Raw genomic sequence first — 144,179 nt, forward strand, 5'->3', positions numbered from 1 at the left:
TTTGTCTGTCTTTATTTGGGCTGCTGCTGGTAATGTGGCATGCACAGAGCAGACATGGGGATTTACCATTTGGCCCAAGGGTATGGGGATGTGTCCCTTACATGCTCTTCTGTTGCAAGTCCAGCAGCAATCTCCCACACAACTGCATGTCTTAACATGATTAAGAGATAGCTGAATGTTCAGCAAGACAGCAAAAGAGCAGCAGACAATTGAATATTTCCTCAAATCAAGAATGAAATTGGCTTGAAATTGATTTCCTCTGTCTACAATCAGCAAGCTAGCTGCATACCAGTTCTAAATGACCAGCTCTCTAACAGTCATGGTATGTGTGTGGGTGACAGTCTTTTCAAATGCAAGTTGGCCTTCGCTCATGATATTGCTATCTCTGATCTAAAGGTTTTCACATATCAGCACTAACAACTAAATACCTCATTAAATTCTGAAAGATTCCCACAGTACACAACATAGTATAGCTGCCATTGTTGCAAAACGTCTCGCCTCAACTCTGTCATGCTCATAAACATAAAGACCCATCACCTAAAGAAACAAAGATAACCTTCGACCCCAAGTTCCTATTGTTCCTATTGTTCAGCACCGTATTGTTCATGAGAAAACTGCCTCTTGTATTCAGCCCCCCTTTCCTGCAAATAAAATAAAATACGTTTTCACCTCAAAATGGATTATCGTTTCATCATTCACAAGGGCTCAGAACCCCCCTTTTATCAAATTTTTGGTGTCCTTTGGTGTCACAGGCAGAGCCCTGCAGTTTGAGACAGTCTCCCTAGATACCTTTTTTTTTTTTTAATAGTTCATGCCTTTAAACCCACAACCTGCCCATCCCGTCTTCTTCCTGCCAAAGTTATTAAGGAACTCCTTCCAATATTGGGACCCCCTTTGCTCAGTGTGATTAATATCTGCCTCTTCCCTGGCATTGTGCCTTCTACCTTTAAAGCAGCAGTGATTAAACCTGTGCCCACTAAACCTAACCTTGATCCTAATGTCCTTAATAATTAAAGACCAATTTTAAATCTTTCCCTCTAAAGTCCTGGAGAGAATAGTGGGTACCCAATTAACTGTCTATCCTGCAGTAGTCTTTTTAAACTGTCTTAATCTGGCTCCATGCAGCACTGAGACGGCACTCACAATGGCGGTAAATAACCTGCTGTTCTTTTAGATTCTCACTCTTCGTCAGTTTTAATCCTACTCAGTTTTAGGGTGACATTCAATAAAGTCAGTCCCAATATACCTGCACTTTCGTGGTTTAAAGCATAAAACAAAAATATCCAGCGAACATTTCTTTGTTTTATGTTCATTGTTTCTTTCTTTTGAGGATGTCTAATTTGCAGACTTCACTCTTTGTTAGGCTTTTTGAAAAATAAACTATTCACGCACGTAAAAAAAAAAAAAAAAATCTATTTTATAAATGAAAGATTTATAAAATTCTCAGAGCTTAACAAGTTATATTTTTCTGAGTTATGCGATCCAATATTTTCAAGGCTTGTTTGTGTAACGGCATTGCAGGTCTCATTGTCGACAGGGTTCAAATCGTTGTGTACCCCCTTCTCCTGTGACTCACTGTGATTGTTTGGCCATCATTCGTGAGGGGTTAGTCATTGGTCACTGATAAAAAAAAATAAAGCACAGAAAAACAGGTAAACAGGAGATATTTTCTTGCAGTGGAATGATTTGTCCTCTGTCCACATCATCAGTCACTTCCCACATTTACTCCCCTACAGCAGATTTGCATTTGCATGTACTGATTAAGTGGCTGATTGTGTGTAAGTGTACAGTTGTCCCTCGCTATAACGCGGTTCACCTTTCGCGGCCTCGCAGTTTCGCTTTTTTTTTTTTTACTGGACTTATTTTTCTATAAAGGTTTGAACTTTGAGAGTGTTTAAACAAGAGAGGAAAGGTAGAAAATATTAATGCCTGTCTGAGAAAAGTGTATAAAGTGTGTAGTGAGGGGTTTTACAGCCTTAAAACATCTACAATAACTGTAAAAAATAAAGCTGACTACTTCGCGGATTTCGCCTATTGCGGGTTATTTTTAGAACCTAGCTCCCGCAATTAACGAGGGACCACTGTACAACTACATCATCCGCCACCTTGGGGGAGAGGCTGCTGTGCTGGGAGGCTTCAATGGCTGCCAAGGCCCTTCTACCAGCTGCAGCTGCTGCGACCTCCACTTCAGTTCCCCTTCCCTGCTTTCAGGCCACAGATAAGTAGCCACAAATACGTGACACCAGAACAATAGAAGCAATTTTCATCCATGTGTCGGCGGTGTCAATGCATTCCACTGCTTTTCAGACTCGGTTGCTTTCACCGCTTGAGAGCAAAACGAAGATGGCGTACACCCCTTTCTCATTTTGTGAATGGAGATCCAATTTTTCAGGGCTGCTGGGACGAGCTCTTGAGACACAGAAGCAGAAGAACACAGGAGAAGTTTTACATGTCTACCCTCCTCCAAAAAAAAAAAAAAAAAAAAAAAAAAATTCTAGGTTGAAAATAACCCAGCTTAATGTTGCTTGAAGTCGTACTGATTTAATGGAATGAATAGTGTTTCACAAACATAGTCATCTCCAAACACTCCCACGCTTTTAACCTCAAGGTTAAAAGCTGTAATCCATTGCTATTCTGTATTTATTTTCTCATACAATTCTTCTATGCACACTTATATTTTATCTACATTTGATAATTCTAAAGTCATACTGTACCATTTTCTGTGCTACCAAAATACAGTAAATTAAAATTCTTCAACCTGGACAAAATGCTGCTGTCAGACATTTTCCCAGAACTACATGATCATATCATGTAGGCCACATTCTGACCTCCCTTTATTGGCTCCCAATCAAGGTAATCTGATTTTAGGGTTGATCTGCTAATCTATAAATCCCAACATGGTCTGGCACCATTATATTTATCCAACTTCATCATCCTTTATCTATGGCCCCTTGCACTCACCAGTCACCAGACACTGGTTACCGCACTGTCCCTGTTGGAGCTTGAAAAAAAAAAAAAGGGAAAAAAATCAGCAGACAGCAGAGCATTTTCCTTCCAAGCTCCTTATCTCAGGAACCAACTCCATTTTTGATTAAGGAAGCCAGTTCTGTAGAAAGCTTCAAATCCAAACTCAAAATATACTTATTCTCACTTGTATAGGACCAGCCCTGTTTGTCTGTTTGTTTGGTTGTTGGTTGGTTTTTCCAGTTTAAGCTTAAATTGTGTTTAGATGGGACTGCCTTCTAGTTGCTGCATGTCTAAGGCTTGGTGATATTTTGATAATTTGAACAGAATCATGCCATGATGATATGGTGGTTTTGGAAAATCTTGACGCACACTTCAGAAAAATTCACCATAATGACAAATCTACTGAAAAAAAAAACTGTTATTTATTTATTGATTTAACCAAAAATTCAGCATGGAAACTTCTATGGAAGTTTTGTTTGACATCACACCTCATATTACCATGCAGCACAATGGGAAGACCATTAATTTGAGTATTTAACATGTGATTTTGCATACATGAGTTATATCCTACATATTTTATTACACTTACAATGTATGCAAAGTTTTTTTTTTCTTATATTCTTTGTATTCAACTATTTTATTTTATTTTGTTACTTGTTGTGTTTATATTTCAAAAAGATATTCAAAACATATATATTTCTGTCTTCTAGTGTTTATAGGTATATTTACTGTATTACTGTCCCTGTGCACTGTCTGGATAACCTGCTTTATCTGTCTATCTATCCATCTATGTACTGATATCACAAAAAGCTCTTATGAATATCGTGAAATTGATTTCAACTATTGCCCAGCTTTAGTCTACCCTCATTTTCTGTCTGTATTCAGTATCAGTGTGTATGTGGCTGAATATGTCTGCCTGAGTGGGTGAGCCAGACTTAGCACAGCTGTAAGTGTCTGTGTGTGTGTGTGTGTGTGTGTGTGTGTGTGTGTGGCTGTGGCTGTCTTTCTTCTTCCTTTGTGTTGCATCTGGCAGTTGGATGTGCATGCTGACCTTGCTTCTGTGAACACTGACATCAGCCCTCTGACAGTGTGTTTCTCGCATGCAGGAGACACGGCCACTGCTCTTGTTTCTGTTGACATTTGTGCCAGCTGTGGCCTTGGTGCGCCACTGCATCATGTTTTTTCTTGCCTTAACTGGTTCCTATGTCATCGTCATCGTCCATCTCACCGTTGGTCTTGTCTCCTGTCGCATGTTCAGCCATCTATGAGGGCGATTGCTGTTTTTCTTGGTCTCCCCACGGTGTCTTCCATTCTATTTTCCTAATGACATTTTCTTTGTTCCTGCATCAACTACACTTTACGGGCGAGCAGGCAAGGCTACAAACAGCAGGACAAGACCATTGCTGTGTTTCCAATGGCATTTTTTGCTACACCCAGTTGAACCATGCCATGCTGATTTGCATTTCCAGAACCCTTTTAAGAGTGCAGAGTTGTGCTGAGCCGCACCCGAGATGGACTATCTCCAGAGTTGGAGATCATCAAGCAAGCTGCGGCAACATCAGAGGGCTTCATCATCATTCACTGGCCTGAGAGAAGCTGAACAGCCCTTAAATAGAGCTGTCTGCAACCACTAAGTCACTGTAGCAACCTTTTTTTTTTTTTCAGTGAATCTCTATGTTTCACTAATATTGTGTATGTGAAGTAGCCATTTCAAGATGGTCTTGTAGATTTTTCAAATATGAAACACCCGTGTGTGGCGCTGATAGAGAGAGGAGGAAAAAGTATTCATCATGCCTACAAGTGACCGGTGGGTCTGGTAAAAATACACCTCCAAGCAGGTAGCCCCGTTGCAATGGAAATGTAGATCCCAGCTGCCTCCCAACTCACATCTCGAGTCAAACCGGCTAACTTTTGGTCAATATGCAACATGTGGAAATACCAAACTGGCATATCTTGACATTTCCACTGTATGCCAAAACTGCTGAGTGCTTTTTAGTTCCCTGCACTGATAACAGGAGAGAGCAGGCCAGTGATGTTTCACGAAATATTTGAATCTTGATACATTAGGCAGAGGAATTCTGTGAAGCCACTTTTTTTTTTTTTTTTTTTTTTTTTTTTTTTTTACTTGAACCATGCTACCGCCTCACTTCTGAAATGATGAAACAATGGCTCTGCACATGTAGTGTGGTCTTGATATGTTATTCCATAACAACTATTAAAACAACTATTAAAACGCCAATACTGCAAGGTAATACTGATAATGATACAGAGCCTCTACTTACTGGCATTTAACTAAGAAATTAAAAATTAGTAATCACTCATTATTTCCAGAAATCACCAGTTACATTCTGTTATATATTTCTATAGTTATATTATCATAATATAAAATGCCTCTGCAAATTTTATGTAAAGCTTGTACTTATAATGGAGATTTTTATATCCATTGCAGTAGTGGTACTTTTACTTAAACAAAGGATTTGAGAACTTTTTCAAATGAATCCGCTACGCCTGGACAATGACATAATTTCTTCTTGGGGGAAACTGGTTGAACTCCTCTATCCATTATGAAACTGTCAATGCACCAATGCACACACTGCAGAGCTTCCTTGATTGGCCACGATTAATGCCGGCCCCTAACATACATTTTGATAAAAAAGTTTTAGAGCTGCAGTGAAGTGCGTCACCACTGCGCCGGCACCTGTGGTCACACAATTACCACCGAGTCACACTGAAATCAGCCAGCGCTTTGAACTCGCAGCATCACCACAGTGCTGCTGTGTAAAGGTTTCTGCTCTGATTGACAGAAGGCACTAAGTTCACGCTATTTGGATGTACAGCATGGTGTTGTGAATTTTTGCTGCACCTTCTGAAAGACTTTCATGTAATGCCACATTTCTGCTCACATAAATGAGCAGTTATATGTACATTTGTATTCCATATAGGTTTACTCACATGTTATACTGCAAATTGTCTAAATACTGATTCATGAGAGGCTTAGGCATATGTCCACCTATTTTTTTTATACACAGCACAAACCTATAGAAACACTGCATTATTAGTTGGAGAAAAATAAGGGCTAACCAATCACATGTTTATTTGCAGACTCGCTCAGGCACATCAGTTCATGATAATAGCTCGTTAGGATTCCGGAGAGTAAATACAGCAGTAACTTGTACTGCACTCAGTGGATCTGCTGTTTGTGGATATTTTGCAGTGTTATTTTTTAATGCGCTGAAAACACAGAGCCCATGATGGTTTAGGTGATGAGATGAGGCCCGAGTCAATCTTAGAGTGCACATTCCACACTATTGACCCCAAAAATCAGTTCAGTGTTTATTTATTGACCCACAGACTCAGTGGAAAGACAGCTGCTGTTTCATCATATTTTCCTTGGGTGAGTGTGTGTGTGTGTGTGTGTGTGTGTGTGTGGACAATGTTGACATGCACAGTGGGGGCTGGTGGAAATAGTATGCGTGTAAACATAAAAGTCTTTTTTGTATCAATTACCCTGTATACAATTATATGTGTGTGTGTGTTCGTGCATGTGAGTGTGTGTGTGGGTGTGTCCTGTGACAGTCTTGTCACTCTCCAAGGTCAGGACTGTCATGGAGCATTTCTCCACAGGAGGCAAGGAGAATTCAAATGTAGACTGCATTAACAAAAGGACTGAGGCTCTTCCAGGAGACATGAAATGTTTGGATTATTAAAATATGTATGAAAAACACATGGAAGCTTTGACAAAACCACCACACATTATTTATACTGAATCCTGAATAGATGAATGCAAAAACATAGCCCTGGTGGCTAAAACAAAAGGCTAATAAGTCTGCATGAAGTCAAATCAGGTCTATCAAATTTATTTATAAAGCACCTTTTAGAAGAAAGAAAAAAAAGATGACTTCCATGCTGCACAGCTATTAAAATGCAATAGAAACAATACAACTGATAGCCCAGATAGCAATGCATAGAATCCCAACATACATACACATCGTGCACACACATGCATACATCCGGAGGCATGTTATATAGCCTCAAAGGCTAAAAAGTAAAGCTGGGTTTGGAGATACTTTCCAAAAATATCAATAGAGGAGGCAGATCTGATGCAATGTGGGAGGTTGTTCCACAGTCGAGGAGCTTCAGCATCAAACCTCCAGCTCCCTTCAGCTTCAGCCTAGACCATGGACAGCTAAGAAGTCTATAAGACAACCTGAGGAGCCTAACCAGCAGGGGTGTTGGTGGTCAGGCATGTAAATAGGAGGCAGACCATGCAAAGCCTTGAAAACGAACAAGAGAATAGATTCTGTAGCAAACTGGGAACCAGTGAACAAAGGCAAACACAGGGATAATGTGCTGTTTGTGCCAGCTTTGAAGAGAGTTACAATAATCCAGGCAGAAAGAGATGATGGTATAGAGGGCTTAATGGAGTTAATACTGCAGGTTCTACATGCATTGGCCAAAACGTGTTTGCAAAACTTCAGTGTATACAGAATGCCGCCACCAGATTTTTAATCAAATCACTAAAGCATGATCGCATCTCTCCCATTTCACCGTCTCTCCGCTGGCTGCCTGTCTGTGTTAGAATCGATCTTAAAATTTTAGTTTTGACTTGTAAGGCCCCGCATGGATTGGCTCCAAGCCACATGGTGCAGCTTCTAAATTATTATTTGCTTGTACGTTGAGATCCTCAGATAGGGCTGGTCAATGCTGAAGACCAAGAGTGACAGGGCTTCACTGTCAGGGCTCCAAGCTTTTGATGTAGCTCATCTGAGGAACTTAGATTAGAAAATGCTCTGCCTTCTTTTTAAGTCGTCTCTTAAAATCTTTTGACTATGATTATGTATTTAATTGCTTCCACTTGCTTATATTCTGTCCCTTGTTTGTGACGCACTTAACTTTTGAAAGATGCTGTCTAAATAAAGTTAGGAAGTTTGAACGACTTGTAGATCTTGGACACAAAGAAAGGTTTAAAAGGCTATTGTCTGCATATCAATGATAAGATAAGACCACATTCAAATGTATGGATTACATGTCCTAAAGGAAGCTTATTCAAGGAGAATAAAACTTGTCCCAGGATTAAACCCTGTGGATAGTGTACTGCAGTGTAGGGATGTTCCTGAATCCAAAACACATTTTCAGCAAAGGATGGATAACAGACTTTAAACAAATACTTTAAGTTAGTTTTTTCCAGTGTTATTCAGATGTTTAAATAATATATCTATTGTCATGGAGAAAACATGCTGAACTCATGTTCAACATGTTGACTGGCTTCTCGCTGAACTCAGAGGGTTTGCCTCTGTTTCTTTGCATTTGGAAATAACAGCAACACCAACAAAGAGTCCAAAATACAGAGAGAGAGGGGCAAAGATAAAGAGCACTGCTTGTATATGCACTTTATGGGCTCTAGTTTCCCGGCGCAGCGCGGGGTGGCGCAGTGAGGCGAACCCCGCGCAGAGCTAGTTTCGACCGGCGAAGCGGGAGAGGCGGACAGTGTCCAAGTTTCGCAGGCGGAGGTTCGCCGAGATGGGAGTGGTGGCGCAGCGGGGGGAGGTGCCGACAGATTCGGCTTGGCGCAGTGACAGTTTCATGCCAAAAGGCTTCGCCGAGGTGCGCCAAAAGCTCGCCATCTGAAACCACGTCTACTTTCAGCGCAAGGCGGAGCGGAGCTGGCGCAGTGGAAGTTTGGCTGGCTGGCGCACATCACCAAAACCTCACAATCAGCACAAACGGTGCCAATCTCCTTTGATCTGACATCAGCTGTGACGGGACAGTTGATATGGAGATATATGTATGTGCTGATTGTGATCGTAGCATTGAATAGTGTTTTTTTCGGTATTTATTGCATCGTTCATGTGCCTGACATTCCGGGAGCCTGCCTGTGAGGTTTTGGTGACGTGTCCGCACTGCTCGCCGGTCTCCGCTCCGCGCCTGTCTCCTGAGCTCCGCTCCGCCCGCGGCAATAGACCTCCATGTCAGCTGTGTAAACTTTCATTACGCCTTCACGCAGCGCATTTTAAAGGCAAGGACAGGGGCTCATTTGATTGGTTACATATGAATCGGCTGTGTCAAACCCACTCCATGCCTTCTCTCCTCCCCTCCGCCGGTAGGAGGGACGGCGGAGTACTTGCGCCACCGAGAACGACGTGCCAAACTTGGAAAATCCGCCTGGCCACACCCAGTTGGCAAAGCGCATCTGCGCTACGCCCCCGCCTCGCCTGGTCTGCGAAACTAGAGCCCTATGTCTGCTACAAGAATAGCAAAATTATTATTTTACTCATTTAGCATTAATGAGCCATTTTTTCCTCCTTTTCTTCCCTCTGTGGGTGCACTCCCCTACTTCACTGCGAGTGAGAGTTGATTTTTTATGTCTTTTCTGTGTCTCTGTGACATTGTGTCTCTCTGTTACTCCACTCATAAAAGAGAAACTTTTGTATTTCTTCCTGTAAAATGTTTTAGTGCAATATGAAGATTAGACAAAAAGAGAGATAGAGCCAAAAGGGAGGGAGATGTTGGTCGTAAATAAATTATCATCTTTCATTTGCCTTTTTCATCTCTAAGATTTTCTTTTTTCAGCCCATCAGAGTTCAGTGTGCCCCAGTGTGGGATGCGGTGGCCAGGAAGGTCATGACATTGACTATATTTTGATCCATAAAGACATTTTTCAGTTTCAGTTTAACTGTTGTGTTTCCACAATTCATATTGTATTAGTATACTGAGATTCTGGAGGAGATTATTTATTTTTTTAAACTATTTATAATTGTCCTTGGCTCCAGTTGGCATCCAGGTTGTTGCTTGTTACATAGCTTAAAAAAAACAACTCAAGTTTTCAGATTGGAGTGTTATTTTAAGGCATTTTAAAATCATAATGAGAGAACTGCCATCTGTTCAATACCTGATTAGCAACAGTTATGAATGATATTTGACAGCTCATGCAGCAACCTATAGGAGGATGAAATGTAAACCTTTAACCTTTAAAAATGGATTTTTATTTATTTATTTATTTATTTATTTTTTAACATGAACTCAATAGCAGTGCAACGTGCTGTTGGCATGGAATCAGCAGCAAGTCATCTCAAAGCCTGAAGGTGAGTTTATTTGTTTTGGTCAAGATGGGAGAGATAAAGTTCAACTAAAATATTGGGAATTTTATGGCTCAGGTAAAACATCTGTGCTATTTTTTGTGCTGATAATTTTGCAGGACCCTGGTCTGTTTGTCATTTCCCTGGTGGTCTTTGCTCCTATTAACATTATAAAATGACAGCATGGATAAATTTACCTCCTGAAAAGCTCCATCTTGTGACCTGCCCTTATAATTTTGTGTCTCTGGCTCTGTTTCATTACTGATTCCAACATCCCCTTGTCAACTTAACCTTGGCACTTCCCCTCAGGGGAGTCCCCGCTGTCATCTTAAGTGCTGTTCCATTACGGTGATAACTCAGGTGAAGTTTCTGAGATCGACAATTTGCGGGCTGAGGGAGCAAGTCAACAACTGTGCAGACTACAGGACAGCATGTCACTAAGAATGTACTGGGATCATATTGTCTGTGCATGGCTCATCATGGAAGAACAAGCAATATTTATAGGTCGACAAACAATATTAAGAAAATCTAGACTTACTTATGAGATCAACTCATCTGCAAAACTTTTTATCTGTGTAATTGTTATTATTATTGTTCAACAAGGTCCACTTAAGTGCAAGTGCATTCCATTTCAAATACTCTGCCCACACTTAAACCCTGGATTTGCAACCTCTAAATATAGATATGAACATTTATTCAACTAGAGGGCACACTTACAATGGCAGGTAGGTCAACAATTGTGTACTGCATGCTGTAGTTACATGCAATACAAAAGGCCACAGATCATGAGTGTGTATTTGAGTGAAATATTGTCCGCCTGTTCCCTATTTGTTGGGGGATGCTATGTTTTATCATCTTTTGTCATCTTTTGTAATTCACAGGTTGCAGCTGACAGATCAGCGTATGTGTGACAGTCCGAATGACTAGACCAGAACCTTCTGTCCTTATTCTGGACCAGTGTGGTCTGCAGCCTGTTGGCCTGCTGGACTCCCCTAGTGATCATTTACACAGACAAGAAGCTGATCGCATATTTTCCCACTGGGTTAAGACGACTGAAAGGTTTAAAACCTAATATCAAAACATTAGAAGAAAAAAGTGGATGGTTATGCCACTGACATTTTCAGTGGCATAACCATCTGTTTATAGATAAATACAGTTTAGATTGGCAGAATAACAGCCTAATAATTTTGTTTTCTTTAACTTGTATCATCTGCGTCCCACCAGTGTTTTCAGTTGATTGGATAGTCTGGCTGCTGTCAGTGAAAATTCAATAATGAAACAATTGTTTTGTGATGAGTTTATGAGTTTTGAGATGTTTTGGTTGTAAGGCCTTGACGTGGTTGTTAAAAAAAAATGTTAAGAGCCTGCAAGTTGTGATTTATCATTGTACTCCATTATAAATGACAAAATGACTTTCAGCATCTCATATGATGTGTTAGTTAAAATAGACAGCAAGTATACAATGTGCCAGCACTACAGTAACATGAAAAACTGAGAAAAGTTCTTATTGTATCCAACAACAGAAATTAAAAGACGTGTTCAGAGAAATTAAACTAAAAAGGTGGTGGATTTATTCCAAAAACTGAAATGCAATCCCTCAAAGTAAACAAACTGCACAAATGGCAACAATAAAAAGATAACAAGCTGAACTGAGCTACCAAAAAATAATTTTTCATGATGATAATTTTCACTCCTGCCTTGTTTAGTGCGCCTGAATTGAATCGAGTTCATTTGTAACTCTGGGGCAGGTTGTTTCTGGGTTGGAATGGTGTGCTGTGTATTTGGATGATTTACTGGTGTATAGTGATACTTGGCCAGAGCTTCTGAAGTGCATCCAAGCTTTGTTTGCTCCTCTGGCCTGCACAAACCTTACCGTGAACCAGACAGAATGTGAGTTTGCTAAGGCCACTGTGACGTACTTGGGCAAGATGGTTGGGCAGGGTCAGGTGCATCTTGTAACGGCCAAATCGGAGGCTCCTGATGAGTTTCCTCCTCCCACCACAAAGAAACAGCTTGTCCAATTTCTTGGACTGGCAGGGTATTACCATTGGTTTTGTGAATTTTTTTCTAGTTGCTTTGACTGCCCTGGTGAGCCCAAAGTTGAAGCACGAGCGGTCAGGGTGTTGTCAAAAGCGTTTGATGATGCTCCGTCTCTTCTTTCTTCTGCCCCGGGGCTTGCAGGTCCTCGCCTTGGGGAACCATTCTAGATGAAAGAAGATGCTGGCAAAATGGGCACCATGGCTGAACTGTTATAACAGGATGCTGCTGGGATTGGACGGCCATGGAGTTACTTTTCTTACAAGTTTAATTCTTAGTAGTTTAACTACTCCATTATGGAGAAAAAAAGCACTTAAGTTGATTGGGCACTGCAGAATTTTGTGGTGTACATAGGTAGTGGTAGTAGTCCTTTGGTGGTTTATACCGACTACAGTCCGGTGCTTGTTCTTACAGCCTTAACATCTACATCTCCAGCACCTAAAAGGTTCTCTAAAATTTATCGCTGACGCACTCTCTAGAGCTTAACCTTAATGTGTGAATTAGCTCTCTTTCTAATCCATTTCTAGTGCTTTCTTCTCCAAGCTCTTCAAATTGCTTCTTAGGTACAGAGCTGCAGAGAGGGAGCTGGTGAGCAGTGAAATGGCTGCAGTTGTAGATGAGGTAACTGTAATACATGGATAAGCCAGTTCATTTTGTCAACCTGATTTTGAGGATAAACTGTGACGGTGACGGTTGGCGGCACTTTGCCATCTGCTGGTCAGCACCTTGATTGTGGAGGGGAGTAGGCTGGGGAAGGTGACAACCCTGAGGCTGCTCTCCCCTGTATGCATTTTATTTCTCTTTTTGTGTCAGCCTAATGTGCTGCAAGTGATGGGAGGAGATCGGCTCCCTGCAAGGATGGGATCTGCTATATAAGCCAGCAGAGAACAGCTCTGTCTCCCTCCATGCCACACCCTGGGGACACTTCAGATCTGCCTTTCTCCTTTGCATTTGGTTAATCTTCTTTTCTACACAAACAACATGCACTTACCCAACACTCCTTGCACTACTGATCTGTTTGATTGTCATGTTGGGTTGACTTTTGTTTGAATAGTATTATTGGCAGAATAAAAACCTTTTAAGTTAAAGTTTGTGTGGCCTCCCTCTCCTTTCTCCAGGCCTGACGCCTTCCATATCAGCATTGATCAATCACAAAAAAACTGAAGGAGATAGTAATACTAGGCCTGCCACTGACCTGTCACCACATAGGCTGCAGAACAGAGGGACAAAACCATTCTGTAACCTCTGCGGTAGAATTTGTTCCAATACTAGGCCATAGTTCATTATGTTCACTCAAATGTTCATGAACACCATAATCCACAGTTGATCACACAGTTGAAGTATTTGTCTTTCAATGAAAGAACATCGCCATCAGTAGCATTATTTCTGTGCTATCAAGGCTGAGTTTGTCAGTGTCTTCCACACACACACGATGAAAACTGTTGAAAAGTCTGTGCAATCCCCCGTAGTTTGCACAAATGCACATCGGAATGCTGCAAAATGTGTGTGTGTGTGTGTGTGTGTTCATTATTTTAATGCAGTCTTGTGCTTTCTGTTTCAGCAGCATGCCAACTAACTTTACCTTGGGCACAAATGTCAGTTCAATGTTAATTGGCGCTGCAAAACATTAACATCTGGTGTTTACAAATTTGATCATTTTCAGTAGATATATTGTATGTTTCAAATGTCAGATTATTGCCTCAGTGACCCAGCTGCAGGACATCTGTAAGCATTGATGTTTCTGTAGGCCTTAACACTTTCAACACTTTACAAAGAAGAATGATGCGTTTGCAGATGCAACGTTAAATGTCATGGGACAAGCAGGCAAGGTGTCCAGAGGGATAAGTGGCTTGAGAAGGTCTTGAGAGATGTAAGGATCACTCCAAAGACAGACTTTTTCTCTGTGAATCTTCTCAGTTCTGCACCTTGCATCACTATGCTGCCAGCTGAGAACGCACACTGGTTCCCAAAATGCTCCCTCTGACTCACTCTCCATGCTAAAACAGTCTTTTTAATTTTCTTAAAGATTATTTTTTGTCATTTCTGCCTTTATTCAGTGATAGTAGAGGGAGACAGGAAGGGAAGGGGAGAGAGAGGGGATGACATGCAACAAATGGCTTGGCTTGGACTTGAACCGTGGACGCTGTTGCATACCTCTGTGCATACCTCTTATCAAGACACGGCCTTGATAAGAGGTATGCACTCTACCATGTGAGCCACTCCCACACTAAAGATTTGTAATGAATAATACTAATAATAATAATGATAATGAATCATACACAGTGTGATGGTGTGTTTGGTGGATAATTATACTTGACGTACAATAGCAAACATACTTTTTTAATTGAATAAGTTCACGGTTTTAGTTTTGTATGTTTTTGACTCTGGGAAATAGTTGTTCCTGTTCACAAATATTGACTGCAGTGTCCTTGGAATAGTACGGCTTTTTAAATTTGCAGTGGTATTCTACTTTCAGGCAAATTGTTTGCCTGAAAAAGTATTTTATGTTTATTTGATTGGGCTTGTTTGTTGTATCAAGATACTGAGGCTAGAGTAATTTCTTCCCCCGACCTGACACACAGTTAACTTTTTAGAAGTTTATGGTTTGCATGTGCAATAAAAAAAAAAAAAAAAAGCACTTTACAGACATTTACAGTTTGCAATTAATTCATTTTTATCTGCCCAAGAAAATATGTGTTCCCATTTGTTTGTTTGTTTGTTTGTTTTAAACAGCATGGGGTCAATCCATGCACTATCCTTGAAAGGATCACCAGCATTACACCAATCAATGTGAAACGCTCGATCAAATAATACAGCCACACCTATACATAACATAATATAATGTGCTGTACCAAATTAGCACCAGAGGTAGGGTACTTACATTTTTCCCTAATGATTTCTCATCCTATCAATGAGTTTTGCATTTTCAACCATCCTGGTGGTGGATCCCAATTGGATTTATCTCAAGGTTTCCCCCTTTAATTCCAAATATGGTCTTCTTGGGGTTGTTTCCTTTCATGCAATGATCGTCAAAGGCTGGTGGTGCCAGATAGTCTCGGCTCTGTTGCGTAGGTAAGACTGTTGTGCCTTTCCGACACGTTGTTTTGTGTCTTGTGCTTTGTTTTGCTGCTTTATATTTTACATTGTCCCATTGTTTTGCACTGTGATTGACTGCTTAGTTCGGTCCAGGCAGGCTCATTCTTTGTAAAGTCTCTTGAGACATGCTTGCGATGAAGCACTGTTTTGTCTAATTGTTCAGTGCAACACAGATATCTTTGTAGTGTAGCAACAGCCAAGACTGGACATGCCCTCACACTGTGCTGTGCATTTATGAGGCTATTGTTTATAATTATGTAGTTCTCCTCAGTCATTGTAGTGACCGAGGTGTGACTCACTGTACTGACTGAAGCATCAATTTAGCCAATGAGTAAGCGGGAGTCCTGGCCATGGAACAAGGCGGAGGCGGGTCTTCAGTTTGGTGAAAATGCCACTCGCACACAGGTGCTCGCATTAGACATTATCTGGAAGTGGTTTATTTAGCCATTTTTAGAACATTATTCATTTTCAGTACATCGCTGTGGGATGTACTGAACATATAAATGGAGAGTCAAGACTTGAATGACTTTGCACATGCTTATTTCATGCAAATAAACTTGTTATTCAATGGACATTCAAGACAAGTCAGGGGAGACAAATGATACAAAATGCATGTTTCTGGTGCAAGTATTTTTGTCTCCTATTTTATAACAAGGACTTATTAAATTTGTTTTAAAAAATGTGCTATACAAATAAAAAAATTATTAAAGCAAAACAGCATGTTTTCTCTATTATGTGATGTCTTGTATTGCAAGTCTTCATTCATGTGTATAAGGTATTGTGAATGAATCAGTTATGAATGGTTGAATGGTTATTCAAAGAGATTGTTACGTTTTCCTTGAATTTCTCGATGAAAGATCAGGGATGTTTGCAAGGAGTTCCTATTACCCCACCCACCTCCCCCAAACACACACACACAGACACACACACACACACACACACACACACACACACACACACACACACTCCTCCTGTTAGCCCCTTATGAACCATTTGGTCTGTCATTGTGTATGCCGATTTTGAGCCTGAGAAAGCTGAACCATGTGTGAGGACAGGGTTTATGACATCTCGGGTATTATTATTCACCCACACAATAGCACGCTACACTTACAAATGTACATTGGGAAAAAAAAATAACTCAAACAAACACGCAAATTCCCATCTCCTTGCAATAATGATCCATCCTACATAGAAACTAAGAAGCGGATTATATTAAACAACCACAAAACGGCAGCTGACAAGGTAAGCACCCATTCCCCCAGACAGTACAGTACATTACCACATGCATGCCTTAAGCTGGCGGTGACATACACTGTAGGAAGGAACCTCTGAGCAGCACAGTAGAATCCCTGAAATAGCTCACCCATCTGCTTTGCTCTGCCTCTCAATGGGGTCAGGTGAAAAAAAAAAAAAAAAAAAAACACTGTGCATTTTGTATGTAACATGAAGTGCTTTGAGAAATAAAGCCCCACAAAAGAACCCCCGCTCTTGTGACTGACAACCACAATGAACAAATTAGAGACCAAACGATGCCAAAAACTGACGTTTATGAAGAGATGTTGGGCTGCTGGCCCCGATTCAATCTGGACTAGCTTAAATGAAACCAGGGAGAACATGCAGTTGATCCAGTGCAACCTAGTGATAACAAAGACAAATAACAAGCCATGGCACCAGTGGAGTCAGAGTGCTGTCCAGCGACCGGTGGGTGTGTGAGATACTCTCCAGGAGAGAAATGGCGACTGACAAAAAGCCTTTCGATCAACTGTGCAATCAAGTGATAGCGATTAAATCACTTTCTCTGGGACGTTATCATTGTATGACTGGTTCATCCATCTTACACCCATTCGAACGTCTGTGGGTGTTTTTGTGTGTGTATAAATGTGCATGTATGTATGTGTGTGTGTGTTTGCGTGCACAAACACATGCGTGGGTGGATGAATATGTGTGTTTGTGAGCCTGGCATTTCCTGGGCTCTGCTCCAAGCTTCTCGAGCAGGTTTTGCTGCTCTTTGGGAAACAATACAAGACATGCAGTATGAAACCACAATTTTCACACTGCACACTGCTGTAAACATGACATGGTCTCTATGAAGCCCTTAATGTACAAACAAAACTTGAAGCCGTTTATTTATTGATATATTTTTATTTTTAGGGTTGCTGCTACACTGTATGTGCTGCTTATTATATAAGCATCACCCTCTGGTATAGTCATCATTTTCTTCTGTGTTTTTCCCCCTCATATAATTTGAAATGGGCACATGATAAAATAAAGGAAAAATCCAAATAACATCTGCACAAATGGGAGCCTGGAAGCCTGTCCATTCAATCAGGAATGCTATTTTATCCCCTTGTCCCCTTGTCTCTCCCTTCAGGAGGCTTTATTTATCTAATGGAATGAAGCTCAGCTTGATTTACATCTCTGTCCATTTAATATCATTACTATAATTTGCAAACAAGATTGGGGAAAGGCTTCAGAAGGGTTGTAAGAGAATAGAAGAATTTTTTGCTTCCATATGTTGTAAAAAAGGCTTTTGGAATGATTACAATTTTATTTCGTATTAATAAATCAGAAGATTAAGCACCATTCTAGAAGAATTTTGTTCGATGACTTCAATCTCTAACTGTATTTCATTTTATAATGCAGCTATACCCCTACACAATAATGGTGCAATTAGAAAAGACACCATGTGTCAGTAAACATGCTTTGCCTTAACTCACTGTTAAAGCAAAGCACTTTATATTAAATCTCCACTTTCTAAATCAATACACAGCAATTATAATATAAGATACCATGAAGTAATGTCATAATTCTAAGTAATATTACATTCTAATGTAATAGGATGTACTATAAAGTAATTCAATCTATTTAAGTGTATCTTTATAACTATTTTGGATAAAATGTACAGTATGTGTCTGGAGCCAAAAAAAATCAATCAGTGGACAGAGACAACTTTCACAGGAACGCTGTAAAACCTGCAGTTGTTCTGTGTAAATCAAGGCCACTGGTTTTAAAGGGTAAAAGGTAATTGTAATGTACAGTGTACACTTGTACACTATGTGTTTCTGTTACAACAGAAAAGCACTTAATTTGGTTGTTGCCAACACATGTCCGAAGCATGATTTGACCCTATACAATGCATTTTGATGCCGAGCCAGCAGGAAAGCAGCACTCACTGTAAGTGTTGCTATAACCGCGGCTCTGCAGAGGCAGGAGCGTTGGGATGATGACGTGGTTCGCTCGACTGGGGTGTTGGCAGCCTGACTGTGCCGTAGTGCTTCCTGCTCCTCCAGAGTCAGGGTCAGGGGACACAGTTCAGCCAGGACCTCCAGAGCTGCTCGCTGACCGGCCTGCACCGCGCCGCTCATGTAGCCGCACCACTGAGTGGCTGTCTCAGTGCCGGCCCAGTGGATCCTGCAGACAACCAAAATCAATGAGTCACAAAAATACTAAACGTTAGACGAGGAAAGTGAGGAAACCAATCACTACACTTTATGATTGCTGACTTTTATGCCCCTGTTATGAAAGACATTTATTGCTTATTTCTTTTCTGAAGAATTACATCTCTGCACCATTATTTACTGCCTTGAAACAAGATATGAATACTTTCCTGAATTACAAATTAACTTGAGTGAAAAAATAGGATGCAGTTGGCTGATAAGATCTCCCTGACAAACTGTTCTCACTGAAATGAAATACACATATACACTATACACATATACTATGCATACTAATAAAATACATGCATCTCATCTTGTCACACAAAGCATCAATTCCACGCCTATAAATACTATTCCTTACGAGAAATATTATGGTTTCTTTTAGAGTATGTCTGTAACAGTTTTTATATGCCATCTTGAATGACTTAGTGATTTTTCTTTGCAGGCCAAAAGTGAAGGACTGCACAAACAAAAAACAGAAGACAGCTTTTCCATATCTTGTTTCTGTTTTGGATTTTTTTTTTTTTTTTTTTTTTTAACACGGCAGATCCTCTTGGTGCACATTGTTTATGCTATATGCAATATGAATCTGTTAACTTAGTAATGCATGAATCCCCTGGAGTGAATTAATGCTTAGTTCTTGGCACCTCTTCTTTGCTCTTCCTCTTTCTCTTCATGTCTCTTCTCTCTTTCTTTCTCTGCACACCATGGCAGTCCCTAGAGTGAGTGGGATGGGGCCCTTTACAAATTCTCAAAAATTATGACCACTTACAGTGAGCATCCACCAGGGATAATTACTTTGATCAAGGCGTAAAAACGCCATCACCATGAATATTCAGACATATACTATCAAGAAGAAAAAACATAATTTGCTAGTCATTTTCTAGGGGTAGGAAATCCAGGGGTGTCAAAACATTTGAAACAGCTCTCATTCAGTGTTTTCTCTAAATAAAAAGTAAACCTTTCCCAGTCCGCCTCTGCCTACCACACACAGACAGAGAGAGAGAGGGAGAGAGAGAGAGAGACCAAACCACTGGCCCTCCTCTCACTAGCAGTCATGCCAAAAACATACTTCTTTTCCAAAAAAAAAAAAATGACCCATTCGACCAAAAGCCCATTAGGGTCATTCCATATAAAATCAACCAATTCAGGAAAAAAACACCACCTGACACCCTAAGAATCAGCTGATTTTTTTCTGCAGTATCTTTTGCATGTTCAGTGAAGCCATGCACAATTCTACATTCATACTATGAATATTTTCTGAGTTATCCTTACTTATGGGTAATTTTGTGTTTTTATTATTCACATTGTCTTTTCTAGTATTTTTGAGCCCTCACAACTTCATTCCTAATGGAGATAGCCACATGAAATTGGCTGAAAACACACACTTGAGCTCTGTTAAAAACTGCAACAGAGAGTTCCATCCATCCAAGGTGTCACAATCCCAAGCCCGATCCAAAAAATCTGTTTTTTCTTCAACATGATTTTTTCTGTAACCAACTTTGAGCATCAATATCTTGAGAAAAACAGCAAAACTGTATCAGTTTAATGTCTATGATACAGTGTAATATCCTGGATGTGTCATATGTTTTCTGATGATTCATCAGAGAAAATTTGAAAAAGTGCATTTTGGGATAACTTTCAAGGGTCATATCACCATGTGGGATGGGTGGTTGGTTAAAAGAAGTTATGGCAGATGAGAGATCTAATTTTAAGCTACATTTGGAGACCAAGCTCATTTTCTAGCCATTTTTCCTTTCGTGTCAAAATTATTTTCTTAAGTAAGGAATATTTTGTTTCTCACAAAATGTAAAATTGGAGATTCTACTCACTCATGAAAAGAATTACAACCATGATAATGCTCAGTGAGTGAACACTACATACATTGCACCTGGAATGTTAAGTGTTGACTCTTGAAAATATGAAAACCCATTCTCAGACTGACTTGATGGCACTCAGCTACATGTCAGCTTCACACACTCATTATGAGCAGCTGGGAGTTGGGAGGTAAAACTACACAGGTACATGTTATATGCATGTACGATGTATTAATCACTAATTAATTATTACTCTTGTCTAATGAATTATTATGTTATATGTATTGTATAAAAACGTTTTATCACTGACATGGCAGAGCCTCCGCAAGCAGTTTTGGTAGAAAAAGAAAACATCACAAGCGTCATGTGGAGGTTTGTTTGCAAATTAGGCACAGAATGGCAAGGATGCCAATAGAGCAACGAGGGGAGCCAGCACCTAAAGGACCGTCACCCCAATCTACATAAGAGTTTGGAGAAAATGGTGAAAGCTCCTGTTTCAGCATCACTGAGGCATTAAACCATTAAGATGTGTATTGCTGTGTAACCTTACCCATCACATTAGGTCTTTTTTGTTGAGCTTACCTACCTACAACTATCAGTCTGCCTACGTAACAGCTGTGTTGGGTCTCTATTGGAAAAAAAACATGTTCACTTCTAAATAGAGTGAGATGCTCTTTGTTTGGGCAATGCACAACCCCTCTATATTAAATGAAAACACAAAAACAAATAGTTACTAGATAATACTTTATCTTTTATTGAAAATATTTTCCCCTTGTGATATTTTCCTGGGTATTGTATCAAAGTTAGAAATTGTAGTACCTTGACCACGCTCAAATCATTGAGTCATTGTGCTCGCACACTGGTTTTAATGCACCGCTTGCGTCTTTGTCAGCCGAGCCTGTGTGGGCAGTCTTCATAAGACGTGCTGTATTTGTGTCAAGGTCATAGCGTCTCCTTGAGGATCCATTTCCTATATGGGGTATGGGGGATAAGGTCTGCTGCTCCATGCTCCATGCTCCGGTTCTAGTCACGTTATGTAATGAGCTCCCCCTGCTCCCTATGGAGATAATGTCATTATGGAAATGCATTACCTGAACTCCCCTTCCTCAGCTCTCCCTCTCTCTCCCTTTCTCTCTCTCTCTCTCTTTCGTTCAGCTTTGTGCATCTCCTAACAGGCCATTAGAAATGGATTATAGGACGTTTTCCCATGAGAACACCATTCCTGTTGACCCCTTGCCCATTTCTTTAGAACTGGACTAATGTATGTCAGTGGAGGCATAATCGCTCACAGTGCTCTTCATTCTGCTCAGGTCAATGATCTGTAGGTTCTGCGGGCTTGTGGGCTATACCAAGGTTGGTTGGTGGCAGGGTGTAGAGTAGAGATCGTTCCAGAGGTATGACCAGAACATACTGTACATCTATTTTTTTTTTTTTTCATCCTTGAATAGATCAAAATGGTACTATTTACTCTAACATGCCCCGTAAATGTATGCATTACAGGCTTATATCAAAGATGGTTAAATTCTCTTGCTGGTTTACACAGCTCTACATCTCTCTGAGAAGGGTGCTTTGAGAGCAGAGAGATCCTCGACAGTACTGTTTTACATATGCAATGGAAGTAAGAACACAGGAAAGGTGAACCGCTGAGCACAGGGAAAACAGAGGTGTGATGCTCCAATGTATTCATCATCAGTGCTTTGATTACCTCCCACAGGGTTTCCTCAGGCTGGGGTGGTAATATGTTAGAAGACCTGGTGCCATGACATTAACAGGGCACCCCCCGCTGTAGTCCTCCTTCGCCCAGTCCTGTAATACAAAAAAGGAGTGACAGTAAGAATAGAGCATTTCACAGCATGCAACAGCATGGCTTTGTCTCAGCAAATTGTGTTTTGATTGGTCTTCTCCAGTCTTATCTAATTTCATTTTATAGCAGAGCGCACACAAATATTTGCTTTACAATGCTTAAAAAACAACAACAACATGGAATAAAGCACATTATGATGACAGATCTATTTTTTTTTCTCAATGAGTAAGTTTTCAAAGATCTTTTTTTTATTATTATTTAAAGATGAGACAGCATCATCAGCAAAATTGATTGTCTCAGGCAGGACATTCCAGCGATTTGGTGCTCCAACCTATTAACTTTAAGGAATAATTATGAGGACCTTCGCCTAAGGATGTCAGGCTCCATAGAGGAACATATGGACACAGATGATCAATGAAATATTGAGTTGATTGTCCTTGTAGAGCTCTAAATGTAATTAATAAAATCTTAAAACCAACCCTTAAGGCAACGGGTAACCAGTGAAGAGAAGCTAATAGAAGAGAACCTGGAGGTAATATGGTCACGTCTCTTGGAGTTAATCAGAAACGTGGCCACAGCATTTCGTATGAGCTGCAGGTGGGAATTTAAACAGGTATGTTAATCAAGACGAGATGATTTTATGATGAAAATATGGACCATTTTCTCCACATTGGCTATCGAAAGGGGGAAAAAAATCTAAGTTGGATGTTTCTTAGTTGCTGAAAGCCAGACTGAACAAGCTTCTTGACTGGTTCATTAAATTAAGGGATTGGAAAAAGAGCAACAATACTTTTGGCAAGAAGCAGTTCTCAACAAAACTCTTTTCCCCCAAGAGCTATTGATTATGCCAGGTATCCATGTCATTGCCTTTGGAAAAAAAAAAAAAAAAAAAAAAAAAAACCTTGAGGTTTTCAGGTGTAAATTTTTAATGGTTTGAGCTCCACTAAACAACATCCATCCAGCCTTATACTGCTGAGGTGACATGCTACACCTTGCCAAATCACACACAAAGACAAATTGGATGGATAGATTTCACAGAGGCAAGTGGGAAAATATCTTGATTTTGTATTTTGGGTGAACTGAAGCAGACAAGTGGAATCTGGACGGTCAAAAAGAACAACTTTTGTTTTGTCTGCATTTAACTGTAGAAAATGGTACATTTGACATTTGATGTATGGCAGAAAGTGGAGGTTTGAGGGGGAAGACAGAAATTTCAGTGTAGTGTAGTGAAGACCACCCTCCATACTATGGGTGGCTCACAACTATGGGTGGATTTCATGCTGACATGAAATCTCCAAAAATAATAATGTTATCAGCTATGACGATGACTCTCCAATACATTTGAGATGACAATAATCAGATGTGCACCAGAGATTATTTCCATTTTTTAATGAGAAATCAAGAGGTATCAAGATGTAAAAATGTTACACTTTTTGTTAGAAAAAAAAAAGTATTTGAACCAGCTGTCATCAGTGTGAAACACACTATTGGCTGCATCATCTGGACGTCCAGCTATCTAGAGTCTTTTACTTCAAATTCTCAGTAACAGAAAGTTAAAGATTTTATGTAACCATCTAGTTTATGTTGTTTTAACACCAAATAATTAATAATTGATAGCTTTTTTCCAAAGGAATATGTGTTAAAAATCATGCAAATTTTAAGAATGCAGTTGTCTATGTTGCTTTTAATATATTAACCTGTCATCTTCAACCACCCAGAAACAGTACTGTCGAATAAAATCCTTCCGCTTATCTAGTGCAGGGCAGCAAAACAGGGCTACAAAATAACCAGAAAATATAATCTGACTGCAACCTGTGAGTGGGCACATCAGCATATTTTCTATGTAAATGAATAATTCCAAATATGAAATTCAGATGTGTGCTCGCAATGTAAGAAAGGCTATTTTTACTCTCATTATTGATTTCTACGGGATTTCATATAAAGCCACTTCTTCCATGCAAATTCATGCCAGCGCTCAATGCTGCTCATACCCATTAGGCTTTAAAAAATCAGGTCAAATTGTTTCTTAGCCCTGTGCCATTTATCCATCAGCTATCCGTTCCTTGTTCTTCTCTAAGCTCTGACTTGTTGATACCCATTTCTATGATATTAGGTTTCCCTTGAATATCGCAGTCAGTCAAAGAAGGAAAATTATGCTCTCTCCCTTGACATCTCTGCCCCAAGTCTCCTCCAGACAGTTGTTCCTTGCTATACTACACTTTAGAGCAGGAAAAGCTTTTTTTTTGCCCAGGACAAAAAAAAAAAAAAAAAAAAAAAAAAAAGATAAAATGATAAAATGCATACACCTGTTAGACCAATGTGCCCTTTGTCAGTCTATACTTCACGTAATGCATCAGGTAATGGAGCCAGTGTGTGTAGGTGTGTGTAAGTATATGTGAATGTATGCATCTTACTCTTTCCTTGGGGAGCTGATTTGTTTCGCCGAGGATTTTGACCAAGCCAAATCATGCAAAATATAGCACTTGAGTTATTTTCTTTCACAAGACAAATCCAGAGATGAGCACATGTGGTTCTGCCAGCTGTGCTCATAATAAAACCAGTTGATGATGATGATAGGAGAGGAAATAAGATTTGGTCTATTGATGGCACAATTACCCCTATTCTCTATGGTTTAGTTTTTCAAGTTACCTACAAGATCCTGAGGAACCCCACTTCAGATTTACAAAATGATGCCTCAAACTAAAACATTATTTTTCATAGAGACATTACATGGTAGCCAGTGAAACACTTACTTTCTCTTCATAGTGGATGAATGATGCAGCCTCAGGACCTAGGTATTTTATCAAACTGGCAACCACAGCTTTTCTCCTCTCTCCAATCTGCAAAAAGGAGGAAATAACTGTCTCAAGTAGGTATTCATATTGCATACATTTGCTCATAATTCTCAGAAATAAAGGAGCAGGGTGCTTAAAGATGAACGCATATTCCAGAAACGGATCCAAGCTGGATGCAGGCAGTTTCAGTCGGTGTGAATAACTCAAGGCTGGGCAGCATGTCACTGATTGTAGGACCACACGTAGTGAGCTATATGCAGAGCAACAGGGGCGTCAGGACCTTTAAGACCTGCTCACCATAAGGCTTGATGATAGATATTACCAAATTGTCTAAAATCCCTCATCTGCATCTCGCCTGCACCTTTGCTCTCAGCACACTCTCTCATGTGATAATTTGTGGTTGGAGCTCACTTTATTATACTCTTTACATGCGAACAGGGACAAAGTGGAAGCATGGTGCCAGATTGCTTTAAACAAGGAGATCATTTTCACTTTACGAAGACCAACCAAAAACTGAACTGAAAATTGAACCCATTGCCACAATATGTGCGAGTCAGCAATCTTGCCATTTTTGCATAAAATTATAAAACCACAGAGTGCCTGCAATTTTGACCACTAATTACAGTTCTGTTGTAATACATGTAACAATGTAATGCACTCAACCCTTATTTAAATTAACTGTCAGCAGTTTGCAAGCAACATAAAACAGTACAACTCTGGCAATTTTGATGGCCAACTTACTCTCTCTTAGACCAAAACATTTTTCTTACAGATGTAGGGGTTAATTGTTTAGCACCCTGTGCAGCATGGCAAGAGAACAAAGCTACTTTATAATCGTGTAGCATGCCAGGAGAAATGACTGATCTGCCAAAACAACACCAGAGACTGGTGTATTGATGTCAGTGGCAACTATATTAACACAATATGATGGCTGGATTTATTTTTTCTAGTCAAGAAAAAGAGTTGTGACTAAATGAAAATGTCCAACAGAGTAAGAGAAGGAGAGAAAGTAGAAAGAGCATGGGAAGAGGGGAGGTTGACAGGATGGTAGGGCAGCGTGTGGCTCTCTGTGTGAGGTACTGGAAGAAGATGAATTTTCTATAACAATTTCCAGTTACTGACAGGGTATGTGAAATACATTCCCATCATTTTACAAGAGAGGCCCAATTTATTTCATTCATGTTTCATGTCCTTTTGAGATCATTTGAGTCAGATATATGTCTTTTTTTGTCTGTGCTTTCATTGCGTGTGTATATGAGGATGTGTGTATGTATATATTCATAGGTCCGTGCACATCTGTGTATGGGTGTATACATACAGTATATGTTTTTTTTTTTTTTTTTTTTAATCTACTGTTTAAGTTTAGAGAACTACTGGACGCTATATCATAGGAGAGATCCTCCAGCCCTTTGGATATTCTATCCACAAAATTCCTATTCGAAGTTTTAGAAATAGCAGGACCCAGCTTGCTCTCTATTATCAACAGCTCCCAGTCCTCAGTTTGTGTGCCTAAATATTTTAAGACTGCCTGAGTTCAGCCTTTGTTGGAAAAAAAAAAAGAAAAAAAAAAAAAAGAAAGAAAGAAAAGGTGAGTTTTGATCCTTCTGCTCTCACAAAACTACAGACTTCCAAATTACTTTGAATTCCTAAAATGCTGGAGATGGTTATCTCAGGGCAGCTCCAGAGATATATTATTATTATTATTATTATTATTATTATTATTATTATTATTCCTATCTACTTTTGTCAATTTTTTAAATGACATCTTGTGATACTGCTGATCACAATATGCTTATTGATAGGTGGTTGGACTGAAAAGACATTCCCACCCTTCTCCATCACACGTGGTTTGCCTCTAGACTCAATACATGGACCAGCTCTTTTTCCCTATATGCTTCCTCCGGATAACATGGGAGAATGATTCACAGTTGCACATCTCAGTCAAACCGGGTGAAATAAATAAGTTTACCTCTCTACACAGCTGTTAAAAACTGGATTTCCAGGCACCCCGGTGGCTTGCTTGGTAGAGCGCATATCGTATATTGTTATTACAGTGGCCTGGGTTCGATTCTGGCTCAGACTCATTGCTGCATGTCATCCCCTTTTCTCTATCCCCTGTTATTCCTGTCTATCTCTACTGTCACGGTCCAATAAAGCGGAAATGCCAAAAAAAAATAACCTCAAAAAAAGACAACTGTCTGATGTTTTCTGTTTGGATGATTAAATTCAAACAAAACTTATACACTTGTTATTGGTCCTGAGTGTGTGTCCAGACAAAGTTTACCTGCCCATGGTCGTTTAATTTTTTCTATTTAAGCAACATTCCAGATTCCATTAGGTATTTCATAATTTTAATGAATTTGAAAGGATTCTACACACTTTTTTTCAACTGGTTTCAACTGGTTTTGAGATATCATAGCCCCAGAATGCTGCAGCAAGGCATGTAACTAAGACTCAAAAAAAGAGAAATAGAAAGGATTGAAGACTTGCATGTGGTGACTGTATCTGTATTAAGTTGAGTATTTTGAAACTTACTTAAATCACTTATGATGATGTTTTTCCTTAATGTATTCATAATGTATTTATTAATCTGCTCATACTGTTCAAAACATTTTTTTCTGTGCTCGTTGACCAGTTCATGCTCTCTCTCTCTCTCTCTCCGCCCTTGTCCCCCTGCCCTTTACTGATTACTTGTAGGCCTGGCCCTAAGTTTATCTTTCTGAACTTATAACCCCGCATGAGCCTCTGCGCAGCCTGAAATCTGAAGGCAGGAACCTCCTGACTGCTCTTGTGTCTAAGTTAGAGACAAAAGGAGGCAGGTTTTTGCTGCCGGGACTCCACGGCTTTGGAACAACCTGCCTGGGAAACTCAGAAAAGAAGAATCTGTATCATCTTTTAAATCTCCTCTTAAAACTTACTTTCACATCAAAGCCTTTTACAAGTGACGTATATTTATTCTAAAGAGGCTGTCACATCTATTATTTATTTATTTCTTCGTTGGTCATTGGTCTTTTTTCCCCCTCTTATCCTGTTCTTTTTGATTCTGCTGCACTTTGTTTTCAAAAATGCTACATAAATAAAGGTTATTGTGAAATGGAGATTAGGTCTGAATGAAACAAATGCCAAAGTCTTTGCAACAAGAGCTGACATGTGGCCGTGATAATACAAACATGTTGGCATTTCAAAGATAGCTTCATTAGTTTGTATAACAGCCTCAGGTATGTTTTTCAAGCCATGGCTTATGGGATAACTTGTTTACCATTATGAATTATTAAAGATAAAGTGCCCTCTTACATTTTAATGAAACACTTGTGTGTCTGTTGCACCTTCCACCATGTGTCATTAGAAAGCTTACCACCTAAAGCTAAAAGTTGATGTTGATGCCTATGTTTTCAGGGTAAATGTATCTGCTTACACCACAGACAGACAAAAGTGTGTGTGATTGCAATTTACATATACCATGCAAAAAAAAAAAAAAAAAAAAAAAAAATTGTTAAAATAAATTAAAGCACCAGCTGTTACCACGTAGACTTCGACTATTCGATGTTCATGCTGTCATTTGCTGGCATGCCTTTGCTTGAGAGTGTGTTCATTAAATCCTGACCTTCTTTGTCTTTCCTGTTCATATTGCTGCAACGAGGAGTTTAATTGCTGCTAAAAGCAAGGACCGTACATCTCAGGTCAGCTTGTAAGTTTTTTCTAAGATTTTGCTGATGGCATTTAGACTGAAATCTTTGAGCAGATTTCTTCTGTCCCCCCAAAGACTAAAGCTTATCAGGCTCTTGCCAGCAGGACCCTTTAACAGTTGACCCATCAAAGCAATAATGACTTTTAGCTAAACATTTGCCTTTATATGTTTTGGAGCTCAAAATAACTCTATCTCCTGCCACTCAGGTTCACCGGGGGCTCCACTGTAGGATGTAAATCTTCAGTTTTTCATCTCCCCATTCATGTGTACTCCATCCACAAAATGACTCTCAACAACACGCAGCACTTATGACTAAAATGCGAACTCAAAGACTCTGAAGTAAGGAAGTTCCCCTCTAATTTCTTTTAATGCTGATTGCTTAATTTTATATAACCAGGAACTTTCCATCTGGAGACTATCCTCTGGCAAAAAAAGACCCCATCTGGTGCTTGTGCAGGTGCATTATGACCTATAGTTACATTTTAAAGTTAAGTGACCTCTCGTGGTCCTGTAGATAATGACATGGTGGTGTAATATCAAGGGAGCAACAAAGTCTGCATAAGACCAGTGGGGTTGGCCAGCATACCTTTCACTAAGCCAAGCAGAGATCAAAAAGCGAGAGTTGTGTTTGTTTTTAGGTCAGTCTTGCATTAGCAAATGTTAACTTTTCTTTATATTTCTTAACTTAACCGTGACCTTTTCCTAACATTAACCACCACAACAAATATTTACCGAACCTTAACAATTACCTTTTCCTCATGACAATAACCTTTTTCTTAACCAAGTATTTTGATAGGCTAGCTTGCTCAGGAAACAGTGCAGGTCATATATGAGGGTTGGAACAAACAACCTGAGTGGTCGTATGCGTTGCACGACTTGTTGACCACAAGACATCAGGTAGACTGTGTCCATAAAGAGATGCACCTGGACAGCAGGAATGTTTTGGTAGGTGGTAGCACTCAAATGATGTTCTACCAGTAGTTAGGAGAATAAATTTGTGCCAAGAATACATTCCTTAATGGAATAACACTATTATACACACATCTGATGCACTCGCTGTTAATTAGTATGCATATTTCTTGCTTACAACACGATGGGAGTGGTTGCCATGCTGTCGAGTTCCAGGTGTGTAAGCACAGACTTAATGCTCAATGAAACTGCGAACCAAAATATGAACATGGATATGCCTTCATTTAATATTCAGGATCTTAAGAGTGGATCTGGAAGGCCACATAATCCTAGCTTATGAGGCCTAGTTCATGCTTTCATTGCAGCTTGACACACAAGCTCCATATGAATGCAGATGAGCCATCTGCATACCCCGGCTTTCATGCTTCTCACTCTCTCATGACAATCGTGATGCCTGAAAACTCTAGTACTTTGAAAAGTATATGAATGCTCAAGGTGATGTGAGGAGGAGGATGTAACACTGCATCTGTGCAACATTGCAAAAGTGCCACTGTATATTACAGTTTGCCTGGCCTCCTTCTTGACATCATTTTCACAGTAAGATTGTTTTTCACATGTATACCTTTATATCTCAATTAAATGCATGGATATATCAGAAAACTTCCATCTAATGAGACTTTACAATCACCAAGGTTAATTTAGTGAGAAGAATGACCTTTCACAGGGTTACTTGCAGCTCAGTAACACCAACCGATAATGACATTATTCATGCCTGTTAAAATTTATGGAGCAATTTCTTTGAGGGAACAGTCATCAAAAGCAGTCATCTTTGCTTAGATTATAGACAAGACAGAATAAACAGAGGACAATTAACTCAGCTGCTTGTTGATAACAAGGCTATTTCTGTCAAAGCGTGCAAGTTGCTAAAAAGTACACAGAAAGAGGATCTTTGAGCCTTTACTGCTGGTCTTACTTTGCATTGACTATCAGTTTACACATAACACACCGTGCCCTATGATGAACAAACAGTTCTCATCAACCGCTATGCCTTCTCTGCCATTTACATTAAATGTATATCATGAGGAAAAGCCAAGTGTTTTAATATATTTTTCTCAACACAACTAAGAGGATGATCATCATTATTAATCCCATCCATCTTCTAAAATATATGCCTAAAGCCCCTCTTTAGCTTGAACAAATTTCAGGGTTAAAAAAAAGAGCTGAAAGCTTGAGGTATGTGCAAATGCCAGGCTAAGCCCAAATAAACCCTGGGGTTATGCATGGGCAAAGAGTAAGCACTGACTGGCTTTATTATGCATGCCTGCATTGAGCACAAGCATGGATAGCAGTTGGGTTGCAAACAGAATACATTAGTACAGATCATATACATAAAAGTTCAGGATATATACAGTACTGATCATTGCTGCTGTTTCCATGCATCCATCAACAGTCTGTCACAGTACCTCTCTGGAGCTCCACTGAGAGGCTTGCTGGGCAGCGATGAAGCCTACCAGTGCAGCATTACCGCTGGGGCTTGTCGCATCAAAGGTAACGCAGAATGGGCATTCACTGGAGGGTCGTGCCACAATCTCCCCAGAGAAGCCCCTCTCCCGCCAGAAAGCCTACAAAAAAACGGGCAATTTTCCAGTGTTATGACATGTAAGTAATAATTTAATAGCCACATCTTAACCAAAAATGCAACCATTAAGTACTTGAGGTTTTTAGTAAATGGTGGTATCTGTGAATTACTGAGTGTGAAGTGTTCCCATCTCTTTTGACCTGGGCTCACTGCTGAACAGAACAACCTGGACTGCACTTTTAAAAATCAAATTCCTCTATAACTGCACTTGCCACTGCACTTGTCTTGTACAAGTACACCCTTGTGCCCCTTGTATAACTACCACCATTGTACTCTAGACATTTTAAAAGTCCCGAATGATTTCTACATTAAATCCTAGATGTTATTTGAGGTATAAGGCATGAATACTAGGTGTTTTCTTTACATGTAAGTGCATGGTTAAACTCCACCTCAGATTGAGTTGACAGCTGCTTCTCTAACCCTCTCCCCCCGTGCTCCACTGCAGCTCTGGTCACCATTACATTGCAGTTTTCAAACTAGCGGGATGGGTGGAGCGGAACTGCAACTGGGACAATCATCACAGTGACTGTCCTTCAACCAGATGACCTGGATTTATGCCACATAACGACAAACAACCTCCCCTCCAAAGTGTTGTGGAGCAAGCCACTACATTCCTACCAGCTCTGGGGGGACTGCTCTATACATTTCTCTTAGAGGATGATTAAGGTATCACTCATATTTGCTTGTGATAAAATTTTGTCGTAAGTAACTGTAGTTATGAAAGAAAAAGTTGGATGCACTCCTGGATTACTGAGGTGCAGGCAAGTTAAAAAAGTATTACAAAGGTGCCATGCCTTCCCTTGCTGCTGAAATGCTGGTTGTTGTTGTTGTTGTTGTTGTTGTTGTTGTTGTTGTTGTTTTTAAATAACATTTTATGCGAGAAGTTGGAGTGTGCAGCAGACCATTTTCATCCTTGCCAAGTAAGTAAGTTACAAAATGAAGCACAAACGCCCAGACTGATAAAGAATGTGATGCATGGATAAGTTACCTATTAATTTGTAATGTATAAGCAGCATGTTGGCATATTATTAAATAAAAAGTAATGTCTGTCAACTTTAAAACTAAGTTGTTGCAGTGCTGTAAAACCTATAAGTCAAGTCAGTATGTCTGAATGAAATTAGCATGCAGTATTACTCCACCACAGGAACTGAATGCGGACTGCACAATGCATGCACTTAATATGTCTGTGTTAGCAATGAACGTGTAATGTCATGCAAACTAAATGTTGTGCAATTGATTTGCACCCATTTCGCTCTGCGGTGCATCCAAAAGCATTACAAGCCTTACTGAATTTTGGAATCGGTTTCCTAGTTTCAACACCTTCTGTCATTACTGATTTATGGTACTTCCCTAGATAGCATGACATCCACAAATGTATTACGAATGTCTCATAAAATAGTAATCATTTGGCTCCCATGCAAATGTTGTGTAGTCTGTTGGCTGCATTGCTGCCACAAGTAATAAGAAGTGACTCTAATGTACTTGAAGCTGAGACAAGGATTCAGCAGAACACTGTGATCTGAACCACAACTGACACAAGTATATTATCATCTTATAAGTAATCTTGAAGTTTGAAATTTAAAAGTTACACAGATGGGGAAATGTTGTCAACATATACCCATGTGGGGAACTTCTGAGCCCTCCAGTAGTCTCGTACTGTTTGGCCTAGCTATCAAAAGCACCGTTGGAAGACTTTTTGTCGAAACTGCCAAAGAATAACAACTCCTATTAACCAACTGAACTTAAACAATAGATAACTGTGATTAATAGAGCACTCAGAGTTTATCTAAACCACTCTTTGATGAATAAAAGAGTTGCATCAGGACACTCAGCAGTATGGTGCTGGGAAACAAGAAGCGATTATTTATCACATCACCCAACTGATTGCTTTGAAGTGACAAAATTAACAGTATTAATGAAGTATCTGAGATTTAGGGTTCTTACCAGAATCCTACAGTGACACTGTCCCATTGCAAGTGTTATACCTCTGTTAGTCCAAAGGATTTTTATTTCCAAAGTTAAGCAGTGTTAGTTTCATCACCATCACAATATAATATGTTTATAAACAAATAAAAATGTAATAATACCAGATGAGTTTGGAGGCGCCCCAGTTGTTCACCTGGTAGAATGTGTACCACGCATCAGGGCTGAGTCCTGACAGGAGTGACCCAATTATGATTTCAGCCCCGAGCCCTTTGCCACATGTCATCCCATCTCTCTCCCCTAACTCCTGTTTCTCTCTACTGCTGCTATTGAATAAAGCAAAAACGCCTGAAGATATCATAAATAAATGAATGAAATAACAGATAAGCATACAATTCACTAAAGTTGGGTAAAAAAAAAGGGGGGGGGGGGGGGGGGGGGGGGGGGGGATGTGCCATGCAACCACATTTATCCATTCTAATTCCTCTGACCCTGTAAGGACTCCCCGTAATAGATACAAACACCACACTTTGGAACCGAAAAAGTTAAGAGGCTAGGGGCAAGTCCCTTGGCCATCGAGACTTTAACGGTTGGAGGAGAGTGCCATAGAACCAGTGATCCCTTCCTTGTCGAATGCCTCAGTGAGCAGCATGACAATACAGGTCTCCCTTAGGAATTGATACTCCTTGGCTTGAAGCATTTTATTCCTTGTTTGGTATACAGCTCACAGAGAGAGGTCTTTGTCTTGATGATACGGGACACAGCATCATAGAGAGACTCCTTCCTTGTGGATGTCAGTACCACTAACTTTCTATGACTCACATCCTCTAGGAACTCTGATGCCACTGTGAAATGGCTTGCCTTGGTCCAGAGCACTGTGCACTTGGCAGAACGATTTTCGGAGACCACTGTTGTCTTGGCAGGGGCCGTTTGGGTCATCACTAGTAGATATTAGATGATGGCATGAGACTCTGTTTGCAGCAAGAGAGAGGACTGATCGTTGTGTTCAGTGGAGAGGGCTTCTGTTAAATCAGTAAACATGACCTTGTCTTTCTTGCTTATGCCTCCCTCCTTTTCAAAATCAGAGTCAACTGACTGGTAGACCTTATTTGTGGAGACGGGCAATATTCAGTCACAAGTAAACATCACCTTGTCTTTCTTACTGAGGCCTTCCTTCTTTTCAAAATCAGAATCAAGGATGAGCTAATTAAAAAATGCAATCATGGACAGCAAAGATGACTCATGGCAAACATTACGAATTATAGACATGACTGATATACCCGATAATATATAACCACCTCTTAATGCCAGTGTTAATGTTGTTTTTTATGTTTGCCACATTACCATACTTTGGTATTGCTTCAACTAATGATTAATACATTACAATTGTGGCTACTTATAAAGGCCTACATTTAAAACAAAGATTGAGACCAGTATTGTATTGACCTTTGAAATTCTCTTGACATGTCTTTTGATATTCAGATTTCATTAAAAAGGCAACAGATGTATTGTTATTTATTGGGATTATTAGATTATTATTAATTACAGTTCATCAATAGGCCTATTAAAAGGTCCTAACTAATCAAAAATCTTATTGACTTGCCCATGGCAAACATGGCAATTGCAGCTTTCACAGTCCACAAGGAAGACTGTGATTTGTTGAAAGAGGGGAAACTCTAGATTAGTTTGGGTTATTATCTCTTGGAGCAAAATGTCCCCCAAGATAATAACTTTGGTGTTACCAGTGAAGACACAAGAGGGAAATTTAGGTTAAATCCAAATAATCTTTCAGGCCTGCCAGGAACTTGAATAGCAGCTTCGATCACCAACCTGTCGCAGCCGCGCAGTGCTAGTATTAGTTAAAGTGATAAGTGTGCTCCGTTTTCATACATCTGGCTCATTTCAGCAGACCATTGATTTGAGCTCTGGGGTGAGTCGGTGTTCAGATACGTATCAGCATTTAGAGCAGCAATGTTAAGACCTGCCAGTCAATGTATCTTGTCCCTGAGAACCCCACCTGTGAGACCATAAGGGCTTTCTGCAGTGTGGCAGGGTTCACCAAAATACTAAAAGATACTGACTGCAGCCGTATTACTATTATTCCACCAAAGGGAAATTAAACAGCCTTCCAAAATCACAAATTATTTCATTCCAAAAATATACAATGTACAAAGGCACCATCATTAATGAAGACACCTGTGACTTCATCACTGATGTGTGATGTGTGCACAAATTATGCCGATCATTCCCACAGTTCACTCATCCTGTAGCAGCCTGATCTTCACCATCTGTCTGACAGCCAAAAATTTCCTAGGGAATTGGTTTTGGGTTAAAAAAAAAAAAAAAAAATGCCCACCTTTTTTTCTTTGCACATCACTATTAATGTATGGGTGTATATAAACCAAAGATCACAACACCCAAGAAATGCTTAACTATCATTTCAGCAGGTTATTCTGGATATGGGTTTAAACCCCCAACAAAACCTCTGAGGCAGACAGATCATAAGGTGCTCAATCCTCAATGTGCAGTGCCATAAAAAAAGGTGTTTGGCTTTCCGAAAAGCCGTTTTAGATACCAGGACCACAATACTCACTCAAAAAAGCCTGCAATGTTGTGGCTGTGAGCTGCATCCTCCACAATTTGGCAATGTGAGAACGCCATCCAGCTTTCTGAGATGGAAAGAGTGAGGGCCAGAAGGGTACTGAGGAAAGGGGAGCTACATCTGGACACCCGACATGGATGCCAAATCCACCAAAGACTTTCCAAGATGTATTTGCACAATAATTTGTCAACAGACTATAATATACAACAACTCTTACTGTAACAAAATACTGCCAACAGTTTTTTTTTTTTTTTTTTTTAAATTCCTTATAAACATGCTTGGTAGTTCATTTGTTAATGAATATAAATGCAAATGCAATGATGGTATATAAATTTGAAAAAATAAATAAATAAATAAGCCTAAGCATATGCTGTTTAAACTGTTCATATTTCTATTTTTTATATATTCCTTGTTTATAGTGTATATATTGCTTGCTGCTATTTATCATCTGTTTATACTGTAAATTTGCACATTGCCCACATCTATGCACACTGTTTTTTTGTTTTTTTTGCACATTGTTTTTTGCACATTGGGTATTTAGATCTTTAGATCTCTAGTGTCATCTTTTATTCTTTATGTTTTATTTATTTAATCTTGTACTCTGTGGATACTGCTGAAAACTGTGAATTTCCTTCGGGATGAATAAAATATCTGTCTATCTATCTATCTATCTATCTATCTATCTATCTATCTATCTATCTATCTATCTAAAATAAGGCTTAAACCTCTTTTGTACCTAAGTGATTTATTCTGCAGTTTTTCCTCTTGTAAGCTGAACTTGCCATTGAGCTTGACACATTTGGTGAAGCTGTTGAGCTGCTCTGGAATACGTCTCGCGAAGATGACAGCCTATTTAAAGCTTCTGCAACTGCAATATCTCCTCGTGTAATTGCACTTACATTATTGGCTTGTCCTGTTTCTATTATGCCGCATAATCATTCAAGTTCACTGATGAGTTCTTTTTGGTTCTGATTTGATTTGTTGCGTAAATTAATCACTTGTTGGGCGGACCACTTCGCGGGTACGCTCACATGAACATTTTCAGTGTGTGTCATGCACAAACAAAGACACGCTGGGTGAATGGCTGACAGAAAGGAGGAAGACAGGGGTTCCTCATTCAGCCTCCATTTCTCTTGTGCCTGAATCCAGGAAAGCAGATGCACTGGGTGGTCACTGACAGAAAGTGCTTGATGGAGCACCTGAGGTGGTTTCAAAACATGGTTTAATTTACCTATCTTCCTCTTCAGACCAGGTAGACTGGAATATGAAGTGTATTTTACCTCAAGGTGCAGACTGACATGTCAGCACCACCTAATCCTTTCACGCTCTCCACTGGTATTGTACTCAAAATAACCCCTTCCTCCTGTATTTGTTGCAACATCTAATTTCTACCACCACTGCTGTGCTGTGACTCCCAGTGGTAGGCAGATGCTTTCCTCTTCCTTTTTTTCTTTCTTTTTTTTTTCCAGGAGGTGTTCTTTTCACAGAAAATAGAGAGCTGACATGGGCTGTAATGGAATCCCATAACCCTTTATGCCACCACAGTGCTTCCCATTTCTTTTCAAAACTATTTTGAAGTGTGTGACAAAACCTGTTAATACATAAATCTCTGCCGATCACGGTGGGTGCTAAATATGTATCAGCTCATACACAAGTTGATGCAAAATGCCATCCATAACCCTCAATGGAAATGTAATTGTTAGCCATAAGCAGTGGCCAACAGAGGTTGCCGCCCTCCTTGGAGAGAAGAAAATATATATTATTATTTTGATATTATAGTTTATTGGTTTGTATGGTTATTGTGTTTATATATATATATATATATATATATATATATATATAAACACACACACACACACACATATATATATATATATATATATATATATACATATATTTTATTAATATATATTAATAGTGTGTGTAAAATATATAAGGAAATCATAATCTTTGTCAATATTTACATAATTTCCTGCATGTCTCTGCCTGTCTGCATGTTTCAGCTGTCTCAGGGTTGGGGGGTGTTTGTGCAGTAGTTCAGCCAATTGCTGACATAGCCACATAGCAACATAAATTTAGCCAATCAGCATCCTCCAATCCGATACAGAAAAGTCGGAAATTGGCGTGCTCTTTGACTGCAGGTCCACAGGTAGTATTTTTAATGACAATGGAGAGTGTGATAATTACTACTCCTCCAAGTCCTAACTTAAAATGTCTCCGTCAAGATCCGTTTGAGAGGAGAACTTTGGTGCAGAAAGTGAAAGTGAAAGTGAAACAGTGGGGCCCAGATCAAGCTGACATCTTAATCAGACACACAAACACAATTTACCATAAACAATGTCTAAAACCAAGCTTACAGATAGATAACATGACAAATCACATTTTTCATTCAGTGTTCAACATTAAAATCCACCAATTTTCCCTTTTTACAATTAGCATATCATTAGTCCTTGCTTCCACTAGGTGGAGTCTTATACTCCTGAACCCATAAAACTCAAATAACTTCCAAACCAACTAACTAACTGCATGCTGATGTCTTGAAATGTCTATGGCTCTGCTATAAAGATTCAGACCATCAGTCCAAATTGCACTTGCACAATGGATATGTTGATCTGTAAGTACTTCTTTTCTCCGCTTCTCAAGAGGTAGAATATGAAATTCACAATCATTTAGCAGGTGTCACCATAGAAACAGGAAGCACTGTCAAGCGTAAGTCTATAAAAGAATGAAGTTTGAGGTTATTTGGCAGGCCAAAATGGATTCAGGTGTCTAAAAATGTTTTGTCAGCAATGAATCATCATAGAAGTCAGCAGTATCCTCATTGGTTGATAACCTCCACTGACTGGATAGCAACATGCAAATCCGTAGCAAAAGTAAAGTCCATTTCTACTCTGGTGAAGTGCGCCACTGGTGAGCATGCACCCACACAAAGATTTCATGTGGTAAAGCTTCACCTATTACTGTGCAACCACACCACTGGCGAAATGGCACTCGCCGCCCCTCTCCAATTCATATTTGCAATGCTGCATATTGTCTGTTTAGGCTTTTTGGGGACATTCACATTGCAGAGCATTTTTTGCAAGAAAAAAAACAAAAAACAAACATAATTTCCCATGGAGAGATGCAGATTCCACCTGTAATACTGTCTGCGAGGAAGATCGCCTCATTCCCCAAATGGAGTGCGCCAAAAGACGTTTATCTTGAGTAGACCCACTCCACACTTCAATCCCTAGCTGCAGACTACATCTCCACTCTGCTCCTGGCCTGAGTTTGTTGCAAAAGCAGAACTCTTACCTGGCAGATAGCAGATTTCAGGTGGAAAACACACTGCAGCCTATTCCAGTGGGCTGGGGGGTAGGGACGCATGCTGTGGTTGCCCAGTCAGTTTTACATTTTGTGGATACTGGACTTCAATGTAAAAACACATTATTCCCTAAAGATTAATTAAAATTGACCCAGCAGTTTCTGAGACATTTAGTGTGAAGCTTTAGACCCTGTTGGTCTGGTGAGCCAATCAGGTTTATGTGAAAAATACTGGACCCTTCAGTGGCAAAATGCATTATTGCACTGAAAGTTGTGCCAGTGTCTCAGATGGTTTTCAAGGGAGGGTCACAAGCTGAATGAATAAATGGAATTCTGTGTACGTGAGATATCATAACTTTACAGGAGAGTACGTCACTGATCACTGATTCAGGCGGTTAGCTGTGTCCTAAATTCACCCCAGCTAAGTACATTAGTAACAATACAACAAACTTCAAGATTTTGAAATGATTTCTGGGATTTAGCATCAGTTGCAAAATTAATTTGAAAATGATTCTAAGCCGAGATAAACACGCGCAAGTCTGTCTTGCATAAAGTTTGTGGAAACTCAGGCTTAAATGCAGTTGGAAAGTTCGAGAACTTAAGTCTGAGATGTCAAGTTAAGGAGTTTATGGCTGTCCCTCCAGGCCAAGGGCACACAGTACAATGGCAATGTTTCATTAAAAAAACATTTTGAAAATTGTCCACAAACTTGGTAGGAAAGAAACCTTCAGGATGGCCCTCTTCTAAATAACTAGAAAAAGTTTTGAGCTGTATCTCAAAATTTACAAATGTTTGCATGATTTCTTATGAGCTTATGTTCATGAAAATGTCAAACTGTGTTTTAGGATAAGCATACAAGCATTTTTTTTAATGTAAAATATGGACAGCATCATGGTGCTGTGGCTTTGCATTTGTCATCTAATTACACATATTTTGAGTTGCAGTTCTAAAGCGCTAAAGGAGAAATGAAATCAAATGTCTTATTTTCAATGCTAGAGAGCTACTTTTTCTCAGTTTATAATGACTTAAGAATGCATGTCTTAATTTCTCAGCCTATGCCATCAGCCTGTTTTGAAATGATAGAGACTCTATATTTTATGTTGTGCATCTGTGTGAAAACAGTTTCTGTGAAATAAGAAATAAATCTCTCAAATCTTTTATTTTACCTGAATAGACAACATATTTTACACAGAAATCATTGGCACTAAACTAAACTATAACAATATTCTAACTAAAATAAAATTGATTGCCTCTGTGTTTTGATATGGTCTTTGTGGTTCCTTTAAAAAAAAAAATTTTTTTTGAGGGATTATCCAAACTGTCAATGTGATATGGGCACCTCACCCAGGATAGGGAGCCCAGGGCCACCTCTTGGAGCAAAGCCTGGGGAGGGAGCCCGCAGGCAAGCGCCTGGTGGCTGGACCTGCCACAGGATCCGGCCAGGCTCAGCCCCAACGAGCCACATGGGGCGGTCCTCCTGGGAGCCAAACCGCATGCAAAAGGAGAAGTAGGGGTAGGATGCAATGCCACACAAGTGGCAGGTTGGAGTTGAGGCCCTGGTGGATTAGAGCTACAGTGCAGATGCTGACTTTTATTATGATGCTGAGCAATGCTGACCAGATATAGGCGGGCTCAAGAGTTTGATTCCAGTATTGCCTCTGGAATCAACCTCTTAGATGCAACTTTGGGTGGCACGGGGAAAATCTCTGACAGCACACATGCGAAATAGCTCGGAATACCCAGCCTTCCTAGAGGCACTGGCAAGTGTCCTAGTGAAGGCACCATCTGGGGACTCAAACACACAGATACAAATGGCAGAAACGAGTTTCCTCGGCAGGGTGCCTGGGTTCACCCTCAGGGATAGGATCAGGAGCTCAGACATCGGCAAAGACCTCAAAGTAGAGTTGCTGCAGTGCCAGCTGAGGTGGTTCGGGCATCTAGTTAGGATGCCTCCTGGGTGAATCCCTGTGGAGATGATCGAGCACAACCAAGTAGGAGGACACTGGGAGGGCAGACCCAGGAAATGTTGGGGGAATTATGTATCCCATTTGCCTGGGTACACCTTGGGATCCCCAGGAAGAGCTGGAGCACGTGGCCAGGAAAAGGACTGTCCGAGATGACCTCCTCAATCTGCTACCACTGTGACCCAGTCCCAGATAAGCAGCAGAAAATGGACAGATGGATGGATATTGAAATCTCCCTGCAAATGTTAGTTTTACTGTGTATCCAATTTTTGCAATACTTTCCAATAAAATCCTTGCAGCTTTGAACAACTGTGTTTAATTTGATAATCTACAGTAGCCAATAGCTCGGCATAGTCTCTATTTCAGAGACTAAATCAGTCTTGTCTATATAGCTTTGACATTGACAGGATTATCCAGATACAATATTCACTGAAAGCAAACTTTTGGAGAGGAAAAAACATTCTTGCTTAAAGAATGATTGTTTAAAGTATTTGTTTCTATATTTGTATCTCATTTTTATTTTCTTATTTGTAGCCTTCTTTTTCTGTACTCACTGTTTTGTAGGTGATAATGAACTTTATCATGTGTCCTACAGGCATGTTCTGGGTGAGGTACTCTCTTTGGATGGGCAGGGCTGGCTGATAGTGGATCTTGGCTGGTGACAAAACAAAACAAAGACACAAATAATCAAACGCAATTCTCAGAAATGATGTATTGCTTTAAACTGTAAGGATAAGTTATTATTGATCTTTCCTGTCATAGTTTCATAAAGACAACACAGAGAGCAGACGGAAAGAACTGCAATCGACCATGAGGACAGGAGCAAGTGAGATAATCAGTCGTTTTGAATAATTTCCCAACTGATCAGAACAGCTTCATTTTTGAATCATTGACTAGCATTCATATAAATTGGATTTAGTGCTCTAGGTACCACTGAGTATTACTGTTAAAATAATAATACTGAGAAACCCCTCTGACCTAACATTACTGTGGCTGTTTGTGTTCTTTGGAGTACGAATTGCAGTATTTACTCTTTCAAAGGCCCTGCAAATCACCTCATCAATACTGTCAGAGGTCGTGCTTTTGAGTGTATGTCACATTCAAAGACAAGACAGACAGTGTCGGTGCTTGCTCCGGCAAGTGAAGCGACATCTGGCCAAAAGCCAGGCTTTTAACGAATGAACCAGTGATACATCTGAACCATCATTTGGAAACTGTCAAGGGGATGTCAGCCATTCCAAAATAACGCGTTTATGTAAAATAAAACTGATGAGCCCAATGCATCTAAAGCGAGAAACAGTGACATGATAAGACATAAGACATGACATAAGACCTGTCAGGAGGTGTCATATCCATAATGCTGCTTGTTTTGACACTAAAGCCAGCTAAGTAAATAGCAGGAAATACTTTCTACCTCATTATTGTCAAGCTGGTCTAATGTTAAATTGACAACAGCTCAATGAAATGTTTTTGCATCAACTTATTTCTGACACAAGTAGTCTACAGAGACAATACTAATATCCAGTATTCCACACACAGATCCTATGTGACAATTCTGTAGACTGACATTAACTTAGGGCCCTATCTTACACCCAGTACAAAAGCAGCACCAAGCGCCACACAAGTGTCTTTGCTAGTTTCCAATCAGTGCAGTTGTCATTTTCCCGTCCCGTGCCCATGTTGTGCAAATAGCAAATGCACTTGTCTGTGCGCCCATGGGTGTGTTGGTCTTAAAATGAGGTGTGGTCAGGCGCATTGCCATTTTGAGGCAGGTGAAAGCGATTACATGACGGACAAAAAAACAGGTCTGAAGTCAGTGGCGCAGTTTGTACTATTATTTCAAGGACACATTATCAAGTCTACATAGCCAGGTGTACAATGCGCATACACTCTGCTTGTTATCTACAGTGATGCCTTGTTACACACACACAGATTCCTACTTCGTCTCAGGGAGCTTTGGTGGAATCCTGCTGGTGCCAAAGATGTTCTGCTCAGGTGCTTTCACTTTGTGCATGAGCAGATCCTTTTCCTCTACAAAGAAACATTCCTTCTTGGCAAATGTGCCATTATAATAGCAATCCGCCAAGGTGCAAATGTGAATGGGAGATGACGATCCAATTGGCTTACTGCTGTTATGCCAAAGACACACCCATGATTGATTTAGAGACTTTGTACAGCCCTTTTGAACCATGCACCTTGTGCATCGACCAGTTTTTGACGATTAAAATAGCAAAAGTGGACTTGGACAGACTTTAAATGAACTTGTGTCATGCTCTTCAGGCTATGCACTTAGATCGTTAAAATAGAGGCCTTAGAAACACAGCTCATCCATCATGACATGGAATGAACAGTTTCAGTGGGCATTTTTAGTTTAATTGCTAGCCATTCACATTCTTTTTCAATGTGCTAAAATAGTAGTGTCAGCTGTCAGGTTCCAGTGTCAAGAAGCATGCAGGGGAAAATCCAGCATAGAAGAGAGAGAGCACACTTCTTACATTAAGTATCCTTGCTGCAGCTGGTCTCAACATGCATTTTACCATTTTATCAACAATTACACCCTGAAACAGCAAAACACAATCTCATTGTATGTTTCCAATCCATGTTTTTGCCTTCCACCCAATGAGCACTGGGATAGGCTCCAGCAACCCCCTGCGACCCTTGGATGTTGAATGAATGAATGAATGAATGAATGAATGAATGAATGAATGTTTTTGAACAGTCTTTTTGGCTGGATTTTTTCTTTTTTTTCTTTAAAGGACCACCCCAGTGATTGTGAATAGACAGCTAAGCTAAGCTAAGTCATCTTAACAAAGTGTTTATTTTTCTGTTAATTAAACATTAAAGTATAATTTCCAGCCACTTAAATTTAAGTTGGGTATAATAAAATACATGTTCTCAAGGCAGACTTAATGAACTGAAAAACTGAAGACTGGGCGGCGTGGGCAATAACACCAAAACTTGACTGGAATTTTGGCAACTTTTCAGAGGATACTGGGAGACACCATGTTTCTGTCTGATTAGTTGCAATCCGCTTGGTTGGATTTCGAGCAGTTGACCCCATTGAAACATTACAAAATACAATTTGTGCACTATAGAAATGAAGATTTTTTTGGGGCGGGGCTTGGACAGAAGTGTTGGACATTGGTCAGCGGTTCAACATCAGCACCGAGAGGGTTTCCAATAGGCAGCCAAAGACCTGATCTGCTCTTCATGGATCTGTTGTTTCATCCACAGTTGGTCAGTGAAGCGATTACCAAGATTATTTTTGTAAGTCAGTTTTCTAGACACTGTGAATGCTGAGCTGGAGAGGTAATGATTTTCCTTTTGGAGCAGACTCCTCACATTTTGTTGGGAGCTATTTACAACACAAACCTGGATGATCTCAAGCATGAGCTACATCAAGCCAAGCAGATTTTGGAGAGGAAGTCGGCAGCAGCAACGAAGAATCTAACTGCTTTGCTTGAGTTCACGGTGTTGCTGGAGCCATTAAGTGAGGTTTCTAGGAACTATTCAGACTGCAAAATTGCTGTGGCCCTACCTGTAAGCACAGCTGCTTGTGGACACAGCTTTTCTGCTTTGAAACTGTTTTTTAAAAGAAAAGAAAAAAAAAAAAAAAACACTTGTACACCACCATGAACAGTGAGAGATGAATGTGAAAGAATCATGGTCTTGGATATGGATAAGTTCATTATGTTGTTTAGTAGTTAATTAAGATGGAAATCACAATGTACAGATGTCTGGAGGTGTCTGTATTCAGTGAGAAAGAGAAGCAAATCTAGGAGAAAAAGAAACATGCCAAAGATGTGTTAACGATGATTTTGTGTTGGTTCAAAATAATTTTCATCCAGATAAACTGCTGTGTTTTTGTTTACAAGGAAATGCTTTGTTATGCCTAATGTTACCAAAGTCTGGCAACAAGCTCTTTGTTGCTGGTAGATTACTGTATTTTTGTTATGCCTAATGATTTGCAACAGGCACTTTGTTATTGGTAGATTATTGGTAAATGCTCAGGATAAAGACTTAGGGCTCTAGTTTCCCGGCGCAGCGCGGGGTGGCGCAGTGAGGCGAACCCCGCGCAGAGCTAGTTTCGACCGGCGAAACGGGAGAGGCGGACAGTGTCCAAGTTTCGCAGACGGACTTGCGCGGAGATGGGAGTGGTGGCGCAGCGGGGGGAGGTGCCGAAAGATTCAACTTTGCGCAGTGACAGTTTCGTGCCAAAACGCTTCGCCGAGGTGCGCCAAAAGCTCGCCTCCTGAAACCACGTCTACTTTCCGCGCAAGGCGGAGCGGAGCCGGCGCAGTGGAAGTTTGGCTGACTGGCGCACATCAACACAACCTCACAATCAGCACAAACGGTGCCAATCTCCTTTGATCTGACATCAGCTGTGACGGGACAGTTGATATGGAGATATATGTATGTGCTGATTGTGATCGTAGCATTGAATAGTGTTTTTTTCGGTATTTATTGCATCGTTCATGTGCCTGACATCCCGGAAGCCTGCCTGTGAGGTTTTGGTGACGTGTGCGCACTGCTCGCCGGTCTCCGCTCCGCGCCTGTCTCCTGAGCTCCGCTCCGCCTGCGGCAATAGACCTCCATATCAGCTGTGTAAACTTTCATTACGCCTTCACGCAGCGCATTTTAAAGGCAAGGACAGGGGCTCATTTGATTGGTTAAATGTGAATCGGCTGTGTCAAACCCACTCCACGCCTTCTCTCCTCCCTTGCGCCGGTAGGAGGGACGGCGGAGTACTTGCGCCACCGAGCACGGCGTGCCAAACTTGGAAAATCCGCCTGGCCACACCCAGTTGGCGAAGCGCATCTGCGCTACGCCCCCGCCTCGCCAGGTCTGCGAAACTAGAGCCCTTAGACTTGTTAAGTTGAGGATTTAAGTGCAAACTAATATATAATATATAATTATTATTTACGAATAGGCCTGCTTATTCATTTTTTTATGCTTTTACAATATGTCTAATGCGAGAATGTCTGAGAAAAGTATTTATTATTGAACTGAAACTGTACTTGAGCAAGACATTGCATGGCAGCATCTGCCATCAGTGTGTGAGTGTGTGTGTGATTGAGTGAATATAAGGCAAACGTTGTCAAGTGCTTTGAGAGGTCGGTAGACTAGAAAAGCGCTGCAGAGATGTAGCCCATTTATCGTTTTATATACAGAGACCTTTACACATATAGACCATCAGCACTACATCCATATGGGACTGAAAGTTAGATGTGATAGCTTGGACCTTTGCTGGCTATGAATTTACTATACCTCCTTCAGTTTTGATTGAATACCCCTGCTCTAAATGACAAAAACTTTTAAGTTCCAATGTGAGAATTTATCACTGCCGCTTACTCTGCTCAAGAGCACTAAGATGTTTACAAAGCTGAATGTCATCGAATATTGTTACTGTTCTCAATTTCACTGTGAGAATCCATCGAGTCCTGCTTATTGTGTGAGAATTACTGTTTACTGCACAGTTGACAGTATTGATTGTCATTGTTATCACTAAATAATAATAATACATAATAAATAATGCAACTTTTGAATACTGACAGTGCTGTAAATGGTGTTATTCTTACACAATACACCCGCCTTAGGCTACCGCTGGTAAGTCTAAATGTTGGAAAGGTCAGTGGTTTTCTTTTGTTGTTGTTGTTTTTGGGTCCCCCCACAATAACGCAGTTTTTTTTTTTTTTTTTTTTTTTTTTTTAACCTCAGCACCCCTACAACAACCTGGATCATCAGAGGGCTTCATCATCATTAATCGGTCAGAGAGAAATTGAACAGCTTTGCAACAGAGCTGCTTACAACCAGGAAATGCTTATAGCGACAAATGTCAAAGTTGTAACCTAACCAAAAAGCAAAACTGAATGTCCGACCTGTACCCTTTGTTTTTGTGTAACCCCCAGGGATTTCTCATTTGGACTCAATGGACCTATGTACATTTTTTTTTTGTGAGAAACACTGAAGGCATTACAGTCATAAGACTCTAAATTGTCCTCTGCTGCAAGACTGCTGACTCACTGCCAGGGGGTAATTGCATGCATTGCATTCGGTTGTTAAAAAAAAAAAAAAAAAGTCATTGTGCCAGCAGGGCAATCAGCTTACACCTTACCTTATGTAGGTTTTATTGTAGGTTACAGCAGTCTAAGCCTTGCTCACTCAGGCAAATGGAAACTTTATTAATTTTAATAAAAAAAACTTTTTTTTTTTTTTTATCACTAGTTTGATGCATTTTCAAATGTGTGTGATAAAATCCATTTCTTCTTTTTGAGGTTTCACTCATTCATTTTTTTATTTATTTCTATTCAGCCCAGTCGCCAGGAAAAAAAAAAAATAACGAAAAAATGTTTGCATTTTATGTTTCTGAAAACAGGATACATTGGAGTGTCACATTTTGAAGCTCTATCATGTGGTATAAAATGAGCAAAAAACACCATGTGGCAGAGGGTGCAATCTACAGGACTTTGCTTGTGCAAACTAAGATTTAAGTCTTGTAGGTTTTTAAATGATAACCATGATGATGAGCCTCTTCCTAACCTTAACCAAGTACTTTTGGCAAATGTAGCAAACAGAGGTGGCTAAAGCAGGTAATGGGTTTTACGTTAGCTAGCGTTCACATATTTGCAAACAGTAACAGTAACGTGACGTTGATGCGGTCTCCACCACATTGGCTGTAAGTTTAAATGTTGATACGTAATGTGTTTTTGGTTCTGAAAAGTTGGGTTGCTCTATTATTTGCAAGATAATACTATGGAAGTTTGATTACAGTGAATGGGCTAGTGAAAGGTCATTCACCTGTGAACAGTGATGAACAGGTGGGGCGCTGCACATTCACAACTTGATACTAGCAGCACTGCTTTCTATTGTCTATATAAAGTATATAGAGGGACTACACAGAGGAATTAATTTAGTTCAGATGGCTGCAGGGGTAAGGGGCTCATATAAGTCACAAGCGTAAAGTGAAACTTGTTTACCTTCTTGTGAAACCACCAGACTGACATTTTTCTCATTTCACATTTTACAACAACGGACAAGCGAGACAGAATGTAAGCTGCATATTAAGCCTTTATTTTCAAAGAGAAAAGGGAAAAAAAACATTAAAAAAAATCAAAACAGCTGGCTTCATGTATGTATTGTGCAAACTGTCATCAACCCCTGCAGCCGCGCGTTCCCCAAAGTTAATTGGACTGCTAGATGTCTGGGTTGACTTTCAGGCAATGCTTTATCTCTTTTGTTGACATTTCAGATTGATGTGGACTGTAATTCCACTTGATTACCTGGCTATTCTGGTTGCTATTGTGAAGTGCAATTTTGTGTGCCGTGCAGGCTGTAGGGGGAAGGCTGTTTCTGTAGCCGACAGAGATGGAAGGGAAGAGAAGAGAGGCTGGAGCGGCACCGGTGTTGAGACTTGTGGCATGAGGAGATTCGGTTGCATGATGTTGCTGTAATTCAACTGGTTGTTACTGAACAGTCCATATTACTGGTTCCTTTAATAATACATGTTATTATCCCAGTAACAAACTGGTAATTTTCATGTGGTACTTATTGTTTAGCAAGTTACTGCACAGTGAAGAGAGACAGAAAGGCATATTTTAGTACTTTTCTTGGTGCACCAAAGAATTACTGCATTGACCTTACAGATTTTACCCTCAAACTCCCAAGACCCCCTCATGTTCACATAAAATTGGTTACTGACTAAGATTTCTAGGAACAATTTTCACAATTAACATGAATATGAGTATTTTGATCCCCACCATGTGCATGAGCGAGTCCCTGCTTTATGACAAGAGCATATCAGAGGACAGTTTTTAGACAAAAACAGACGTTGCTGTTTATCCCTGAGCCAGGGGAGGAGGAACAAATCAAGTTCCCTCTAAAAGAAGCTGACAACATCCTCATTTGGGTAGCTTTCTCAAAGGGATTCTCATTTCACAGCTCATCAGACTCCTTTTTTTTTTTTTCCTTTTGCTATCTTTGGAAATAACTACAGAACTCCATCAACAAAGTTTTCTGATAAGTGGCTCCTGAGCCCTAACTCGGGCCTTTATTTCTCCCATGTGGTTCCCTTTCAGTCTGTTCACTCTCTTTCTGTCCATCCTAATCTCCCTCTCCTTTTTAAAACACCATGGCATTTGATCCTCACTCTCTCTCTTCACATTTGTGAGTCTGCCTCCCATCGCTGCGTAACTTTCACCTTCCTTTCTCAGGTTGCACTGGTATTGACCTATGAGGCAAACACATTTTCTGTAGCCTCCAGCAAGGGTACAAATTTTTCCATTACTGTCTCACTCTGAACTTATAACACAGCACATAGGCACTGTCAGTGTCTTTCGCTGTCAAATGGATGAGGAAAGTGAAACATGAAAAGCCACTTAACTCAAGACATAACATCAAAGGGATGATCATTCTTGAATGCAGTTTTAGACTGAAAAAAGACAAAATTTTGACTATTTTATTCTATTTTATTTTTATTTATTTATTTATTTATTTTTCAAAGTTTAGCTCATGACTAGGAATACAAGATAAACGTTCACATTGTTTTTTTTTTTCCCCATCTCTGCCATTCAGATATTTATCGATACACAGAATGTGATTAAACCTTTTTGCCATAATTCAAGTTAAGGATCCATATAGAAGGTCAGGCAAAAAAATAAAGGATTATCCTGTTAACTAACCAAAAGTTTTTAGGTCTTCCTTAACTATAATATACAATGGGGGTTTAATCGTATTTGCTCCCAACCCAAGTGGCCCCAGCAAACTTAGAATTCAAAATGTTTAAACACTTAATTCATTTAATTTTGATTCCTAATCACTACAGATACATCATCAGCATTTGCCAGTGCTTTGCCTCTGAACCAGAATTTGTTATGAACCCATTTATGTTAGAATGAATTTTTTTTAATTTTTTTTTTTTATCCTTTTTAACAGTGGATTAATAGCGACGATGCTAAAAGCCCCACTTACTGGATGTGTAAAACCCTGCTGTGTTCATTTATTGCTTTGAGGTGCTTGGATTTTCTGGCGCTACAAAATAAATTACTTGTTTGTGCATTAGAAGGCTTCCCACCTTTTCAGTTTCATAGACTCTTTCATTTAGAATTTTTTCAAAGGCTTTTTACTCTAGATTAAGACCAGACGTAGATGCGACATGATAATGAAACCCGGCAATCTGGGACAATGAATAATGAGTAGTAGTCAAAAAAACAAACTCCCTGGGACAGCTCCCGCAATTATGGCGGTCGCAGGATTGGCACCTTGACAGCAGTTGTGACACTTCAATGTTAAAAAGCTCCAACACTTTCAAATATAAGCTGCTCAATACCGTTCACTCCAAAATCTGCTGTGTTCCAAAATGCTCTCTTAAACTCCATTTTGCATTTAAAATGAGATGTTTCTACACTATGTGAGATAAAATTGTTGCTATTATTAAATAATAGCAGTATGTGTTTGCATTATGGTGCCATGTGGAAACACCATCAAGTATAAATGTACACGTGAGCAGGAGCTTGTTCATGGCTGAAGAATATTTCTCTGTTGCCGTTCACAAGTAAATCCTCTCTCCCTCTCTTTCTCTCTCTCTCTCACTCTGTCTCTTTCTCCATTTAGACTCAACTGACAAATGTGTAGCATAAACACATAATTTAATGGCTGAGTCTACGTTGAGGCTACTGCTGGATCTTAAAATAAATGCTTATTACACAGTTTTTGTCAGTTGAGACTAGACAGTCCATGTTTTCACGATGTCAATTATTGTAGCTCTAAACATGATCCTGTTTTGCTTCTGACAGACAAAAAAATATATATTTTCAGTGGAGATGTAGTATTAGAGCAGAGATGAAGTAATTTATGCCAATACAGTAACCATGCAGACTGTATTTTCTAGTGTAGCCTATTCTGTTGATCACTCAAACAGCAGTGACAGGAAAATCAGGAGGTTTGGCAAGCACGGGGTGCATATTTGACCATCTGCAATGTATTTTCAGGGTGTTTTCTTGTGAAATTTTCTGGCGGCATGTGGAGAAAATAGACCCGATGCCGAAACTATCGCTGCACATAGCGGCCGGTCTGAGCGGATCAATTCATCAGCATGGGTGCTGAGAGGAAGCAGGCAGCATTTTGCAGTGCATCAGCATCTGGCATTATGTAGATTCCTGCATACAGTGAGAAAAATGTAAAATTACTCTGGCCTCATTCTTTTAATTGAACACTGCAATTGTTTTTAATGTCTTTACTTGAGATATATGTGAGTTGGAAAGATTCCTTCTATGAGTTCACTAAATTAAATTGGAAAGAATAGTCTTTATTTTAATGTGGGAGTTATGCAGACAGAATAAAAAATTTCTTCTGAGCTTTCCATTGGATGCCGGTTAGGAATTAAAGTATCACATTCATATCTCCATCATAAAATATTAGCTTTTTCCTTTGACTCTGCTGTCCTAATTGACTGAACGGACCTCTTGCTATGGCATGTGGCCTTGGTGCCCTTGAAACCTTGATGATAGTCAAGGCCATATGGCCGTGCCCTTGCCTTGCAAGCCGGCCAAATCTCACAGGTTTTCACATTGTGAGATGCGTCTGGCTACCCACCACGTTGGATTTAGAAGAGGCAAGCTTGTCCAAGATTTAGACAGACCAATCAGTTTCACCCCTGAACTTGTTCGGGTCAGCATGAGTGACTTAATTAAGCCACAAGTCAGTGAGCAAGGGGATTGTAAGCAGTGTGGTGTGGATGTTACAGGCATGGTTTTTGTTTTTTGGTGGCATAGAAAAAGTATTGGGGAAACCGCACACTTCTGGCTTAGACTGTTTATTCAGTAATAGACGATTTATTGGGATTTTTCACCACCAGCATGTTTTCGACTGGGTGGTTTTGTTCTGTTTTTTTTTTTTTTTTTTTTTTTTTTTTTGGCCAATTTTGAATAGAAAGGATGAGTGTTAAAGGCGCAATTTCACACACACACACACACACACACACACACACACAGACACATAGTTTGTTTGTTATCACAGAATTAATGAAAGCAATTTTGGATGTAATATTTGCAAAACAAGAATTTACCATCTGAGTTCTTAAACAATAATTCCAGTGAGGTTCTGTCAGTAGACAGATGATGCCAGCATGTTGGGCTATTTGACATTTAACAAATGACTGCAGACTACCAAAAACATTTGCAAAATGTCAGTTTATAGTTTGGTTTTGTCACTTCCAACCAGCCCCATCATCAGGGGGGGTCAAAGAGTATAGATTAACTGTGGGTATATCTGACTTATGTCAATGACAATACAACTGATGTGTATTTACATGATAAATAAATTAAAACACATTTCAACTTGTCATCCCCTAAGTCAAAATGCTTTACCAAAAATCGGTCAAGCGGCCAAGCCAGTTACAGCATCAGAATGTTACCTTTAAGTTACGTTAGCATGTAATTAAATTTAAAAAAGAAAAAAATAACATGCACTGCCATTATAAGCCCAATCTGCTGGCATTACTACTGCTTGCAATTATCAAAACGAAACTTCTGAAAAAAATGATATGTGCTCCACACTAAGCCATGAAAAGCTCAATGGACCCATGCTCTCTGCTTTATCAGAGACTTTGCTGCAAGAAAAGTCAGCCAACTTTCATCTAGACCTACAGTAAATACTACCCAGTGGCACATTACAAGTCATAGGATACAGCTGCAAAAATGATTACAATACAATAAGCTGTACATGAGGGTTAGCCTTTGTTTAATTATTCTTATCATCATTTCAGTTGAGAGCCATATTCCATACACAGTATTTCAGTTCTGCACACAGTTTGATCAATACTTTGATTAATGTAACCCTCAAGATTGAATTTGATAGATGAAGAGTAAATATATCTGTTCACTCAGGATTTTTGATATATTCATGATCTTATGGTTTAATGCCTTACAGTAATTTCTTCAATCAATATTTGATTTTGCTTTTCTCTACTCACTCATTCATTGGAGGGCATTTTTTTTCTCCTTGGTAAAATGAGGAATATAACTGCCACTGTCTAATTTGAAATAATGCTGCTCTCTGTGTTTTGAATTAACGGACTTGACCGTTTGTGCTTTATAGCCATATTGAGCATATGCATGCAAAACAGAGCACGACCTGCATGGGTCTAATACTTGATTTGGAAACGGTTGTTAGAGACTCCATCTGTGTCACTACAAGGCTAATGGCCAAGAGCTTATTTGAAATTACCCGTGTTAGTATTAGAGCTAAGGGCGGGTGGGTGGAGGTGGTGCTGGAGTGGGTATGGATGAGGGGCCCAATTTTGGAAAGCTTTGTCCCCCCTGTGCATATTTCCTAATAGCTGGCCAGGTCCCACCTTGTATATGGACAGCAGGTATCCCCAGCGTCAGTCTTATGCAGATTTTGTCCTCCATTAATACCACCAAAGGAAACACAACAGTGAATGTTAAATGCTACTTTCTTCACCACTACAGGAGCTTATTAGTAGATAAGACTGCTTGCTTGGCCTCGTTCCTAGCAATGTATTATTATAGCTACCTGAGCAAGCTGCAAGAATCCTAAGTTGACAAGCTAACCTTACCACTTGTATAATTAAAAGAAAGCTAAAAGATATTTCAAGTTTGCAACAGAGTTTGCCAACAGAGCAGACAGGAAGATGTTAGCTTGCTCATCAATGTCATGACACAGGGTGGCTACATTTTTTGTCTAGGGATGGCAAAGTTATAACCCACATTATTCTGCCTCTGATTGGCTAGTACTCATTTCCTTCATTGGCTGGATTCGTTAGGTTTAAGCATGAGGAGTGAGCAGGGCAGTTGCTAGGAATTCTGGGCCCCCTGAAAGAAAATCGGTGTGGGCCCCTCTACCCCATTCATTGCCACTTTTTTAACTGTGTGTGGGCCCTTAGAATTGTCATCACCTTTCCCCCCTATACGACGGCACTGGGAGTGAGATGGGTTAGGGTTAGGGTTAGCGTAGGAATATCACAGTAAGCAAATCAGAGGCAGAATAGGGTGGGTCATGCTTTCGCCATCATAGGAAAACATAAATATCACCACAGGGTGAAGTGGATTCATGAGACGGTTGAATACCTATTCACCACCCAACCCCGTAAAATATCATTATTTCATTATCATTTTATTTATTCATTTATACATTTTTGCAGATCTACACAATTCACATGGATGACCCATTCTGAGGTGAAAACAAGCGCTGAAAGGTGACAGGTTTGCAACCATGTGCCTAGATCCTTCCCTGTGACGAACACCCTGTCAGCAAATGTCAGTCTGCCTCAGTGTCATGCTGCAGTTTAATCTTATCAGTCAATGATAGCCACACTCTTGACCTAAAATGTTACAGCTCAGTCAACTGTTGGTCTTTGCACGAGTATCACAGAGTCAGAGATGTACTTCCATCCATTACGACTACATCAGGGGAATAACTGTTGCCAGCACCAGTCTCTCGGGTTCTGTTTCATGATAGATCATCTCTCTCAAACTCTACGGATGCCGTGGCAGCACTTGCAACAACTACACAGCCACGGCGTTGACAGCATCGGGCTGTTGTTCCTCTCAGGCGTCCTCTTCATCAGATACTGTCTTCTCTTAACCACATGCTACCAGCATATCAGCCCTGAATAATGGCTGCACTGCTCAACATGCACCAGACACTGGCATCATTCCCCCTTCACAGTGCATCTATCTTACTAGAGCTCCTCAGCAGCTCTATTATGAGTGATTGCTATCACCTCCTCCAGATATGGCTGTTGGGTTGCCATAACATCCTGCGTCCTACCAGCAGCCTCCTCCTCAGATTCCTATTCAGCCTGTCCCAGTGCCCAAACTGCCAAAGTTGGTGAATGACAGCAAGCAAGAGTTCACAGACTTCATGATGGCCCTTTTGAATCCTCTTACTGCACTCTCAAAGCAGATGAAGTATTCAGTCTGTAAGTATAGTCCTAATGGAGGTAATGGAGTACCTCCTCTTGTTGGAAGCCCATCTTATAGGTAAAGCATTCAGGCACTACCCCGACCTTACACTGCTTCTATGCAGACTTTTAAACACAGTATGGCCAATCTCATCAGCTTGCTCTGAGTGAGACAGCCAGAGCATAAGGAATACACCATATTTCAAAGGTAGAAGTTCAAAGTCATTTCAGCTGTTGGGCCTCAGAGTAGATCTTGTTGAAATTGTAGCATCTTTGGAAGATTATGGATGGACAGCTATTACATACAGGTCACGTTGACTAATTATTATTCAAGCTTACGACTATTTACAGGAATAGCTTTACTGAGCACTTATAGGTTGACGGCAGGCTGCACAACTATCTGAATCCTTATGTGGCTCATTCTATAGTTAGGGGTACATGTCACTGTACTGTACTGTATTTATCAATTTTTCTAAATATTCATTTCAAGAAGTGATCAGTTTTATATCGGGGTACATTTCTCTTTCATCTAATACAAAAAAATTAACAGGTCCTATTATTTATTTTGCAGAAAATGCATATTCTCTACTGGAATTTGGGGGTTTTTTTGCTGTCCGATTTTCTAAATGTTAGGTTTTGCTGTTCAGATCAACACTAAAATACATGTTCTTGCATATAATTTAATAATTATTTGTTTAGAAATAATCATTAAAATATGAGAAAGGTAAAACTATTTGGCTCATTCATGTACATTAAATCGTCCACTTTGTTTGTGTCCGAGGAATCTGTCAGCTGTATTACCCATTGAAAAAAACCCTATAAATCAGCAATGGTTTTCCCCAAAGTCACATGTCCAACATCACATGATGTCACTTCCATCAGGGAAGGAGATTTGAAGACAGTGTGGTAAGTTTCTACTCCTCCTCTTCAATATTTCATCAATATTACTGTGTGCACACAGAGTGGATTAATTTATTGTCAACTGTGTTATCAACATGTTCTTGTGAACTTGCTTTGGATGTTATATTTATAAATATGCAGAGAAAGTGTATAGAAACATGAGTTGATTGAGGTCATGTTGTGACAGGTCCAAAGTCTGCAGTTAGCACAAGGCCCTAAAATGGCTGAAATGTCAACTGTGTTACCTGTCAACTGTGTTACCCACCAAATGTAATACAGTTGACAGGGATTAACATGGTTGACAGTGTAGGCAGTTTACTGACATAGTTTATGTTTATACTGAATGCTGGTGATTAAAAAAAAACTATTTTTATTACACATAAATTACATAGTAATTACATAAGAATTGACTATTTACATAGGAATTGCTTAAAGATATGATTTGCATTAGAGGGGCTTAACTGATCTAAACACTGTGTATCGCAATGATTTCATGGAGTATGGATGATTTTGATATTCAGTGGTTTGAAATGATCCTTACATAATATCAGACAGAGTAAATTGTGTTTTAGAGAGATTGGTTTATATGCTGCTGAGAAGCAGTGCCAGTACAGGGCTCGGTGTAATGTTGATCCTGAGAGAAGGGCTGCATATTTACAGAAACACTGCGGAATAATGTCTTATGGTATTTGCATGAAGATATCATCAGAATGATTCCTTCTACAGCTTCTGTTACCTCATGTCATATGGACATCAACAGGGACATGAGGTCCAAGATGTCAGACTTGGTAACTGACTGAAATCGAGAGGAACACGAAAGAACAAGAAACACAAAGATGAAATCGAGAATACTTAAAAGAAACACACAAGAAACAAAGAGGAAATACATTATGATTAGGGAGTATGTGGCGAGGTATGTGCGATGTATGATTCATTGTTTGTGTTAAACTTCTGTTTACTTGTTTCTACATTATCATTTCTGTCTCATTACCCACACTTTTTTTGTCATTAATTGTTTGCACAAAATAAAGGTATGTTCCTTAATGTTTTAATGCTGTCTCTGCCTCTATTCTTTCTTTATTTATTTATTTTTAGCATTTTATGTCCTGGCTGTACTGTTGGTGGCACTGGCTGTGAACCTGCATGTAGAGGCTTTGGGGTATTTGGCCACTGTAACTGTGTGTGTGTGTGTGTGTGTGTATGTGTGTGTGTGTGTGTGTGTGTGTGTGTGTTGTGTGTGTGTTGAACAGTTTTGGAGAGGCTCACCCTTCAGTAGTCAGCCTATTTTATTAATTGCATTTATTTTTATTTTCTTTAGGGATAATGATTTTTTTATGTAAACCCAGAACCAGCATAGAATTTATGCATTTGTATTTAATATCTGGATATTTGCTTTTATGTTATGATTTCATAGCAAACCTAACCAGTTTTATTGTAATTCTTATCATTTTTGTAATAAAATGTCCATCTGCACTTGAAGCCTCTGATTACATTACTTTACACTGATCTGTGTTGACTTGTGTATATACAAGTCTTAGGTAGACCCAGGTTAAGGCGTGGAGCTTATCTCCACCTCACAGCCAAAGCTGATGCTTTGGCTGTCAATGAAGCAGCTATGACAGCAGGGGTTCTGCGTAAAATAGGAGTGCAAATTTACTCCTGAAACACCTAAGAATGACCCACTTTCATAACACTGCCTGCCTGGACAGACGTCTTGAGGCCTATGGTGGTGGAAAGTAACCAGCCTTGAGTTCAGCAGAGAAAATGCAGCTGGATAATCAGTCCTAGGCAAAGGGATGGACAGTTGAAGACGTCTCAGAATCCCAATGTGGTTCTGGACCACAACACTGATAAAAGGATTTGTGGCCTATCTTACCATGCAACATCAGCGACTGTTCCATAGCTATGCCGATGACATGCAGGTGTATGTTGCTGTGACCCCTGACAAGGCCAGTTTATGCTCTGCTTAAAGGCTACTTTAAGGTATTTCTGCTTTATTAGATAGGCACAGTGGAGAGAGAGAAGAAAGACAAGGTAGATTAGGGTTAGGGGTTAGAGAAAGGAATTGACTTGTAGATAGTAAAGGTGATATTGTATATTTATATATATATTTATATATTCAGATAGATATTGTCTATATGCCTATATTGTGGGGCCAGTGGAGTACCTCAGTTTGGCTCAAATGTCTCAGTCCACCAATGGCTGCAATTAAAACACTAACATGGAATCCTAACACTCCCCATTTTGTTAACCCAAGAAATTCTTCAGACACTGCTTTGAAACAGTAGTGGAAGCAACAGGGGGAACTTGAACCAGGTGCAGATTTTGGCCACAAACACTGAAGAGGAGGAGAAAAAGATTCTGATTTCTTCTTTATTGTCCTCTTTAGACAAAATCACAGCCTGTACACACACACAACATTCAAAAGAAGGTATAAACAACAAGAACATTACAACACAGGTCTATTACAGAGTATCCAGGCTGTTTAAAGCAGTAATAGCAGAGGGCAAATCTGTAACCAGAGGGGAGGAGGGTGAAGCATGGATAGAGGGGGAAGCTGATATTTGTTTATATCATTACATGTCAGAAAGTCTCCACAAAGCACACATTCAATTCAGAATTCAGAATACGTTCTGAAATTGCAGGTTGTAGGTTGTAATTTTGCATATTGTCTCCTGAAAATATGTTGTAAGAGGGCTTAATTAATTGCTGCAGATGTAATGTTACTGTAGTAGGCCCTGTTATGTGTATGCTGGAAGTAATATTAGTTAAGCTGAAATGAGCAATTATTAGTGATTGGATTGGAATGTAATTATTATTTGTAGTAATGCTCAGAGCTGGCATGCATGTAACAAACACTAAGCTTTTTTTTTTTTTTTTGGCAGCTCTCCTATTTGTGTGTGCATGAATGTGCAGGGGTGGATAGAGTACAGAATAATTCTACTTGAGGAGTTAGTCATCCAAAAATCTCCTTGAGAATGAATAAGTTACCCTAAACTACTCAATTAAGAGTACTGAGTGGAGGGAAAAAAACTTATTTTGAGTAGTGAGTACTAGTTACATTTTTAGTTTGGTCTATTTTCACACTATGTTATAAAATAACTGTGATTTAAATAGAAGCAATTTTCTTTGGTTTATGGACTATTCATCGACTGTCAAATGTCAGATCTTTAAGTGCAGCCAAGGCTTGCTCTCTGCAGCATCTGGTTCTGTCATTTGACCCTCCATTGCTGCTAGTCTGCTGGTGTATTCCATACACCAGCAAGACTGTGAAAAGACTCTGAATAGATTCAAGTCTGACACCCAATCACATCTAAAGACAATGTGTCATAAGTCACTCAGTTTTTAGTCACAGTCTAAAAGATTTTGCAAAGACTGGGGATGTTGCAGGGGTAACGTTTAGAGACTACAACTAGATTCCTGACAAATATTATAACAATATATGGAAGTGCTTCTAAAAGTAATCCACAAGGGGTGAATTATGTATATACTGGTATGTGTGTGTTTTTTTTAATGTGTATGTGCATGTCTGGGTTATCTTTACTATCCATCTTGGTTGTTAATGGTGTAGTTGCATGACATCGCAGCCAGAGCATGGCCCGAGCCTTGAGCAACATTTACACACACACTTGAACACACACACAAGACTTGTTCACGGAGACTTGTTCAGACTTGTTGCACCTCCCCGGAGTCCCCGCCACGTTTAGCTTACTATCTGCCCAGTTTGCTGCTTCCTGTTTGTTGATGGAGAGAGCGCACCTATTGGCTGCCGACAATGTTCACATCATTGAACTTAACTATATGCATCAGCCAAGACTAAAGACTACAATGTTGGACAAATTCAGTTATATATCATAGAAATGTAAAGGCAAAAACATAAAAAATTGTAGCCACAAATTCACACTACAACCATCACTATTATCACATGGTGTAAAAATAGACCAAACCAAAAATGTAACTAGTACTCACCACTCGGGGCAGTTTTTTTTCTTTCTTTTTTACTCTTTTACTGGAGCAGTTGTCTCACAGGGCAACACATATGTAACATCATAAGTGAATAACTGTACTCATACTCAGACATCATTACTGTCATCATCAGACTATCATGTATACAATTTCACCAACATGGCATTTATTGTGGAAGCCAAATGCTTGGTCTTCCTCGGTATTCATTTTGGAACAAACAGGAGTTTCTTCCGCTTGAAAGCATTCACTTTTTCAAGGTTAAACTGTGAATGCTGTGTTACTGCCGAGCTTACAAATTCACAAGAGGGATATTCAGCTGTTGGGCTTCCCATGAAAGCAACTCACCCTCTAGCATCCAGACACACTATAACACTACTTTAAACACCTGCCACCTGACAAACTGAGTCACAGTAACACCATCAGCTGGCCTGATTCCAGCTGAGACAAGAGAGATCACATCGCTGCAACTTTTCTCTGCAGTGAACTATGATGTTTCATCTTGTTGTGAATCTTGTTGTGAATCCTTGATTTAACTTTTGATTTAAAATGGACATCATCAAGGGAGGAACAACTGTAACACAACCTATTTGGTCAAGTGTAACGAGGAAAAGAGTAGATTGCCAGAAGAAAAAAAAAAATACTTAAGTAAGAGTAATAAATACAGCCCACAGAAAATAACGTGAAGAGTACTTGCTCGTCAAAAACTGTACTCATTTACTCATTTGCATTACTTTTAATGTGTTACTACCCACTCCTGTGTTTGTGTGGGTATTCTTGGTCAGGTGCAACCATTCTGTGGCAACATGAGGGGCAATGGTTAAGATTAACTGAATATTTAAACAAAAATTTCTGCTTTATTTGACAGTGTCAGTACAGAGAGAGACAGTAGAGGCAGGGGAGAGAGCAGGGGTGACATGGGTCCAAGCACAAATTAAGCCCAGGCCTCTGCGGTAATGACTCTGCTTTGATACGTGGTATGCTGTCTACCAGATGAGCTACCAGGGTGCCCCACCTCTCCTTTGTTGCCTTATTCCTCCAATCTAGATTCATGTACAGCTTATTGAGCATAGCGTTAGTTGAGGCAGGCCACAAAGTCAAACCCAGGCGACCGTGCAAACCTATCTGCTCTCTTCTCCTCACTATATGCAATCTGGCTTTGCTAAGTCCATGTTAAAAATGCATGATTTGGCATGGTCCTGTTGTGCCACCTTCTCTGTAGCTATTTTGCCTGTTATTATCTCCATCATATGTGCCTTTATAGTTTGTTGTTTTCAATGACATAAAAAATGCAGCCTTCTTCCACAATGGGGCTTGTTCCTTTGTATCGTCTGGCGGGGTTTCTCAGCCAATGATGGGCCGCAGAATGAAATTGGGTGACAGCCAGAATCCTGCACGGGTCCAGTTTTACAAATCTGACCCGAACCTGCAGAGCTCAAAACCACACCCGATCCGTTTAGCTGCAAATTTTATCTAAATCAGTTCTGGATCTGATGCAACACGACCTGTTAATACAAGACCCACAACCTGTATCTGCTATCAAATGCATTGCTGCCCATTCTGCTTAAAAAGGTTATTTTTAACTTCAGTTTGGCTACATAGCGAAGCCGTCGACAGTCATTCTCACCCTCTGTAATTACCATGAATTTCTTCTGTATGTTTCTCCCACACATCTGACTTGGCTTTTGAAGGTGTATTTTCACCAAGATGAGAATATTCATGTCTTCATCCATGCCAATGATGATTGATGTGCTGCTTTCCTTATTTGTTATTTATTATTATTATTATTATTATTATTATTATTATTATTATTATTATTATTTTAACCTGGATGGATGATACATGGAGACATGGTACTGTAATTTTTAAAATCATAGGTAATTACTTGGAGTGTTGTTGGCTTGACCTGTTTATGGATCTGGGCCTGTTTTTCTGGTGATATTGACCTTTTTGTTATTATTTTTTATTACAAGGCCTTTTATTGTTGCACAGTTACAAAAATGATTTTATAGTGATAGTGATTATTCTGCTGTAAATTTTTATGGATTTTATATGTGTTTTTGAAGCTTTTATGGATAATTCTGATTTTATGACTACCTAGCACTTCAGTTCATAAGAAAAACTGGTAATAGTGCCAAAGAATAGATTCGCCAAGAGAGTTTCTGAGAATATTTTTTTTTTTCTTATGGGTCTTGACACATTATTATGATGAATAGGTGAGAGACCCTGCTGCACAGGGGTCTTTGCTGCTTTGCTCTTCCTGCCTATGACTTTCCATGTATGTTTAAATAAAGGCAGGGGAGTAGTCCCAGGACAGAGCCATACCACCAAATACAATAAAATGTAGAATGGAATAGCTTTATTGTCATTGTACATGTACAATGAAATGGAATGCAACTTTGTCAGTGCAAAACTCATATGAAAATCAGTAAAAAGCCATAAAAAAAAAAAAATAGTGGAAAAACAGACAGAACAAACACTGGGAAAACACACACACACACACACACACGCACGCACAGGACATTCGGCTTATTTCACAGATTCTTATATTGAACTTCTAATATGTTGCCGAAGTCAAACCATAGTGCCTGTTTTACTGTTAAGTGTAGTTATTGCTTTTGGATAAATGCTGTTTTTCAAACTATTTATCCCTGTTTTTATTGTTCTGCATCAGTTCAAACAGTGTCCAGGGTGGGATGGGTCCCTGAGAAAGTTGTGGGCTTTTTTGGGGAAGCGGGAACTGTGTAGTTTTTCCAAGGAGGGAACAGGGCAGCTGATAATTTTCTGGGCGGTGTTGACGAGGTGTTCTGTCTGCTACCGTGCAGCTGGCATGCCACACACATATACCGCACATCAGCACACTCCCTATGGAGCAGTGGTAGAAGGACACAAGCAGTTTCTAGGTGAGCTGGTTCTTCTTGAGCAGTCTCAAGAAGTAATTAACACTTAATTAACACTGTGGTGTTGGCGCCCCAGGTCACGTCCTGCTCAGTATGGACGCCCAGAACCAGGAAAGAAGACACCCTCTCCACATAGTCCCTGCTGATGATTAGTGGCTGAATGTCTGTTTTAATTCCTCCTGTAGTCGACAATCAGCTCCTTGGTTTTGTGGTGTTAAGGACCTGGTTAGTGTTCCTGCACCACCCAGTCAGATGCTCTACCTCCTCCCTGTATGCCGGCTCATGCCCCTCAGAGATTAGCCCCACCACTGCTGTGTCGTCAGGGAAACTCTATGATGGTGTTTCTGGAGTGGGCATGGGTGCAGAGGGTGGAGAGCAGGGGGCTTGGCACACAGCCCTGTGGGGAGCCAGTGCTGAGGCTGAGAGCTGTGGAGGTGTGGAGGCCTACTCTATCCCTCCGGGAGCGATCTGACAGGAATTCCTGCAGATGCAACACAGTTTTCTTTGAATAAAGTGGTCCCGACTGAACTGAGGTTTTTGAGGGCAAGCCTCCCACACAAGTCAGACTAATTTCACACAGCTGTCCATTGCCTTATTCCTTGCATATCTGCCTAACACCGATACCTTCCTTGGAGTGATGGGAGAGTGATGTGTGTCAGCGTTTCCAAGTTGTATTCTGTAAACACAGGAAAGTGGTATTTCCTGCAGCAATTTTTGTCCTTGTATAATGAGTCTGGCTTCTTGTCTCTGTGACAGTATTATGTGAGAGTGTACTGGATTGCACATTGCCTAGTTGTTCAATCCACACAGTGTGTTCCATGCCATTTCCCTTCTCACCCCACTTCCCCCTCATTAAGTGTTCTCATCACAGTATTGTTCTGAGGGCATGTGAGTAATCATATCTGTGAAATTAGTTTTGATACACTTTTGATGTTGCTCACTGTCTCTCTTGGATAAATTCAGAACCCATAAAATTGTTGAATAGCATGCTGGAGGAGGAGAGGGAGAAACATTTACACTTGCGTATCAACGTGTAGCCCATTGTTCTGCTGGCACTTGGGGGGCTGTTATTTTGTGTGGAGAAAATAGTCAGAAATGTCTGCATTTATTGTCTAAGTCATGTTTTTAGAATTCTAATGAATGAAAACTAGCCAAGTGCTTAGGGTTTCAAGCTCGCTACCTGTGTTGCCTCTGAAGTGAGTAGTAGGGCAGCTATAAAGTGAGCCTGAGTGTATCAACTGCACATTCAAGATCTCTAGTAATTGCCATCATCTAGGCTACGCTGATGCAACATTGCACGAGCACCAAAAATCAAGATGACCCGAGGCAATCTGCTTAGGCCTATAAATGATTTTAGCCTCAGAGGGGTGAGCCTTGAAGTGCGTGACATGTACACGCCCTCGAGGCACTGAAGAACTCGTGTACCTACAGTTAAGTGGTGCAATGTGAAAATAAATCTGAATGGAAAAAAGATGATCCCTGACATCACTCTCTTTTTTCTCTGTCTTTTACACAGAAAAAAAACTAAGGGTGATATCACAGAGGTCATATACAATCATCAACCTATCATTCAACTTCTATCATTCAGATTTACTTTCTTTATTTCTCTATCTCTACTTCGTATTGAACTCACACTGCTTAGCTATACGTGCATGGACTAAAATTAAGTAGCTCAGACAACAAGGCTGATGTGGTATGATTTATAGTAGTTAAATAGAAAAAATCATCCTCATTTGCCGTCTGTTTTTGGTAATGAAAGGTTGCAGATAGAAATAGAAAACCAAAATATTGTTCCAGGACAGATTAATCAACAACTTGCCTGGAACAGAAGCAACAGACCTGCCTACACTAAAAGATAAATGAATCGGTCATAAATATATATATATATATATATATATTCATATTCGGCACTCAGTGGTTGTTGAAGTAAATTAGTATATTTTAAAGGTAACTGACAATCCTACCTGAGCAAAACTACTTGCTGCAAGGGTATGACGTTTCACTGGGTAGCCACTGATCTCTCCAACTATACATTTACATTTTCCCCCATCTATTATTATACTAATTAGATAATTTGTGTAAGTCAGACTAGTACTTATTTTTCCAGAAATGTGTGTTTCAGTGATGTGAGTTCATTACAATGTAGCCATATCAATAGACACGTGCAGCACAATAGCCACCGGATAAAAATGGCACAACACGGCATGGAGAAACAAATTGTGGTCAGAGACTAATTGCTTGAGTCAGAGCCTCTCTGTGGCACTGCCAGCTCATTCTCAATGATTTATGACACGACTTCTTCTCTTTAGAGTTCTGACAGGTTTGCCATGCTGTCTTTGTTTACTGCACTCGCCTCCCGCTCCAACAGATTTCCCGCTATTTCAAAGGCACAAGCTTCCCACGCTGCTTGTCAGAGACTCTCGCTGAATTATGCAGTCTGAAAACGGAGCGGACACTGGTGCATTATAGTCGCTTGAGAGGATGTTGATTATCACCACTGGACTAGCCAAATAAAGTGTGACCTCAGTCAAGATAAGCAGGTTTAGAAGTTTTCTTCACAAATTATAATAGATAAATTATAATAGGTGCGTGGCACTTTGAGAGTTTAGTAAACAGACGCCACTGGATCTCAGCCCATAATTTCACAGTCTTATGAATACAAGATTTAAAAATAATAATAATAATAGCAATAAAAAAAAACTCTCATGCCATGTCATTTCTAAATAATACTACACTGAAGCACTACTTCTTTTGCTTAAGCACACAGTTTTTCTGGGGAGATTTTTGGCTGTCTTAACTGCTCTGACAAGCACTGGTGTCAAAAAGTAGAACTTCACTTAATAATAAACTTTATGATAGCCATTTCACATTTTGGAGGAACAGAAACTGAAAATAAATGATGCATTTTGAGGAATCTGTTGTAAATGAAGCTACTTTGTTTTGTTTTTGAAGAATTCAGTCATTTTCACAGCATATATTAATAGCCAAACTGGGTAAGGTGCCATAGCCCCAAAATTATGCAAAGATGTTCTCAAATACCAAAAATACAGCAGACAACTTGGAAAGGTGTCTGGCAAATAATAAATGTGGCAATGTGGCTTCATCGTGGTAATCAAAGCCCAGAAATATTTACGAGTGAGTGGAAATTACAAAGCAGCAGTCATAACGCGCTGCAACACTGGTATGACGATGACCCGGAGTGTCTAGCTTTCCCATCTGTTTCCCCATGTAAAACAAAAAATCTGCATACTAATAAGCATCAGCCTGCGCAGAGGGTGTCAAGAAATGCTTTAAGAGTTAAACAGATGCCCTAAGCAGCCAGCATTTACACATTTATCAGGCCTCAATCCAGCTGGGATGTTTTCTTCCATTGCTTGACACAGTTTTTGCTGACAATAAACCAACACACCATCTATCTGTGTCTGCCTGCATCTCTGTCTAAATATGTAAATAACAAAGGTGCCATCAACTGGAATGTGTGTGTATGACCACCGGGTACTGAGTGCACAAAAACAAATTAACTGAAATTGTTAAATTACTTTTTTTTTTACTTGAATATTCAGTTAATGGATCTATTTTAAAGATATCTGCAGGGGCATCTTGGTAGCTCACCTGATAGAGCGCGTATCACGTGTCAAGGCTTTACCGCTGCGGCCTGTGTTCAAATCCAGCCTTGCTGCATGTCATTCCCTCTCTCTCCCCTGTTCCTCTCTCTATTGTTATTATTTAATAAAAACAGAAGTGCCAAATGATAATAATAATGATCTGACAAAAATGTTACAGAGAGAGCAGACACCCATCCCTTGGAGCCATTGGAAGAGAACTGATTGTGGTCTGTTCCTTTGGGTTTTTAACAGACATTTTCCACTGGTGAACAAAGCTATGCAAACCTCATTTGCTCTGTTGCTTGCTTATTAGAAGCTTATTCTGAGGCAACAGGACAGATGCAAACTGCACACAGATAACTAAATTAATTTCCACAGAGTTTAAACTTGCAGCAAGATAAACATCACATAGCATTACTTATCTTCACAATCACTTTTAGTGCTACAACAGCTTCCACTTCATGTTTAATCCCTAATGTAGGCCCCATTAGTTTCATTCACGGCACAGCAAACGCTGGCCTAGAAATCTGGCACATTACACACAGTGGCAGTTGGCAAATCAATGCTGATACATTGCTTACCTGTGTGTAAACAAGGATGTGGACTAAACTGTGAGTGGCAGTTCTGATGGTTTCCTCACCGTTGCCCAAGCCTGCTGTCATTACAGCGGCTCCTCCTCTATGGGAAGATAGATGGCAACATCAGATGTGGTGCTGCTTGGCTGCTTGTCAAGTTCAATTGCATTCAGCTGAGATCCCCCTTTAGTCAGGTAGAACAACTTTAAGAGTGATGTCAAGAACTTCACCTCAGAGGGAGTAACTTCACTCCACAATATACCCTTATGTCTGCACAGTCAAACAGGCACAGATGCACACACACAGGAAGACAGCTGGCATTCTCTGTCCATGACCTCTAAGCTGATATGCGCAAAGAAAGACAGAAAAACGCAATGAAACAAAATGTTAATTCAGTAAGTGCAGAGCTGTCCACATAACTGCATGGCTGGGTGTTAGAATGTGTGCCTAATTGCATTATACTCCAACTCCATGCTGTGAAAGTTTCATTAGGACTTTTTGTTATGCAGCCTCAAAACCATGTATCACAATGTTCATGGGAAAGTGTCGGCCAACTAAAATAACTATGTGCTTCAGCCACAGAGCAGAGCAAAGTCAACACATCGCTAAAACTTTCCTTTCCAAGCTCAGTATCTTTTCATGCATAACAATGTAATATACAGTCAAGACAAACAGTTCATAAATCATTGAGATGGGTGAGAGAAGATGTTAAAAAAAACCCTGGCTGTGTTCATTATAAAAGATGGATGGATTGGGAGATAAATCCAGGAGCCATGGGCCGGCACAAACATGCTGTATCAGGGCACATGCAACCCATACACAGCTCAGAAGTGGCAGAGCACACATGTCTTTGCATTTGTGTTTTTGTGCGTGGTGTATCTGAGTGTTTCCGTGCATGTCACTGCAAAGGCTTGATGATTAATTCTTGATCTGAAAAGACAACATCTGTAAAGCACAAAGAGAGAGGCTGCTGAGTTGACTGCAAGGTGTGATGGAGTTTTTGAATGCCATGAACAATGTTAAACACTTCCACTGTGCATGAGGAGCTTGGAATCATCTTGACTCATAATCATCATTCCCACTGTCTGTGTTAAGCTCCCTCCTTGGCTCCCCCACTGACTGAAAAGCTGCTCAGGTTTACCCAGTTCCAGAAAATTAAAGTGAACCATGTCACACCGATGTCTTTAAGCAGCCACCCTCTCTTTTATTTATCCCTGGCTCCCTTTGGGAGAGGTGACGTCTAAATCACTGGCCTGCCTTTGGCTTTTAAGAGTCCCTGTCAACCTCCACACTCACTGATTTAAGGCCAATGGGTGGCACTGGCGTCAGAGCCAGAGCAATCCATGCTGCATAATTCAACATTGCTCTCAAACCTGTCTCATTAAGGATCTTGGCTATGGTCCATAGCCAAGATGAGGCTTTGAGTGACAGATCTTTTGCCAGCTTAGTATAGACAGGCACAGCCCCAGCCTCATCGAGCCTAAGCCCCAGCTTCGGATTCAGCTTTGTCCTTCCAGCCTTGGCAAAACCAGTAATAACTCCAGCTTCAACATCACCCATATCCCAAACTCTGTGACATCCAAGGCACCAGCCTAACCACAGGAGTGAAAACCAGCCCCAACTCCAACTCGAAACTGAAACCTGAGATCCTGTATGATTGCCCTCTCTAAACCTTAAACCTTGCTCTGGTTTCAAAATCCAATCCATCCAAATCCTCTCCTCAGCCCCAGCCCCAGCCATGACAACAAGCACAGCCACAGTGACAGCCACATGGACCACATATAGTGAAAAAGAGTTAGGGTAATCACAGATTTATCTGCATGGATGCACAGTTTGCCACATTTGACTGACTTGGTAAGTGAGTAGGAGAGTTGCCTTCTGCATCAGTGAGAATTTCATTAGTGTGCTGACAGGGGTGGGAGACACACACTGACCTGCTAAATGAGGGGGGCAGGTGACAATCACAGCTCTACACAGGAAGGTGTTTGTGGCAGTCTTCACCTTGGCCCACTCAACATCCTGTTGGAACATACAAGCACAAATACACTTTTAGTTAATAAGCAAATTACAGAGACTGGTATGCCCTGCTTGGTATGGCGGGGCTGATTACGCTATATTTTGTTTGCTGGATTTGCTTGAATCAGTTTCCTACAAATCTATTTTAAATTTGGTATATATGAACTACAGTTGTATAAAAAAAAAAAAAAAAGAAAAGAAAAGAAAAAGAAACGCCTCCTTTGTTGCCACTGTTATGTATGTAGAGGTTTGTGTGTGACCATTAACACAAACACACCATTACCACCAATACCACAAATATCCAGGCAAAGTAATGAATTCACTCTACATTTTTCAAGACAAAAGGGAATATTCAAAGACGATAGACTTAATAGGCTTCTGAAGTTTCTGTTAGTAGTGAAAAAAAAATGCCCTAATAAATTCTCTTTTGTTCTTTAATGCATGTCAAGTCATGTTATTTCTTCAGTGCATTAAAATCTCCAAAACTCGTTCTAAAACTGCCTTGTTTGGTGGAGTGTTTGGAAAGTTGTATCAAGGAAAGTGTGTATAGACACCATTTATATGAAATGGTAAATTAATAGTTCAGAGGTGGCCAGTTCAAAGTGTTGGTTCAAGATGTAAATCTCTACTGCAAGAAATAAGAGCTATATGTGCTATAGCAGTGATTCTGACTCACTTAAGGACAGTGTTTTTTCATAATTATGGAGCTCTTAGGTGCCGACCTCTTGCTTTCATAAGTGTCTCTCCACTCTCAGACCCTGCTGAAAATCAGAACGCACTCATCCCAGAATTTTATCATGCCACAAACAGGATGCTTTTGTCCTCCAAAATGTACGGTTCATACAATGTACGCCCTTTGAATTTTTTTTTCAGCCAAGTACTCCCTGACCAGTGCAAAAAAAAAAAAAAAAAAAAAAAAAAAAAGTGTGTGAAACAACAACCTGATACTATGGATATTTTCTTGATTCTGTTTTTGCTTATTTTTCTCTTCTTTCTCCTTGTTCTGCTGCTACGTTTCAACCACAAACCCATTTTCTGGATTTTTATCTGATCTGACTTTCTGTTCATGGTAAACCACAAACACACACATTTGACATTTTTGGGAAACCCAGAAAGAAAACTGAATATAAAATGTGGCTTATCAGACTTACATTTACATTTTTATTGAACTTATTATAGCATAAGCTAATTACTTTAGGAATTTTGACTGATATTTTTTAAAAGATCATTTTCAAGAAATCTCCAACATACCCCTAGGGGGTGCACGAACCCCCATTTGAGAACCACTACATTAACAAACTGAAAATCTGGAACTGAACTTTCAATGGGAAAAATTAATAAAATAAATCATAACAGATGATCCTTGGATTCATAGTATATACAACTGTCATCGTTATGACTCTTGTTAATTGTCATCACAGGGTTAATAATGACATCATTATTATTATTATTATTATTATTATTATTATTATCAGTAGTAGTAGTAGTAGTAGTAGCAGTAATTTTGGTAGTTGTATTATTGGTAGCATTAGGATTACACTTATTTTAATTGTAAAAAGTTACACTTATGACATAGGCATATAGGGCAGGTACTGCTATAGCCTATGCCATTATGTACAATGTTTTTTGTTGTTGTTTTGTTGTTGTTGTTGTTGTTGTTGTTTGTTTGTTTGTTTGTTTGTTTTTCTCCCTGTCTTTTTGTCTGAATCACTGCTGACTTGGCTAATTTTTCATTTAAAAAAGAAGTTAAATTAACTTGAACTCCTGAATGATGAAACATAGCAATATTCTATCATCCAACAAGTATTCAACCACTAGAATAACACAATATTCTATCAATACCAGTCAATACGCATGTGTATTGATTGAACCCTGTTTTCCCAAAATATATAATAATGAACTATATAAAACAGCAGCAACACACAGTTCTGCGGCAGGGAGCATTGGTTGAGCTGCACTTTAGCGTGCATGTGGCATACTGGGCCTCTCAGCTCTGGATAAGGAAGACAGTCAGGCGGAACAGACAGTCCCTGCACAGGAGACGGCCTGTTTCCCCACTGAGGAAGCTGTTATCTCTGTGTCGCGCCTCATCAATCCCTGAGTGAGCTGTTACTGTAGTCTACCTGCCATATGGCCGTCACAGCAGAGCCCAGCCGGACATTCTCCCACCCAACACGTTCTGCCAGACACTCGGAAAGCTGTTGGGTGCCGCCCTGTGGAGAGACAGATATTACAGTTCCAGAGAGGCTTAAAACTCAAGGATGCCGTGCCTGAAAGGGCATAGAGCTTGAACTTGAATATGCTGCATAATGTAAATGCAAAGTACTTATGGGCACCAGGAGATGCAAGCAATTAACTCCCACGGCACTGGCTCATAATTTTTATCTGGACTAATACAGGTTTGTCCTCAATGGCAAAAGTTTCAGTTGAGAGGAAAAGTGGTGGTGCCAAAACATATATCCCTAGTTGCCTCGCGGAATAAAAACTAGACATTTGTCAAAGATGGGAACATTCTATTGAAGGCACATTCAATGCAAGGTATCTGTTTGTGCTGCATGTAAAAGCTATGAATGCACAGGTGACATTTATGGCCAGATGAAGGTCAAGCTTTGAGAGCACCATTTTCTCTACATGTTCACTCTTTTGTGTACTTTGTGAATGAAGCTGGAACAGTTTTTCAAGCATGGACTCTGAGGCCAAGGATTCCATTTTATTTTCTATCATTATTGTAATAATAATTATTATTATCATTATTCATGACAGCAACCACATTGTATTTAATGAAAGTCTACGGAGAAAGCGAAAACACGATGACCAGCTGCTATGAGACAGAAACAAAGACAGTGCAGTACACTTTTTTGGCCAGTATACAGACTATATGGTCGGTGGGGCTAAATGCTATGAAATGGCATTTGCCTCCAAATATTTACGAGTAACTGGACAATTACTGTTACTGTTACATGGGCCAGTATTTATTTTGAGTGGTGGTAAAATTATGACAGTTTGAGAAGATTTGCACGAGCACTGAGGCTATGTTTGGTTGAATGAAGAGGCAGAGGGGAAAAAAAGCTATTTTTTTCCTAGATGGTTCCATTTCATTTTTTTTTTTTTTTTTTTTTTTTTTTTTTTTGAGCACAAAGAAATGTGTATCTTCTTGGCCAGAATCAGGTCATTGCCACCAATGCACAGTAATTAAAATAAATAAATAAATAAGTAACATTTAGAAAGCTGATTTCCTGGAAAAGTCCCACTGACCACTCTTCATTTTCCTCTGTCTGGCCCCGCTTTAGTGCTCCAGTCGCCCCCTGGAGGTGGCCTCAGATATTCTTGTGGGCTTCCCTATACGGATTATCTCTGATACAAGCCTAAGTGGACCAAAGTCCAAATGGAGACCAAAGGCGCCAAAGGGATAAAACTTGAATATAAACTTTAAATGTCTTGACAAATAACATAAAGTACAAGTCAACCGTTGTATCAGGTTGTGTATTGTGTCCACCCCTCCACCCCCTCCAGTTCACTGAAACCATTCTTCCCTAGGTGAAAACATATAGCAATGAAAGGAAATATCACAAAAAGGCTTGGAGAACTGAGGAGATGAATAATAACACACAGTTCCCTCCTAAAACGTTATAAAGGAGTTTATATTGTAGTTGGATGACCAGTTGTTTGCCAAAGAAAAGTTGAGAATTCAGATGTTTTTTTTCAGCCTTCACATGCCTGAGAAATGTATTTGCTATTGTGTTGCAAAAGGTACTGCAACACAATAGCAAGATGTTAGTAATATTTTGTACATTCAGTGTATATCTTCTTTCTTTCTTTCTTTCTTTCTTTCTTTCTTTCTTTCTTTTAGTCATTCCTTCTCTATGAGTTTGTGTGTGTGAGAGAATGTGCGTGTGTTTTTGAAAATGCAGAAGCGCAGGTCCATTCTTCCCGTTCAATGTTAACCTAGCCTTGTATATTTCAACTATGGCAGTGTCGTGCTCACTGGTTGTATTGGCTGTATCATTGGATACAGCCAATATGGTATAATGAGGAAATGGACAGAGCAGAGCTGATTTTTTTTTTTTTTTAATGCTATGGAGAATTTTATCAAAAAACAACTGTAGAACTGGAAAGTCCCTGTTCACATATCCTGTCATGAGAGCCATAGGTGTTCTTAGCTTTCAGTTTCTGCACTCTCTACCACTGTGAGGAGAAAGAAGGCTCTGAAGCAATTTATACCACATAAATAGAACAGCATGGAATAGCATGCTGAAAAAAAAAATAGGAAAATCCAATACAAAACCATAGCTGAGAGGGAGAAACAATGTGAATCAACACTGCTTAGTGGAAGAATAAAGGCAGTGTGTTTGTGGGGGTCGGTCCTCAAATGGGGGGGTGTGGATAAGGATGTGAGAGCTGGGTGCTGAGTGGAATCATGAAACAGAAAAAATCCAGTGTGGATTATGGTTGAGAGAGCAAAAGCATCTGATTCAAAAAACGTACTATGTGCAAATGGTGATGCCAAGCACACCCTACATGGCTTTCAAAGCCGTCAGATTGCTGCAGTCTTCACACTGCACAACTTTCCATCTTGTTATCGGGAATCCTGAGGTTGTTGTGGTTTGCACACTACATGACTGAGTGGCGATAGGGGGTCACACTGTACATGTCACCAGGAGCAATCCAGGACAAGTCTGTCTGGACTCTAAACTACACTAAATTACCAAAAGTATTCGCTCACCTGCCTTTACTCATACTATGAACTGAAGTGCCATCTCATTCCTAACCCATAGAGTTCAATATGATGTCGGTCCACCTTTTGCAGCTATTACAGCTTCAACTCTTCTGGGAAGACTGTCCACAAGGTTGAGGAGAGTGTTTATAGGAATTTTTGACCATTCTTCCAAAAGCGCATTGGTGAGGTCACACACTGATGTTGGTCGAGAAGGCCTGGCTCTCAGTCTCTGCTCTAATTCATCCCAAAGGTGTTCTATCGGGTTCAGGTCAGGACTCTGTGCAGGCCAGTCAAGTTCATCCACACCAGACTCTGTCATCCATGTCTTTATGGACCTTGCTTTGTGCACTGGTGCACAGTCATGTTGGAAGAGGAAGGGGCCCGCTCCAAACTGTTCCCACAAGGTTGGGAGCATGGAATTGTCCAAAATGTTTTGGTATTCTGAAGCATTCAAAGTTCCTTTCACTGGAACTAAGGGGCCAAGCCCAGCTCCTGAAAAACAACCCCACACCATAATTCCTCCTCCACCAAATTTCACAGTCGGCACAATGCAGTCTGAAATGTACCGTTCTCCTGGCAACCTCCAAACCCAGACTCGTCCATCAGATTGCCAGATGGAAAAGCGTGATTCATCACTCCAGAGAACGCGTCTCCACTGCTCTAGAGGCCAGTGGCGGCGTGCTTTACACCATTGCATCTGACGCTTTGCATTGCACTTGGTGATGTGTGGCTTGGCTGCAGCTGCTCGGCCATGGAAACCCATTCCATGAAGCTCTCTGCGTACTGTACTTGGGCTAATCTGAAGGTCACATGAAGTTTGTAGCTCTGTAGCAATTGACTGTGCAGAAAGTCGGCGACCTCTTTGCACTATGCGCTTCAGCATCCGCTGACCCCTCTCCGTCACTTTACGTGGCCTACCACTTCGTGGCTGAGTTGCTGTTGTTCCCAAACGCTTCCATTTTGTTATAATAGAGCTGACAGTTGACTGTGGAAAATTTAGGAGCGAGGAAATTTCACGACTGGATTTGTTGCACAGGTGGCATCCTATGACAGTTCCACGCTGGAATTCACTGAGCTCCTGAGAGCGGCCCATTCTTTCACAAATGTCTTGTTTCACAGTCTGCATGCCTGAGTGCTTGATTTTATACACCTGTGGCCAGGCCAAGTGATTAGGACACCTGATTCTGATCATTTGAATGGGTGAGCGAATACTTTTGGTAATATAGTGTATGTTTTGTCATGAAAACACACGCGTGAGGTGACATGGGAAATGACATCAAGTCGCACAAAACAGGAACTTTTCTTGCAGACATGCTTGTGGATGTTGGTTCTGCAGGTGTTACAACTCCTCCCTCTGGTTTCCCTTCACCCTGTGTCTTACGTTGCCGCTGGCTGTAACTCACCGCCACCATCATTGCAAGTCACAGCACTTTTCACACTACAGGACTGGTGCACGGCTTGGTATCCTTTGGGTGTCTGTGATGCATTGGCAAGTCTCTCGGATCACGTCTTTAAACAATTCACACGTAGCGAATAAGCACTGATTCACAAGTGCTGAGCGAACGTGAATTTGCCTCTGATCTGGTGTTTTTGTTGACAATCAGCAAAAACAGTCGTGTGGTGTGAACTTGGCTTAAACGGTCAAGGCAAAGAAGTGGGGTTGGTACCTTGACTTTGAACTCCTGAGCAGAGCCTGGAGTGTTTTCGAGCAGTGCCAGTACTCCTCCAGCTGCTGCAGCATACATGAGGAAGAACAGGAAGGACATCTGGGCTGGCTCCATGCCAAACACAGCCCTGCTAGACAGCTCCATCTCTTCTTTCAGCTCTGGTGGAAAGCGATGTTTTCACATATAGCATTCGGTAAAGGTGTGAAATATGCTGGAACACACTGAAAAGTTGTATTAAGTAGCTACCTAGTTATATAGAATACTTTGTGATTTATTCTGCCAGATGATGGGCAACCATCCTCAGAAATCCTCATGGCGAGGATTAAGATAATTTCTGTTACTTTCATATCAAGTGTGGACCCTATGGAGTGTTTGTTTGTTTGTTTGTTTATTATGCCATCAAATAGAATAGGTTTTCAGTCAAAAAATAGATATGAAAGCGAAACTATCGACTCTGCAATCAAAAAAACATTTTATTGCGAATTTAAGTTAACTGCAATAGCATTACCACCAGCTGTGGATGTTGTGAAGCTGTCACTCCAACTGAGACCGGCTAGTAGAGGTTTCTTACATCTTTCAGCCCACGGTAGTCAGCTCAACAGCAAGCAAACTTTTGGATTCACAAACAACAAAAATTGGATTCTCGAACCAAAGTTTGGGATTTGCAAAGAAAACTACTTTTGGTTACACAATGAAGAAACAAACAAACAAACAAAAAACACTCCAAAGGACGCTTGTGTGGCCTGTAGTCAATAAATCTGGAGAAGCAATAATGCATTTTTTGAGGTGGCATAAAGTCAGCTATTAAATGCCATAGCTATAAATAGATTTCTAACCTGAAAAAAAAAAAAAAAAAAAAAAAAAAACTTCCCCATGCTGTCACTTGTTTCAAGACAGTTTGTTAAAGAAGCTGATGAATGTCAGAAACAAATTAATGTTTTGTACCTTAGATGCAATGTTGTCTCATTTCAATCTCCGCCATGTGGCAGCCTTGCGGTGATCATGCATTTATTCATGTGTCTGTCCATGTGGGTGTGTATCTGTCTGCAGCTAATCTCAAACACTAGTAGGCCTATCAGCCTAATATTTTTGGTGCACAGTGTGTATAATAAAGGACTTCTCATTGTTTATGCCAAAATTTGGTGCTGGCTCCTCAACTGGTCTTTCCACTGAATGCACTCTTCTAGTTTTAAAAAGGAAAATATGATTTGGAGATTGGAAAAAAATCACAACTATTTAGTATTTTTGCTCTAACCAAGACCAACTCAGACTTGAAACAACAACAGAGTAGTCAATTCAGAAAAACAGAGAGAAAGAGTCCTTGTTAGTCCTGACCTCGAGTCCAGACATGTTGCTCAATGTAGGAGTGCAGGGTCATACTATCCAACTCCAGAGCATTGGGAGTTCTCGAGGGGTCCTGGACACACACTGTGGCACATAGTCTATCAATCTGTGTGTAAAACGCAATCATCCAACATACACAAACACATACACACACAATGGTTTACCACTGTGGACCAAAGCACCTCAATCATATAGATAAGAACAACAACAACAAAAAGAGAATTGTTATGGGTTACCAAATGTGCTGTTTTTCTGCCTAGTTTTTTACAGCCGTCTGTAACCATTTAGGCTATCAAAGACAGGAAGGTTTTGTTTTACTAGTTTAGTGTGATGAGTGTGCTGATGTGTTTTCAGTGCATAAACACACTTTTATCCATTTGAGACATATTGATTCCAACAATGATAGAACTATTGTATAAGACGCCTGGTTGTATGAGGTGGTCTCTTGTCCTTGCTACACTCAAACTATTTCACAAACATCTTTTAAAACACCTTTTCAGTGTCTAAGTATCATATTTGCCCTTTGAGATTTGTGGCAATCCTATCTGGTGATCCAGATAGTTTCAGGCATTATCTGACAAGAAAACACTGACTGAGCACAGTCATTAGTACAGAGTACTGCTGTGAAGGTCAAAGTTGACATTATTGCCTCACCTTCCACAGGAACTGGGTGAAGTCCATTAGAACTAGTGGGGATAAAGTAGGGATGCTTGTTTTGTAGGTGCGGACTTTTGCATCAGGCCCACCAATCTGGTGCACCTTCTTGCCAGAATTATACTGTGGGTAAATCTCCAGACCCAGTTCCTTTATGAGCTCCATGATGTGTGTTTGAGTGCTGAAAAAGAGAGGACACCATTATCTTTAAATAGCTTTGGTGCTGGCATGAGTAAAGCAGAGGAGTAAAATTTTATACTGTTTACCTTTATAGTGAATCAGAATTTAGTGTCATTTCTCTTTCAACTGATACATAATTATAATTGCAGTAGCCATGGTTTGAAATAAGTGGGCTTGAGACCAGCACAACACTTGTGTGAGTCCCAGACTGGCTGAGAAGATCTAAGCAGGGCACTTAACCCAGTCAAGTAGATGCTATTTCAGCCATTTTTAATATTAACATTGTAGCTTAAGCAGCAGACAGTGAGAGTGTGAGCTAATCAAGTGGGAAAGTTTGGAAAAGACCAAGTGAAGTGCAAAGCATTTACAAATATAACAAAAATTTTAAAACTAAAAGAGAAAAGGCAATAAAACAAGCAGACAAGGGCTAAAATCAAACAACTGTAGAAAAGAGGGGGAAAAAACATGACAAGCAGACATTTAGGTAAACCAATCCAGGGTTGCCAACTCTCACACATTGGCCGTGACAGTCACGCATTCAGCCTCAATCTCACGCTCTCACGTTCGAGAGAGAAATCTCACGCCAAATCTGACTTGTTTTCTATTGTAAATTTTTCCACTCCTTCCGGTCAGGTGTGCTGGATCTGGTTGATTATTATTATTAGTTGATTATTGATTGTGCAATGCCGCGACTCGCAGTTAATCGCGCTGTGCGCATTAAACTATTTTGCGGAAGCAGGAGGACGGCATGATTAACGTTGTATCCACGTTCGCACGTTGTGTGCATGACTGTGCATGTGCTCGTGCACCTCCACCAGGTGATTTCACTGATTAGCTCCTCCTTTCTGATACAAGGTGAGGTGATCAGTGAAATCACCTGGTGGAGGTCTTGGTTGGAATGAAAACCTGCAGCCTCTCGGCCCTCCATGGCACATGATTGGTGACCCCTGGTCCACACTGTTATTTGCAAGTGATCAGATAAGACTTGTGTGTTTAGACATCACCAGCCTATCTGCTTGGGTTGCTATGGTAACGACATAGGTGTCAGTAACTATGTACAGTGGTGACACGTCAAACGTAGAAGCAGGAGAAAAGTACAGAAGCTTCCCCCCAGAGTGCCAACAGACAATTTATTTCAGTGTCTGTCCACAGAGTGTTGAACTCTGTGTTGTCCATATCATTGCTCCGTACTGCTCTGTGGATTCTGCTCAGCTGCCCTGATCCACTTCCCTCACTCTGGATTTGACATTGTCGTTGTGTGTCGCCTTGCTAGTGATGTAAAAGACACTTTGAAATCGTATTTGAGTGTGCAGAGAATCCGAACTGAGACGCATCTGCAAAAATACCATTGTAACTGCATTTCAAACCACCTACAAATGTGATTTTGATGTTTTTTGTTTGTTTGTTTTGTTTTTTTAAGTTTGTTTTTCTGTCCCAAATTTCTAAAATCAATCTAGATACAATCTGGGTATGCCAAGAAATGGATTTGGGTGGGCAGACTGAACAAAGCCTATGAGGCATAAAAGGTCAGGTCCAATAGTTTCCATAGCCTCACAGTGACCTAGTTTTGGGTGTGTATTGTCCTGCTAGAGCTTATTTAGAGAGAGGTGGTTGGATCCGTAACCAAAAGTTAAATACATTGACTGCATTAAATGTATTGAATCATATTTATTCCTTTGCTATTTTTTCAGCAATAATAGTTACCATACCGGTGCCTGCAGTTTTGAATTGTACAACAGCATTTCCAGAAGCAAAGGGGCAAGCTACTCAACCTGCGCAGTCCATATGTAATCATTTTTTTCTATATTACACTTTGTTTGCTTTCTTTATTCCATATTGGTGGATGTGTTGAAAGAAGACTCATCCTGTGTGTGATGTGTGTGGCTTAATAACTTGATTTATTATCTTTCCCTACGTTGACAGCTAGTGAGCTGGGTTATCACCAGCTGTCATCAAAGGGGCACTTTAATGAACATAGTTAACCTGGTAGACAAGGTCAGAAGCAACTTCAGAAAGACAGCAGATTTTATCTTGTATTTTACTTGGCAGCTGGCTCAGCTTGGCAAACTGTTGGATGCAAAACAGAGTTGAACAAGAGCTGTAGCTGCTTCGGTGCATTCCCTTTGCTCCCAGGAATACATCTGGAGTCATATAATGAACGACATGATCACCTGCCTCTGCCACTTAGTGCACGTTCACGTCTGAGATTTAAAAGCAAGCTGTATACAAGTTCTGTTTTTCAAATATATGGTAGCTATAATTGCTACAAAATACTTGAGGAAAAACACTAATTACAAGTCAATATAATTAACCTCAGTTTACTATGGGGGGGAAATATTATTACTTAAAAAAGAGAAGACTTTCAAATTTGATATTAGCTGAAAATTTCCAGGTAATAGAATTGGCAGGACCACTGTCTGTATATCAGTAAGACCACAATTTCTGAAGTTTCTTTTTTAAAAGATGCATGTGTTTGTGGCATATTACAAATTAAATTGTACTCAACTGTGCTCACCCTCCTTGGGTTGTAAGTTATAAATGCTGGCTTGCTTCATTATGTTGTCCAGCGAGGTAAGTCGTTGAAAAAATGAAGTATCCTTGTGTGTTCAGGGATGGTGCAAATTGTTTCCACTTTCACTCAACTTGGTACTTTCATGTCTTCGACATGTAAACACTAAACCAAAAGTTGATATTATATATTGTAAGAAAGCATTTTATACAGATTACCTACCTCTATTAACACTAGGTGCCCACTATCAGTTTGTGTCACATTTATCTTACTGCACATCCCTTTGCTGCCATGTGTGAGACATTCTGATTAAATGCAAACACACACTCCCATTTTCTAAGGAGTGTATATTCTCCACAATACTAGGCACCCTGACCTCTTTGGATGCGCCAAGGGTCAGATCGAAAGCAATACTTAATAAATAAATTATCCTCAATCTGTGCTCGCAAGATATTGTGTCGGTAAGTGGATCTGTAACGATTCTCACCTGAATGAAGCTCACATGTCCAACTGCAGCTCAGTTTCTCTGTTCTGACTATAGCAGCCTTTATGTTTCCCTTCAGTATCTTCTGCAGAATGGAGTATTTCTTATGAATAGTGTGTGAAAAAAAAAACAAAGAAAGTGGCCTCGACTCTGCAGTTCATACTTTCAGTTGTTCAGCTATTCTACAATGGCGTATTAGTGCTATTGTAGGGAGGAAATTGGGGGGTATTCCTAGAAAATGAAATCAAAAGTCGGATATCCGGATATATGTTTAAAGTAGTAAACGTATGAGAAAAGATATGTTAAAGTCATAGAGATGTTAGTCACAAATTTGCAAAATAAATTTTTGGTCTGCCAGCCCAAAAAAATCCATTGAATTTCTTATAAAGTTGTGACTTTATAATCCCAAATTCTAACTTTGTGTTAGTTTTCTCGTAAATATATGACTTTAATCTCATAAATTTCAATTTTTTTTTTCCTCAGAATATTACCCACCTCCTCGGCTATATAATTATTTTTTCCCTCTACATTGGCACTAATATGCTGTCATACAGTTCTCTCATATTTTTTTTTTAAGATTCTTTTGAAAGATTTCCAGTTGTTTGCAAAGATGTCACAAGAGCCAAACTGTTCTCCTGAGTGCCAAAAAACAAACAAATAAACAAACAAACAAACAAACAAAAAACAATCCCAACACCAAATCGCATTCAATTTGATATCCATCCATCCAAAACAAGAGTAGGCATACCTTCAGTGACCACATCATCTTAAAAACAGTTAAAAACAAGCTAACATCTTTGAGACAGAATGGCATCTCCATCCATATATTCTATGATACAGGTGAGTTAATGAATTGCCTCAATATGCTTTGTTAAATCCAAATTCTTCTCGCTATTTTAATTTCTGTTAACTTGCACACTCCCAGGTCTTTATTCAGGATCATCCATTGTCTCAAGAGCCCTGTTGCTACTAGAGTTTCTGTTTTTTTTTTTTTTTGTTTGTTTGTTTGTTTGTTTTTTTGATGATGAAAATGTACCTTTCTAATTGACAAAAGAGATGAAATTAGATGCAACACTCCTTGCGACGTGCCATGCCCCCACCTTAACACTGCACATCAGTTTACAGGAAATAGGCCCTCAATCCAAACACTCAATGATCTGTTATCAATATCTCCTTTTCATCTGGTCATGTCCCTGAGTGTTTCAATGACATGTGTGCGGCAGTGCTGAAAGCACGGATATTGATCTGTTGCTCTGTTCTGGGTAACTGCAGGCCCATCTCAAAACTGCCCTTTATTTTCCAAGATTGTAGAAAAGGTCCTGTCAGTGAAACAACTAGAAATTGTTGTACTGACACATTCTTTGAAAAATTTCACTCCAGCTTTTTTCACCAGCATTGCACTGAAACAGCACTTTCTGGCATTGCAAATGGTGACTTAATGACTGAATATGCTGGAAATTGCACTGTTCTCGTGTTCCTTTACTTGAGTGCAGCATTTGGCAGCGGCGTCCTCTTAAGTGCAGTAATGCATTGGGCTGGCAGTCAAGCAGCTCCAGGTTGTGCAGAACTCAGGTTTTTATGTCAATTAAGAGTCCGGATCACGTTGCCTCCATGGTAGCAGCTGTACCCTGGTTACCTGGTCCATTTTAGAATAAACTATCATCATTTTTAAAGCACTGCAAATATTAACTCCTAGATGTATTTCTGACGTCCTTACTTCAGATCATATTGGCTGTTATCAAGTCCAAGCAGAGAATTAGAGGAAACTCAGCCTCTGCTATTAAGGCCCCTCAACTGTGGAACACCCTGCCTGAGAGATTACTATTGTTGTTATGCACTTTATGACTTTTGCAACAAGTGCTATAGAAATTTACCTGGTGGTAAAAAATATAGTCAAAGGATGACTGAGGAACTGTAATGGGGGACCACCAGGTACTTTTAAGATATCAATTTTCAATACCAAAACTTCATAGTTAAATACTGGAAGAAAGATGTTTACAGATGAGACATAATTTGAACCTTAAAGCTCAAATGGGAAAGCTTATGTAAGGAGAGGGTCACATGAGAGGTTAATGCAACAGTGCATAAAACCTACAGTCAAATATGTTGCTGGAAATATTCAGATGAGGGATGTTTCACCTGTTCTGGAGCTGGTTCAGCTGCACACTGACCAAAGATGAGTGCTATTGTATTCTGCAGAGGCATGCCAACCCATCTTGCATAAAGCCGCGTGGAGGAGGTTTGATTTTCCAGTGGGACAACGACCTTAAGCATACATTAAAGCTAAGCGAGGCCTTTTTGAAGTCCAAGCAAGAGCAAGGGGTGCTGACTTGCATGACTTCCCTTCCACAGTCATCAGATGCCAGCCCCAACTGAACATCTGTGGGGACATTTGAAAATGAAAAGGTGAAAGATGGAGCAAAATCACTAGACACATGGATTCTCGAATTCTGCTTGAAGAATCCGTGCCCGACAGTGAGAGCTGCCATAAAGGAAAGCAGTGGAAAACACCAGATATTGAAAATGTTGTACTTTTAGTAGATATTAACATTGATTTATTGATTTTTTTTTTTTTTTTTTTCATTTATTAATTGTTTGGACCTACTGAGAATTAAATAATCTTATTTGAGAAATATACTATGACTTAAAAAAATGTTAGCTCTGATAAATAATGAAGTAAAGCAAATGTTTTGCTGATGGACCCTGGATTTCTGGACCTCATTGTAGGTCAGACGGCAAATTAATATCACGAGAAAAATGCTCTCTTAATTATGTTCTTACCAGTGGGAAAATGTCTGTAGATCATATTCCTATTATAGAGTGTGACAGTATCATTAGTGATATTCTTTCTGATCTCAAAAGGAATGACACCTTGAGTTTTCACTTTTGCATGGATTGCTTTGTCTGAATGATGCCTTTGTGTTGTTCCTTTTAGGCAAGGCAAGGCACGTTGATTTGAATAGCACCTTTCACACGTGCTTCACATAAGGCACAAAGGCACTTTTAAAAGCATTAGAGAAAAAGGAAAATAATTTCATGTGATGCATTGTGATGCACTGTGTGTATGTGTCCTCTTCAAGTATTTGTATGATCATAATTAAGTTCAAAAAGATAAAAGAAACAAAGAAAGAAACAAAGAAAGGAAATGGAAACATCAGAGTATAAGTGAAAAGTGTGAAGGAAATATAAAGTGCAAATAAAACCTCTGTGTAGTTCCACAACCTGAAATTCGCCAAATCAACAATTTGCAGTGACAGCAGTAGAGAACATGCAAGTTTTAAGCCTGGATTTAAGGTTGCCATGTTTGTTTTTGTATTTAATAGCCTGATAAGCATTACCTGCCAACCCATTGCCCTCCAAAGTCCCACCGATCAACACCTTTCCAGGCTGGAATTTCCTTGGACATAGTGCGGCCACCCACTCGATCTAGCAGGCACACAATGCACAACTTAGTTAAATGAAGCAAAATTTCTTATTTTGGTGTGTTTATGTATTACATAAACACACCAGTAAATGATTCATAATGACATGATGTTTCTATCACATTTTAATCACCATACAGATGAATTTTACAAACCTTTTCCTTCCAGTATCAGTATCCTTAATTTGTCATTCCTTTTTTTGAGCAAATAAGCTGCACTCAATCCAGAGAGTCCGGCACCAACAATAATGACGTCCCAAATCTCTGCCGTCATATTCAGACTCAAATGAGCTTGTACTGGTAAAAATGTGGACAAAAAAAAGACTCTTCTCTGTCAGTTACAGTGGGTCGTCTGCACTGCATGTGCTTATTTCATAATGGTGAACTTTGGAATTAACAACTGTGTGTGTGACCTACTTGGCATAAATCCCTCTGCTGTGAAAGTTTCAACAATAACAAGTTTTGCAGAGCCTTTAGCGCAGCAAAGAAACATTGTTAGGTGCATACCTGCGGTTGGCCTGTTCTTGTGTAACACATTTACATAAAAAATAATTTAAATGTTAACCCTGTATCGAAAAGGGAATCATATTTGATACATGAGTTTCTGAGACCTGTGCATCATCAATATCATGAAAAATTGTTCCCGACAAACCCGATTTTCAGTATTATAACCTGATACAGGTGTTCCGCCCCCTGGTGGGCTCTTGGTGCACTGCAGCACCAGAAACATCCAAAGCGAATTCTGAGACTCACTTGTGGTTTTGCATGGATGTTTTTCCAATTTCGGAAAAGGTAAGGCGATATAATGTAGGGGTGATGCAGCTTAAATGTAGCTGATATGAAATATGTATGACATTGTTGTACAATAAGGAATAAAATGTCTTATGCTTGAAGTTATTTGAGGGAAATTTTAAGGAAATCTCAGAGTTTACCAAGTTAAAAATGTTGTGTTCCTTATAATTTTGTCTTTGTTTAAAAAAAAAACAAAAAAAAAAAAAAAAACACCAAATATAATACTAAACAAAACGTATCTAATATGATAAATGTTGTATGTATGTATGTATTTATTTATTTTAATTTTCAGAAGGCTCAATAAACACTCTTTTCTAGCAGTTATCTAATGGTTCAGGCTTCACAGGGTTAATTTTCTTTATTTGTTTTATTTATAGTCAATAATGATTCAGTTATACTAACAGAAATGGCTAAATAACTGGATCCGCTGACGTTATTCCGGAACAAAGGCCGTGACTCAGCTGTTGCATGTCTTCAGAAGAAAGACACAACAAAGCGATGAACCATTCAGGTTTCAGTTTACTGGCATCATAAGGATCTGAAATTCAGGTCAACTCCCTGCTGGGAAATTCTCCTTTCATGCATGCCTAAAAAAAATGAACAAAAATGCATAAACATCAACATGCAAAAGTACATAACATATAAACATACGGAATTTATTTTCACTCTGTATTTTATGTGTAAAATATGCTTTGAAGGCTAATGTAAAAGCCATATTCAAAAGACTGTGATAAAATGTGGCATGAACAAATGTTGTCCATTATCAGATACGTTTCTAGCATTTTTCCCCCCCTTTTACTTCATCAACACAACCTACACACAGTGTTTTATACAACGTACCCATTGCTGTGTGGACTTAATTGCAAGAAACATCATCACGGGTACATTCTTTCACTTGTTCAATTCATCCAATCTGCTCTGGTAAAAATGCTTAGCCATTAAAGAGCCTTTGGGTGCTATTTTATCATATACATTAGTGGTGTTAAGCTTGCACATGAAAAAAAAAAAAATTTAAGGTAAGGAGCACAGTAACTCCAAAATACAGTTTGTGGTCTGCTTTATCCACAGCTCTTACAGCAGAGTGAGGCAGCCTTGGCTCCTAAAAAAAAAAAAAAAAAGATACTCATACAACTAAACTGCCTCTCAACTGTGGAAAACCAGCATTTCCTGAGGACAACGCGTGTGGTTGCTACCAGCTGATAAGCTGACAAGTTTGGTTTTGCATTTATTGCATGTGTTTATCATGATGAGAGTGTGCATGTTCGATAAGCATGACATACTGAGCATTTCGAAACTCAGATGGAGCTTGTACTGTATACCATGGCTGACTTTTAAATACACTGGAAGTCTCTTTAATTGCATTGCCATATCATTAAATGTTAATAACTCAAAAAAAAAAAAAAAAAAAAAAAAAAGCGTATAACTAAACAAAATTATAGAATAAATCTACAAAGAATTCCACAGTTTGACATGTATTTGAACATCTTTTCAGCATGAAAATTATTGGAGTAGATATGTGGCAAAAATGCTTTTAAAATCCTGCAATATAAATTTGCATAAATCTACACATAATTCTGTACGTTTTGATATATGAGCGGTATGTGTTGGTTGAATGGTTTTACAGTTACAGATGAGCAAAGACATATACATAATAATAAAAAAAGAGGAAGTATGTAGGACAAAATAAGTTTGATGGGAAATGTATTTTGTTGTGAATTATGTTTGTGATGTATCAGAAATAATCACAGAGTTTAAAGAGTGACAAAGTCTGCATGAGGAGGAAGGTGGGGTGGCGGATGTGTCAGTCAGAAATGCCATGAGTCAACTGAGGTGAGAGCCTTTTAGATCCAACCGAACATTAAATAAAAATAAAAAAAAAATAAAAATAAAATAAAAAAAAATAAAGATTCTCATCGAAATACAGCAGCATACGAGGGCCGCTGTAGCATGCGAAAAAAATGACAGAGCCGGAGAGGAGGGATGATATTCCGAGAAAAAAGAGGAATTTTTTAGATTAAAGTTGTAAATTTCTGAGAAAAAAACCCTCACATATTTATGAGAAAAAACTCAAAAATTCTGAGATTCTAAAGTTACATAATTCCAAGAAAAAGGAAAACAGTTTTTTTTTTTTTTTTTGATCTGATGCACTTTATATTTTTTTCCCATAAAGTTGTGATTTTTAATCTAGAATTTCGGAGTTCTTTTTTTTTCCTAAATTTTTGAGTTTTTTCTCATAAATTTACAACTCCAATCACAGAAATTCTGAGGGTTTTTTTTCTCCTTCCCTGGCTCCTTTTTGTTTTTTTTTTCCCCCTACAATGGCACTAACATGCCATCATACTCCAACTCATAAATTACAACAGATAATGTGCTTATTCCACATTTCTTGTCAGTCGCGCAAAAAGGGCTTTGGTCGACCCTCATCGGTTACACAGAGACTAAAATGCCACTTATGTTCCTGTGCTCCTTTTGTTATGATTTAGGCCAGTCTCTTAAACTTGCAGAGGATTACGTTCACAACGGCAGATACACAGCTTTATCTCTTGTTCTCGCTAATCCATTCTCTGCTTGTGTGTTTACGAGGAGAGAGGATCTCTTTTTTTTCTTTTTTTTTCACACAGGGTGTTTCCTTGTAGATGTGCCACAGAGATATGCTTTGTTGGTTTGCATGCAGCTTGGTGGGGTACAAACCCTGCTTGTTTGTGTTTTCAGTGGAATAACCAGTTTTTTTTGTCACTTGAGACCCCGGAGGCCTACATCCCTCTCTCATTATATGAAACCACAGACACTTTGGCAAATGGTTGGTGTTAAAGTGGTTTCTTTTATTCTAAAGCATGTTGTACCGTGGGGCTTAAGGTTTATTTAAGGTTTTATTCGATGTAACACAACCTGATTCGACCCAAACAGAGGTTACTTCTGTGGTTTATTGTGTATGCTAGAAATGAAAGGTTGTGTGTAGGTTGTGTGTATGGACATGGCTGGGGTGGCTGCATTATCAAGTGTATGTTTGACGTAGCATTTGTTTGAATGTAGTCATCACTTAGTTTGTCTGTATAACACTGAACTTAGCAGCAGTGGCAAAAAGAAATCTAAATAAAGCCATAAAATAAATGAAAACATGAGAATATAAATGGATGATGGAATGAATGATAGGTAAACAGGTAGGCTCAACTAGACTCCTGAGGGGAGTTTTTGAAACTGCTCAGGTATTTGTTCAATTATTAAATGTTTTTTTGGGGGGAAAAAAATCCTCAGAGGTTATTCAATTTTGTATCCAGTCTTAAAATCATGAATAAAATAATCTGCCAATGGCTTGACAGTTTCAGTATTTCCCCCTGCCTCTCAACCTATATCTAGAATATGTTTAATATGAATGAATGAATGGTATTTTATTTTATCTTGCACACAGGCTGTATGCCCAGCGTGCATGGGTTTTACAAGACACCATGAATTTAGACAGGCGAGCCAGGGGCGGCGTACAGCATACATTATCAAACGGCAGAAATAAAGGGACAAAGAGACAACTACAGCATCTGTCATCTTCAGATTCATCAGATAATTATCAAGTAGAACAAAACTCCTACATCCCAGACAGAGGCTTACCATATGTTAACAACAGATCAAAGAAAATATCAATTAAACACACTATCTTGCCTTCTTTTCCAGTTCTTTTGAAGTAATTTTAGCTGATTTAAACACATCAGAATCAAACAACCAATCCAGTTTTTGCTCATGTGAATACCCGAGTATTTCAGGGTTTTGTTGAGCGATTTCATGGTGCAATGACTCTCATAGTAATAAGGCAGATACGAGACTGACAGATGCATGTAATATTGGTAATGTTGGCAGCAGCATGTTGCAGTGGGTGTGCCTTTGGTGCGTTGCAGCTCTAAACAAATTAGCATACCAGGTCTCCCACTGCCTCAGCTCAGTAAACTCATCCCTTTGGATATAGCTGGATCTTATTTAATGTACTACCATTGTGTACACTCATTTAATTCTACCGTAATCTTGTTTTTAATTGTTGGCTGGCACTTGTATTGTTTATCTTCTCTTAACCTTCTTCTTCTTCTTTTTCTTCTTCTGAATAATTATCAGTAGTTGTATTATCAGTGGTATGATATTTAACAGTGTTTGGAAAGGGTAGGAGATCAGTATTGCCAGCAGGGTAACTGCTGAACAACAATACCAGGCTATCCCTGGGGAAACAAGTTGAACAGGTGGCCCACTCATCCAATGGGAAGGGTTTATGCTAATGAGAGGGAAGTAAAGGAGAAACCTCACTGTAATGAGAGCAAGAGCACCTGGCAACACGATACCGTCTGATCCATTGTGCTCCATGTCCAGACTTTCGGAAGCCCCTGCCTTCAGGCATTTTTTTTATAAGTGTTGCTATTAAGCCAACTCCATGTAATTTTTGTGTGCTGTGATTTTTTTAGTGATATATCTCTCCAACTGTCCTAAAAAAGGTCCAGGATGCCTAAACAAAACTGCCCACGTTTGAAGCTGTGTGTGTCTCTCAGCTGCCCTCCCTGGTTGTCTGTCTTTGTGTTATGCACAGCAAGTCTCCTCAGCACAGGTAAGAACATCAGCACGCACATACACACAAACACATTCGTTCAGAAACTATGGTGTATGTGATTTTATACTTCAAATTTCACAAAGAATCAACATGGATGACGCACAGACAAAAAGCAAAACGGCTGTAGATGCTGACATTAAGACACCAGCCAAGGTAAATGGGTAAATGGCCGCAATTTTGAAAAGCAGCATCAACATGTTCAACACTGCTGAACAGGCCTCAGAGGAATGGGCTTCCTCATGTGTTGCCAGGACACTCGTGGCTTTGTGAGTACAATATGCCTCCAGATAACTGCCGGCTCCCTGATGTCAGAGCTGGTTTGCGTTTTGTTTTGTTTTTTTTTTTTGTTTTTTTGTTTTACTCAGGCTGAGGCACTTTTCAAACCACCTCTCGCATTGCTATTTAAATATGATTGGCTACTTGTTTTCCTCTGGAACTTTATTTTGCATATTGCTCAGCAACACTTACGTCAAGGGGTGAATCCTTTTTATGTTTTATCGTGTTCCTGTTAGTACGTTTTGCTTGAAAAATTTGCATGTACATTATGCTTAGAACCCTTGTAAATGCAATAAAAATATGCTTATAAGTATATAAAGAAAACCTCCCAGAGTGTAAACCCATCTCTTTACCACTGTTAACAAAGGAGAAACTGTGTATTAAGTTGAATGAGGCCCTTGTGATAATTGTTTCACAATTGTTTGTGCAGTTACAGTGTGTCTTTAGAAAAAAAAAAAAGGGGGGGGGGGGGGGGGGGGGGGGGGGTTATTGTCTGCAATTTCAGGAATTGTTCTGTTATCTGTCCTTAAGGTCCGTACAAAACTGAATTAGACAAAATGGTTTTCATTATTCTCTGTCATTATTCTCTGCTCCCTCTTCATGGAGCTCATTGTAAAATGATTTAAAACTAAAATGATGGCCTCTGTGGGTGAGCTTGAACTGATTTTGACAGACCTTGAGGCAGAACTAATAAAAAGCTATCTATGCTTTGCTTAATCAAGAGTTATAGCCTTGGCCCTTTAATAGTCTCCTTCCGCAGTTCTGCTTTTTGGGCAGAATTATGGATTTCCTTACACTTTCCTTTGTGTAATTTTGACTATTTTGCCTTTGTGTGAGCTGTTTGTCTGCATATGTTTGTCTTAATACTGCCTTTTTCGCAGCATGTCTTAATCATAAGTCATAATGTAGAGCTCCATAACATAGTTAATATATTACTCTTAATGATTTTATATTACTCTGAATCAAATTTAAATTAAACCAAAGACCCTGTCTAAGAGGCATATGACGTGGCTCGGTGAATGTCAACATGGGTTACTGAATGTGAATAGGCAGAAGATCCTTGCGCATTCAAAAAAGGGATTATGTAACAGCGAATGTAGTAATGTCTTAAATTAATATCAGTATAATTAATTTGATGACTTGTCTGACTCTCCAAAGAACTGGGATGTGCAAGAGGCTTGCAGCTGACTTCCACCGGTCCCCAGACGATCCAGAGAGCCGAGGGAGACAGTGTGATTTTGGGCTGCACCTACACACCGGGCCTGATGGACACTGGAGAGCTTGATATAGAGTGGTCTGTGGTCAGCCCAGACACCACCCAGAAAGACGAGCTGGTAAGAGGCACAGGTTAACTCTAGTTTACACCAGCCTGTAGTGCTTACATACACTCAGTGGCCACTTTATTAAGTCTACCTGCACAATCTAATACAATCCAATACAACTCTTCTGCCATAAAGTTTCCTTTTCTGATGCCTATAATGCTCAGGTTTTCTTTTTGTCACAGTAACGGAGGTGTTCATTCAATTCTATGTTTGTCACTGAGCTCATAGTTAGTGCTGCTGTTGTACTGGACTGCATTTTATTGAGAGGTGTTTCTATTCTGTCCCCCCTCAGGTATATAAATAGGGAGGACAAAAAAGTAGAACCACCTCTCATTATAATGTAGTCCAGTACAAGACTTCTGTAAACTACATCCTCAGTGATAAACACAGAAATAAATTCACACATTTTCTAAATGTCAGCAAATCTGAACACTATAAACTTTCTTAAAGGGTAAAATGTATGGCTGAGCTGTTGCATTGAACTGCATTAGATTGTGCAGGTGGACCTGATAAAGTGGCCACTGAGTCTATACATCTCACAAAGTAATGGATGGAGGGAAAAAACAGACAATGGCAGATGTGGTTTAATTTCCTCTTATAAATTCACGGGTGGTAACATTGAGTTATTACGCTTTCTTCAATGACTATGTAGAACAAATGGTGAAATGTGTATTCTTTCCCTAGCATTATATACAGTTTGTTAAAGGAATACTCCAATGTTTTAGGTAACATATCCTTTTGCCGACTTAACCAGACTGAGACAAGATGTTCAATATCATTTTCATCTCTGTACGTCCAGTGGTTCGGCTCCTATAGGTTGCATTTTGTTTTAGCTTAGCATAAAGATTTGAAGTCTATGGGAGCCGTTAGCCTAGCTCCATCAAAGTGAAAAAATAAACTTACACACATACATATCTTGGATTTCTTTTAACTCTTTTTTTTTTTTTAATTCTAAGACATTTACTTCAAATACACGATACACTGTGTAAATTAGACAGCTTCGAAGTTGCTCTAAGGTTTATTTTTTCACTTTGATAGAGCCAAGCTAACAACTGCCATAGGCATCAAATCTTTATGCTAAGCTAACATAAAATGCTATCCATATGAGCTGAACCATTCGATGCACAGAGGTGAAAATGGTGTCGAACATCTTGTCTCAGTCTTGGTAAGAGAAAAAGGTTATTTGCCCAAAACGTAGGACTACTCCTTTAATCATATCAGTGTCCTTATCTGTTATTCATGTGTGTGTAGGCATCTCAAAGGTCTAAAAGAACTGTGATCTGAAAAAGTAGACTTCACTTTGAATTCTTTATGTGTCTGGGTTGAAAAGGAATTCCTTTGACATCCATTAAGCCATTAGTTATCTTAAGGCAAGCTCCAGATTGAGCAAATTGGGATTCCGCAGATGATTACCAGGCCATGAAGCTAAAGGAAAGGTTAGGAATGTATCAGGACACTAACTAGCCTTAGTCTCATGGCCCGTGCTGTACAATCCTTAATGACAGGGACAGGAACTTAAAAAGATTCACCCTTCACATTTCTGAGCTCCTCCAACAGATTAACTCCAGCTGATGTGCTTAAACCTCTAAAAGTCTGTATCAGAATTCAGGATGAGTTTGGGGTGTCGATGAAGTGCTGCACTTTTTAAATTTTCTCGGAATTAGTTGTTTCTCACATTTGCCTTTTAAATTAAATGAGTCATTTAAGTCTTGGAAGGGTGGATTGTTTTTTTTTTTCCCTAGCTGTTCTCATCTCTGCCCTGAGGTAGCAGATGTTTTATTACTGATAACATAAGGACCGACCAGGTCCAAGTTTGTGTTGAGGCAGCTGGCTGTATGTCGCGGTGCAGTCTGAACAGTTTCAAACTGCAATATTTGATTATTAACACTACCGAAAGGCTCGGTATCATTTGTTGACTTGTGCTTCTGAATTTATGTTTCAGCTCATGTCCTTTACCGGCGGCACAAAGTACATCCATACTAATCATGCTCTTGCAAAAGGGCTTGACTTTGCTGCCGGCGACCCGTCAATGGGTGATGCATCACTCTCAATTGCTGTGCTGTCCCATGCCCATAGTGCTACCTACCAGTGTAAGGTGAAGAAGTCACCCGGCGTGGACATGCGCAAGGTGTCACTGGCGGTAATGGGTAAGGCTGGGAATTGGGTTACAACCTTGGAATAACACATGTCACTAGGATGCATTATTTATGTCAAATAGCACCTATGCTGAACAGATGTAGCTGTGAGAAAAAAAAAGAAAGAAAAAAAACATTTGTTAGAGGTGTTAAAGATGCATTTGGGGTGTACATTCAAATTAAAAGGACAAAATATTATTTGTCATGCAGTCTTCACTACACCTTTTTGCCACAAAGCGAATTTAGAAGTCAGTGCTTTTATCTGGCTATCTGTCTCTCTGCCTGTCTGTTTGTCTAGACTGCATGCATATTGAATAACTTCTGAAGATTGTTTTGCCCATTACAAAGACATCCAATGACTGAACAAATAACCGAGCAGTTTCACAAACCCGCAGGAGTCTAGTCTGTCAAAAGGACAGAGGGAATGTTTTGTGCAGCGTCCATCAAGCTTTCTGCACGTAGAGTTTTAAAGAAAGATAGCAACGTGAAAGGTAACAATCAATGTCACACTCATGAAAGCTAATCTGATCTCTGAAGGCATCAATTTTCATGTGTCACTCACACAAAACCTTGTATGTCCTATGGAATGCTATTAGTAGTTTTTCACAGGGCTCCCCATTACTCACAAGCCCTGTATACTGGTAAGCCTCCTGCGTCTCCTTGTTGAAATGAGGCTTTTTCTGCATTTTACGATGTGTCAAAACAAGAGTAACAAGCTATAGGGTGTTAAATGCAGTGTTGCTGTTTTTCACAGGCAGAGTCTGAATCTGAGAGGCTGACTATAATCATATCAATTTTATATGAATGCACATGAAAAACTCCAATCTTCACACATTTGTTACTTGAACTTGAGCAAAGCAAAACACAGATGTGACCTAAGTCCTCAAATGAAGAGAAAATGACCTTGATAGCACTGGCACCCAATATATCAGAAACCTTCAACCCAATGTAGCTTTAGTATAACTTCTCTGTAAATAATGATGACTCCCTGTTTTTCTGGAAGGAACATACCCACCTAAAGTTGCTCCACTGTGCAATGTGCATACATATGTTTATGTTCCTATAATTTATCTAAATGGACTCAAACCCCACAGCACACCATGGATTCGAGTCCCACTGGCTTTAGCATGACCTAAATAGCAAAATCCCAGCTAACCAAACCAAACATGTCCAAAAATATCACGTAACTGTATGCACGATGTGTCTTTAAACCCACTCATCATGGCATATTTAACCATCATCAACAAGCAGAGGACAAATCTGCCAGGACTCTAGAGTTAGAGTTTGAGTTTAATTTAAAAAAAAAAAACATTTTACAGTGGAAACTAAACTAAAAAAAAAAATGATCCATGGATGCTGAGCCTTCAGCTAGTGCATTACATAGATATAGAGGCAGCATGAATGTTATTAGAAAACATTTTTAATGATACTTCACACCAAAACATGCATTACAAAACATCTTGAGAGGCAACACATGAGTCCAAATGGTTAATTCAGGTTTTTATCGCTCTCTTGGTTGAAACCACTTCTCCTCCTCTGGTATGGAAACCAGTGCCTCCCCTGTGCTGTTAATCCCTTACTAAGAAAATGTTAAATGTCTGCAGCTGCTAACCTTTTCACACCTAACATGATGTCCCACCTCAGAAAGCCCTGAGAAAGTTTCAGGGTGCCAGAAAGAAACTATTTTATATCCAGCAACAATTTATGATAACATCACATTTATTAGCTATTACTTAACAAGGAACTGATTCTTTGCAAATGTAAAATTTATAAAATGACAAATAATTAATTGGATATTATGTTAGTTTAACATTCTCAACTTATATGCAGATGTTATTTGGAAGATTATTTGCAAATTTCCGCATATTTGTAAAATCATGAAACCATGCGATCCTTGACCCACCATATATTCTGTCAATAAATACCAAATAATTTTATATTAATTCCTAATTAGAATTGATCTGAATGGTATTCAGCACAAAATAGTTCTGAGATGCCAGGTCTCAGATGGTTTATTGGGGTTTTTATCACTCTCTTACTGTAGTTGAAACTGCGTCCCCTCCCCCAGAATGGAAACTCGTGGCTCCCCTGTACGATAGTAATCCTCAACAAAGAAAACGTTTAATGTCTGCAGTCACACCTTCAACATTAGCTAATGCAAGGAAATATAGTCAGTTAGTAAACATTTGTATAATCGTCAGAAATGTTTACTATGTGGCATATGAGATTATCCTTGACCTAACCCTAACCCTAACCCTAACCCTAACCCTAACCCACTAATCTAAAGCTGAAACTCTTTACCAAGCATGTATTGCAGTTTATCTACTTTTGTAGTTATTTTACAAAGTTTTTTTGCAGACCTTAAAGTTAAGTTTTAACTATTTATCACATACAAACATCTACTGACGTTCTATGTTGACTGGCTTTTGATGAGTGTTTTTCATGTGTCCTACACTGTAAATACAATCCTGAATTGAAAGTGGCAAAAATAACCTCGCCTGCAATTTTGGGAGACTCAACTTTTGGCCCTTTTTGATTGCCAAGGGTGAACCTGAGACTTTCCTTAACCCTAACCCTAACCCGGAAGTTGCCAGAATCTGTGAAGTTCATGGTCTGCCTTTTGTTTCCTTTTCAACTGCAGGGAAGACAAACCATGAAGGGTAGGAGGTGCTCCATAAAAAATCTTGGTCTGAATTGTTTGTAGTCTTCCTGTAGATTATTTTCTCCCCACTATTTGGTTTTGCACCAGATGCCCATGCTCTCGCAAATATTTTGAAATTTTTTCTTTTCACTTCTAACCACTGTAGTATTTTTTTATTATTATTATTTTATTTTAGATCAATGTTTCTAACAGGCTTCCACTGAATACTGTAAAACCTCAGTTAAAAGCCGAGTCAATCACATCAAAAGAGTTATGCATCAGGCTATTTAATTAACCTGTTTTAACCCGTGCTTGTTTACAGATTATATCAGCCTCTGGCACTTTTTTCTTTTAGTGTTTTTTTCTGCTCGAGCAGGGGGCGGCTTCAGTCCGCTCTACCTGCTAGTGAAATGCAGCCTCCTCTGGCCACTGCTACTGCAGCAGCTGCTGGGAGGAGATGTTTTCCCATTACATCCTGCTCTGTTCCCAGGCACGGTGGTGGTGCTCCCACTGCGTCACCAGTATATCGTTTGTTACACTGTGAACACAAGGCATTCAAGTTATCCTGCCCAAATAATGATCAGGACATGCATACCTTTGTACAGTTTACAACTGCAATGTTTTGCGGTTGTTCTTTTTTTTGGTTTGTTTGTTTTTGTGTCAGTCACACTTGGACCAGTCAGGATAACAGCCCAGCTAGGTCCTCCTTAAGTTCCTGGAAGAAGTGTCACCACCTAATAATCAGGTTCCAGCAAATAACCTGTAACCTGTCATGGTTGCCAATGGAAACGTATCCAGATCCTATGATAGAGCTTGGCCAACAGCTGATCCAGGGTCTAAATTGGACAAAGTGATGAACAAGCAAAGCCACACAAGAGAGACAAAGTGAAATTATTGTAAGAAAATGATTGCTTGAGCGGCAAAATGTAGCGGAGTAAAATGCAGCAGAGTAAAATTTGGCAGTGGTCTAAGGCACCAGTGCATGTAAATCTGAATATTCTATCAGATTACAGGTCATATAGGACTTGCAATTAAGATGCATCTGAAATCCAAGGTGATTTTTGAGAACAGGGCATTGCGGTCCTTCCACTGCCAAAACCCCAGGTGAGCTGAGGTGACTGCAGAGACCGTTCCTCTAAAGTTGCAGACAGCAGATCTACCAGATAATCTGCCCACCTCAGTGCAAATCTCAATAAATGAGTCTCAATGAGTCCTTCAGTTTTCCCTCAATGGTTTCAATGTCACTATTCTGATGTGTCTCTTTTAGCAATATTAGAAATAATTATGACATTGGCTTTTGTCAAGTGGTGTGTGGTCCTTGATTGATTGACTGCATATCCGATGAGGGGTTATTATTAGACGACAGTGAACGTGCTGTCCTGAAATGACAGAGACAGTCATCTGATCGGTTTCTCTTTACCGCTATAGCTGCTGATTTAGCCCTCATCGCATTGCAAATAAGTGTAGCCTTAACAGACCAGATTGTGTTTTGTTTTGTAAGTCTACGTCTTTAATAGTTGGTGTGCTGTTATTTAAAATCTGTGTGGTACATGAGTTTGATGGCCTTGGCTTCACTTTTTGACTTGCTGTGGGTGCTCTGGTTCCAAAAATCAATAGCATAACAGCGACCATAAACACACTTCTCTGGTTTCAAAACAAGTGGTCAGAAATCAATGAGTAATTATTAATTATAATTATGACTGTATTTATATTGATTTATTCTTGTCACTGCTTAGTTTTTTTTTATCCTCCCACCTCCACCCCAACCTAACCAGAGCTACAACTTTATTAGGGGCTGCAGAAATATTTTACATGACTAAAAAAATGATTCATTAACACATTTATGGGTCACGGGTGACATGAAAAATATTTGCAAGATAGCACACAAAAAACTTATCTTGTAGATATCTCTTTTTGGGTAATAGTTTGAACTTTGTATGGGCCTTCGTAAAATTTTATACATGACTATGAAATGGTTCATGAAATACATGATTTTTTGGAAAAAAGTGGGAAACACCTGGAAACCAATGTTAGATTAGGGACTACAAAAATATCTTGGACATTTTTTTTATTTTATTATTATTAGTAATCATTTAAGGAAATGCAAATTATTAACAAATAGTAAAGAAACAATCATTTACTCTGACTGCAAATACTATGAATACTACTAAGTCATTTGTGAATGTTAAAGCTAAATACTAGTCATTTCAAAACAATGATTGCAAACTGATTTTCTTCTTAAGTCATTATGAAGTAACAGCTTATGAAATGCTTGTGATTGGTCATGATTGCATCAAGTGCAACCCCATTCCCTTCACAGCATGTGTTTAATTTGACTTTCTACATAAAATATAATATACATTTTCTTTTCTGCCAAATTGATATGGTTGAAATGAACCACACCAACTTCTTTGCCTTTTAAAGGATTTTTGTTGTTGCTTCTTCAAGAACTCAGTGTTGTCCATATACGTTTCAAACCAGCTATTTTTAATTCATAAACGTTACGGTTGCTGTTCTATTGCCGTTTTTATAAGCGTACCCATAAGCTTGGCAAATAATATAGCATGCACGAGGTTTGGTAACTCTTAAGTTTTCTTTTATGACATACTTTTTATGATAGCTGAATCCAAAAAGCATCAAATGGTGGTAATCACCCATCTACGTTGACGTGTGTTATTACAGGCAGAAAATTGGTAGTTAAGCCGTCACATTTTACCCTATAGAGAATAAAGCTATTCCTTGCCAATAAACGAAATGGAAAGGGCACTGTGAAATTATCCAGTTATGTTATATCGTTTCAGCAAAGCCCTCTGTGCCTAAGTGCTGGGTGGAGGGAGGAGAGTTGCTGGGGGAAGCTGTCTCCTTGCATTGCAATTCTGCAAAAGGCTCCACTCCCTTAAATTACATGTGGAAAAGAGAAAGGGGAGGCCTGATCCCTGCTATAGCCACACAGAGTAAGTCTGACCTCTGCTGATGTCACCAAGCTACTACATATCAAAGAGAACATGCTTCGTGTGTGAGAGTGTGTGTGTGTGTGTAATAGGTGATGTGTGAGCAAGTCTCAATGGCTATGACAGACCTGATTCATGTATCATTTTTGTGTCTGGGATGTGTCTGGGATGTGTGTGTGTGTGTGTGTGTGTGTGTGTGTGTGTGTGTGTGTGTGTGTGTGTGTGTGTGTGTGTGTGCGTGCATGCTACTTGTTATCCTCAGATAGTGTAACCGGACAGCTGGAAATTAGAAACCTTTCGCAGAGCTTTGCAGGAATCTATCTCTGTGAAGTCACCAACGCTGTGGGAGCTGAACAGTGTAGGATAAATTTGAAAGCACACAAACGTAAGGACACACACACCCACACACACGCATATCCACACGCACACACACGCACCTACGCCTTGAAAACATCACCTTTATTCTCCGGTCTTCATTATTGTTATTGTGTTGCCAATTTTGCCTCATTGCACTTCTCATAGAGAAACTGCTGAGACGCTGAAATGACTGACTTGTATGTTGGCAGTTCTAGCAATGCGTGTCCAAAGGCAACTCATCATTTTTATTCCAGCGGCGCACAGTGGAAAAAAAAAAAGCATAGTCGGCCTCTGTGCCTCCTCTGATATTCCATCAAATGAAGCAACCTGAAAATTATTCTTTAGCTGAACCGCTCACCGCTCTGCACACGCAGCCTGTGACGAGGAACCGTGAGAAAGTAGCACTTTAGAAAGCACCACTTTGTTTTAAGGGGTCAAGAGCAAAATAAGGTTGAGAACCGCTGCTTTGAACAAGGACAGTCCATTAAATGTAAGTGAACAACTCTATCCAAGAGCCAGAAAGCAGACAAATACTGGAGCTGCCTCACAAGGAATGAATTTTGTAGGGCAGGAAAGGTTATTGCGAGACTACCAGCAGGATGTGTCTGGGGAGACGAGTGAATTCTCTGATTCAGAATAACGTTCCAATAGAATAAATCTCCTCTGGATGTAGATTCAAACAAGCACTCTGTGGATCCACAAATTGAACCTGCACTTCACCTGTGGAGCAGATCCAGATCTTCCATCTTGTCAGCATCATAGCCTCCGGTCTTGATTTTCAGATTTTTGGCTCTGGGGCTGATCATTGTCGTGTCAAGCTCAGTGTACTGTGCTAGATCATACAAACCGCAAGTATTGATTGTTAGACAGCACAGCGTTCTCCTTTAATTAAATGAGTGCCACATTTTGTAAGAGAGACTAATTGCTTGTTGTTGACACTGCATTGCAGCTCCAAACAGAGCGGCGGTGATCGTCGGCACCGTTGTGGGTTCTGTGCTCCTCGTCATCCTCCTACTGCTTTTCATCTGGCTTCTCCTCTGCAAGATCAGCGACAGACCCCGATATGAAAAGGAAGTCTCCAATGAGATCAGGTATAACAGGTCCGGCAGATACAACCGGGCTGGCAGTAAAGGTGGTGGCAGCTTGATTATTACAGAAGTGAGCTGGCACTGGGAGGCCTCTGATTCAAATTCACACACAGTCAGGGGAAATATCACCAGAGGAAGTGCAGCAGAAGTCTTTTCACAGTCCACTATCAAACCACCCATGAGCAAAAACCTTACGCTTCTTGCTCCCATGTCGCTGTTTAGTGGGTGACGATTCAGAAATGTATTTAAAACGGTAATCCCAAGGTGCAAATATATTTTGCAGGTAACCCTCCATTGAGCTGCAAATACCTGCCCATGTTGTTGCAGTGAACAAAATACACACTTGGATGCATCGTTGTGTACACAGTAGTTTTGATCTGCATATAATCAATATAATAATGTTCATTTAGCGGTTTAAAAGATAAACTTACACTGTCTATTACAAACTATAAAACAATATTATCAACAGCAATAGATAAAACAGATTAATATCAGAAATGATTAAAACCAGAGGTACAAATTGATCAAACATGCAAATACACTAAAAAAAAAAAAAAAAAAAAAATCCCAAGTGTGTCCATAACAACATTGATTTTGCTAGCCTTAGGTCCAGGCTCATTGTGAAACCTATAAGACTAATGGTTTGCCATATATAATCTCAGTAATAATATCAGTATTTTTCTATACAGACATAAGAGTAAATGTACTTGGACAGTGAGCAAAATGTTAGTAATTTATGCAGTTGGACTTAATGTAACACGGATCTTGCATCCAAAGATCACATGATGCAATAAGCATATGTGATGGTTTGAGAGACATTTATTTCCCTCCAAATATGTTGTGAGTGCAATGATATTGACATTGTGAGTGCATCAGTTTTGCCTTCCAATTCATCAGACGCTGCTGATGACTGTCGAAGACATAGATTCATTTTCTCTCTCCTCTTCAGATATCTTCCCTCAGAGCTGGCAATGCATGTCAGGGTCTGTGTGGTGTCACCGCTCTTGGCTGTTCCTTCTATAGCCTTGAAGAATCAGCAAAGCATCATAGCAAAAGCGTCCCTTCACAACTCTCGGATCCTTTCATCGCGCACCAGATAGGCTACCTCTTGGAAATCGGTCTTTTTTAACGTAACAACAAAATTTCCCTTGGCAAGACGCTGTCTGTTCCGTGTTTCTTTGTTCTGTGCTCAGAGTTCAGTGGATACAAGGAAACATGATTGCATTTCGCCAAGTGGTGTGTCCTGTTGGGAATTCTTGAATTCTGGAAGGAGTGTGCATACAATTGTTGTATTTTAAGGGGTTTATTGATCTTGCTGCATCAAGAGAAAGCACATTACAACCTTAGAACAAGCATCAGCGTTCCCTGCCAGGCCACAGCCAATCAGTCTTATGTACCCTCTTCCCATGACAGCACAAGTTGTCCTTTCTGCCCTTCCAAGCTCATCTTGCACTCACTTGGTGTATTTCTAGATGTAAGACTAGGTCAGAGGACCACAGGGATACATTGTACTCCATTGTCCCTACTGTGCACCCATCCTGGGTGCCCTAAGATGTTATATTCTGTTAATAAAATTTACAGCATTTACATCTTGGGGTGAGATTTAGATTTAGGGCTGAGATGTGAGATTAACATAAATTCCCTTTTTCTTTGTGGCGCACACAGTTAGTCTGATACCCTCAAGTTAAATGTTCAAACTGACATGATTTGACACTGATATTTTCACACAAAATCATTGAAAACCATGCCATACCCCCCAAAAGAGACAGGGAGTGAGACAGAGAGAGAGAGAATTGGATCATATATTTTAGTTGTAAAACAGGCGAGGAGACATAAGAGAGAGAGCTGTGGTAGTATTTCATCAGCAGCACTCTTGTGGTTCCAGTGCCAGGGGAATTCACCACTTGACTATCTCTAGGCACAACTGGATTACATCCAGTGCTTGCATGTATAAAAAAAGAAAATTCCTCATGAAACTTCCCTCAGCCTTGTAGAGGGTAACATTGGCATGCATAGTGGCATGCTTACAACATAAATGTTTTTGTACTTGTGGGAATTTGAGGAAATCAATGGTTTCTTTCATTACAGGCCAAAACTTTGGATTTCCCTAGAGTTCAAACAGAGAACAAATGGCTGCCATAGATTGTTTGATAATTTTGTCATGGAAATGAACATTGGTTTGTGAGATGTGCATATGAGAATCAGAAAGCTGAGCTGTTGCTATCTGACATTAAAGCAACTTAACTTCATAGAAATTCCTGTATAAAATAAAATAAACTGTAGATACGGCGATGATCTCAAAGAACAAATCTTCAAAATATCCTTGCATGCTGTACAAATCTAATGTACAAATCTAAACAAGTGCTAAAAGATAGGAAGGAAGTATAACTTTTAAATCCCCAAATAACAAAGTGATATGCCAAATACAACTGCTCTTCCTCCACATGTAAACATTAATAAAGGAGCAGCGAGCCTTATACATTTCCCTTGATACTGTTTGCTGTTTCCCTCACAAACAGGTACCCTACAGCAGCACAGCCATCCTTAAATCCATACATAGCAGCGCTGACAGACATTGTATCTTGATACAAGGGAAATATTTTACAGTTACACAAATGTGAGTATCCTGTGTGTGGCAAGAAGCTCATTTCTTTTCTGCAATAAGTCCCGTTTGTTTGTTCCAACCCTCTAATACGACCAACAAGAGGGTTTCATGAGGGAGCAAGCTTTCACTAATGAACGTCAGCTCACTAACCACAAAATACTTACTGTTAGTTGATACTGATATTGACGGTTATTATTACGGTTAAGGAAAGGTTCGTCATAATGGCTAAGGTTATGAAAAGGTCAGGTGTGAAGTTACGAAACATTAGGTAACGTTAGCTACCGAATATTAGTGAACATTTGCTCTATCTCGGGTTTCAGTTTGAGTTGGCGGAGTCAAAGTCACATTGATTGAGCCGTCTGCCACCCATCTAGTCTCCTCCTGCTGACTTCTCTTGCTCCCTTAATATTACACCACATTGGCGTTATTTACAGGATCACTAGGGTTGCCTAACTATAGGTTGTAATAAGTTATACAAGTGCCGGTATGGGGTCTTTTTTGGTTGCAGGGCAATTTCCTTTCATTAGAGGTGAGCAGCAAAGAAAGCATTGCCTGTGCCCTCAAATGAGCACACAGCAAGTAATGGAAGCTTACTGTGCTTTTATGCAAGAACCATTATACAAGTAGCTGTACTTGTATAATGTAGTACAAGTAGCTCTGTGTGAATGGCAATCACACTCTAATGCAGTATACTTATTAGAATGACATAATACAGATCTCCAGTCTCTTTAAATATTTGAAGGGGTACATTGCAAAATGTATGTATTTATGTATCACTGTATGTATGTAGGGGAGAGTGGGGTAATTTGTGCCAAGGGGCAAGTAGTGCCACCCCTGTTATCTAGAAAACTATAGAAGAAGTTGGTCATCTGACCACATATTGTAGAAGAGGCATCCATTTCACTCATTCTGCAAAGAAGGGAGACACATGGCTTGAGAGGTAAGCACATTTAAGTTCAAAAAACATTTTTTTGCTCTCCAAAGTAAAATTTCCATGATCAAGGTTTTTTGATTGCTGTGTTTGAACAATGATAGAAAACTTTGAAAACAGTTCACACAGGTTTTAGTACTTAAGTAGGCTACACCATGAGTCTATACAGTTAGCATGATGTTAGCTCAAAACAGCTGGGGGATGCATTTTTTTTCAAAATGGTGGGCTTGGGGTAATTTGTGCCAAAGGGGCTGGGGTAAGTTGTGCCAGTATTGTTATTGTACATTGTCTTCTTACCTTTGATCACTAAAACTATTCAGATTCAGATGAAGAATGATTTGCAGGTGCTCATTTTGGAAGTTTTATTTTGTTCTGGGTATGTGTTCATGTGGTGCTAGGCCTCGTTATAGAAAAGTGGCCTGTGATCTTGTTAAAATAATAAATAAATGTTAAATAACTAATTTTGTATTGAATTTGTTTTGCTTTTATATAGCATTATCATTTGTGAGATTAAAATGATCTGTTTTACTTCAATTATCAATGGCACAATTTACCCCAGTGTATTCTCTCTAATGGCACAATTTACCCCGCACCGGGGGCAAGTTGTGCCACAAAACCACTTTTTTTTCGAAAGCTATATTTCTCAAACAGTTTATATAAGATCCAAAGTGATTGTTCCCAGGGATGCACAACATCTTAAACTATATGTGCATATTTTAGTTGGAAGCATTACTGTAATCCCCTCGCTTTAAAGGCACTTTAAGTAAAAATTGGCACTATTTACCCCACTCTCCCCTATATCTTCTCTTGGGCAAAAAGCTACACAATGTTCATTTCTCGTTGTCTAAGGAAAAGAAACTTTACCATGCCACTATATTACTTTCATACGGCTCTAATCAATGTGTGAGAGTAGATGTGACACCTTTCATAATATGGATATCTCTTTTTCAGATGAAACTTCACATGCACACATGCAAATAGTTTTGTATTTGTAGCTGTTTAAGCCGACATCATCTCCTTGAGACCAAGTTCAGGAGGTGGCAGGCAGGCTTATTAGGTTAGACTGTTCTTAAAAGAGAAAGCCCAGGCTCAAGCTCTTGTGATCCACCTTTGATGGAGTGATCGAGCGAGCATGACATTGCATTCCTGCCAGCTCTGGGGACGCTGTTCTGTGGCCAACTTTGCACTCTCAACGTCCTGTGCAGGAGAGTAAGCGAAAAGAAGACTTCTCCTTTGCAAATAGAGCATCGCTTTGGGTTCACATGCAGGTGAATGTGAGCAACCCGAGAGCTTCAAAGGTAGATGTTGCGCTAGAGTGGGAGAGGTGTGTTGTGTACAGCTCACAGGAGACAGAGAGATGCTGCACACTCCAATCTTGACTTGGCTTTCGCACCTTCTGTGATGTACAGGGGTTCATCTCTCTCATCCACATGAAAATTGTAGACCCCGGGTCATAGAGGAGAGAGGACAAAGCAGAATAAAATTGAGCAATGCCAACAATAATTTCTGTGCATCTATCAGTGTTTAGTGTTCCAGGTGAACCGTAAACACAGCAGGCTCTGTGCAAAGATCTGAACAAGATTAATCATGCACAGCATCAAACAGTTTGAGTGCAAGGCCTATCCTCCTCATCTAAGAAATCTATAAATGTAGAGAACAAAACAGACTCAGACTGCCTATCTGCATCAGGACCAAAACACCCTAGTTGTAAGTGGGGCATGAATTTGCACAGTAAATGTAAAAAGAGGAGAGGAGGTTTATTATTGCCTTCTTTTTTCTCTTTGGTTCAGTGAAGAGGAGCCAGACAGAGGGATGCCCAGACACACTAAAACCTCACAGATCCACACAACTGAGTATCTTCAACCACACTCTTAATGACAGAGGGTGTTAGATTGTGTAACAAGTGATTTTTCAAGACTCAGTCCACGGGGACAGTATTAAGTAGTAGTTCTTTAAAAGGCAGTATAGAAAGGGTGACTTCTGAATCAGATGTTTTGATTTTGTGCTTGCCAAACCCAGGCTTCTTTCAGTATAACAAACTGCCAGCTAAGATGCTAAAATTAATGGAAATTTTTCAATCCAAAGCTGTTAGCATGTGTTTATCGGATATTTGGAAGGCATTTATTGGCAAAAAACAGCAAAGAAATACCCAATTGGCCAGATAATTTGAGTATCGCATCTGTGTGTATTGCATCTTTTGTCTAACTTTGTGGATGTTATTGTGTGCCGGGTCTGAAATTATGTGCACAGTGAAGAGAACACAGCAACCAAAACTACAAGGCCTCTGAGCGATAGCAAATTTAATTCTTTTACCAGCAAAAATCATAGTCCTGATCTGCTGCGAGAGCAGAAAATCTTGAAGTCAGTCAGGTGTGCGGCTGTTTTGTGACAGATGAGTAGATCCCAGCCGGCAGTGCAAAGCAGCATGAGCGCAGAAATGCAAAGCAGCTTCCAAGGCTTGAACGCTGGCAACCACGTTGACACGGGAAGAGTGTTACGCTACTTGGAGTGGTGTTCAAGCTGGAATCAGCGACGGAGAGAATCCACATCTTTGGTGAAAGTGATGCAGTAAAAGCAGGATCTTAATGAAAGCAGGGATTCTTGGGAATGGCTTCCAATTAGGCAAGCAGCAACAAAGTTTGCGCTTGTGTAATTTTCAGTCTCCTCCCACACTGGGCAGCACATTATACATTCCTCCAGTGTGAGAAAAGTTTGAGGTTCACTGAGTGCCCAGACACATCGGAAGCAAACAAAACAAGCTTATCACTTTTAGCACATCAAGTGTACACCAGCTCCGGACAGATGGTTCTCATTCACCAAGCAGAAGTAGCAGGATCATCATCAGTGTAAACAAAAACAGTAGGTGGGCTGATTTAAGTAGACTGACACATTTTTCAGTGTTTGACTGTGAGCTGTGTACATCCTGGACCGGCTTCTGGTGGTAATAATAGCTGTTAACTGCATGCATTAATGAGTCATGCCAGCACCACCAAAAACTCCTTGAGTTGAAACCTTTGTAATTATCCTCACATTCACAATGCACAAGTGACTCAGTGCTCATTTACGTGAACGAATACAATGGATACTCTTTCCATCAAAACTGAAATTCTATGGTAGCTTTCTAAGCTCTTGCAAAAGAATTATCATGACATGTGAATAAGTGATCATTACAGTATCTCACGTTCTAATTTTCATTTGAAATGTCCTAGAAATAGGGTGGGATCTGTTTCCGCTCTACAACACTACTATTTTCTAGTCAGTGTCCCAACTGTTGAAGTGAACACATTACCTTTTATTTTCTAGCAGTGCAGGTTTTCACTTGTAACCTTGACTTTTTTGATAATGTTGTCATTCTCATGCCCTGATTCCCTGCAGGGAGGATGCCCCAGCCCCTGAGAGCCGCCCTACCAGTCGCGGCACAAGCCGGAGTGCCATCCGGCACCCAGAGGTGACATACAGTCCGGTGGGCAAGTCAGAGCTGAGCAACTTTGACGACGGACGCACGTACACTCCCTCCACCAACAGCCCTCTATACACACCAATCAAATATGACAGCAAGTGCGGCTGTGCAGTTTGACATAAACAAGGGCCACACTGTTCTGAACAGCCTCCATTTGAACTGGAAAGCATTTACCTCTCATTTTTAATGTTTGCATATTAGCTGCGAAGAAAGTCTCTTGACGCTCCTAACTGAATATTTGGAGCACTGGCAATCTTACACAGAGCCTAATTAGATTACTGTGCTCTCAGAGAAAGTCTTGAAGTTCAAAGCCTGGCAGTATGAAGATTTGAAGAAGATAACACTGTTCAACTTAATTGCTTTAACTTAATCTCAGTCACATAGGATGTTTTGTGCTTTTTCAAGTTACTGGTAGATAATGCAGAAGGCGAGCATAATCATTTCTAACTCATTCAACATGCAGGTGAAAGTCACTGTCTGTAATGAGGTTAGTGTTCGTAATGTGTTTAATGTGAAGCAGAAGTTCCTGCAGACAAAGGCTTTCTTCCAGAGTTTTCTATTATCAGACTGTACAAATAACTGATTTGCACCCGTTCCAAAATATTGTCAAGCTGTGCTTGTTTTGATAAAAATGCATTAATTGCTTATGGAATCTCGGTTGGTTTAATTGTTGGAAATGAAGCACTGAAAATCCACGATAAGAATGAGCAATTCAGTCTCCAAAATTTAGACCAAAAGAGAAATATTTATTTCATGATAGACCTCATTTGGAAATACTCAACCATTCAAAAAAATGTACACAATTAAGTACTTTTTTTTTTTGAGGATGTACTGACAGGAGTTGAAATATCAATAGCCACATGCAATGGGTTTTTGTCCACTACATAAACAGCGACTAAATCCCCCCTCCCTCTTAGAAAACATGTAGGCCGACTGTTCGTCCCCGTCCCCTCACCAGTTCTTCCATGACACAGTGGTGGGACTTGGACTTCAGGGGTGCTTGGCCTTTTCAAGACACACATCATGGACAGTCAAATTCTAGAAACTAAACATGTCAGCGTCTTCTGTCCCGTTAGTCTTCATCACCCAGCAGCATGTGCTCAGTGTTGGCATCTTCCTCGTCAGTGGCTTACTACTGTATGCAGGCTTAAAGAGTTAGTTCATTTTTTAAAAATTATTAATATAAACCTGGTTGCGGTCTACTTGAAAGAATCAAGCACCTATTTGAATCAATCAATCATTCAGACAACTTTTACAATCATCTTTCCACTTTTTTGACGATGTTTGGTTTCCAGCATTTGATCATATCAGTGATGTATACAGTGTATCTCAAAAGTAGAAACCCTTCAATCTATTCTCCGGGTCATTTCTAGGTCTTAGAAAAACAGTGCTATACTTATGAATGCATTGACTCTTATCATTTTACGTTTTCTCTCATTCGTTTTCTGAACTGTGAGATGATCCAAATCAGTTTTCGCCCAAAGGTTTGCAGTTTGCCGACTATGCATCCTGCAAATGGACAAATATGTAGGTAGGTAAGTGATGTGAACTGTTTTCAAAGTTAAGCACCCATAAATCTGGAAAACCCAACAAAATTTGCCAAATGTATCCTGTTTATTGTCAAAAAATCTGAACTAACATCTTCAAGAAACTGAGCTTACTGGGCCAGTAAACATCAGAATAGCTGATTTTTTTTTTTTTTTCCTGACTGTACATTTATGCTCAGTGACTTACCATGTTCTGTTTTTCTTATGATCCCCCACAATGTGAAATGTGATGAAAGCTGGCAGAGTGACGCTGTTAGAGGACCCTGTCTGTGTGCTACACAAACTGTGAGTTGGCAAAGTAGTCCAAAACAGCTAATACAATTCTGACAGGAATGTAAATACTGGAGGTAAAATGGAAACACTTAAGCATTGCACCCCTAAATAATCACAGCATTATTTAGGGTTCCTTCCGCAGCTTTTGTCATTTTTTTTTTTTTTTTTTTTTTTTTTAGCACACAGACAGAGTTGAAACCTTCTGAAACTGTTTAATTTCACCAGCCTGCTCAGCACCAAAATGCCACCCATATGAAAAATGATTAACATCCAAAAAAAAAAAAAAAAAAAAAAAAAAAACCCATCACCTGATCAACTGTAAATAAGGCAAGGTACAAAATCATAACAAAAGACCGAAGCCCATGCAGACATTACAATATGGTTGAATTTGGTTTCTAATAATAAAGGTGTTGGTCCAGTTATCAAAACATAAACATTTTGATTCTGTGCAAAATAAAACCATAAAACAATGAGCACAAAGATTCAGAAGTGTGAAATGGTTGTTACGTGGAATATCCTGATGTTTCCCTTTTGCATCCAGCTGATTGCAAGTACCCATAGACTCGTGATTCGGTAACTGATTGTTGTGGTCTGGCTGCAAAACCCTTCAGTGGTTTTCTATGGGAGTCCATTCAGTCTCCAGTTGGGAGGAGTTCAAATGCTTCACCGTCGTGCTTTCAAAGGTTCAGAGTGGGAGCTAACCCCAAAGTGTGTCAGAGAAGCGCCCTTCCCCTTCTCTAGGTGTTACATAGTAGTCTCCTTAGCCTGGGGAGTGACTGTTATTTGCGGATGGCAATGTTCTTGACTGGCTGATGTTGAGGTTCTGTGAGCAATGACCATTTTTCAAAGGCACTGTACTGTACATTGGTCAGGATGTATGTGTGTGTGTGTGTGTGTGTGTGTTTGTGTGTGTGTGTGTGTTTGCACGCACATGGGCAGAAGCATACACAAAAAGTAAAACCAGTCATCAAGTCTTTTCCCTCCACTGGCGTCAGCCCACAAGGCATTGCCATGACAACTAAGGCAAAAATCTCCCAGCATGAAAACAGAGCGTGTCTGACTTTCTCTTTTTTTTTTTCTTCATCTGATTCTTAGCTGTTACTAATATCAACTTTACTTCCGCACAATAATCATTAGTATCTCTATTCAATAAATTATCTATACTGTACATTTATTTCCCCTCGCAACAAAGGGGAGCCTTACCAATGTAAAACTATCCACAGTCAGTGTCTGCGGTGTGTTGGTGCTCTCTATAGCACCCTCTGTTCATTAAAGCCTCGGCAGAGCACACAGAGGCTGACAGACAGCAAGCCATTTTTTTTTCCACATAGAGATCAAACAGGACATCCTACCCAAAAAAAAAAAAAAAAAAAAATTACAAACAAAAGCAAAGCCGATGCATACTTGAAGATAGAGAAACGGGGTAAAAATCCTCACTGCAAAAGTGAGTATCCAGCAAAAAAAGTTCTTTTTTTTTTTTCTTCTTGTGTTGTTTTCCTGGGGACCCGAGTAGTTTTCTCTGAGGACTGTGGATAGAAGATGGGTTCTGATTTGTAGGGAGCCGGGGCAACATCCGAGACTTACTGCCCTCCTTCTTCATCCACGTAGGTTGAGGGAAACCATCCAATCTGAAAAGTCAGGTGTAACAATAATTATTAGAGGCAGCAAAACAAGGTTTTAATTGAATTTCCATTGAGTCTTTGCTCCCCATATTACTGTAAATCTGCGATGCAGCCACATAAGATTAAACTTTTTCGTAACACTTTACTGGAGCAGTGTAATATAAGTGCATTCTGAGTGCAGTCTCATATATAATGGAGAGCAGTGACATAACTGCTTGAGCGCTGCTCTAACTTAATGTGCTTGCAAAGTTATGATAAATATCATGGAGATCAGTCTTATGTCATCACTTATGTTATAATACACAAAGTAAGAACTGATTTTATACCAAAGAAAGGGCTGGCAGCCCCTGCAATGTTGGCAGTCATACTTCAGACAGCTGAAAAATTTCCTGAGGCAAAAACAATGTACTTTGCTTCCATGTTTAGATGTTCCTCTCCAAATCATCATGGGCAACAGCGCTGATTTATGCAAAAGATGCATGCTTATCCCTCATTTGTCTGCGGCGTTCCACAAGAATGTTTATATTCATCTTATGACGGAATTGTGTGTCTGAATGAAGTCGCTCCTAATCTCTTTGCCAAAGCATTGAGAGACCTGGGGCTTAGAAGTGACGTTGCCAAACAAGAGCTGTGACCGTCAAGGAGATCATGCCTAACCACTGTCTTTCCATAAAAAGCAAAAGCCTCTTCCGTTTTCAACTCGGAGAGGAATTGATCCTTCTCTTCCAGACACTCGAGGGCTTCCAAACAGGACCTCCCTAAAGAGAGCTCAGCAGCATTTTCTCCTCATCAACTCTACGACTGCACCACTCGTAATTAGTGGCACTTTTAAAGCTAAAATTAAAAGTTTTAATTTGTTTTCAACGGCTGAATGGGAACAGCTACACTATAACACCAAAGCATAAATTTGATGATGCATTAATTGTGGATAATGGAATAACAGCTGTGGGTGCAAAAGAAAAGTGTTTTTCAAATCTTATTACGCAGCATCAGGAACTCCTGGAATTCAATTATTCCACATATTAATTCTCTATTGATTACTAACACTGACTTGATTTTCCTCTAGACTAAGAATTTCATGATTTGAGGAATCTGATTGCACCACCTGTTCATGATCCGAGTATAATCCAACCTCTCAGCACTCCGTAAGGCTCTCTGGGGTTAGCATCTCTATAAGATCATAGTACAAATGTAATTTTCGGTTTAAAGAATATTACACTGTATAACATTAGAGCATAATATTCTTTAAATTGAAAATATCTAACTTGTGACTTGCTTTGTTTCATTATATTTGAAATGTGCCATTATTTAGACCTTTCTTACAAAGCCTAGTTTGGACTATTTTGCTCTCATTATTTGCAGGCCTACTTCCTATGCAAACTATTAGGAAAAGTTAATACAAGTCTTGTTATAGCCAATTAACAATTTCTATTTTTATTTGACCAGAAAACTGTTAAACTACTATTTTGACTGCTTTTTTTTGTTTGAACTCCACAGGGTGTTGAGGAAGCGGCTGCCACACAGAGCCACAGGTTCATAAAAACACCAACACACTCTTGGTGTTAACATTTTTCCGCGTTGGGTGCAAAGTTATAGGACCATCGTTAAGTGGCAAAGCAGGAATGGGCTTCCTGGCCGTTACCGTTTTGGAACAAAAAACCCCTCTTTGTTGCCAGGTCGTTATTAAGACATCTCCTGCTTGCTGGAGTAATGAGGTAACACTTCCATTGTGTAAGAATCTCATTCATTATATGGAATGAGATAATGGGATAGGAGTAATTGTGCTCCAGTCGTAGCCAGACAGACCGGTATTAACAGGGACAGTGATATTGCTGGCAAGAGGTTTTAATTTTAAAAAATGAAGGCCTTAAAGTAAATGATATATGAACATACTCGCACCAGAAAGTATTCAGGGCCGAAGAATAATTGTGCATTGGATGTGATCTAGCATATTTTATCATGTTGCTATTATACTGACTATAATGCACTCATGATGTGATTATAATGGACTTAATGCTCCAGGAGCAACGCTTCAAGTAAAGTGCTACCAACATTAATGTTTCACCATCCAGTAGTGGGTGCATTTGCTCTGTTTACTCACTCGTCCATTGGCCTCCCCCTTCCACCACCCCTGGTCTCCACCGATCTTGCTATAGATCTTGACAATGTCTCCTTCTCGCAGTGACAGCTCTCGCATGTCCCGCGCGGCAAAGTTATACCTGGCTACCGCTGTGCTGACAACCCGTGGAGTGAACACTGTGAACGCAGGGACGAAATGAAATCAACACATGTACATTCTAGGAAATTAAGAGATGCACTTCAAGGTATTTATCACCACTATTACAAGTGGTCCAAAAGGCACTGCAAGGGTTAAATCAATAGTGCCATGACTGGAGAATAAGGACAGACTTGCCTAGAATATTCAAATATCACCTAATAGATAAGCACTAGGAGAAATAAAGACCCAAGCAGGTGTTTGCCTTGTTAGGAAAAGGTCAGATGCAAGTCTAAGGGGAAGGTGGGCAAGAAATAACAGAGTATTAAAAGATAGTTGTGAAGCATGAGCAAAATAGCAATAGCTGCTTCCATATTGAAGGTCACGTTATAGCAACAGTGACAAACAGGACTGGGGAGGGACAACAAACCACTCCATTAGAGACGAGAGGATTTGTTTGTGATTTCCAGATTTAATGAGTGAATTTCACCCTTGGAAAGATTAAAAAAAGTTCTTGATAACACACCCTGCCCACATTATGGAGTTTAAATTGGTCATTTTAAGGTTGGTTTATGTTCAGAATAAAAACCAATTGTGAAACTGTTCTTACAAACCATTCTATAGACCCCAACAGCAGGTGTTTTCTGGTTTCTGTTACTGACTTGTGCAACTCGCGTCTCCATAGCAACTGCAGCACGGTTTAATTAATGGTTAGTTAATAGCCTATCAGAAATGTACCGCATGACGGCACCATCGTACAACTTGAAAAATAAGACAAAGGAACAGTAAAACTAATTTGTCCACTCTGAAAGATCTGTAAAAAATGTTATTTATGAAGACTGATAATTTACACTGCTGTTGCTTCGATACAAATAACAGCCTATACGTGCACACATAGGGTACAATAATGGCCCATATTCAACATTATGAATAGGTGGATGTGTTGTGAAGATAAAAGCCACAAAAAGCCGTAAGAAACAGGAGGGTTGAGAAAGTAAAGAAAAGAAAAGAAAAGAAAGAGAGAGAGAAAGAAAGAGAGAGAGAAAGAAAGAAAGGAAGAAAGAAAGGAAGAAAGAAGAAAGAAGGAGTACCTGACCAAAAGGGAGCTGAGCTCTGAGAAGAGAAGTTGAGACCCTGTGGGCTGAGAAACGAGAAGTTGTACGAGGCGCAGGTGGCTGCTGAGAAGAGGAGAAAAAGAAGGGGAGGAGAAGAGAAAGAAAGAAAGAAAGAAAGAGCGAAAATGCATTAGGACGCATGCATACAGAGCTGGAGCCCAAGAAGCAGAAAATTAAAAAGCAAAAGCCCTGATGCATTGACTCCTGCAGCATTCTGTTCTGTTCCCTGAAATCAAACCCTGTTCAGCCCAGTGTCACACACTAACCTGTATGTGTTCACACTCACACACACACAAATACACACATGCACACGCACACACACATACAGGGAGAGAGAGCGAGAGCATCATTAGTGCATACCCAATTGTCTCCACCTATTTCCAGATTTAACCAAAAAAGGGAAGGGAAAAATCCAGTTTTAGTTGCCAACTGGGTCTCGCTGGAGGGCCAACAAAGGCAGGCCAATGTGGAAGGCAAGCAAGGGCCACAGCCATTATTTATACTTTCTAATGGACCGTGAAGCCAAGCCAATTCAGATGGTCAGTCGACAGGCCTCTGAGTCGGCTGCCAAAATCTTGCTTTTTGTCTCTCTTTTTGTCTCTCTCTTTCTCTGTCTCCCTTTACCCCTCCCTTCATTCCTATCTCTGCCATAGTCTGGGTCAGGGGAGATACTGGCCTGGTCAGGAACAGAGTGCTAATGAAGAGAAACCGAGTGGGAGGTAGTCTCACAAACAGTCTGTCTTAGTTATTTCACCTTGGCCTGCTGTATCTACAGCCAAAATGGCATGGGACTAGATTTCACTTGTGGACACAAGCTGGGAACTTGAGCTAGACCTGCAAATTATAATGTATCTCAGCAGTTTTTACAATAAAATCCATCTCCTAATATTGAACATAAATATTGATGACTACAGGCGATGTAATACAGTGTGCAGTGAGTTGTTAGATGAAAATATTCTGAAAATAAAAAGTGCTCAAGTGTACAGACAAAGTAAAGAGTCTTAATACTATGCATAGTTGCTGAAAGGTGTTGTCCTGCAATTCCAAACAACAAAACAATCTAGAGTACCCTAATTACACGGGGGCAAGTACAGAATATGCTCTGCCATATTAAATGTGAAGGCTAACTAATCCACATTCACTCCCATTAATTAAAAATGTGAAACCCCTGTGAAAAATCTGTCAAACTTGAAAGTTGAAACACACAGGTAATTCTATCTCGTGAATACTTGGCCGGCACATTCATATGCACTTATTGTTGCATCTTGAATGCTGTGTAGTACGGTAAGTACCCATCTTGAGCTGTCTGCTTAGTGCTCAGTTTGGACATTATGTTGAATGGCAAGCACTCCCTCTGTTTATAGTTTAAGGAAACTTTGAATAAGAAACACCATTTGGTATTAATGATTACAGAGGACTGAAAGAGTATTTTTTTGCAATTGCACATTACGTGCTGGCCAAGTATTCACAAGATGGAATTAAGTATGTTAGAATACCTCCGACTCTTTTTCTCTTCTTAAGCACTCTGTTCCTAACCATTTCTTTTCTTTTCTTTTTTTTTCTTTTTTTTTTTTACATGTGTTTTCGACATAAATGGGACTAAACAAGGCTAAGTAAACCTCAATGTCGACCAAAAGCATATTCTGCATTCATACATAAGTGCATACCTTACATAACTGCTATTCCTGATGGACAATTATGATCATATAGGTTGGAGAGAGGTCCTTTAAAATGAAATTTACTAACTATCCTAGAGACTCTTGTTGAGCCACTTGAACAAGAGGCGATACAAGGTGCCACAATGTGGGCTCAACAGATTTAATTACTCTTATTGAAGACAGTCAGAGAGTTCAATGGGCTATGTGAAGCACCTTGACTCCTGGGCTGGAGAGAAGCAATGTATCTCCATCTTTTTTTTTTTTTTTTGGTGCTGCACAACTGATTAGAAAATGTACAAGTGGACATTTGGAAGCACGCCAACTAATGTATTACTTTTATTCAGTCAGAACATTTTTTCAACACATTTGCATTAACCCAACATTCACAGTGTGAACTACTTGGTTGATATGCCACTTTAATCTGATTCTGAAGTTTCACACAAGTACATAATGTAAAGTGTTTCATATATTTGATGATATCTGTATACATACTGAGCAAGTGCTAATTAGGTATTAGATAAATTCACCAACTTAAGTGGACCAAAAAAACTTTCTCACTAGCCACACACTGGCTGAGTTCCCCCAGTTGCTCAGTTACACAGGAAATGAACAGAGTCAAGGTGCTTCACATAGCCCACTGAACTCTCTTACTGTCTTCAATAAGAGTAATTGAATCTGTTGAGCCCACATTGTGGCACCTTGTATCGCCTCTTGTTCAAGTGGCTCAACAAGAATCTCTAGGATAGTTAGTAAATTTCATTTTAAAGGTCCTATTTTGACCTCTCTCCAACCTATATGATCATAATTGTCCATCAGAAATAGCAGTTATGTAAGGTATGCTCTTATGTGTGAATGCAGAATATGCTTTAGTCGAGCGACGACATTGAGGTTTACTTGGCCTTGTTTAGTCCCATTTATGTCGAAAACACATGTAAAAAAAGAAGAAAAAGAAAAATGCTTAGGAACTGAGTGCTTAAGAAGAGAAAAAGAGTTGGAGGTATTCTGACATACTTAATTCCATCTTGTGAATACTTGGCCAGCACGTAACCAAAAAACTTTCTCACTGGCCACACACTGGCTGAGTTCCCCCGGTTGCTCAGTTACACAGGAAATGAACAGACTTTCAGTGACTTGGCTGTGTTGTTTACACTGTTAATGTGGGGTTACGGCAATCAATCAATCCATACCCTATTATAGCTCAGTGATAGCCTGAGGCTTGACTGCAGTTTGTCAGTACATCCTTGCCGTGTGTATCGGTTTCCAGCTGGGCAGCTTACCTGGTGAGCGGGTACTGGCCCGTGTTAGCGAGCGTTCTCTGGACTTGTAGGGGTAACGCAACGTGGTATCTAACAACTTGAAGCTTTCCTTCAGTGAATGGGACTGATAGTACTCAACAAGCTCCTGGTACATAAAACAAAGAAGAGGACATTTTGTAATAAACAGTGATCATTTGTTATTTTTTATTTTTTTTTTTAGACTGAAAGATAGGTAGTGTAGGTGTTCTGCGCATGAGTACATATTTGCATAAATAATGTATATCTGACTTGCCAGTAGACTCTCAAACTTCTTGGCCTCAGTGATGTGAATCCAGCTGTCCTTCTCAATGACTTTTATGTGCTTCACTTCATCATTGAATCTGTAGAAGCCAGGCAATATAGGAAGAAACCACCAGAGAAGCAGACACTATGACAACACATCAGTGCATGACAGCTCCAATAAGAGCTGCTGTATTGTTTTGCTGTGGGGTGTATGTCTCCCACAGGGAATGCACACAAGAAACAGGATCAAACAAGCAATTACTGAGCAGTAATTAGGTAGAATTAAAAGATGCTCCTCGAGCTGACTACAGCATCCCGTGAGAAATTTGTTTCCCATGTGATGTGGATAGAAACCTCCTGTGAGATTTTTGTATTGTTTTTTTTTTTTGTCCTGTAAGATGTGCTACACTCACTTGATGCTGATGGCGAACCTCTCTGCTTCGGCCGTTCTCTCTCTGATCAGGTAGGTGCCACTGCTGTGGGACTTTAAGAGGTTGTCTGCTTGCTGGCGCTCCATGTTCCCTGCAAACCTAAAGAGCCGCATAGGAGATGGGTTCATTATACATGTAGGCACTTTGAAATACAAAGTTACATCATCGTCTAAAAGTTTAACACATCCAAAATTAGACCCAACATTGGTGATATGCATGGGGTGACTTTGCTTCAAGTTCAACTAATGCAGGAGTAGATCTGATGTTTTGATTAGGGGTGTAAACCACAAGTTTCATCACAACACAATATTATATTCATTTTTTTTTCTGACCATGTAATCAATACATCGGTCCAAATGTATGGATCGTTACACCCCTATCTTTGATCAATATTTTGAATCAAGTGCATTATAAATGAAAAGCTACCCCTCACTCACTGTTAAAGTGCATTAGTTTGCCTGTGCAGAGTGCATACAACCAACTGTATGTGTTTTCTGCCTGTACATGCACCAATTTTATTTGATCAAATTAAATATACTGTACATTCAAGTGGTCTCTCATCTCTCATTTTTGATTTTGACTTAAACAAGGCACTAGTAAAATCACAATGGGGTCTTACCAGGGATATCCATAGTAGTCTGTTTCCCTTGAGGACTGCCGGCTTGGGAATGACTGGAAAGGCTGTTGCACATAAACAAAACCAAGCGCTGGAGAACTTAGCAGCAAAACATAAACATTATGCACAGGCAGATCACATCATTATGTATTTATGCCTCATACAAGTACCTCGGTATACACTAAAGAGCTGGGAAACAATATGATCTTGCCTTCTGGTGTCAAACGTAATCACAGTCTTCAAATACCTATGTAGGCCATTTACCTTGGGATCCAAACAGGGCTTTACACATGAACTGGGGAAGAAGCCACTCTTTTGGGTCTGTATGAGCTTTCCCTGGAAGAAAAAGCAGTTACAGTGAACGTTGGTGTCGAGCAATTTTACTGGTGTGACATTCATAACGAAGGTGCTTGTGCTTTTCATCACTCTGTATGTGAGAGTACTGAGCATGGTGAGTAGTACTGAGAGGTCAGAAAGGGTCCAGTTAGGAGTTTTTCTCTACTGTACCTCCCACCAGGAGGTGTCAGGGTCTCCCTTCAGCAGCTCAATAAAGTCTCCTGTCTGAAAACAAAGCGGGGGCTTCCCTGGGGGGGCTGGTGTGCCATGGTAGTTCCTCACTGCCACCATCTTAGGACCTAGAAATAATTAGTTGAGTCAAGTATGTGCTGTGAATTTGTATATGCTTAACTGTGGATTCACAATTAAGCAATTAAGTGGAAGCACATGTAGCTTGATGGCATGAGTTTAAACGCAAGTTTTTTCTAAATTAGCCAATAATTACTGCTTTTCATCAGGGCAGGATCAGTTCTCTTCATTTCAATTAATTTTAACTCTAGAATGCACATTTTAATTTCAAGGTTTTAACTTTAATAAAAAGTGAATGAAGCATGAATACATAGTGTTTTTGTACAATTATCCCTAAAATACACAACATAGGTCCAAATGAACCCATATTCATTTCCTATGAAATTTAATGCATAGCTTGTTACCTGTTTAATTAATTAATTCATTTATTTTTATTTTATTTTCTACAGTATTTCATGGAAATCACTGTTGTATTACTACGCCAAATTTGACAACATGGGCCATAAAGGACCCAGACAACAGGGAGACCCACACCTATGTTAAATTTAGGAAATAAATACCCTTGTTGGACCCTTGTTGTGAATTCTAGGGGTATATAGTGTGCATTCTGGAGTTAATGCTGCACTAAGCACTTATGCATGCTGGTGGTGCCATATAGAAGAAGATAACTCTGAAAATTTTGCAACATCAGCTGATATGAACTGTGACCCTGTCAATCTTTCATAGCGATGCAGTAGAACTCAACGACATATGAGCTGTGTCTGCTCTGCTGTTCTTTTCTTGCAGGAGAAAAAAAAAACGTAGGTGTAGCACGTTTCACCTTTCAAGACGACAACAGTAAATATTATTTAGTGCTTGTGTGGGTAACTTTTTTGTTACAATCTTGAGCAAAACTGAATGCACTGAGGAAAAAAAAAATCTGCACCTGGGGCCGTGATGTCTTTTGTTCAAGTCTGTTTGGTGCAAATCAAAAGACCAGTCACCGCAAGGAGGTGTTTCTGCCCCAGTGCCAATCATGTCCAGTACTCGCTTCCCCTGCCTCTGTACTGCTGCTCTGCTGCTGTACTTGCTCCCCCTCCTCTCAAAAAGTTTAGCTTATTGTACCAACAGGATGGCAGAGAAGGCCGCCGGCTTGCAAATTCCTAGTCTCCCATTGCATCAGTGTTAGGCCCACACGCGCAAGCAGGCATGTGGGTGGGAGGGACGCGGAGGAGGCACTGAATCTCAGGTGGGCACTGTTTGAGCATGGAGCTATTGGAATTCATATTTTCAACTAAATTCTAGCTCTTCTACAAAGTTACCGACACAAGCTTCAAGCCGACACTGGGATCTCTCACGGCGGTGTGGGGTGAATGATGTTGCGCACTGGCATCACAGGGAGTATATTAAAGTTTTGTGCAATTGTTTCTCTGCATGTAGAAGTATGAAACTGTGCATGCAACTCTGCCGCCAGCTTTATAATACACCAAAGATACGAAATAGAGAGGAGATCTAACGCTGGTGAACACTTTTGTCTGCTTAGGAGACACTTATTAAATTTCACTCTTAAGTCTCAGTGCAGCACGTCCTGTCTGTGATGAGCATCTACCCACAACCAGAATTTCATTCAGACAAACAGGGTGAATCTATAGGGTCTGAATTAGGAGTATGGGATACTGGCCTCTTCTGCAGCACCACTTTGTGACTTCAGCTGGTAATACCTGAGCGTTTTTACATCAAAATCTTTCTTGCCTATAGCACAGCTTTAAATGAAATCAGAAACCTCCTGGCAAAGCATCACTGATTATTTCACGACAGACCCATTGTGATGTCTTTTTCACGTCAAAGATCTTTTAATTTGTGACTTTCTAGAAATATCCATCACTTGAACTGCCATCCAACCTCCTTAGCTGGTTGCTAAAATGAAGTGGAGTTGTCCACTAGATGGCAGTAGAGAGCTGTGCTGCGATTCAGCACCACCTCTGCCCTTAACAAACTTGTTACATGGCAGCTGGTGACACACAATAGCCAGCTTTATCCAGAGAAGCTGTGTAGCATGTGGAGCTCATAATGTGAAACACAATCTGTAGCTTACCTGATGACATCCCAGGTTCCTGGAAACGGTTAGAAAAAAATAAATCAGCAGAAGAATATTATCAAACTGAAATCTTAATTGCATCATTCAACAGAAAGTATTTTTTTTAAAGTGATAAAGGCACTGTCAGTTTCTTGGAGGGTGATAATTCTACTATGTTGACCGAGAGAAGACGAGCTCACCAAGTCATGGGGATCTGAAACAAAAGACAAAGAGAGGACAGCTGTAAGACAGGCAGCATAATGATACTACTCTATCTGATGAAACCAAAAAATAAGGCTGGGTCTGTGTTTCTACTAGAGTGGAAGAAACACCTACTGATTTTGCAGATGGTGATGACTTCCAGGCATTCCTTGTGTGCTCCTGTTCCACAACGAGAACAGTAGTAGCCCTGATAGAAGATACCCCTGGAGGTCACACACACACACACACACACACACACACACACACACACACACACACACACAGTCAGAGTCAGGCAAACAGGATGTGCCTCAGACAAATTAATTTACCCAAGGGGACATACGGGTGGCTACTAAAACACTGTTATTACAGTTATACACTTTATCGTTACCTACATTATTCACTCTTTAGTTCGTACACTATGACTCTGCATGCACCCCACACTGCCATGTTTAACTGCAAATGCCTTAAATCACAGTCAAATCCACCGGGACTGCGGCTGTAATTAGCATCTAGCACTGAGTGAAAATGCTGGTCCCTGCTTCCGATAGCATTGTGCATTTAGGTCAGCTCAGCCGTGACGTTTGTGGGTCAATACGCAAAATTGAGTTTAGCCAGCTAACCGTTATAGAAGTGAAAGTGGTGAATCAGTGCCACAAGTTACAGCGGCCTATTTGTGCTAAAGTTACGCATGACTCCCATGGGAAGGAGGTGTGGTCAGGAACACAATAGGAAGGGACATTTAAAAAAAAAAAAATACTATCTGTTATGCATATATCATAGATCATTATTTTAAAACTACTTGTCTCATACAAGTAGTTTTAAAATAATGATGGCTATGTTAGCCAAAACCTATTCTCTCTGTAACTCCAGTCTCTTTGATGGTTGTTCACCAAGTGTAGCTGAATTTTTCTTCAGTTCATCACTTAATTCAGCCTCCTTGCTATTCATTTGCATGTTTTATGTCCTGGAGAGATTTGTTTGACTTACAATGTATTATACTATATTATACCACCACTGCTGCATAAAACATGAACGCATCTTTCTGCAAACGTCCAATAGCCTCTGTCACAACGCATTAAATAAAAGAACTGAGTTCACATAAAAGTATACGTCCAGAATGTGTATGTAGCACTGAAAAACATCTCTGGTACAAGTGGATACTCTGAAAGTCCATGTAAGGAAGCATTATTTTTTTCTGGATTGTGACTATACTGTTATGGACATAAACACTGGAGTTTATTTTTCATGGCTGTTACCTCAACAACATCTTGCAAGCTCGACAGTTGGTGTTCTTATCAAATGTGTGCATCTGGAAGTTATGCTGATTGGCTGTGGCTCTCTCTGGCTTGATGTTGGACCTTGATGATGGGAGGACATGAGCGAGTCATTACAAATGAAAAGATCTGATTGGTCAGTGTGGCTGCTGATGCTGCTGTTGCCGTAAAATCTTACTCACATGGCCATCTCAAACTGCTCCATCCACTTCCTCTTGGTTTCCTCAGTTTTACAAAAGAACTGGAAGCCCTGCTTCCCTTGCAGGTGGATCAGGTAGAAACCATAAGACCACTGTGGAGAAAGCGAGTGAAAAGCATATGGTGGGGCGATGCATGGATGGCAATGAAAGAGACAGACAAAGAGGCCTGTGATATCTGAATTCCATTACACCCAAAAAAACATTTTAATCAGGACTAAAAGATGCTACACATGCTTAGCGATGCCTCTGACAAAAAGCTGGAGCACCAGTCACAGAGCCAATAGGTGCACGTGCAGTCACAGCATGACACCCAACACAAGATTGTCAAAAATAGGCCACTATGAGAGGATGAGCTAAATAAGGGGTCACTTGAGCTTACCATTTTTCCACTCGACTGGTAAGCATGCAAAAAGAAACACACCAGAGAAAGACCCAGTTACACATGCAACATGGACACACACATGCAGATTCAAAACAAAAAGCCATGTTAGATTGGCGGCGGAATGCACTGCAGTAGGTAGAATGAATCGTAAATGACCTTCATTGCATTTACATGGTCTTTAAAGCATGGATGAGCACAATGCATATCTGACACTTCAATGCATTACTCATGAGTTCCTTATCTGAAATTACCATCAACACATTCCCTCAGCTCAAGGACGTCATTTATAATGATTGCATGGGATATTTCATAACCTCCACTAACCAGTTTGCCTTAAAATGCCTGTTTGAGAGAAGGTGTGCTGTGTCGTCCAAAAACCAAAAGGCTGAATTTCTTACCTTTTTCATGTCCCTGTTGTTCATGGGGTCATCAGACATTTTATATGACTGTAGCTCGATAATCTCTTTGAGCTCATAGCTATAGCCTTTCCTCTTGCACACAATAACCACTTTGTCAAACAGGAATATATACCTAAAGACAAACACATCGATTTGGCAGTGAGAACACATCGTTGTTGGAGCTGCAACATTTTGAATTTCTCACAGAGTTTGGTCAGATTTGGTGCAGAGGATGGACTCACCGGTCCTGTTTTGTTCGGTTGACGATAGAGGACACTTTCAGTTCTCCATCTATCTTTGGCCTGCCGTACTCCTCCAGTTTCACCTGCTGCTTATAGGTCACATAGATATGCCTAGGTCAATTCACTGCATACCATAAATTCTAAAATGAATGAAAAGCCATGATGCGGTTCAACCAAATTTTCAAAGAGAGGCTAAATGAGTGTTTAACGAACAATACAACTATTATAAAATCAAACCTATTAATTCCTTAGGCATTTACATATGGAAAAGACTACTTCCAGGTCCCACCGGGGAGAGGAACATTATTTTTCACCCCGTAAAGGAACAGAAGAATATAAGCTTGACACTGCAGTAGTGTTCATTTTTAGCCCTGTTATCAAGAACAGTGCTTTATAGATGGCAATGTCATCATTTAGACTGACTAATGTGAGGCTTGACGTTAGGTTTCACTTTTAGCAGGGTCTTCAAAGTTTAGTCTGTCTTCCCTAACATGGCGGCCCACCATGGTAAGATCAATTTTTCAGTTTTATAAAAAATATATGTAGCCAATAACATTTCTCTAGTAATTCAACAGTGTCAATGTTGTTGAAAATGCGCTCCCCAAATCATGCATTGGCTGTTAGAACAAAATTCTAGTAGTCAATGGTAAAACAGGTAAGCAGCAACTATGGCTTTTAGTAAAAGCATCATAGAGATACTATAGCAATATAGTAGATTATATAACCATGGTGCCAAAAACATAGAGTTATTATATTTACAATAGCACAAAGAGTATAAGATAGATTTATTTGATATACTAAAACATAGATTTACATATTATTTTATGCAATTTGGAGAGAGATGTTTATTTTCATCTGCAGAACCTGCATTTAGTTTAAAGAACATATCTGCTTCACATGTAAGCTGCTGAAGAGCCACAGCAGCGTGGGACTGTGTGGAGGCGACAAGCCCAAGCAGAACAAGTGAAGGAGGGTTTTAATAACAAGATCACTTTCAAAAGCTTTGCAGAATGAAGTATCACAGATTGTTAAGTTGTGCTCTTGTACAGCTGGCCCAGCGTCTCGGTATCATACCATGTGTTCGCTGTAAATTAAGGCAAGAAAGCACTGCATTTACATAATTTAGTTGTTCTGCGAAGAATTTTGTCTGAAGTGAACATCTTCCCACTGCTGCAAACTTAGTGGCAAAACGTGGCAATATCACTACCTCATCTGCTCAGAAAGCCCATGCAACCACTTTGGTCTCTTCTACACACCGCTAACAGGGCTGTCAGACTCTTAGACCTGTTATAATCCAAAATATTACATCCCTGCTGCTCTGTGAGTCTTTTCCCATTTTACAAGACCCTTTTAGCGGATGCCACAATGGTTGAGCTTTGTCAGTGATATGATGATACAAGCAAGGCTCTTTAAAAGTATGCCTCCACTGGCAGAAACCCCACACAAGGGACAAAAATTAACCTTATTATTATTTGCGCCTCAGTAGACAGGAAAAGGGGAAGAGAGGGAGAGAGAGGGAGAAAGAAAGAGGGCTGTTAGAGGTAATACAGACAGTGACGATCAGTCTGGATCCACATAACTTGTCTGTTCATGCTCTGGAAGACTAAATGATTTACTAGGGACATTATAATTGCAGAGGACTGCGACAGGTGGAGGCAAGATATGATGCAAGTGTTGTCAGCAGAGGAAAATATGGGGAGATTTTAAGGATGGGTAACTGCTCTCTGATGCTCACTAGCTCATCACAGCGCCAGACATGGAAAATTCCATGCTTGTAATACATTAGTGTTGGCATATTAGAGCTCCGCAGTGTAAACAAAAACTGAATTTCACAATTTCACAGAGGAATCCTTTTGCATCATAATGAGATTTAGGAAGTCAAATAATTGGATTATGAACAGTTCAATTCTTACAAAACAATACTCGCTTTGAAGGGGTGCAATTAAGCTGCAGGAACACTAGACTACTGTCAGGTATTGATTTAACGCATGAGGTAGATTCCCAGTGTGATATATTTTCGACTAGAATAATTCTGAGAAAAATTACTTGGTGTTTATCGTACTTACAAGGTTCTCAATTGAACTTTGGAATTCGCTGATTTTCTTCAGTGTCTCATTGTCCCTTTTGACCTCATTGATGTACATAGCCAGGTCCTGAGAAAGTAAAGCATAGATTTTTTTTTTTTTTTTTTTCAGCCTCATACTATAAATCCTTCTGACATCTGTCATGTCATGGCAGATTTACGTTGAGCAACAGTGACAGTATAAAAGAATTCCATACATTTTATGTCATTTCAAACGCATACATTTACGTGTACACACACACAAACACACACACACACACACAGAAAAGAAGAAGAATTCAAGACACTCTTGTAAAAGTCAGTCTGGTCCTGGTTAAATAAAGGCTAAATAAAACAACACGCACCTGCATAGCTTCCAATGCCTCCTTGAGCTGCTGTCTCTCTGGTCGGTCAGTTGAATGACTCAAAAGTTCCTGTGGACAAAAAGGTTCATTCTCTCAGAATAAACATAAACTACAACATCAATTCAATTCTGCATTTTCAAAGAAGAAAGCCTTGCCTTGTACATTTTATTGACACAACATAAAAAATGTAATATTTCATAGAAAGTTGCTCTGTGATTGTGGGAGTGAATGTAGCTTGGAGTGAGGCAAAGCGCCATCCACATCAGCGTACGTAAGAATGAAACACAACAGAAAGCCAGATTAATTAGCAACCCAGTTAAAAGCAGAGATAAAATAGCATGTGTTGCTCTACTTTTACGTTAACAAGGCAACAGTAAACCTGTTGTCCCCCACAAATGATGCAGTCCCACTCACAACTGGTAATAAACATGTCACCTTGTTTTGCCCTGAAACTGTATTTTGTATTGTACTGTAGTTACTTGGCAAGCTGACTGCTTAACTACTCTGATGCTGTGCTCAGGAGATTGTGAAACTATAAATTGCCATCTTGGAAAATCATTCACAGCAGCCTCCTAGTGGTAATTACAAGAAGGGCATACGGGAGTATTTTGTGGGCTCTGATATCGCCCATCCACAGACTTGAGCAGTGACAAAACTCGTGAACTCGCAGACTCACTGATGCGGAAAGTATAATTTGGCAGTATGTTTTGGTTCATATAAAATTTAAATACAAGGAGAGGTGAAATGTGATAACGTGATAATTGTCTGATCACAATATGCATTTAAGCAAAGTGTGTGTTGTTGTATTTGAATGGCTTTTTTGGGTTCAACTGCTGGAGATAGTGTATCTGTTGAGGAGTAATGCTGAAAGCACATCAAGCTCTGCACTGAAGTATGTGAGAAAGTTTTGTCTAAAATCAATTCACCACCTGGAAACAATGAAAATAAGGCTCCAGTTCAGTATAGTCAGAATTATCCTCTAAGTTTTGCTGGAGCATATGAACAGCTAAAAATGGTACTAATCCATAATATCCATTTGCCGTAACTGTGCTGAATTTTCTTTGCGGAGATGAGAGCTACACAACTTAGAAGGTAAAGAGAGTTGAGAAGTTGAGTATTTACCCAATGATCTAATATGGAAACACCACTGTGAAATCTATACAACACCCAGAACATCAAGTAAAGATGTGCCCTTAGGCATGACTGGACATGCGCGTGTGCACACTCACACACGCACACACGCACGCACGCACGCACGCACAGGACTTGTCAGTCTAAAACGCCCCGAGGCCAGAGCATACTAATCCTTTACTGCAAAGCTGTGGGAAGCAGTGAAATGGGGTACATTTAATCTGATTAGAGCACGGTTGATTTGACCTCAGTGCCTTGCTGAGAATCCTGCAGGGGTTCAATTCAAACTAATGGAGAAGTTGCAGACCACTCTGCACAGCCTCACAATCACCTGGCACAAGACTCAGCACCCACCATAAACTAATGCTCAGTTAATAATTTAGATCCTTGGTGTATTGCAGTGACTACATGAACACAAAAGGGAACCTCAGCAGGTTGCTTGGTTGAGTGGTTAGACTTGACTTTGTTCTTGTGAAAAGAAAAGGTTATATTTTCTTCTAAAATGAGATATCCACCATGTCAAACCGCTTGAAAGCAAAAGAATAACTACAAAAAATACTTTTTTCTATATTTGAATGTTACTGAATGCTTGACTTGGAAAAATTATTTTATTTATTCAAAAATGAATATGTTGAACTTTGTAAAATACACCAAATGGACTTTGTCAGAGATCAAATTATTAGAATACTTCACAACTAGGGTGAGCATACCCTTAGGAGTGATGCCCTCAAGACCACCTGTGTATTATAATATCAGTTTGAGACTTTCTATTTAGATGCCTTCACCAAATTAGTACTTAACCTCAGCACCTACAACCTGCCGTGTTGACCCTCTCCGTGTGAGAGTCAGTGCTCTGAGCGCTCTGCAGCAAGGAGGTCCTCGGTTCAAATCTCTGCCGTGCCACTTTCTGTGTGGAGCATTTTTTCCTCCATGTTTGCATGAACAGCCTGTGGGTGTTCGAGTTTCCTCCCACAGTCCAAAGCCATGCAAGTTCTGTGATTTGGAGACATTCAAATGCCCACAGGTGTTCATGTGAATGTCTTAGATATAGTATGTTGTACATTGTAGTGTATAATGTATATGTAGAACATATATAAAGTATGGCATGTAATGATATAGTACAGTATCTGACATATGCTGTATATGATATGATAGGTAAAGCTCTTTGAGACTTTCTTATTATGCAGGATAACATTGTAATAACTTTTATTTTACCTATTAAAGAATGCCTTCCACTGGGACACTCACTGCTACCTCACCCTCTTTTGACACTGTGCTCTCCACCTTTAAAGCAGGTGCAATAAAAGCTATGCAATTCAACTGTTTGGTTGTGGGTTTAAGTCATTTCAAAGCACTGAGACCACACTCAGAAAGCTGATAAGCGACCGACTAAATGCCACAGGATCTCCTTCTGCGGTCTCTTGCATCCTTCGCTTTGGTCAAAGTGAGCATGCATGGACCTTGGATAAAACTGATAACAATATACTTCTAAATCGGCTTGCAAAAACCCTCACCAAATCACAAACAAACACAAAAACTGCCTTGATGGATAGACTGTACTAGCAGTAATATATTTATATATAATATACATATGGTGAACTCTTCCTTAAAGTCTTATCTGTCAGGTGTTTCTCACAGCATCATCCAGAGTCATTTGGATGTACCAGAATGTTCAGTGCTTGACACATTGCTATTCTATATTTAGGTGCAGCCTTCTGGTGAAATTATCTGTAATTATGTTGTCAATTTTCACTCCTATCCTAACTGGGCTCAAATGTACATGCTTATTAAGCCTGACCACTCACAATTTGCAACATAACAGGTGTGTTTATCGTCAGTCAAAAATAAACGTCATTACATTCCAGCTTCTATATGGCAATAAAAAAGCAAAAAAAAAAACCAAAAAACAATAGTCTTGTGCTGTGGATGTGGCTATAAACTTTGCAGAATTCTTGTTAATGTCACTGTTGCTGGACTCACTAGCGGCCTCACAAAATTGTACAAATTGGCCTTTTCTTAAATAAGGCAAAAACTCTTGTACATGAATAAGTTTTGATTATTATAATATCAAATTTTCTGGGCTACCAAACCAGAATTTAAAGCCTTCAACTTCAGTGCTGCTGCTGTAATATTAACTGAAACTGAAAATGTTGATCACAGTTTTACCTCCTTTAACCCTTTGATGCATGAATTATGAAAGCCTGAGTCAAGATTTTTTTTTTTTTTTTTTATGTGTTTTTACTCTTCTTAGGGCATGAACACTTTTGTGAGTCTCCCTACTTCTTTAAGGATGCAGGACTGGTATTATCATGTCATGATACTAGTATTAATATGTTTTCAGTAACAAGAATTGACAGTCTCTGCATAAACCTCAATGGGGGGGAGCAGCAGAGAGCATTCTAACAGCTGATATGCAATTCCACCATAGAAACCATTGCATTTAGGAGAAAATGACTTTTAAACAGCTGTCCACTGTAGTACCGCTATGCGCCAAAGGGTTAACTTATCCCAAATTTAAGCCAGATCAGACAGATCTGTTCTCACTGTCATTTGGCAATCATAACCTGTGTAATTTAGGCCCATCACAGTCTCTCTTACTCTTAGTTAGTAGTTTAGTACTTCAGTTCATAATTTAGTCAGCATTAATATGGGAAGAAGCTGTTGGGAACCCATTGTAGGGCTGCCTCTTGGTCTGTCTGCATCATTGCATTACTGTCAGGCTGGCTCCTATTAATGGCAGGGCTTCCATTCAAAAACTGCTTGTAAAGCCCATTCTCATTCCCTGGGTGTCAAATACCGCAGCTTTGTTGTGCCCATCTCTGTCTGATACCAACACCAAAGGCAACCAATAAAAGCCAAAGCCACCCTTTGGGATCAGTATGAGACGTGGTGGATGGTGGCTGTGCAAGTCACAGGACCTTTACGCACAAGACACAAGTTTGATTCCCATTTCCAACAAGACCTTTCGTGTGTGACCAAGACCGTGTCCAGTTTATATTTTGTTGTCTAAACCTAACCTTTCCCTAACCTTAACAAAGTGGTTTTTATGCGTAAACCTAACCACGTGACACTGACACATGATAAAAATGAGATGCGACAGGGGTGGGATCAAGCTACGGTATTTGATGACCTGGGAATGAAAATGAGTTGGCTGATACCCAAGGCCAAAGTACAAAGATGACTAACTTTGTATAAAGAGCACAAAACCTAATATGACCTGATGTGTTGCTCTTCACTGTTTTTCCTCCATTTAAATTGTTTTATGCTTGGAGAATGCCAAAGAATACATTCCAACCGCAATGTCTGTTGCAAGCTGTTAACGATGGTGTTGGATCTCTAATGGCATGGGAGGCCATCTCATGGGAGTCATTAGGTCTGCTGATTGCTGTGCATGGTCATAAGAAGGCCAAGGTATGTGAGATCATTTCACACGATCAGGGATGCAAATAGCGCACATATCGTGTCCTCGCAATGTTCTTGAGATAATCATTTCCCCACACACACACACTGCTAACCATTGATTAATGGTTTCATTAACATCAGAATATTGTTCAATTAGGCATTCGACAGCTACAGAGATTTGGTAGTTGATACCGATACCAGTGAAATTCCAAGATCTTTAAAAATGTAGACGTATAGGCTACATAAGAATAAGAACCCTGAGTTATTAGGGCCAGATCTAAGCACCGCTATTTTTGGGAAGTTCTGTAGCCTTAAGTATGAAGTAGATTTGCATTTCATTTTCCTTAATTAAAAAACAAACAAACAAACAAACAAAAGGAGGCTTTCATTCTTGAAAAAATAGTCTGATATCCATGCACACACACTTCAAGACTTGAGTATCTGCATTCCAAGGACGAGTGACGCTGTTTTGAAGGCAGATGGTGGCCCTAATTCATTTTAGGGACTTGATAATAACACATCATTTTTTTTTTTTTTTTTTGCATGACTTTCCACCCTCTGTAGGACTGAAAACTGTGAAAACGATCTGATTTTAGGCTTTGTAGATCTGTGAAACCACATACCTTCAGTAGTAGATGATACTTCAGGACCCTCTGCATGGGAACCACCAGCAGATCCTGCAGCTTGAACTTCCCTTCCTGGACTTTCATAGTGCATTCCTACAAAACAGTGCCAGCAACAGTAGCTCATTAATACATATTGCATAATGTGCTCTCGTGCATTCCTACCAACAAACATTCATTCAGTGTTTAATTTATTGTGTCTTGTTGCACTGCAGCTATTGCTTCCACAAATTCGTGAGGCATTCCATCAACAACAATGAGGCTACTTTATTCTTTCAAGGCACAAAGCCCATGATCGTGCCAGCCATTGCCACACAATTATGATTTATGCTGACGGAGAAATACCTCCAACTAATGGATAATTTCTCAAGCTCACTGTGACTGACTAGAAGAAGATCCACCACTAGCAAAAGCATGAAGTATACTGTAATTTGTGCATTTGCTTCATACGAAACCATTTCTCTTTGTCAGCATCGTCCTGTGAGGCTCTCTCACAATGCTCTGCCTGTGTAGGACTTCCATTGTTCATTCCTGGTGTTTCTGTGTCTGCACAGTAATGCGGACAGCCGTAATCCTTTTTAAAAGCAAGGTTTTTGTGTAAATACACAGTGAGAACTCATTTTACCCCGTTACAAAGCTTGTCTATTTTCAGAGAGGATCTCTGTGTCAGCTACCCAGGCACTAATCACATCCATTTTGTCAACAGCTCTCAGACCCATTTTCAGCTATTCTCTCACCACGCTAAACGCTGATCTGACTTAATCCGGCTATTACAGAAGGGTGTTAGACTTCTGCGATCACCAGACCAGATTCTTCCAAAGCAACCTAGAGCGGAGAATTGGGGGAGGGGATTTGAATTTGACGTTTTGCAGGGCCAAAGACCATTGAACACAACATATCAGGATTCAATTCAAAAACTTTCTACAAGACTACATAAAGCTAAACCAGATGATGGCCAGCTAACCCTCTTAGGCACTTAATAGAGATCCAGGGTGCTTTGGGAGTCTCGACTGCAGATGTAGTGATACTCCATCTCTGAACTGACAGCCTCTACATATGAAAATGCAAATCCTTGCATGCATGTCTGTGTATTTTCATGGCCAAGAAAGAGACACACAAAAAAAGAAAAACACATTGTGTAGGAGGAACCCGATGCTCCCAGTGAATGTAATTTTCTGTATATTTTAGTTTACTGGACAACAAAGGATGGCTGTGGTACTAATTCACTGTGGAAGCAATGAAAATATCTAAGGGGAAGCTTACTCTGTGACACTCATTTCCCATCTAGGATAGGAGCGTGATTTCGGGACTCACCCTCATGATGTCAGTTAGAAGGAGCCAGTGCAATAATAATAAAAAATAAACCTTTTGTATTTGATCTTGCTTTGTAAAGCTTAATGGACGAAACACGGTAGGTAGTGTAATATAAAACAATTTCAAAACAAATAGGGGTTACGTAAAGCGTACAAGCCACAAGTCTGATAATCAGAGCAGCCATGCCTGAACCCCTACCAGCTCAAATATTGTGTCAATCTAGATAGGGGTCAGAGTGACTCCTAAACTGTATATCTTATTGTTCATAAATCATCTCAACAAATGATCGCCTCCTTTATCAATCAACAACCAGGACATAATGTTGATATCATCGATCGCTGTTAAGAATACAGGGTTTTCTAGTCGTCTAACACATCCTCTGTCCTCTTACCTGTGTTGAGTTTGGCAATATTGCAAAAAGCACAGTAATGATAGGCACTACTATTAGAGTGATTCTGCAATTTTCAAGCAGCAAGTAAACTTGTTTTTGCAGTTGACGTACTTGCAACTTTGAAGTATGCTTTTTGGTTCGCAAAGATCATTTCATCATCAAGTGCAAAATTACTTTTTCTTCTTCTAACTGGCTAGAAGACAGCATTGGGCTTCCAAACACTATCCAAATGAAAATGTAGCATTGACATCATGTATCTCAGTGACAGTAAACAGTAAAGAATTGGATTCAAAGTGTGAATTGTGAATATACTTTTTTTTTTTTTTTTTTTTTTTTTTTTTTCCAAAGAAATGGAATCAACTCCCAGCAGGAATAATTTGGTATCTACTGCCAAGCTAACACAGGCTGTTGCTGATGAGACTGGGGAGGCAGAGAGATGCAGGCAGAGGAGAGTGTTGCAAACAACCGTCTACACTTGTAAACTATGTCTAGTTAACAATGAAGATGCTATATTAGGTCCTTCAGAGTAAGTGTTGATATGAGAAGCATCCTTGGCTCATGATTATGCCTTCAAATGGGGAAACCATGTGACCACGGGTAGATTTAACAACTAAAATAGTGAGAGTTTTGCTGGTTGTCCAACCCACCAGGCTGGCAGTGGGTCCAGTTACACTGATACAAAAAAACAAAACCAACCACACAAAATGCCTGTCTACCTTTTTTTTTGCAGATTATTTTTTATTTTATTTGGCTCGGACTCAAACCCCGGACTCTGAGAAAACAAGTGGTACGCTCTCTACCACGTGAACAACCAGTGCACCCCTTTCTATCTTTCTCTCACTGCACTGCAAAGTGACAGACTGACCGCACTTGTGCACAAAGTTGCAGCCGAGCCAACCTAACAAATGAACATTATGCAGACTTCAGCAATATTAGGTCTAGATTAAAGATTAATGCATTCGTTTTCCCTATTGAACTGACTTACAGGTGGTAACAGTCACAGTAAACAGTTACTATTCCTAATTTAATAGGCACTGACTAATCTTTTTTTTCTTTTTTCTTTTCTTTTTTTTACCAGTCACTTATTCTAGTTTCAATAGTAACAATTTAATAAATGAGAGCACTTACTGTAAACTTAATAGTGCCAAGGAACTGGCAAAACAGTGACTGGTAACTAGAATAAGCACTAGTGGCTAATCTTTAGTGACTAGTGCATTTTAAGGTTTAATTGACCAACCAGCCTGCCACCGAATGAAGCTTTTAAGCCAGGCGCCTTTCAGCAAATTAACGGATGAGGGAGCACGTTCGCACTGAGCAAATGACACTAAAGCAGATTGAAACTGTGATGGATTGATCCATCTTATTGATGCAATGGGCCGGTTTAAATACACCGTATGACATTGTTTTAAGGAATCACGAAAGTGGTGATTTTACTGCTTATTTTTCAGTTAAGTCAATGAAACGGAGACAAGCAGCCAACATGCAGAAAAATCTCATGGTCTGTTTTCCTCATAGTGTCCTAGTTTTTTATGTTGCCTGATACCATAATCTATTCTTTATACGAGGTCTAAAAACAGTGTGTAACACGCACGTTTTTGTAATGTTGAGTCTTTTATCAGATGTCCTGGAAATGAATGGGCTGTCATGTGTTTGGGGTTAGGGCTGAAGGACGTTACCTCTACTTTCATCTTGACATCCTCCCGTGTCGCTATAAGCTCATCCAGTGTCTTCTGGGCATTTTCCATGTGGCTGCAGTACTGGCCATAAATCAGCAACCTGGGGAAGGACACAATCCAGTCATTACTTTCAATTCTCTGTCACTGCCTGTCATCGTTCAGCTTACTTTTGACAGGAAACCCAATGTTGACAAAATAAACACGGATAATTGTGGACAAATGTTTGACTAGCTAATTATAAGCATTTCATTTTTGAGTAGTTAATTACACCCACTGCAAAAAGGAGCACTACAGCCAAACACATCGCAAAAATATCAGAGCTCTGCATGGTGATAGTAATACAGTGACATATTGCTGTTGTTACAGGAAAATACAAATTTTGCTTTGTAATGATTTTAATTTTGAAACTTGAATTAAAGGATTAGATTGTTTCCTTGATTTTGGGAACAATTTTAGACAGCTGGCCTGAAAAAAAAAAAAAAAAAAAAAAAAAAAAAACTTCAAGTCTGTTGTGCGCTTTTGAAACATCCTACTCTAAAATGTGCGTGTTTTCCTAATTTCTTTGATTTGATAACTGATGCATATGATAACTGCTTGTTTTCTTAAAACAGTAATACATATTCCCTTGTTGCTGAATTGAGCATCAAGGGAAAATGTATTACTGTAAATTTGAATTCTGCTGCTCTAGTCCACAATTAACTCAGAATTAGCTAATGTCTGATCCCTTAGGCAATGTAAGGTATAATAGTGTTGTTAGGCATAAGAGAATTAATAACACTATTTAAAAGACTGGGATTAGAATCACTTTGCACTATAGGGGGTGGCTCTAAAATGAATGTGTGAATGCATGTATTATGATTAGGAATATATATGAATACCATGAATAAGTAATGAATGAACTCTGATCCCAGGGCAATATTTTGAGGGATAGCTTGCCCTTGCCAATAAGCCGTAATCACGGCTTACTAATGAAAGATAGCGGTTTATATCAGCCGCTTTGAAGAGTTCCTCTTATCTGTGTGTGAGAAAAAAATTCTCTTAATTTGGGCCAGTGAGGATATGAAGGCTGTGTTCATTAGATATTACAATGGGACCCTGACACAGATCTGTGGGTTCAGCTTGGAAGTAGTTCAAAGTCATCTTGCCTAGAGGATGCCACCGCACGTGGTACACATCGCTCATGCTCGCTCGCTGAGTTAAAGTAGGGCATTGGCACGGCTGGTAATGCCAAAACCCCTCTGGTAGCGTTGGCACTCGAGCCTCTCAAGCTGAATCGTGAGCTGAGCAAGGCAGAGCAGAAAGCTGGCAGCCTTAAGTCTAATCATGCCTCTGACAGATCTTTGACGGAGACAAGACTGGCACTGCAAGGAGGCTGAGGATATTTCATAAGACATCAAAAGAGAAGTGACGTAGTCATTGGAAAAAAGGAAAAAAAAAAAGTTAAATGGTAGATTTATGTTTAAACTTACTTCAACTCATAAATAACTGGAAATAAATACGCAATATAAAATGTTGTGTTACATGCATATATATGCCCTACATACATATACAAACACACACACACACACACACACACACACACACACACACAATACTTGATATAGTGAACCCTGTGTGTTTTCATGTATATAAATGCTGTTTAAGTGTGTGTATGTGTGTGTGTGTGTGTGTGACATTCAAGACCATTCATCATTTTAAATAATTAATTCTTTTTGCTGATTTGCCAGGTTTAACAAGGTTTAACCAAAAGAATACTGACAAAAATGACAAAACCACTGGCAAAATGTTAATAACAGTGCGATAATTGTGGATCCACTATGGAGCTACTGTGGATCTCCCTGGCTCCTGTTCACATGAGGAGGTATGAGTATTATTTTGATATTTTGTGTGTGCGTGCGCACGTGTGTGTACCTCTGCATGTTCTAACCCAACAGTGGGTTGGAAATACATTCCAGAAATAACCTTAGATTGCATTGGTGTGAGTCATTGGCTTAACAGTGATTCATTTCATTTTTTTTTTTTTTTTTTTTTTGCCAATTTAATACTTGAGTGAGTCAATTTGAGGAAAAAAAAAACAAAAACAAAAAACGATTTGCCTCAATACTTGTAGCCAAAGTATCATAGTACATAATTACTATTTTTTTCAAGAATCTTGAATTGATTGATTCAAAACATTTCAAGTTGATTCAGTCTAAAGTCAAAGAGATCCACTCTGTTAATTCCTTCCAGTAGACTAACACAGTTCATTGAATCAGCAGACTTTTTAATCAGTGCATGCCATGACTGGCCTGTTTATATTCCTGTTTGGTTCATCATGGAAAATATCTAAAATGTTGAGTCTGTAAAAATATGATCATCTGGTCAACGCAAGGGCATGGAAGTGAGTATTAGATTTTTAAGTCATTCTGGAATCACATTCTTTCCCGATCCTCCCTAACCGCAGCATCACAGTCGGATCAGTCCGCTGCTCGACCCGAGTCAGTCCTGTAGTGACCCGCCACTGATGATCACTGCTTCACTAGAGGCCGTGTCGAGTCCAGACTAAAGCCTCCCTGCTGAGAGGCTCTCTCCACCCTGGTTTAACTGCCCCAGGGCTAACAAGGCCCTGATTACGACCTGATCCACACCGAGGGAGGCAGCTCCCCTCAGCTCCTTCTCCTCAAAGAGGACAAAGTGATTGAGATTAATGGGGGCCTTGATCAATTACCAGACACCAGGACGACTGAGCAGCGTAGTGAGGATTCAGGGGCCCATGCAAGAGACACCCTGTCATAATGCGCATCACCAGAACATAATTGGACAAGAAGGTCCTCTGATATGAGGCCATGTGACAAGTATACAGTGAGCTGGGGATGTGGGAATCATTATTGCGCGAGATGTTTCAGAGTGGGCATTTACCAGTGGCCCCGAGCAGAGAGAAGTACGGAAATGTTTAAAAAGAGAACACATGATGATGTCAGTGGTGAGTTGAAATACCACAGGAAATTTGGTTAGGATGAACAAAATTAAGGTGAAACAGCTGGTCCAAAAGGTGGGCAGATAGAGAATGCATGAAAAAGATGACTTTTTTTTTTTCTTGAGGGGTTTTCTGTATGTTTTGTGAAAACAAGATTTCATGGACAATGTTGCATGCTCATTAACATTTATTTATGCATGGCCCTATAAAAAAATCCTCAAGGGAACCATTAAATTCTGTATTTTTCACAGCAACTAAGAATGAAAGTGAGAAAAAGGAACGATTGCTTTGCTCAGTCGGTCAGGGTTAAAAAGAAGCCATTCTTTCGTTGGTGTGTTTGTGTTTGTGTGTGTGTGCGTGTGTGTGTATATTGTTATGTACATGTGCACAAGTGCTTGCCTGGAGCGAGCAGCCAGATCTATAATGCCTGAGGGCTCAGGGTTTGAAGTTTCCACTTGCAAACAAACTCATGTCCAGCTCGACAGCAAGTGCTACGTTACCGACAGAGAAGGGTGAGGAGGCGTATGTATATAAGATGACATGCAAACAAACATGGATATGACTCCTCTGTCTGAAGTCCTACCTGAGCAGGGAAGCCTATGTCCCTCATCACTAAGCACACCTATTGACTAAAGGGTACAACCCTGACGCCTCGGAAGCAGCACGACTCCTATCATGTGAGGATTCAACAAGGCTGGAAATGTTACTCTATGCTGACTTGATGCTATTCACTTCCTGCTGATTTTCCCATGTGTCTTATATATTAAAATGCACTTTGGTTTCATTAATCAGGGTGCTGCCATGTACCTGAAGTTTGCTCACAAAAGTAACAAGCACAACAAGTCCTCCAACCCATACGATCACATAGGTTGTTTGTTCAGTCCCTCTAATACAACAAATATGAGTTTTTCCGAAATTAGTAACACATGTGACCCACAGGAACGTCTCTAACATGACCCAAGGACCGTTTCCTGAGCACACAAGCTACCAAATGTTGGCTTATCGGCTAGCAAGCTAGGCCACTAACGATACTAAAGACAGGCTACTTGGTTAACGTTAGGAAATGGTTATTGTTAAAGTTAGGGAAAGGATTGTCACAGGAAGCTATATAGGAGGCTAGAAACAATATTGAGAAAACACATCCACTTAAAAGTACTTAAAGGTACCCCTTGTAGAATTTAATTCACAAAAATAAATAGATAAATAAATACAAATAAAACAAAGTTGACTACACATAATTAAAATTCAGTTTTCTGGAGCATGTGATTCAGCCAAATATCTCAAGAGGGCATCCGTTGCTGAGATGGCAGAAGCGATGTGTCCAGCATCAATGATAACATCACACTCTAAACCAATTAAATCGCACATCTCGCTCATTCTGGTGTCTACTTGAATAGTGAATGAATTTCACGTACAAGACATTCACCAGCACTCATCATTTTCTGTTTTCTTGTGTATCTCTAACTCAAACATTTGTAATATAAAATCCTACATATACAGTATAGACATCCACATCCATGTCTTTTCATTTAGGCCGTCTGTGTTAGTCATGCAAAATGATTGACACAGATGTGATAAACAAGCTTTTGTTCAACATGACATCTGTATTCTCCTTTGAGTTATCTGCAGTCCTTGAAAAAAGAACAATATCTTGCTCTAATGTGGTGTGTGAATAATTAGGTGCCACTTTTTTCAGAATAACAGACATCTCATTTTGGAATTAAATCTTTCTTCCTCCACTGATTTCTTCACCTATTCCTACAGATTTCATTTTGTCATCTCTATTACAAAAAAGTTCTGACATTTCAGTGATTCTCAGGGCTGTAGCATACTAAAGGTTAAGTGAAACTATTATTACAATTTAAGTAGGGTAAGTCAAGTCAAGTCAAGTCAAGTCAATGCAAGCCAACTGGGGATGCCTTGCGGTTACAGAGATTATGGCTAAAATGACCCATGACTTTTCACAGAATTGTTTATGGAGTTGTGAATGTTTTTCTTATCACGATGTGGGTCAAGTGTGAAAATGCCCCTAAAGTAAATGCCACCAAACAGGTTCCACAACAACTTATGCCGTATTGAATCGCTAATCTCTGTTTGGTAACCAGAAAGGGCAGCGTTAGGTCAGACCCATCATCAAGTTGCCATCTGGTGGTAAAATGTTGGCCGCAGCGTTTATGTGCCAATACACATTGCACACTGGAACGGAGTCTGCAATTCTCCATGCAAATTAGGCGGTTAGTGTTTATTTGAGTACATTAGAACTGGTGCAGTGTGTATTGACAGGAACTTTGACACTAAGAGAAGGAGATGAAGTGGTATTTAGTAGATACTCACTGTAGTCTTGAACTGAAGGGACTTGCTATCTTTGTAAAATGCCTTCAATCAGAATAAAATTTAATATTGGAATTATGAAAAACAAACTGAAACACTTTTGCATATCATGAATTGTCAGTTGTTATTTTACATATTGAATTTCTTTGAAATGATTTAATGGAGGATGTATAAAACAAGAAATCAGTTCACTTATTTACACTTAAAACATTAACCTATACTAATTATTAACCAATTTCTTGAGAACTCTTGTGGAACAAAATGCAAACGTTTGCTGAGTAGCAGTCAAGTAAACAACAATTTAATTCAACCTTGTCTCACAGATTCTACAAAAAAAAAAAGAAAAAAAAAAAGAATATTTATCTAATTAAAGTTCTGCTAAATAAAGACTGCTCTAATGGCCAGCAGCGATACTGTGTGGATTACTCATAGACAGTGTATAAACACACCCTAGAGGAACGTGCTTGTACCCCTTCTTTTCTCTCTCTTTCTCTCCGTCTCATCCTTGTTTCACATCCTCCTTAAAGTTGGCTGATTGTCACATAAATAGTGGTGGAGTGGAGCATAAATGTCCCTGTGCTACCTGGTTAATTCTAGGCAGCGTGGCCATCAAGACGTGCTTATTGCGCTGCTTTGCAACAAGTGTAAAAATAAAGATTTAGGACCAAAAGACAAGCATAGAAGGGAGGATTACGTGTTATCAGAGACAACCAAGACAGCAAGATTAGACAACTGAGACAGATGTCCCAGGCTCTGAACCAGTGGGAGGCAGTCTAAAGGGGGACATACCGATTGGTAAACACAGTTACTATTTTTCTAAGTCAAGAACAGCCCAGGTATTATGTTTTCACCAGGATCAATACCTACTGCAGGCCAAAACAGAAAGAAGCAAGGTGTAAATGGTATACTTAAGGGCAGGATAGGAAAGAAAACATAACAATTCCTAAAAAGCAATGTTGTTTAAAATAAAGCTTTCCTTTGGGTTGAGGAGTTTGCTGGTAAAGTTTGAGCCTGCTGTTTATATTCTTTTCAGCGTCGGTACCATCACCCCTGCCGTACTGGCTTCTTTCATTATGGCGATGCTGTCATGCATGTTATTTCGCAGAAAATACAATTTCGAGTAACTGCTCCTTGGGCATTCGCCTCCCACCCCTATGGCGCCCTAGGACCCAAGTCAGGCTACGGAGGAAATATCCCAGCAAAATAGAAGTGACAGGCTGTGGAGCAGGCTAATATTCCCTGACACATGGCATTGGGACCCTCTCACCTCCACTCAGCATATCCAGCACACAGCAAATGGAGGAGAACATAGAGCAAAGACCTACAATCAAGTACCTCATGGTGTGGCCGTGAGTAGGAATTGCAAGGTTGTAAGGGACTCAGATTACTCCAGAAATGAGTCGGGGATGTCGTAAATGGCCCACTGTCTATATATGCAGAGGCTATCAACAAGAGGGGACTTAAGTGCCTGTTTAGTTTACAGAGCTGCCTCTGAGTGCACTTTGCTATTCAGCCAGGTCCTTGCTGTTTTAGAATTGAGGAGTGGTAGAGATAAATCAGTGACATTTTCAGCATGGCATTCAGTTCAATGACAAATGAGGGAAAATGCTTTTCATCTTTTGCACTGAAGTGAGAAAAAAAAAAAAAAAAAAGAAACACAAGCACATTGTTGCAAAGGTCACTGGGACTTACAAGCGTAGATAACCAAATTAATTACACCTAGCCAGGTCCTCAGGAACACTGACAAGGTGCTTTATGAGAGTGGTTCTGTGCGGATCCAATTCCCCTGGTCACCGCTCTCTATTGCTACAGACAGACAAGAGGCTGGAGTGGCTCATAATGAGAGCGGTTTACATGCCAATCACACACAGAATAGAAAATGCCTCTGACGCACAGGACCTGCAAATCAAATGAATCGTTTCCTCAAAATAACCACGCATCGCCTCCTTGAGAATGTCACTAAAGGTAAATATTAACATTATATGTCCTCTCTCAATGGGCCTAGGAATAGAGGAAGAATATTTATTGATATGCCAGAGCATCGCTGTTGAAAACTGTTTTGGAGTTCTGCACTTGCTGCCGGTGTCAGCTGGCTGGAGAGATTAAAAAATAAAACTAGCAAACTAACCGTGGGGACAGACAATTTGTTAATGATGCTCCCAGGCTCCCCAATAGGCTAGATATGATTCACCAGCAACAGAAAAATGTATTATTATTTTGGTAACACTTTACAATAAGAGTACAACAATTAACGTTAGTTAACGTTAGTTAATGACGTAATGGTCAATTAACTGTTAGTTAATGATTATTATGGCATTTACTAATGTTAATAATATCTACAATAACCCTTAAATAACATATAAATTAATACCTTAGCATGAACAGCATTAGTTAGTTCAGTTAGTTCATGACACATTAGTTAACGGTTAGTTAACTGTTACTTAATGTTTATTACCTGCTACTTAATGTTTATTATGGCATTAACTAACGTCAATTATTTTTTTTTCTGTTTCTGCTTTTCCATATGTGTATGTTGGTGTTGTTTGACAGTGTGTGTTTTCAGGATTTTCAAGGGAGCTGTTGGTTAGCTGGACCTATTCTGCTACAGTGTGCAAGTAAACCACTGCTGTCAGATCATCGAGTAAATGTCACAGTAGATGACTTAAACCAGGAAAGAGAGGAAGCAGTGTATGTGTGTGTTCGTGTTTGAGGAAGAGCGATGCAGAGTACGTCTGCTCCTGTCTACAAGGAGGAGAAGAGCCTCTCGTGTCACGCTAACTTTGCGCTTTGTGGCCCTCTAGGCTCACGGAAGAGGCCTGCGATGAGCCTATTACCTATGCAAAGTGACGTTCCCCTAAGAAATACAAGCCTGTGGCTGTCTGTTTTCGGGTAGGAAAGATGGAGTGCAAAAAAAAAAAAAAAAAAAAAAGATACAGAGATGTGAGGTATGTGGATAAACCCAGTATGTGCACAGATATGGGGGAACAGATACACAAAAATACAATCCACACTTTGAGCCACACACTGTGCACGTGCGCAAACACACAAAACACATAAAAACATGGATGCGCACATGCACATAAAAGTGTGACTCACTCCTGCTGTTCTAAGTAATGGCTGTATCATTCCAAGAGAGCGGCATATCCATGACTGTGTATGGGATCATGACTGGGGCCAAAACCTATCATCACCATCATTACCATTACATATGAAACAGCGGCACTCAGCACAGCAGGGAAGCAAATCACTGCTCCCCTTAGGCATGCAAATTATCCACGCATTGCACTGCAGCTGGAAGGGATCGTCTTGCAATTCCATCATCGGGAAAACCCTATTTACTAATAAAACTTGGGCGCTCCCTACTCATTTCCTAATCTCCAGATTAGAAGAATAGACTTTATTGCAGAGGCAGAATGGAAACCGGGCTGTTTGAGAGCCAGCGTGAGGTTTAACTCTCTTTCACATGCTTGAATTCAGCGACTGACAGAATGCTAGAGGTTTAACAAAGAAACTGGGACAAAAAAAGATATAGAAGAATAAAGATGTGACTGGTAAAAGGGGAAATACTCGCTCATCGAGTGGGTTTTGAATGGCATGACTTTCAGTGGATTTGCATGGATCATTTGATTGGTGTGGCACAATCAGTCACATGCCTTCTCTGCGTTCTCCTTGAAATCCTAATCCTATCTTCTGTTTTATCGTGGGATACTCAATCTTGATGAAGATCTAGTAGCTTCATCAAGATACCGAGCACGAAGGGAATACAGATCTCTTTCATGTATGCATGCATTGTGGCACGTACAAAATATACAACATGGACAAGAGAGCGCACGCAGGTTACTAACCTTTCCTTGAAGTCGAGGAAGATCTTCCCCAGGCCGTTTCCTCCACTGACCATGTTCAGGTCGATGGCTCTCAGGAGGGCAAAGTGGACTTTGATCACATCCTGATAGGACATCACAACAAGCATGAGCAGCCAATTTATGTAACTACGATCAAAACTCTGTTTTCGCACTAACCACCTGTCTAATGCTCCATCAGTTTAATCACCTGTTCTTTCATTCATACCACATCTATCTATCCATCCACCGTCTTCTTCATTCACCCATGCATATTTCTTTATTTCCTCCTATTTACATAAATATACCTTGTCATTCATATAGGCCAAGCATACACGTAGGCAATTATTCACTTGGTTGGTCCACACATCCAGGCGTATAGAAATCGTTTTCTTTGCTCGAGCGGTTACTCACCTCAAGGTTGACGAAGATAGCCTCCATGTCCTGTGGGCTTAAAACTTGCTTCAGGGGGATCATGTAATTCTTTAAAAGAATCAAAAGACACTTCAGTGAAAATTTGTTTCTGAAGAGTGGATATTACAATCCCATTTGCTCAACTAACCAAGCACCTGTAGGTCAGCGCTGTCAATTTAATTTTCAGGTCAAATATATATTGACACAGCACTCTGCTATTGTATAAAATAATACTCAGCCCAACCCAACCAACAGCAGAGGCTTTT

At 39.8% G+C, this 144,179-nt stretch overlaps 3 protein-coding genes across 3 annotated transcripts in view; 1 reads left to right on the plus strand and 2 right to left on the minus strand.

Moving 5' to 3' along the window:
* Positions 1–18,241: 18,241 nt before the first annotated feature.
* LOC115369248 (probable flavin-containing monoamine oxidase A) lies at positions 18,242–84,193 on the minus strand. Its single transcript, XM_030065823.1, has 12 exons — positions 84,070–84,193; positions 83,831–83,918; positions 77,320–77,500; positions 76,657–76,771; positions 75,322–75,479; positions 71,061–71,150; positions 68,856–68,940; positions 41,612–41,712; positions 31,090–31,248; positions 24,988–25,074; positions 22,136–22,236; positions 18,242–18,587 (listed from the first exon to the last, which is right to left on the minus strand). Exons 1-12 carry the CDS (start codon positions 84,185–84,187, stop codon positions 18,242–18,244), a joined length of 1,629 nt encoding a protein of 542 aa, XP_029921683.1. The 5' UTR covers positions 84,188–84,193.
* A 4,903-nt stretch (positions 84,194–89,096) lies between these two features.
* Positions 89,097–107,597, plus strand: LOC115368692 (coxsackievirus and adenovirus receptor homolog). Its single transcript, XM_030064976.1, has 7 exons — positions 89,097–89,284; positions 90,722–90,897; positions 92,828–93,032; positions 98,463–98,615; positions 98,875–98,997; positions 99,919–100,060; positions 106,969–107,597. Exons 1-7 carry the CDS (start codon positions 89,182–89,184, stop codon positions 107,168–107,170), a joined length of 1,104 nt encoding a protein of 367 aa, XP_029920836.1. The 5' UTR covers positions 89,097–89,181; the 3' UTR covers positions 107,171–107,597.
* A 1,144-nt stretch (positions 107,598–108,741) lies between these two features.
* The window catches only part of vav2 (vav 2 guanine nucleotide exchange factor), a 197,833-nt gene continuing 162,395 nt past the window's right edge, over positions 108,742–144,179 (minus strand). Inside the window, exons 8-30 of the mRNA XM_030064977.1 lie at positions 143,914–143,982; positions 143,506–143,606; positions 134,374–134,473; positions 130,993–131,088; positions 125,837–125,905; positions 125,476–125,562; positions 123,410–123,495; positions 123,168–123,300; positions 122,767–122,781; positions 122,370–122,479; positions 122,170–122,271; positions 121,046–121,134; positions 120,910–120,923; positions 120,728–120,746; positions 118,576–118,703; positions 118,333–118,404; positions 118,072–118,133; positions 117,435–117,551; positions 117,032–117,119; positions 116,761–116,884; positions 113,802–113,885; positions 112,597–112,751; positions 108,742–110,501 (exon numbers count right to left, since the gene is read on the minus strand). Coding sequence (XP_029920837.1) covers positions 110,454–110,501; positions 112,597–112,751; positions 113,802–113,885; positions 116,761–116,884; positions 117,032–117,119; positions 117,435–117,551; positions 118,072–118,133; positions 118,333–118,404; positions 118,576–118,703; positions 120,728–120,746; positions 120,910–120,923; positions 121,046–121,134; positions 122,170–122,271; positions 122,370–122,479; positions 122,767–122,781; positions 123,168–123,300; positions 123,410–123,495; positions 125,476–125,562; positions 125,837–125,905; positions 130,993–131,088; positions 134,374–134,473; positions 143,506–143,606; positions 143,914–143,982 — 1,968 coding nt within the window. The 3' untranslated portion in view covers positions 108,742–110,453. The remainder of the gene's footprint in view (positions 110,502–112,596; positions 112,752–113,801; positions 113,886–116,760; positions 116,885–117,031; positions 117,120–117,434; positions 117,552–118,071; positions 118,134–118,332; positions 118,405–118,575; positions 118,704–120,727; positions 120,747–120,909; positions 120,924–121,045; positions 121,135–122,169; positions 122,272–122,369; positions 122,480–122,766; positions 122,782–123,167; positions 123,301–123,409; positions 123,496–125,475; positions 125,563–125,836; positions 125,906–130,992; positions 131,089–134,373; positions 134,474–143,505; positions 143,607–143,913; positions 143,983–144,179) is intronic.

Source organism: Myripristis murdjan, chromosome 12, assembly GCF_902150065.1.
Source record: "Myripristis murdjan chromosome 12, fMyrMur1.1, whole genome shotgun sequence".
In the NCBI taxonomy this organism is placed as follows: Eukaryota; Metazoa; Chordata; class Actinopteri; order Holocentriformes; family Holocentridae; genus Myripristis; species Myripristis murdjan.

What these genes read in the sequence shown, in the direction of transcription:
- LOC115369248 (XM_030065823.1), bottom strand. Translation starts at nt 84,187, where the DNA reads ATGACGGCAGAGATTTGGGACGTCATTATTGTTGGTGCCGGACTCTCT. An exon ending in GGAGGGCAATGGGTTGGCAG is followed by an intron (nt 77,501 to 83,830) that starts GTAATGCTTATC and finishes TCTCTTTTTCAG; the next exon opens with CACTCAAACACACATCATGG. An exon ending in CTGTGACGGCCATATGGCAG is followed by an intron (nt 68,941 to 71,060) that starts GTAGACTACAGT and finishes ATGTTCCAACAG; the next exon opens with GATGTTGAGTGGGCCAAGGT.
- LOC115368692 (XM_030064976.1), top strand. Translation starts at nt 89,182, where the DNA reads ATGCCTAAACAAAACTGCCCACGTTTGAAGCTGTGTGTGTCTCTCAGC. An exon ending in GGTGTCACTGGCGGTAATGG is followed by an intron (nt 93,033 to 98,462) that starts GTAAGGCTGGGA and finishes ATATCGTTTCAG; the next exon opens with CAAAGCCCTCTGTGCCTAAG. An exon ending in AAATTTGAAAGCACACAAAC is followed by an intron (nt 98,998 to 99,918) that starts GTAAGGACACAC and finishes ACTGCATTGCAG; the next exon opens with CTCCAAACAGAGCGGCGGTG.